At 39.6% G+C, this 139,483-nt stretch overlaps 16 protein-coding genes across 16 annotated transcripts; 12 read left to right on the forward strand and 4 right to left on the reverse strand.

The window, feature by feature from the left end:
* Positions 1-2,874: 2,874 nt before the first annotated feature.
* Positions 2,875-4,338, forward strand: LOC146373612 (uncharacterized). Its single transcript, XM_084949758.1, has 4 exons — positions 2,875-3,018; positions 3,186-3,353; positions 3,474-3,569; positions 4,021-4,338. The coding sequence occupies exons 1-4, from the start codon at positions 2,875-2,877 to the stop codon at positions 4,336-4,338; spliced, it is 726 nt and encodes a 241-aa protein (XP_084805884.1).
* A 9,896-nt stretch (positions 4,339-14,234) lies between these two features.
* On the forward strand, positions 14,235-18,573 carry LOC146373613 (extracellular calcium-sensing receptor-like). Its single transcript, XM_084949745.1, has 8 exons — positions 14,235-14,263; positions 14,688-14,982; positions 15,075-15,364; positions 15,570-15,865; positions 16,133-16,338; positions 16,473-16,694; positions 16,786-16,909; positions 17,669-18,573. The coding sequence occupies exons 1-8, from the start codon at positions 14,235-14,237 to the stop codon at positions 18,571-18,573; spliced, it is 2,367 nt and encodes a 788-aa protein (XP_084805871.1).
* A 5,721-nt stretch (positions 18,574-24,294) lies between these two features.
* Positions 24,295-29,680, forward strand: LOC146373614 (extracellular calcium-sensing receptor-like). Its single transcript, XM_084949749.1, has 13 exons — positions 24,295-24,468; positions 24,628-24,744; positions 24,835-24,987; positions 25,075-25,275; positions 25,456-25,592; positions 25,650-25,692; positions 25,768-25,962; positions 26,069-26,199; positions 26,371-26,467; positions 26,593-26,716; positions 26,904-27,376; positions 27,456-27,536; positions 29,324-29,680. The coding sequence occupies exons 1-13, from the start codon at positions 24,295-24,297 to the stop codon at positions 29,678-29,680; spliced, it is 2,283 nt and encodes a 760-aa protein (XP_084805875.1).
* Positions 29,681-33,783: 4,103 nt separating this feature from the next.
* On the forward strand, positions 33,784-38,584 carry LOC146373615 (extracellular calcium-sensing receptor-like). Its single transcript, XM_084949755.1, has 7 exons — positions 33,784-33,861; positions 35,874-36,004; positions 36,149-36,245; positions 37,009-37,132; positions 37,284-37,756; positions 37,836-37,916; positions 38,228-38,584. Exons 1-7 carry the CDS (start codon positions 33,784-33,786, stop codon positions 38,582-38,584), a joined length of 1,341 nt encoding a protein of 446 aa, XP_084805881.1.
* LOC146373616 (extracellular calcium-sensing receptor-like) lies at positions 34,079-35,819 on the forward strand. Its single transcript, XM_084951512.1, has 4 exons — positions 34,079-34,187; positions 34,893-34,993; positions 35,143-35,697; positions 35,766-35,819. Exons 1-4 carry the CDS (start codon positions 34,079-34,081, stop codon positions 35,817-35,819), a joined length of 819 nt encoding a protein of 272 aa, XP_084807638.1.
* A 2,848-nt stretch (positions 38,585-41,432) lies between the features above and the next one.
* On the forward strand, positions 41,433-47,209 carry LOC146373617 (extracellular calcium-sensing receptor-like). The gene is made up of 8 exons (XM_084949756.1): positions 41,433-41,505; positions 42,484-42,488; positions 43,656-43,786; positions 45,510-45,606; positions 45,743-45,866; positions 45,999-46,471; positions 46,574-46,654; positions 46,853-47,209. Exons 1-8 carry the CDS (start codon positions 41,433-41,435, stop codon positions 47,207-47,209), a joined length of 1,341 nt encoding a protein of 446 aa, XP_084805882.1.
* Positions 42,693-43,588, forward strand: LOC146373618 (extracellular calcium-sensing receptor-like). Its single transcript, XM_084951513.1, has 2 exons — positions 42,693-42,776; positions 42,905-43,588. The coding sequence occupies exons 1-2, from the start codon at positions 42,693-42,695 to the stop codon at positions 43,586-43,588; spliced, it is 768 nt and encodes a 255-aa protein (XP_084807639.1).
* Positions 47,210-54,870: 7,661 nt separating the features above from the next.
* On the reverse strand, positions 54,871-56,784 carry LOC146373619 (uncharacterized). Its single transcript, XM_084949757.1, has 4 exons — positions 56,425-56,784; positions 56,247-56,323; positions 55,086-55,401; positions 54,871-55,008 (listed from the first exon to the last, which is right to left on the reverse strand). The coding sequence occupies exons 1-3, from the start codon at positions 56,782-56,784 to the stop codon at positions 55,086-55,088; spliced, it is 753 nt and encodes a 250-aa protein (XP_084805883.1). The 3' UTR covers positions 54,871-55,008.
* A 6,705-nt stretch (positions 56,785-63,489) lies between these two features.
* On the forward strand, positions 63,490-67,515 carry LOC146373620 (extracellular calcium-sensing receptor-like). The gene is made up of 12 exons (XM_084949748.1): positions 63,490-63,667; positions 63,818-63,945; positions 64,034-64,186; positions 64,300-64,500; positions 64,735-64,871; positions 64,980-65,223; positions 65,367-65,497; positions 65,676-65,772; positions 65,895-66,018; positions 66,134-66,606; positions 66,704-66,784; positions 67,159-67,515. The coding sequence occupies exons 1-12, from the start codon at positions 63,490-63,492 to the stop codon at positions 67,513-67,515; spliced, it is 2,304 nt and encodes a 767-aa protein (XP_084805874.1).
* A 1,197-nt stretch (positions 67,516-68,712) lies between these two features.
* On the forward strand, positions 68,713-72,994 carry LOC146373621 (extracellular calcium-sensing receptor-like). Its single transcript, XM_084950115.1, has 7 exons — positions 68,713-68,733; positions 69,459-69,589; positions 71,295-71,391; positions 71,528-71,651; positions 71,784-72,256; positions 72,359-72,439; positions 72,638-72,994. Exons 1-7 carry the CDS (start codon positions 68,713-68,715, stop codon positions 72,992-72,994), a joined length of 1,284 nt encoding a protein of 427 aa, XP_084806241.1.
* A 3,045-nt stretch (positions 72,995-76,039) lies between these two features.
* Positions 76,040-80,268, forward strand: LOC146373622 (extracellular calcium-sensing receptor-like). The gene is made up of 12 exons (XM_084949747.1): positions 76,040-76,217; positions 76,368-76,495; positions 76,584-76,736; positions 76,850-77,050; positions 77,285-77,421; positions 77,530-77,773; positions 77,917-78,047; positions 78,226-78,322; positions 78,445-78,568; positions 78,684-79,156; positions 79,254-79,334; positions 79,912-80,268. The coding sequence occupies exons 1-12, from the start codon at positions 76,040-76,042 to the stop codon at positions 80,266-80,268; spliced, it is 2,304 nt and encodes a 767-aa protein (XP_084805873.1).
* A 6,810-nt stretch (positions 80,269-87,078) lies between these two features.
* LOC146373623 (extracellular calcium-sensing receptor-like) lies at positions 87,079-90,948 on the forward strand. The gene is made up of 13 exons (XM_084949750.1): positions 87,079-87,228; positions 87,391-87,531; positions 87,620-87,772; positions 87,860-88,060; positions 88,314-88,450; positions 88,541-88,565; positions 88,629-88,823; positions 88,935-89,065; positions 89,206-89,302; positions 89,448-89,571; positions 89,693-90,165; positions 90,264-90,344; positions 90,592-90,948. The coding sequence occupies exons 1-13, from the start codon at positions 87,079-87,081 to the stop codon at positions 90,946-90,948; spliced, it is 2,265 nt and encodes a 754-aa protein (XP_084805876.1).
* A 5,367-nt stretch (positions 90,949-96,315) lies between these two features.
* LOC146373624 (extracellular calcium-sensing receptor-like) lies at positions 96,316-101,476 on the reverse strand. The gene is made up of 10 exons (XM_084950117.1): positions 101,446-101,476; positions 101,145-101,304; positions 100,515-100,803; positions 100,338-100,424; positions 99,768-99,959; positions 98,776-99,045; positions 98,512-98,715; positions 98,195-98,414; positions 97,326-97,442; positions 96,316-97,217 (listed from the first exon to the last, which is right to left on the reverse strand). Exons 1-10 carry the CDS (start codon positions 101,474-101,476, stop codon positions 96,316-96,318), a joined length of 2,472 nt encoding a protein of 823 aa, XP_084806243.1.
* A 1,823-nt stretch (positions 101,477-103,299) lies between these two features.
* On the forward strand, positions 103,300-107,995 carry LOC146373625 (extracellular calcium-sensing receptor-like). Its single transcript, XM_084949753.1, has 8 exons — positions 103,300-103,427; positions 103,569-103,914; positions 104,242-104,529; positions 104,739-105,290; positions 105,387-105,605; positions 106,790-106,913; positions 107,017-107,489; positions 107,573-107,995. The coding sequence occupies exons 1-8, from the start codon at positions 103,420-103,422 to the stop codon at positions 107,993-107,995; spliced, it is 2,433 nt and encodes an 810-aa protein (XP_084805879.1). The 5' UTR covers positions 103,300-103,419.
* A 5,929-nt stretch (positions 107,996-113,924) lies between these two features.
* LOC146373626 (extracellular calcium-sensing receptor-like) lies at positions 113,925-117,032 on the reverse strand. Its single transcript, XM_084950118.1, has 6 exons — positions 116,944-117,032; positions 116,522-116,804; positions 115,847-116,419; positions 115,369-115,491; positions 115,034-115,157; positions 113,925-114,823 (listed from the first exon to the last, which is right to left on the reverse strand). The coding sequence occupies exons 1-6, from the start codon at positions 117,030-117,032 to the stop codon at positions 113,925-113,927; spliced, it is 2,091 nt and encodes a 696-aa protein (XP_084806244.1).
* An 11,234-nt stretch (positions 117,033-128,266) lies between these two features.
* On the reverse strand, positions 128,267-131,155 carry LOC146373627 (extracellular calcium-sensing receptor-like). Its single transcript, XM_084950119.1, has 5 exons — positions 130,904-131,155; positions 129,969-130,793; positions 129,644-129,865; positions 129,403-129,526; positions 128,267-129,171 (listed from the first exon to the last, which is right to left on the reverse strand). Exons 1-5 carry the CDS (start codon positions 131,153-131,155, stop codon positions 128,267-128,269), a joined length of 2,328 nt encoding a protein of 775 aa, XP_084806245.1.
* Positions 131,156-139,483: the final 8,328 nt, after the last annotated feature.

Below are 139,483 nucleotides of genomic sequence, written 5' to 3' on the forward strand. Positions count from 1 at the left end.
GACTGCATGGACCATCGACTACCTTACCAACAGACCACAGTATGTGAGGCTCCATGACTGTGTGTCTGAGGTGGTAATCTGCAGCACGGGGGCACCACAGGGCACGGTTCTCTCACCTTTCCTGTTCAGCCTTTACACTTCAGACTTCTGTTATAATTCGGACGATTGCCATATACAGAAGTTCTCAGATGATACAGCCATCATTGGATGCGTATCAGACGGGAATGATCAGGAATACAGGGGGGTCATCAGTGACTTTGTTGGCTGGTGTGAGACCAACGTACTCCAAATCAACGCCGGCAAGACAAAGGAGATGATCATAGACTTCAGGAGGAAGTCACCCCCTACAACACCGGTGAACATCCAAGGGAAAGACATTGAGATAGTGGACTCTTATAAGTACCTGGGTGTTCACCTCAACAATAAACTGGACTGGACTACAAATACAGACGTCCTGTATAAGAAGGGCCAGAGTCGACTCCACCTGCTGAGGAGACTGAGGTCCTTCGGAGTCTGCAGGACTCTGTTAAGGACATTCTATGACACTGTGGTAGCATCTGCCCTTTTCTATGCAGTGGCCTGCTGGGGGAGTGGATGCACGGACAGGGACAGGAGCAGGATTGACAAACTGGTGCGGAGGTCTAGCTCCGTGCTGGGATGTCCCCTGGAGTCTGTGGAGGTGGTTGGTGAGGGGAGGATGTTAGTAAAGCTGACATCCATCATGAACAACCCACATCACCCACTGCATGAGTATGTGAGTGGGCTGAGCAGCTCCTTTAGTCAGAGACTGAAACACCCTCGCTGCAGGAAGGAGCGCTTTCGCAGATCATTCATCCCAACAGCAGTTAGACTCTATAACTCCTCAATCACGATGTCATGTCACTGGACACTGTGAACATCCACGGTCACCACTTCATGCATAATGGACCTTCCATGACCTTCCAAGCTATATAGTTTATGTCTTCCATATGTCCAACTATATCCATAATCACATACTGTGTATGCTACCATTGTATATAGTTTATTATCTTACTTTTTTTCATTGATTGTACTTAATTGTATTTTTGTATTTCTTTCATATATCTGTACCTGAGCTGAGGTGACGCAAAAATTTCCCCGTTGTGGGATCAATAAAGTCTTATCTTATCTTATCTTATCTTATCTTATCTTAAGTAATGTAAGTACAAAACAAACTTGAGGTAGGCCTAAACTTATTTTCAGAATAATTACATCTGAGACTTTGTTTCATTGTAAGATTATAACAGTGATGGCAATATAATTGTTTGTTGTTCAGCAGGACAGTGTCCAGTATGTTGGCTGTTATACTTTGTTGTGTTTGAAAATAAAAGTTGCACTGTAAGACCGAATAGTAATAGTTCGATAAATGAAATGAGTTCCAACTACTTAAAAACCTGTTATAAGTTCATACACCTTTATTTTTTTGAGTAGTTTGAACAAGTTTGTTTTTTCAAGTTATCAGTACTTGAATATATTGATTAGTTTCTGACATTGCCCTTAAATAATTTGAGTTTTAACACTGACGTCACTTACGTGCCTACGTACGTACCTACTTACGTACCTACGTGCGCCACCTGTTTCTTTATGAAGTGCTGGCAACCATCTTGGATTCCTCGCTTCGAGTGCGAATGCCCGCTCATTACTCCGAAAGAAACTTGTGGAACGTTAATATCCGAACAGAAATAAAAACATTTGTGAAGGGTTTTTTTTGCGGCATTGCCTTTGACGCTGGATAAAGGAGGACGTGCTATGGTATGTTACGGACTTTTGAACTGGAACAGCTAACGCTCTGCACTTGGCTAGCTGCATTTACCGCCTTTGCAGCATCTTCAGGAGCGCTTTTGTGGTAAGTTTTATTTTTTCTGAAACTATAGTTCTCCGTTGTAATAAAGGGTTTTTATCGTCATAAATGTACAACTCTAGCAGGCATTTAAGAATTACATGCATGCTTCGTTTTATCCATGTCGCCTTGGCCCCAAAGTGTTTTGCATGAATTATGCTAATAAGCTCATATTTCGTATAACACATTATTAGTCCCAGCCTCTGCTGGGACTAATAATGTGTTAATAACTTTTCTAATCTCTTACTATTTTAAAAGAAGTCTTTAGAAGGCGTTTCTGGATTTGCAGATTATAAACTGACTTGTGGTTAAATTGTTGAATCAATATGCATTGCTGCGCCTCTTCACACTTAGCGCATACATGGATATTGACTTTGGTTAACCCATTTGCTAACTGGTGGAACTTGAAACTTAGGTTTAGTTCTCTGGAGTTGTACATATTAAAACTGGGGCAGCAAAATTGTAGGCACAGGACATACTTACAAAAGCAGTGATTAATCCTTACATAATTAGGCGGTAGAACTTGGTTTACATTGCAAATAGTTATATATACTAAGTTGAAATGTAGAAGCTTCTGAACTGTAAAATTGTTGTGCCTGGTCTATTTTAGGTTAGCTTAAGGGTGAATCCATCAATAATATATTTACCAAACAGTTATTTTTTTCCCTTTTATTTTATTCTGATGCCCAGTGTTCATTAGTGAAAGACTTAGGTTTTTTTTCTGTCAGGGGCTGGGTCTGTGACCCAGCATTTTGAGTTTATTTTGTATTTTTCCTTTCTTATGTTATATTGAAATGAGGTGAAGTTCTTGTATTGTTGTTATTATTAGTTAAGGTTTAGTTGAGTTCTGGGCTAGTTATGTTTCATCTGTGTCTCCTTGGTTATGTGTCTTTTCTGTTCTCTGTGTAGTCTGTCTTGTCTTCTGTGTTTTACTGTTATGTCCATGCCAGGGCAGAAGTAAATTTTCATGGGTGAAGATGCTGTTTACCTTGACCAGCTAAGACTACAGATTGTAGATGAAGTCGAGAAAAGTGAAAAGAATCCTGATTACAAAGCTGATGCACACAACTTTGGCCTTGCGATGCAAAGAGATCATCAATGATGACCTACCAGTAAGTCAGATCCTGGATTGCTGGCCTACTCTGAAATCCCAGTCCCAGGTAAGAATGTATATAGATGTATCTAACAAGATGTATTTTATATCAACTCCTGTTATCTGGCCTGTCTGAACAAATTATGCCTTTGGAGTGTAAGGATTTTGATGTATTTTGCAAAGATTTATAGACTAATTGAAACTTGTAAACATAAATTTATCCTGTGTGTTCAGATCTGTGCAGAATTGCACAGGATTACAAACCTCCACCTGAAGAACCACTTTTATGCTGTGTTGGACCAACATGCTCCCCGGCTCCAGAGCTTATTCAGAAAGAAAGCTGTTTGCACAGGGAACGTGTCTGATGTCCTGTCTCAGCTCTTCAGAAGCTATAATCTCCAGGTTAGTGGGTTTTTGTCTTGTTTTTTGAGCTTTATTTAATTTGATAAATTTTTCAATTTTAACTACCATTCTTGACTAGGTTAGCCAATAATTTAAAATAAAAATGTTCTTGTGATGTAGGAACAAGCTGATATCCATGCCCAACGTGCTGGTGTGCTTCATGCCCTCCCTGCTTATTTGTACCAAGACACCTCTACCTTCATCAAAACGTGGGATGTAAGTTTTGGACAAAGTTGTGAACAATATCTTAGTAGCATCCTTGTTTAGATTTCTCAAAACATTATGACACTTTGACAGTTTGAGAAGCATCTCCATGCTTGGATCTGTCTACAACAGTGTCCATGTCACATAATGGAAACACTACATGTTTTTAATGTGTGTAGACCTTCTATAATGTTCCTAGCCCAACCATACATCACTGTACAAATGAAAAAAATATATAACTCCTATTGACTTTCTGTTGTTATTGCTACGAAGAGGTATGACTTTGTTTTACTAAAAGTACTATTTTTGTCAGTTTGTTTTCTCAAATCTTTGGTGTGTTGTGGCTTTTTTGTTGTTCAAACAATTGATTTCTGAGCTAGTAATAATCCAGAAATGTGACTTGTATGGATGAAACTAAGAGAAATAGGAATGCACTAACATGTAGTAATTTTGTTTTCTGTAGATGATGCATTCTGATAGACCAGATATTAGTGAAGTGCCACTTGGACTCCTCCTGATCAGAGCCAATTCCAGCGATGCAACATTCTTCTGCCCTGAGAAGACTGCAGTTTTGGTCGAGGGTAACATGATCATTGATTTCACCACCCTGGCTGATGCATTTCTAGTAATATTTGGACTGACCTACGCCCTGCACCCAAGCTACCCAAAATGTTTGGCCAACATTTTTGACTTCATTCAGAACGTTTTGATGGGTCTGGAGGGTGGAAAGTTGAAGCCCAAAGTGCTGAGTCTTAAAAATGATCTTTTGGCAGCAGAATAATGTCCAGGATTCCTACACAGCCCTCAAGTGCCTGTTAAAGCAAGTAATTCAGTTTATCATGTTTCCAAGTCTGGATAAGTTTTTTTAAAAAAGAGAATAGAATAAAGAAATCTTTGCAGACTCTGTTTCATACTTCATTATCTTAAATCCACATCCAAAGTAAAAGGGGTGATTTTATTTTATTTTATTTTTTTTTTCCCCCATCATCACTTGTGTTTTAGTTGATTTTGATTGTGTTTTTAGTCAGATAACTGTAAATCCATAGAGAAAATGAAGGACAATCTCACTACATTTCTGGCTTCTAGGTGGGATCTTGAATGTCACTTAAGGAACGTTCCTCCTGAACTACTCATAACTGACATAAGGCGCTAAGGAGGTTTATAACACTTTGTTTTATGTCTCTAAAGAAGTATTTTTCTATTTAATGTTTTATTGCTTTGTTGTTGAGACTGTGATTGCACTCTACAAATGTGCATTTTGCATAATCACAGTATTGGCATATTAAAAACGTTACCAATTATATTTCAGTGTATTAGCTGCACTATACTATACTATTACTTTCATTCGGTTTCCCCACCTAATAATGCAGGATTTTCTTTTCCTTTTGTTTGTTTTTTAATAAAAAGGCCATACTCATGTGTTAATCAAATCTGAATACTCTTAAAACATGTTGTGAAATTCTTTATTTCTAATATTGTAACCTTGTGCCAAAACTGGACATTTCTGACATTATTCCCTATAAAATGTGGTGGATTTATGTCTTCGGGCTTTTTGTTAGAAATGCTATGTGTTAAAGTAACTCAATAAATTTGTAACTTGAATTTATATTTTCTGTCTTATGTTTTTACAAGTGTAATTATTTTGGGCACTTTTTTTTATATCAAATTCAAAGCACAGTAGATTTGGATATTACAAGCGTTTGTATTTTAAATTTTTGAGTTGTATTAGCTTAAAATGGTTAACATTTTGAAACTAAATATTAATTCCTAATAGTTACTTGAGCTAGATTTGTACTTGAAAGTCAAAATATCAAGTAGAGAGTACTAAACCAAAAATGTGGATATAACATAAAAACATTTATCAATGATACTTAAAAATATTTATCTAAAGCTAATAAATAAAGTGTGTTTATTTAACTTTTATTTTTAAGTTTTAGTAATCAGTTTCACCAAAAGTTTTGAGTTAAATTAACTTATTGGGTTTTACAGTGTGGGCTCATTTTAACATCATTACAAAAAGTGTTGTTAATTAATTTTAATCATATTCAGGTTACCACAAATTGTTTTTTCATTTAGTTGAACTTGAAATGTTTGTCAGTAGGTAAACAATTCGTATTGTACAGTCAGAAATATCAAGTTATTCTTAATACTGCAGACTTGCAATGTATAAGTTGTCCTAACAGTCATCTTAAGTAAGCTTTACTTAGTTTTTTTTTGAGGCAACGAGTTTCCTTAATTTTTTTGAGTTCTGGGAACTAACAAGGTTGTACAGTGTACTCAAAATGAGTAAGTTGCCCTAACTTGGTCATCTTACGTAAACTTGCTCCAATTTTTTTGAGTTCTGGGAACAAATGAGCTTGTACAGAGTACTCAAAATAAATAAGAACTAATTAGATTTTACAGTGTGTCATGGTCCTGGGTCGGTGACCCAGCGCTTTTAGTTTATTATCATTTTCTAGTTTATTATGATGATGATGATTATTATTGTTTGAGTTCCATGTGTTATATTCGGTCTGCCTCTGAGTCTGCGTCTGTGTCTCTGTCTGTCTATGGTGTCACCCCGTCTGTTTGTGAATCTGTCTGTTTAGTTCTGTGTCTGGTTTGGTTCCCCGTGTCTGAGTTTCCTGTTTTATTGTGAAGGTCTCTGTCTGATGTGAGTGTGTTCAGTTTACGTTCCCCTGTCCCATCAGCTCTGATTCCTCCCAGCTGTGTTGCCCTCCTGTCTCTCATCCCCTGATTACTGGTGTGTGTATTTAAGCCCTGTGTGTTCTCCTGCCTGTTGCCGGTTCGTCTGTGTTACTCCGTGTCAGTCCGCGTTACTCTGTGTTCCACGGTGTCCTGTCCCTCGTCCGTGTCTCTCTGCCTCTCACCCCATTCTGGTACCCTGTCAGGTTTGTCATTTAGCTTTCCCAGTTTAGGTCTTTAGTTTTGTCTTCCCTCTTGCCTGTTTTGCCATCTCACCACTGTGTAAATAAAACATCACCAGCATTATCATCTACTGCCTGCGTTTTGGGTCCTTTCTCCCTTCAATACCACACGGCTCGCCTTGGCAGCCGTGACAGTACGAACCGGCCAAACATGGACCCAGCGGCATTCGAACCTTCCAAGGAGCTTCGGGAGGAATTAATCGATTCAGTTTCAAAATGGACTAATCTGTGGCTGGAGCATGAGGGGGAGGAATTTCGTCATGCTCTGGAGGCCCGACTACAGCGGCTAGTTTCCAATCACCCCTGGCTGCTGGATTCACTTCACCCACTCCTACAGGACTTCATTCTCAACACGCTTCACCTTCACCCCCCAACTACGACAGCTGACCTGCCTGGCTTACTGGAAGATTCTCTCCCCAGTCCACCAGAGGACTCTCAGCCGGACAAAATGCCGCCCAATCAGTCGGCTCCTTCCGGGCAAAACGGCGGTCACGCCACCGTCATCCTTCGCTCACCAAGCAAGCTCTCGGGGTCAGTGAGAGTGACTGTTTCATGTACATGCAGCCCCCCAGTGGTCAGCTCACACCAGCCCAGGCTTTTTACAAAGCACTGGGAATCATCCTCATTCCACCCAGCCTATCCACCCCACAGCAGGAGCAGCCACTTCAGAGCTGCCTCATATCACCGCCCGCTTCCCCTGCCGCTCTCGCCCCTTCTCCCAGGCGGAAGCGACGTCCACGCGGCCGTCAGTTACTGGCAGATTCTGTGAGTCAGGAGCGCAGTGTTTTTTCTGCTCCATCTGAGCCTGCATTCATGAACACTGTCAGTTATTCCTGAGTCTAGTAATTCAATGCCAGTTAACTCAGGTTTATTCAAATGTGAAAAGATTAATTCAGAAACGGTTAATTCTTTGTCAGATACTCCAAGGTCCGTTAACACCTGCTCTGAGGATTTAAAGGACTGCTTTCATTCTGCCTCTTCCGAGTCCTGTGTTATGCTAACCAGGACTTTTAATCCGAAATCTGAAAATAAGAAAGACTATCTACTGGACGCTCAGTTAGCCGCCCGGCCAGAAGCTCAGTTAGCCGCCCGGCCAGAAGCTCAGTTAGCCGCCCGGCCAGAAGCTCAGTTAGCCGCCCGGCCAGAAGCTCAGTCTCCCACTCCACCACCGTTGTCATCACAACCATTATGTCAGTCACCCTCAGTTCAGCCTTCTGTTCAGCAGCCACTAGCCCTGCATCCTGTGTCAGTTGCTCCACCTGTTCAACAATACAAGTCAATTCAACCCGAAAGACACTGTTCTTCGCCCATCCATTCCAAGCAGAGAGACAAATCTAATAATAATGTCAACATTCCTCAAAGGCTGGCCAGTTCTGAGACTGAGATGCACTCCAGGGCCTCCCCAGAGGCTGGGTTTCAGCCCCCAGCTGACCCTGGACCCCTGGAGGTTAAGAAGCCAGCTGAGGACTGTCGCTGCCTGAGCTGAGTCACTGCTCTGTGCAGCTGCAGTCAGCTATGTGTTTGCCAGAGGCCCGTGTGCCTGCTGGTCTTGTTCTGTCCCTGCCAGAGGCCCGTGTGCCTGCTGGTCCTGTTCTGTCCCTGCCAGAAGCCCGTGTACCTGCTGGTCCTGTTCTGTCCCTGCCAGAGGCCTGTGTGCCTGCTGGTCCTGATCCGTCCCTGCCAGAGGCCCGTGAGTCTGCTGGTTCTGATCCGTTCCTGCCAGAGGCCCGTGCGCCTACTGGTTCAGCCCTGCGTGTGCCAGGGGCCCCGGTGCCCGCTGGTTTTGGGACTGTTCTTGCTGGGGGGCCCGAGGAGCCCGTCCAGCAACCTGCCTCGTCGGCTGGAGGGCCCGAGGAGCCTGTCCAGCCTCCGTCCTCGTCGACTGGAGGGCCTGAGGAGCCCGTCCAGCCTCCGTCCTCGTCAGCTGGGGGGCCCGAGAAGCCCGTCCAGCCACCAGCTGCTCCACCAGCAGCCTCATCCACACCTGCAGCAGCAGCCTCATCCACGCCTGCAGCAGCAGCTGCATCCACGCCTGCAGCAGCAGTTTCATCCACACTGCCGCCTGCTGCAGCGCCTCCGTCTCCGGCTTCCACGCCGCCGTCAGCTGCAGCCTCCGTGTCTTCATCCTCGCCAGCTGCAGCCTCCGTGTCTCCACCCATGCCGTCGCCTGGTCCAGCTCCAGCATCATCAGCTCTGTCTGGTCCAGCCTCTGCCTCGGCCTCATCAGCTTCGCCTGGTCCAGCCTCTACCTCGGCTTCATCAGCTTCGCCTGGTCCAGCCTCCGCTTCGGCTTCATCAGCTTCGCCTGGTCCAGCTTCCGCTTCAGCTGCCTCATCCTCGTCTGGTCCAGCCTCCGTGTCTTCATCCTCGTCTGGTCCAGCTCCCGCATCAGCTCCAGCGTCGCCTGCAGTGGCCTCCTCTTCAGCTTCACCAGCTTCGTTTGGCCCAGCCTCTGCATCAGCTTCGTCTTCGCCTGGCCCAGCTTCGGCTTCAGCCTCTGCCTCGTCTGGTCCAACCTCCGCCTCGCCTGGTGCTGCAGGGGCCACGCAGCCTTCAGGTCCCCTACTACCACCTCCACATCGTCAGTCATCTGCCAGGCTGCTTGTTGGACATCTTCGCCACTGTGGACGACCTCCTGAACGCCGCCACTGCCTTCCGCGTGGCCGGCCTCCAGACTTGCATTACCGCCGCCATTGCCGTCCACACGGTCGGCCCCCAGAACTGTTTCTGCGCCACTGCCTACTGCGTGGCCGGGCCCCGGACCTGCCCCGCTGCCGCTGCCTTTCGCATGGTCGGCCTCCGGAACTGAACTGTTTTGGCCTCCTGTGCTGTCGGCCTCCGGGTCGGCCCCCTGAACTTGGCCATCTGGGCCTTTTTGGACTCTGTCCCTCCGTCCTGGACCCCCTCTGGTCGGGTCGTTTTCTGTTTTTTTTGGACAGTTTTTGTGTTTCTGCTGGGCTGTCTGGAGCCAGACCTTGAGGGGGGGTACTGTCATGGTCCTGGGTCGGTGACCCAGCGCTTTTAGTTTATTATCATTTTCTAGTTTATTATGATGATGATTATTATTGTTTGAGTTCTATGTGTTATATTCGGTCTGCCTCTGAGTCTGCGTCTGTGTCTCTGTCTGTCTATGGTGTCACCCCGTCTGTTTGTGAATCTGTCTGTTTAGTTCTGTGTCTGGTTTGGTTCCCCGTGTCTGAGTTTCCTGTTTTATTGTGAAGGTCTCTGTCTGATGTGAGTGTGTTCAGTTTACGTTCCCCTGTCCCATCAGCTCTGATTCCTCCCAGCTGTGTTGCCCTCCTGTCTCTCATCCCCTGATTACTGGTGTGTGTATTTAAGCCCTGTGTGTTCTCCTGCCTGTTGCCGGTTCGTCTGTGTTACTCCGTGTCAGTCCGCGTTACTCTGTGTTCCACGGTGTCCTGTCCCTCGTCCGTGTCTCTCTGCCTCTCACCCCATTCTGGTACCCTGTCAGGTTTGTCATTTAGCTTTCCCAGTTTAGGTCTTTAGTTTTGTCTTCCCTCTTGCCTGTTTTGCCATCTCACCACTGTGTAAATAAAACATCACCAGCATTATCATCTACTGCCTGCATTTTGGGTCCTTTCTCCCTTCAATACCACATGGCTCACCTCGGCAGCCGTGACACAGTGTGCATGAATAAACTTTCTGAATGCTTTATCATAATTCCCATCACTAGAATACAGAGCCACATTATGGCTGGTGTTTCTGGGTTTTCAATGAGTCCTGAATTGCACCCGCTCCCATTTCAAAATCAAACAACTGTAGACAAGCTGGTGAACCTCCATACAGTAAATTCTTCATTAGAAGAAAAAAAAAATCTAAATAAAAAGGTCAGTTGACTGCTTTTAAAGCTTGCAGTTGATGCAGATATTGTAAATGTCCCAATAAATTCACTGCAGTAGATTCAATTTTTTGAAGCCGTTAGCAACAATAACAACAACAAAAAACTACTCCACTCTCTTCTTAACCTATTATATCACAATAAATACATATCTTTTATGTTTGCGGTCAAATCGACCCATCCATCCATCCATCTTCTTCCGCTTTATCCGGGCCCGGGTCGCGGGGGCAGCAGCCTAAGCAGAAAAGCCCAGACCTCCCTCTCCCCAGCCACCTCCTCTAGCTTATCCAGGGGAACAAAAAGGCGTTCCCAGGCCAGCCGAGAGATATAATCTCACCAGCGTGTCCTGGGTCTGCCCCAGGGCCTCCTCCCGGTGGGACATGCCTGGAACACCTCACCCAGGAGGCGCCCAGGAGGCATCCTTGTCAGATGCCCGAACCACCTCAGCTGGCTCCTTTCGATGTGGAGGAGCAGCGGCTCTACTCTGAGTCCCTCCCGGATGGCTGAACTTCTCACCCCATCTCTAAGGGAGAGGCCAGCCACCCTTCGGAGGAAGCTCATTTCCGCCGCTTTTATCCACGATCTCGTTCTTTCGGTCACTACCCACAGCTCGTGGCCATAGGTGAGGGTAGGGACGTAGATCGACCGGTAAATTGAGAGCTTCGCTTTTACACTCAGCTCTCTCTTCACCACGACGGACCGGTGCAGCATCCGCATCACTGCGGCTGCAGCACCAATCCGTCTGTCGATCTCCGGCTCCCTTCTCCGAACACTCGCGAACAAGTCCCCGAGATACTTGAACTCCTCCACTTGGGGCAGGAACTCATCCCCGACCCGGAGTGGGCACTTCACCCTTTTCCAGCTGAGAACCATGGCCTCAGATTTGGAGGTGCTGATCCTCATTCCCGCTGCTTTACACTCGGCTGCGAACTGTTCCAGTGTGAGCTGGAGGCCATCACCCGATGAAGCCAACAGAACCACATCATCCGCGAAAAGCAGAGATGGGATTCTGAGGTGAAAGCCCTCCGCCACTTGGCTGCCCCTAGAAATCCTGTCCATAAAAATTATGAACAGAATCTGTGACAAAGGGCAGCCCTGGTGGGGCCCATCACCTACCGGGAACGAGTACGACTTATTGCCGGCAATGCGAACCAAGCTCTTGCAACGGTTGTGTAGGGATCGAATGGCCCGTAGCAATGGGCCAGACATATATATCTTTTATGTTTGCGGTCAAATCGACCCAGGAATCAAAACCTTCCAAACACATTTCCCACATAATTTAAATGAATTAGAAAATTTTTTAAGGAGCAGGTACTTAATATCGCACACAAGGGAATGCAGGTTCATTGTAAATGCATTGAAACAGATCTTTTTTCATGGGCTTGGGTCTGGGGACCCAGGGCTCATGTGCTTCATGGACTTCTGTATATTTGCTGGTCTGTCTTGGGCTGGCGGTCCTCACAGTGTGACCGCAGTGTTTATGCTTTGTGTTCTCGTGTTCCCCATTTTCCTGGTTTGTGTATATGTGTCTGTTGGGTGTTCTGGTTTCTCTGTGAGTCTGGGACCGAATAATAGTGTACCCGCCATGGGGTCTCGCCGCACCTGGAGCGCAAACACATAACTGCAGCTGATTAGCCTCATCTCTGGAGCTTCGTTGTGAGAGAATCTTTAGTTTTGCTCAGAAGCTAATTATTGAAAGTGTTGGTTGTCATGGGTTAATCCTGCTAATCCATCTCTGCTTTCCTGTTGGATTACAGAAACAGAGGAACGGAGTGGGTGCACCATGAACATTAAACAGAAGAGCGGAACACGGACCACTGTCATGGGAAGGGGACAATACACGGCAATCGGAGGACACACTCACTTGGAGCATGCACCGAAAATATTCTGCACCTTGTTGTCATTTTTGCTATAAATAAACGCACTGTCTTCATTCAGAAAGTCCAGCGTTTGGGTCCTATATCAGCTTCACTGACACCTTTATGAGACATGTGAGTGCTAGCACTGATAGATGCTCATATTAGAGATTGGAGATTGCTGTGTTTAAGGACCACGGTTCAAATCACCATTATGAGATTAATCATGCAGAGCAGCAAAAGCAAAAAGGTTTTCTTACCAAGACCAGCATTCAGGGTTGGTGCACTCGAGACAAAATTTGTGATTTCCCACAAAATTGCAAAGAGTTTTTGGTGAACTCTGCAATCTAATTTGCCTTGAGAAAAAAAGAAACATTGAAGACATTTCTGTATTTCCATTTGGCTCTGGATATTTGCTCCTTTGTGCAAGGAGGACCACTGCCAGAGCCCTACCAAATGACCTCCAGGTCATTGGTGTGAATGTCTCTGACCAAAACAATTGGACTTTATGAGGGTGGCTTGAGGGTAGGGATGTGCGGATCGATACAGAAATATTGATTTCTCCAATACCAGTCATTTATGTTCTAGAATCGATTCTCACATTAAAATATCGATATTTTAGTAATTTAGGGAAAATTTGTAGATTATCATTAACAGGAACAGAGTGGAAAGAAACTATATTATTTGGATTGTGTACATTGGAAGGAACTACTTCCTCTTCCGCCTTTCATAGTCACGTGCAAAATACGGCTGTATAAATATATGGCAGCCCCTTGGCGTGTGCACTCACAGCAATGGCTGAGCGTAAATGGAGTCATGTGCAGATGTATTTTACATCCACAAACAGCCGAGACATGGTTTGCGATACATGTGACAAGAAAGTTAGGTGTTGTGGCAACACCACTAACCTTGTCAAACACCTCAGAGTAAATCATATCACAGAATATGACGAGTGTATGTTGAGGCGAACTGAAGAGGAGGAGTGGAAAGGGACAGGTGCTGCTAGGGCGAGACAGACGTCTCTCACGGAGTCCTTTAGTGCTGCAGGCAGGCAAGGTGTTTTGTAAGTTTTTGTACAAAGTATCGGTCAGTATCGTCGATACCACCCTGAATTTTACTTGGTATCGAATCGGAAAGGAAATCAGTGGTATCACACATCACTACTTGAAGGCCCAACGTTCTTTAGTGGCCTGTGTGGTCATTACCCAGCATCGTGGAGTCTGTTGGGCATTTCCCATATAGTACCAGAATTGGTATGTCCACCATTGGTACCCTGTGGTTTTCACAGATGAGGTCGGTTCACCATGAGCACATGTGCTATGGGGAATGTTTTGCTGCCTGTAATGTCATTCAACATGAAAGGTTTGGTCGTGAGTAAGTGATGGTCTGACAAGGTTATCCCTTTAGGAACTCACAGAGCTCTACAGGCTTGGCTTAAATATAAAAATTTGAAAACAGCCTTTCATTTCCAGTATACTGTATTATGCAAAATACTATGCTATTACTATTTTTTTAACCTCATAGGCATTGCTCAAATTATTGAGCATTATTACCAATTATTTTTTCTGATAGGCTAATAATAAAATGTATTGCTTGTAAATTATTTTTGAACACATTTCAAGATGTTGTAAAATACAGATTATAGAACATAATGACTTTCTTAAAGACTGCTGCGTAAGAGCATGTCATAATAAAGACGTAGCACTGCCTTTGAACAACTATATAAATCAGTGAAAACACACCCATAACAGATGCCTGACATCAGGCAGGGATGGAGCTGTCAGCTGTGTTTATTTGTCTGAAATTATATCTGTATTTGGTTGAGCTGAAATCAGCTCTTGCCCTAGATCTATATCTAGATGGTCTGGATCAAATGCCTACAGAGGCTCAGGATAGATCTGTGGCTTCTTCTGTGAAATGTAAGCTGCAGGGTAGCACTCGTATCCCTGCATTCTCAATGGATGGGGACTATGTTATTGGTGGTGTTTTCTCAATCCACTACTACATGCAAACAGTAAACCATGACTACACTACCATGCCTGAGCCAGTGAAATGCAGTGGGAGGTCAGTAAGTAAAAGGATTGGTTTACAAAACATGTTTGGTTGAGCTGGAATAGTAATAGTCTGACCTGTATGTTGTCTAATGATTTGTAAAAAATCAATAATTTTTTAATATTAGTGATACTGATACTTTATTTTCTTCAAAAGTGAAATGTAAACTTTCTTATGAATGTTTAACATGAGATAAATGCCTATATTATTATCACTGTTATTATATATTAATAATATGTCATTTTGCTTTGATATCAGTTACTAATCTTGTGTGCTGAATTTAACCCTTATATTTTATCCTCAGATGATTTGCAGTTATTAGTTGTTTGTGGCCCAACTAAAAATTTTCCTTCCTGTCTTTTTTTCTGTTGAAGCTTAAAATATCTGAAATCTATGTAGTTTAAAATCGAATATTGAGTTGATGTTCTTTTTGCAGCATTAATACCCGTGAGCTGCGCTTCTCACGAGCAATGGTCTTTGCCATCGAAGAGATTAACAACAGCACAGAGCTTCTGCCCGGGATAAGGCTCGGGTATCAGATCTATGACTCATGTTCATCAGTGCCCGTGGCAGTGCATGTGGCATTTCAGTTGTTAAATAGCTTGGACCCTGTGTTTTACACAGGTGGCAACTGCTCACTATCTGGTATGGTGATGACTATTGTTGGTGAGTCTGGGTCTACACCATCCATCAGCATGTCACGCATCCTTGGGTCTTTTAATATTCCTCAAGTAAATGGCAATCTTTGTATTTCTAATAAGCATGCAAATGAGTTTTTATTTGTGCCATCCTTAAAAGAGTTTTGTTTCCTCTTTTGCTTTAGGTGAGCCATTATGCCACTTGCGCATGTTTGTCTGACAAGCAGCAGTACCCGAATTTTTTCAGAACAATCCCCAGTGATCGTTTCCAAGCTGAAGCGCTAGCCAAGCTGGTAAAGCACTTTGGCTGGACTTGGATAGGTGCTGTTCGTTCGGATTCAGATTATGGAAATAGTGGCATGGCATCTTTTCTAGAAGCAGCACAAAAAGAGGGGATCTGTGTGGAATATTCTGTATCTTTCTATCGGACTCACCCACATAGCAGGATCCAAGAAGTAGCAAGTGTTATCCGCAGGTCTCTACATGACAGGTTTTGCTTAGATTGAGATTTGCTTAAAGAAATCCATCCACTGAATTAATTCTGCTTATTGTTTTGTGTTTTATTTACTGCTGTCTATTAGATTAAGAAAATTAGAAATAAATTAGAAATTAAACAGTTAGATTAATACTGGATAACAAAGTTACAAGAAATTTCTTAATGTATTGCATTCTTTCTTAAGGTCTACAGCAGTGGTTATTGTGGCATTTGTTGCTTCTGGTGACATGAAAATTCTGTTGGAGGAGCTTTCACGTGAGCCTTCCCCACCTCGCCAGTGGATAGGCAGTGAGTCATGGATAACTGATTCAGAATTTAGAAGGTTTAATTTCTGTGCTGGGGCCATTGGATTTGGGATTCAGAAGTCTGTAATCCCTGGTTTCAGAGATTTCCTGCTTAATTTGTCTTCCTCTCAAGTAGCTACATCCCCTATGCTTACTGAGTTCTGGGAGGAATCGTTCAACTGCAAAATGAAAAAAAGTGAGAAAATCCTTCTGATCTTTAGCAACTGTTGTTTTGCTCAAATATAAGGTTAAATAATATTGAAACTTTATGTTCTGATCTCTGGGGTGAGGTTTAGGCACTCAGTTAATGTAGTGATTTTGTCCCATTTTAAAAATGTGATTTGTTGTCTATTAAGGAATTTTATACTAATATGATTTGGTAAATACATGACAAATGAAAATGTATTAATGAAATTTAAAATCTTGCAGTGATGAAACATTCCCTGTGTCCTCTATTGTTTAGGTCCTGTTGTAGACAAGAAGATATGTGATGGAACTGAAGACATACAGAATCTTCAAATCCCGTATACTGACACATCTCAGCTCAGAATTACTAACATGGTGTACAAGGCTGTGTATGCAATAGCACATGCCATCCATAATACAGTGTGTCTGAGCACCAATGGCATAGCTAAGTGTGACAAACTAAACAAGTTAGAGTCCAAACAGGTCAGCTCAAATGTATATGCTAATATAGTTTCTTTTGTTACCACTAATGTATTCTTCATGAAATCTAATATTAGTATAAGGCCTAATATTTTGGCATATCTTTTCTCTGCTTTCCATTCCTTTCTAACATACAGATTTTAGCGGAGCTGAAGAAGGTAAATTTTTCCCGAAATGGTTATGATGTGTCATTTAATGCTAATGGGGATCCTGTGGCTATTTATGAGTTGGTTAACTGGCAGAAGAGTGAAACTGGAAAAACAGAGTTGGTAACAGTAGGACTTTATGATGCATCACTGCCAATGGGCCAAGAGTTCCAGATTAACCGGAGCATAACCTGGATGGAGGATGGCACCCAAGTAATGAATCAAAAGACAAGATCCACACTGCACTTTGGAGGATTAAGGATTTATATATATATGTCTTTTGTTTTGGCTTTATCTCTCACAGGTGCCAGTGTCAGTGTGCAGTGCCAGTTGTCCTCCAGGAACTCGTAAAGTGCTGCAGAAAGGAAAACCCATCTGCTGCTATGACTGTATACTGTGTCCTGAAGGAGAGACTAGTAATACAACAGGTAAAATAAAATGATTTTACATATATTCAAAATTATTTTAGTGTGCATAACAGTAGCAGAGGGAATGAAGATCAGCACCTCCAAATCTGAGGCCATGGTTGTCAGCTGGAAAAGGGTGGAGTGCCCACTCCGGGTCGGGGATGAGTTCCTGCCCCAAGTGGAGGAGTTCAAGTATCTCGGGGTCTTGTTCGCGAGTGTTCGGGGGAAGGGAGCCGGAGATCGACAGACGGATTGGTGCTGCGGCCGCAGTGATGCGGACGCTGCACCGGTCCGTCGTGGTGAAGCGTAAAGCGTGCTGAGCGTAAAAGCGAAGCTCTCAATTTACCGGTCGATCTACGTCCCTACCCTCACCTATGGCCACGAGCTGTGGGTAGTGACCGAAAGAACGAGATCGCGGACAAAAGCGGCGGAAATGAGCTTCTTCCAAAGGGTGGCTGGACCCACCCTTAGAGATGGGGTGAGAAGTTCAGCCATCCGGGAGGGCCTCAGAGTAGAGCCGCTGCTCCTCCACATTGAAAAGAGAGTTGAGGTGGTTCGGGCATCTGACAAGGATGCCTCATGGGTGAGGTGTTCCAGGCATGTCCCACCGGGAGGAGGCCCCGAGGGAGGTCTGGGTTTCTCTGCTTAGACTGCTGCCCCCGCGACCCGGGCCCGGATATAGCAGAAGAAGATGGATGGATGGATGTGCATAACAAAAAAAATTAACAAATTAATTGTTGAAGCCTTCTTTCTGTCTCTCTTCTTTTTCTTTACATTCAGATTCAGCTGATTGTTTACCCTGCCACAAGGAATTCTGGCCTAATGCAAAGAGAGACACTTGTATCCCTAAGCCTGTAGAGTTTCTTTCGTTTGAAGACATCCTTGGAATCATCTTGGCTACACTCTCTGTTCTGGGTGCTTGTCTGGCCATTACCACTGTAGCTATATTTTTTTGTCACAGGAAAACTCCAATTGTCCGGGCCAACAACTCTGAGCTGAGCTTCCTGCTGCTCATCTCACTGACTCTGTGTTTCTTATGTTCATTAACTTTCATTGGAGCACCATCTGAGTGGTCCTGCATGCTGCGTCACACTGCGTTTGGCATAACCTTTGTACTCTGTATTTCCTGTGTACTTGGGAAAACTATAGTGGTTTTAATGGCTTTTAAAGCAACACTTCCAGGTAGCAATGTGATGAAATGGTTTGGTCCTCCACAACAAAGAATGACTGTTGTGTCTTTCACCTTTATTCAAGTTTTAATATGTACTATTTGGTTGGTACTTAGCCCTCCCTTCCCAATTAAAAATCTAACCACATACAAGGAGAAAATCATACTGGAATGTGCATTGGGCTCTGCTGTTGGCTTCTGGGCTGTGCTCGGTTACATAGGTCTGCTTGCTTCCTTTTGCTTCATTTTAGCTGTTTTAGCCCGCAAATTACCTGATAATTTCAATGAAGCTAAATTTATCACCGTCAGCATGCTGATATTCTGTACAGTGTGGATCACCTTTATCCCAGCATATGTCAGCTCTCCTGGGAAATTCACTGTGGCTGTTGAGATTTTTGCCATTCTGTCCTCCAGCTTTGGACTAATAATGTGTATATTTGCTCCAAAATGTTTTATAATTTTGTTTAACCCTGAGAAAAACACCAAGAAATATTTAATGAACAAAAATCCAACTTAGGTTTGTAATTTTTAATATTATAACAGGAAGATCAAATATTAGACACAACGAATTATTTATAACTTTACCTTATTACTTACTCATTTATTTCTCAGTTTTTGAATCTATGCCTATACATATACAGGGTGGTGAAAAAATATTTCTCCCTTTCCCAATTCATAGTTTTTTCACATTTGTCACACTTAAATGTTTCAGATCATTAAATACATTTTGATATAAGATAAAGATAATCCATATAAATGCAAAATTTAGTTTGTGAATGATTAATTTAATTTAATGAAAATCATAAACCTGTTTAATGTCATGTCAAGCATCTTATTCAAATTTGAATCAAGACTTTGACTAGGCCACTCAAAATTTTTAGATATGTTTTGCTTTTGTTTGGTTTTTTGAGTCACTCGGGGGTAGACTTGGTGTTGTGTTCATGATCATTGTTCTTTGGTATAGCCTAAGTGATCTTTTGAGCTTTAGGTCATAAACTCGTGGCCAGACATTCTACCGATTTTCTGGTAGAGAGCAGAATTCACAGTTCCATCAACTACAGTAACAATTACAGGAAATTGTCCTGGTCCTGAAGCATAAAGCAGCCCCAGATGATATTAAAACATAACTTTTTTCCATTAATAAATAAAATCATTATTGAAAAACTGCATTTTGTTTTTCCTAAATATCTTTATCTAATATTAAAATTTTGTATTATATTTATCTATTTCTTATATATATATATATATATATATATATATATATATATATATATATATATATATATATCAAACCAGAGGCAAAGGTACAATAATGTTGACCAGAATTTTCCAAAGTAAGTATTGTGCAGAATCAACACAGGAAAAAAAAAATCAAAGAGTAGACATCTGTCTGATCTGTTACTTGAATGTAGTGGCAGACATCCTATACAGCCATGTTTAGATATAAGATTCCTGTTAAATGCTACCATTCACATCAGTGAATATTTTCTATTTGGAATGTGATATCATCAGAGAATGTGGGTAAAACAGAAGTTACCTTGGCTTGGTTTACTTTTACTACATGGCCACTCTTACCTGTTTCTTCTTGCTTTCTCTCCTTTTGCTGTCTTCATCCTCTCTCTCTACTTCTCTCCCTATCTATCCTCTTCTTTCAATCTTTCTGCTGACACCAAAAGGTAAATGTAAGAGTGAAACAGAATTTACAGCCCAATAAGTGACTGGTTTACATCACCTTATAACAAAATTCTAATTGAATATGGGCTGTTGCTGCCCATTGAATTTTGCAGTTTTCACTTGTCTTTGCTAATGTTTCAGGTAAAGTTTGTTTTAACCCTCTTGAGGCAGGCGTTGCCGATTTGCAACAGTTAAAAACTAACAACCTGATTACCCCACATACATATTTTATGAGTTTTTTTTTACTCAGAAGTACCACTGCAGGACTTGGTTGTGCATTAGCAACAAAAAGTTTAATTTGAGCCTGAGAGGGTTAAATTAGTACTGGATGGCCATGATCTTCATGACCACTTCACATGAAAGGTTGTAGTAATGTAGAAATACTGAAAAAATTCTAATATTAGAAAAATATGAAAAGGATGCACAAAATACAGAAAGAAAGCAACACAGCTGTTCCAAATAAGTCCAAAGTGCGAATTCACTGTTTTCTAATTTAGTATTAACAGCACTAAATGAATGTTCTTCGACCCGTAAGACTGGAAAAAAGTTTCTATTTAAAAAATGAATATTGAAAAGACAGTTTTATTATTACAGCCACTGCCTTTAACATTCTGAGATTAATTAAAAAATAAATACAAAAACTGATTTCAAAATGTGTTTACATGCAAATTGAATTTAAAATCAGCAAGTGCAAAGGGATGCTCTGTTTTAGGCTCATATATTAAGAATTAAGACTTTATATATATGGATTAAGATAACAATAAAATTGTTGTAAATTGTTCCCAGCCAATAGAAGAAAAAGCAAATGATAAAGCTGCTTCTAAATGCAAAGACATTAAACACTACTGGAAAATCTCTCAGACTGTCATTAGAGAGCGGTCTGAGGGACCTTCAAGGTTTGTGATTCTATTTTTCAGAGAACTGGTTTGTCAGTAAGTAGAGTTGATCTCTAATCTGGATCACATTTGCAGCATGAGTTACCATGGTCATGTACCCTGGTAATAAGTAAACCACCTTCCACCAAGGTTCACCCTGAAGTTACCTGAATAAGACAAAATTCTGTAGCACAGGCCTCAGCTCTTTCTTACTAACAATCTATCTGATTCATTCTCTGGAATCTGTTTGCTGCTTTTGGGTTCTCTCAATAACCGTTACCCTTAGGTCATCTTATATTTGACTCAATTCTCTCAATTTGTTGCCCAAACAATGACACTTGTGAATGGAATCTGACAATTTCACTACTCAAAGAAACATTAACAAATACCGTCATTTAAGATATTATACATCTATACAACAACTGAAAGCTATTGCATGGCATGTGTAAATTATGTAGACAGTGAAATGGTCCACATCAGTTTTCCATATTTCCATATTTGGCCATCACTGAATGTTTTAACTCAGGGTGAGCCAACACCTCCTCAACTCACCCACAGGCCAACCTTATGTGATTTAGATGCAAGCAGGGGCGACTTTAGCCCATTTTTGGGGGTGCTTCAGCCCATTAACCTTATAACTCCTCTTGTGTGTGTGTGTGTGTGTGTGTGTGTGTGTGTGTGTGTGTGTTTGTGTGTTTGTGTACAGAGAGACAGCCGGGTTCATAATGGATATAAGGAAGTTTTTTCAAAAAAAGGAGCCACATTCAGGTAAAAGTGTAAAATCAAATGATCCGTCAATCAAGAATAATGTTGGATCAGTGTTTCAATATTTATCTTTTATTAGATGTTCATGTGGTTTGGTTATTTGCCTTTTGGTTGAAAGTACACTGAGAGAGGACTTTTTGTTAGTGATCTTAATAGTATTTTTTTTTTCATATTAATGTAATTTTTCATCTAATTGAATACAATCTATTTGTGTATGATTGTCAGTCCAAAGAGGGAGAGAGGAAAGAGGGGAACGTGAGGAGAAAGGGCAAGATCAGGAAGAACCAGGTAAGAAAACAGACAAGGAATAGTGACAGGCAAAACAGAAACTGTTAAACTGACAAAGAGAAAAAAATGATTTTACTCACACAATCTGGAAGTTGTGTCCTCCCTATATTAAAGCTGCTATACAGAATCTGCTAAACAAACTGGGTTGAAACATTTTTGACCCTCTTTAACAACATTCCAACATTACATTATAATTGATTGGGGAGATTAAAATTAATGATATATTTTTATGTGGTTCAGCCACAACTCTACTAAAACCTCAGCCAGTAATAGGTAGGCCAACTTTTGGACCGTCCAGTTGTCTGTATGACTGCCGCAGTACGTACATCACATTTGCACACTATCAGAAAGTGCCAAACGGTGCCCTGGTGGAGTAAGGAGCTGTAAAGAGAAGCAGAGTGCTCTGTTTATATTCTAAAAATGTTTTAAGCTAGCTTGTTTCAAAGATTCTGTACTGCAGCTTTAAATGTTTTCCAAAAGCACACATACACTTACCTTATCAGTGTTTCTCAAACTTTTTACAGTGTGTACCACCTGATAAAAAATGTTAAGCTCTCCTAAGTACCACTATGAAAAAATGAAACTCATAAATCTTACAACACAAAATTAGTATTATTAAATTAGTAAAATTAGTGTCTGCAGTAAAGATTTTTTCATGCATGGTATACATTCTACCACAGGCAAAGTTGCCTCCATTTTTATATTTTTTTTAAAATATTTTGTAATAATTTATTTGTAATAATTTATTCTGTTTTGGGAGTGTTTTTTATGCATCTGTATTATATTATACATACACATTAAAAGTGAATCTCTGTCCAAAAAGTGCACTCAGTTTACTTTTCACTCACTATGAGCATCATCCATAAGTAATTAAGGAACTATATGTATTTTTTTTTATTCCAATCCATTCTTCTTTTGCAGCATTTAAATAACCTTTATCAGATTTGATGGTTTTGTTACAGAGTTTTCAAAAAAGTGTTTTGCATTTCTTTCACAAATGTGGGGATTAAATTGCGTTAAAATGCACAAAACAGTGATGTCATGTTTTGAGACGAGAACCCAGGCACAGAGAGACTTGATGAATTTAAGAATCTTATGATTTAATAAAGAAATTTGCAGACTTGCACAGAGATGGTAAAATTATGATGACTGATAACGGAGACGAAGACAACAGACGACGAGGACAGGGAGGATGCAGGGACTGACAGAGACAGGGAAGAAGTCTCATTGTGACGAGTAAAGTGTATCTTGGCTGGCTGGGCAGCTCTCTGGGTGCTCAGCACCCCCAAAGCTCGGATCCTAGAATCGCCCCTGGATGCAAGGTGTTTTCAAACCTTTGAGCCAAATTTCTCCTATACAAAACATGCAGCAGTCTGTGCCAGGCTTACTTTAAGACTGTTGGGTCCTGTCGAGCCTACACAGTACTGGTCAGTGCTGTACCAAAGCTTTAAATGCTAGAAAGAAAAAAATAAAACTCTATGCATGGGTTGTATTTAGGCATTAATAATTGATTAATTGATTAATTTTGCTATGACATGACACATGAGTTTTCTGACAAATATATAACAATGAAGGATTTAACATTTTGTGAGCAGAGGCCTGTGCTGCGAAAAGAAATTAAACATACCCAGTGCATGAACTAGTGAGGGTATACTGTAGGACAAATACGTACTATAGGGAAAATATGAAATGATTATCCATACAGCAGAACACTACATTTTAATATTAATGCTTATAGAACAACAACATTGTTTTGTGTGGTTTTTAGCACCAGACACAGGAGAATAATAATATATCAGAGGAAATGAAAAAATATTATTCTTTTCTGTGTTTTGTAATGAAAAGTGTGTGACTCTAGGAAAACAGCTTAACAAACTTCAATTTAAAGCAGTGGTTCAACTTAAGAAATTAACGATTTGTTCAAGCAGTGTTATCCTCTCTCCTGTTGCACTTTGCTGTGATTGGGTGATCTAATGATGACTCATAAGAAACAATAAAATGACACAAGCACCACATATATTAAAACACTTCACTGTGGTGTCATACACTATGCTAGAGGACCACTGGTTTAAGCACAAAGTTTTTATGAGTTTACTGTGGATAATGCATTCAACTCTTGTTGGTTATTTTCTTTGGGTGGTTTTTAATGTCTTCTTTAATACGATTTGTATTGTGTTCTTTGATGTTAACAGTACTAAGCCACTAAGTGTGGAGGGAGGTGTTGTGGAAAAAGAAGAAGCTGCGATGACAGAGCCAAAGCATGGTTTAAAGATCAGGGGAACGAGAAGTGTTGATTCTAGTTTATCTCAGTGTGTAAAACTGGGAGGCAGTGAGCTCCCAGCCTTGAACTCTGATGGGGATGTTGTGATTGGAGGGTTTTTCCCTCTGCATTATGTTGTCACTGAGCCACAGCACAGCTACAACAGTAAACCTCAAATTACATCATGCAGCAGGTGAGTGTAGTATAGTGCTTTTTTTTCTTCTTCCTTAGAACACTGAAAAGTCAAAAAGGCATAAGCTTTGACCATATTGCCATGTTTCTATAAGACTGTTTAAATGATATTGTTTTATTAAATGAATAAATACGTTATGGAGTTTTTCTTATCAACAGCTTTTATCAAAGAGCCTTTCGCTGGATGATGACTATGGTGTTTGCAGTGGAGGAAATTAACCGTAATTCAAGTCTGTTACCAGGTGTTAAACTAGGCTACCATATCATTGACTGCTGTGACCATATCCCCACCGGCCTGCAGGCTCTTTTTTCGTTACTCAGACACTCTAAAACTGTCGACAGTAAGGTTGAAAAATCAGCAGATACTGAATACAATGGTATCAACGGGGAAGGGTTAAAGACTGTAAGACTAACTACAAAAGAAATAATGACCTCATTGAAAAATAGAAATGAAATCTCAAATAGTCTTAAAAACACTGGATATTACCTAAATGAAAATACAAGAGAAGAAATAAAGACAAAAGAGTCTTCCACATGTCTATATTATTCTCCGGTGCCTGCTGTGATTGGTCTTGCATCCTCTTCCCCTACAAGAGCTGTCGCTCACGCACTTGGACCTTTCAACATACCACTGGTAATAAACTGTACAACTTTATTTAATAGTGTTGTGTATTTGGTTTGTGTTTTAGCTCAATAATACAGAAAGAAATCCCTTTCTCTCTAGGTGAGTTATTTTGCCACCTGTACCTGTCTTACTGATAAGCATTTGTACCCATCATTCTTAAGAACTGTGCCAAGTGATCTCTTTCAAGTTAGAGGTCTCGTAAAGCTTGTCACATTTTTAGGCTGGTTCTGGGTGGGCACAATAGGAACTACGGTGAGATAAAAACTTTTTTAAATGCTACAATAAGACAGCTTTAGACAGCAACATGATTTATAAATGTTTTCTGTATATAAATTTCAGGATGACTACAGCCTTTATGGCATCCAGGCATTCTCTAATCAGTTTGGAAGGCAAGGTGGATGTGTGGCATTTCATCTCACCATCCCGACATCGCCCACAATGGCTGAAATACAAGAAATAGCAGATAAGCTGGAGAGTTCAACTGCTCGGGTTGTGGTGGTGTTTGCTACAGAAGGGCAGCTCCTAAATCTGTTCTTAGAAGTAAGTAGTGATATATAGTGTCATTATGCTCATAATTGTTTTCATGAAAATTGCTGCATTATTTTATCTATGCTTTTCCAGCTAGCTCAAAGGAATGTGACAGGGATACAGTGGATAGCCAGTGAAGCCTGGGTGACCTCGAGCCGACTGGCCTCACCCCAGTTTCTCCACATTCTACAGGGAACACTGGGCTTCACTTTCCCTGGAGTCAGCATCCCAGGCTTGAAAGAGTTTCTTTTGAATGTCCGGCCCTCTCCCAAACCAGGAATGGAATTTTTCAATATGTTCTGGGAAGAACATTTTGGTTGTAAGCTAGAGTTTGAAAGCCAAAGAGCCAAAGACTATGAAGCAGATGATTTCAATGTTAATGATAGTTTTCGTTACAACTCAGGTTTCCAAAACAATTCTCTTTATATGGTCGGATTTAATGTGGGACAAAAAAGTTTATTTAACATGTCAGCTTATAAAGATGGTGAATATGCTTTTGAAAAGCCTGTATGCACAGGGTCAGAGGATTTGAGAAACACTGACAGCAGTTATAGTGATGTATCTCAGGTTCGAATATCCTACAATGTGTATAAAGCTGTGTATGCCATTGCCCATGCTCTGCACACTTTTTTGAACTGCAATTCAGCAGGACCTAGTGGGGGATCGTGTGAGAAACACAGCTCATTTTCAAATGGTCAGGTAATTGTAATTATTATAAAATATTTAAATCAACATTCATGGGATTCATGTGTAGGGTTTTTTTTTTTTGCCATTCTTATGTTTTTCTAATTCTCTTTTCATGTAGTTTCTTCAATATCTGAATATGGTCAATTTCACCAACCAGTTTGATGATAAAGTATACTTTGATTCCAATGGAGAGCCAGTCCCCCTTTATGACATTATTAACTGGCAGAAGGACAGCAAGGATAAAATCAGGTGGAATATAATACTTTAAAGTGTAAATGAACTGCATGTTAAAGCAATCATGAACAATAAACTATAGTTACATTTATTTTACTTATCTGAGGATAACTGCAATTTTTTATAAAACGCTACAATACATAAATTCTTTGGCCTTTTGAAATATTTTATGCTACTTTATGCTAGATTTATCAAAGTTGGAACATATGATGCTTCAGCACCACAGAGAGAGCAGTTGCAAATAAAAAAGAACACCATTGTATGGACAAAAGGACAGTTACAGGTAGGTCATAGTTATCCTGCACGTATTTGTTATGAAACTGTTCAAATTAACTTGATACACTATCTTAAATAGCAGAAACAACATGTTGATGGCTATTATTTTACTTTTCTCTGTTCCTTGTTCAGGTTCCTGTATCTCAGTGTAGTTCTCCATGTCCCGCCGGCAGCAGGCAGGCCACACGCCAAGGAGAGCCCAAATGCTGCTTTGATTGTTTGCCCTGTGCAGATGGAGAGATCAGCAACCAGACTGGTAGCCAATATATGTTATTTATTTATCTTTTTTAAAAGAAGATAAATAAATAAATTATTATGTAGTGCAATGAAGAAGGTCATTGAATTTAAAGATGGACACTTGGAGAACCATCAAGATATGTTGATATGCAAGGAAAACTTCCATAATATTTACACACATATATTTACGTTTTGTGTTCCCAAAGGTTCCACTGAGTGCACAAAATGTCCTGAGTACTTCTGGTCAGACAAAGAAAAAGTGAAATGTGTTGCAGGGGAAGAAGAATTCCTCTCTTTCTATGACACCATGGGAATCATCCTAGTTGCACTCACCCTGTTGGGATTCTTACTGACCACCATCATCACTATTGTGTTTCACAGTTTCCGCTATACACCCATCGTCAAGGCCAACAATTCAGAAATAAGTTTCTTGCTTCTCCTGTCACTCAAGCTCTGTTTCCTGTGTTGTCTGGTGTTCATTGGTCAGCCGTCTTGGTGGACATGTAGGCTACGCCAGGCAGCATTTGGGATCAGCTTTGTCTTGTGTTTGTCCTGCCTCCTTGTTAAGACTATTGTGGTCCTCCTGGCTTTCCGGACTAATGTACCTGGTTCCAGGGGTCGGAAGCTGTTTGGAACATCTCAGCAGAGGATTCTGATCATCTGTACGACAGCTCCTCAGGTAAGAGGAACAGTCACTGTCATTTAAACATCAGTTTGTGTCTTGCTGGTATTCTTCTATCATTCTATCCTCCCCTCAGATTTGTCTCTGTTCTGGCTGGGTGTTGGGAGCACCTCCCTTTCCATTCAGGAACCCAAACTACCAAGCTTCAACTGGAAAAGTGAGTATGAAGAACTGAAAATATGACTTCTGTAATTTATTTTCTATATTTAGTTGCCATAAACCATCAGAAAAGATGAAAATGTCCATATCTTTATCTACAGAGGCTTGCAAAAGTATTCGGCCCCCTTGAACTTTTCCACATTTTGTCACATTACAGGCACAAACATGAATTGTGTGAATTCCACGTGAAAGACCAATACAAAGTGGTGTACACGTGAGAAGTGGAACGAAAATCATACATGATTCCAAACATTATTTACCAATAAATAACTGAAAAGTGGGGTGTGTGTAATTATTCAGCCCCCTGAGTCAATACTTTGTAGAACCACCTTTTGCTGCAATTACAGCTGCCGGTCTTTTAGGGTATGTCTCTACCAGCTTTGCACATCTAGAGACTGAAATTCTTACCCATTCTTCTTTGCAAAACAGCTCCAGCTCAGTCAGATTAGATGGACAGCGTTTGTGAGCAGCAGTTTTCAGATCTTGCCCCAGATTCTCGATTGGATTTAGATCTGGACTTTGACTGGGCCATTCTAACACATGGATATGTTTTGTTTTAAACCTTTCCATTGTTGCCATGGCTTTATGTTTAGGGTCGCTGTCCTGCTGGAAGGTGAACCTCCGCCTCAGTCTCAAGTCTTTTGCAGACTCCAAGAGGTTTTCTTCCAAGATTGCCCTGTATTTGGCTCCATCCATCTTCCCATCAACTCTGACCAGCTTCCCTGTCCCTGCTGAAGAGAAGCATCCCCAGAGCATGATGCTGCCACCACCATATTTGACAGTGGGGATGGTGTGTTCAGAGTGATGTGCAGTGTTGGTTTTCCGCCACATATAGTGTTTTGCATTTTGGCCAAAAAGTTCCATTTTGGTCTCATCTGACCAGAGCACCTTCGTCCACATGTTTGCTGTGTCCCCCACATGGCTTGTGGCAAACGGGACTTCTTATGGTTTTCTGTTAACAATGGCTTTCTTCTTGCCACTCTTCCATAAAGGCCAACTTTGTGCAGTGCACGACTAATAGCTGTCCTATGGACAGATTCCCCCACCTGAGCTGTAGATCTCTGCAGCTCGTCTAGAGTCACCATGGGCCTCTTGGCTGCATTTCGGATCAGCGCTCTCCTTGTTCGGCCTGTGAGTTTAGGTGGACGGCCTTGTCTTGGTAGGTTTACAGTTGTGCCATACTCCTTCCATTTCTGAATGATCGCTTGAACAGTGCTCCGTGGGATGTTCAAGGCTTGGGAAATCTTTTTGTAGCCTAAGCCTGCTTTAAATTTCTCAATAACTTTATCCCTGACCGGTCTGGTGTGTTCTTTGGACTTTATGGTGTTGCTGCTCCCAATATTCTCTTAGACAACCTCTGAGGCTGTCACAGAGCAGCTGTATTTGTACTGACATTAGATTACACACAGGTGCACTCTATTTAGTCATTAGCACTCATCAGGCAATGTCTATGGGCAACTGACTGCACTCAGACCAAAGGGGGCTGAATAATTATGCACACCCGACTTTGCAGTTATTTATTTGTAAAAAATGTTTGGAATCATGTATGATTTTCATTCCACTTCTCACGTGTACACCACTTTGTATTGGTCTTTCATGTGGAATTTCAATAAAATTGATTCATGTTTGTGCCTGTAATGTGACAAAATGTGGAAAAGTTCAAGGGGGCTGAATATTTTTGCAAGCCACTGTGTATATCTATATGTAGGGATATATGTGTAAAGAGAGGAATGAAACATATTCATACAAAATATCCCTGTTTTTATACTTGTTTAACATCTTTAGATTGTTGTGGAGTGTAAAGAGCCATGGCCTCCTGGATTCTATCTGCTCCTTGGTTACATTGGCCTACTGGCCTTTGTCTGTCTTCTCCTGGCATTCTTTGGACGAAAGCTACCGGACACATTCAACGAAGCAAAGTTCATCTCCTTCAGCATGCTGATTTTCTGGGCTGTGTGGATTTCTTTTATTCCAGCTTATGTCAGCTCTCCTGGGAAATTTTCTGTGGCAGTGGAAATATTTGCCATATTAGCATCCAGTTTTGGATTGCTACTGTGTATATTTGTCCCCAAATGTTACATTATTTTACTGCACCCTGAGAGGAATATTAAGAAAGGCATGACTGGGAAATATCCAAGATGAGCATTTTGTATTTTCAGTGTTTTTCAGAGTAATTAATAAAGTACTCACATTTGAATTTGAAGCTAAATAAAATACCATATGAGAGAATAGTATTTTCCTTTTAGGCCTTTTTTAAAAGAAATATTTACAGTACGAGTACAAGTATAAAAAAGGACATGTCTAGAAATTATGAAAAATAACATGAAATAGGTTATCATAAAATAAAATGACAGTACACTGCTGTTATTGAATATCAGTGATGGGTCAAGGATAAGGCAAATATAAATATACAATTAGAGCTGAGTACTATCATAAAAAGAGGAGAGAAGACAAAGACAGCAACAACCAAGATACATGAAACCAAATATCACAATCAAACAGGAAAAGAGAAATAATTAAAAACAGAGACAGGAAGACTAAAACTATATCAATTATATATATGAACACCGCACTGTATAGAAAACATCACCGCAATGAAATAGCCATAGAGTCAGCAATGGACCAGACCAGATCTGGTTCTGAGGGCCTCAGGGATTGTAAAGTTGGAAACTAAGAGACAGATTCACTGATGTTTTGCACCAATACAAACTGAGTTTTGGTGTAAAAGAAAAAAAAGAAGCTACTCTGGCTACTGAAAAAGAGAGCACATTGAAAAGCGGTAGGAACTCTGAGATTTTTGCAACTGACCATCTCACAAACACATTTCTGGGAGTTTCTTTCTCGAGACCTAAAATATAGGGAGGGCAATATTTACTAACGTTTGACATATGCAATTTACTCCTAATCTTGCCAATATTTAATGTGAAATAAAGCATGCTGGGTTTTTTTTTTACGCTTAATACAATGGCAGCTACTGTATTTCTGCACAGAGGAAGCACTGAAAGGATTTAAGAACTTGTGCTGAGAGTGAGATTTTTCTCCCAATCACAGGTGCACTCATGTCAGTTTATTTGGAATGCAAGATGAAGATGTGTTTTAAAAAGTGTCAGCTGCACGCTGATCGGCACTTTCTATCTGTTTCTCTCTCTCTTCCACTCTCTGTCCCCTTCTCTCTCGCCGGGGCGGAACTCACTGTGGGTTCACGCCCTCGGCCCACGCTCGGCTGTTCGTCGCTGGATCATTGTCGACCACGCGCTAGTGAAAGCCAAGCTACAGCAAGTTCAGCTAAGTGTGTTTTTGGTGCATCGTATTTAATCACGTCTCCCTGTCTGCAGAGTTCCCTGGATTTCTCCCCGTGTGATTCCCGAGTGGCGAGTGTTGGAGTGAGAGCATGTGATCGTGTGTGTGGATTATCTGAAGAACGTGTGCTGTTCCCCTGGACTTCCCTGGAGCCCCTTTCCCCCCCCCCTCAGCTGTACATAGCACTCCTCCCGCACCTTCTTGTATATACACCTGGTGAATTGTAAATAAACCTTTCTTGTGTGCATCCGAGCCCGGAGTCCTGCGCTTGAGTCCTCCTTTGAACCGTAACTAAAAAGTATAGGTTAAAGAAGTGACACAATACCAGCAGCAGCAATAAAACTTCTTCAAGCATTTCAGTTTTTGTCATTGAGTTCTCTTCAACATACTGTAGCTTCTGTGACAGGAATTTCACCGTATGTGCAATGGGGTTCCAAGCAAAATGGCTGGAGAATGGCAAGAACAGAGGGATGGCAATAATGATTTTGGACACTATCCTGATAAAAATTTAGGTGTGGGATGAACATCAATCTGATTGTTGCATTTACAATCAAGGTTACAAGGTTATAGCTAGGCAAACCATATGACAGATCCAGAGTGTGTCTATGTTTATGTGTGGGACCAACGACAGAGTGCAAAACATTAAAAGCATCAAGTAGGTTTAAAAAGTCCTTTGACAATGGCTTAGTAGGACAACACACAATAATATTCATAAGACCAATGATTAAAACTTGTCATACTTTAGCATTATTTTAGCCAAGAACTCCTGTTATATTTAGGTGGACAGGAAATCACTGCACAAAGAACAGGATTCAATTCAATTCAATTCAATTTTATTTATATAGCGCCAAATCACAACAAAAGTCGCCTCAAGGCGCTTCATAGATACAGAGAAAAACCCAACAATCATATGACCCCCTATGAGCAAGCACTTTGGCGACAGTGGGAAGGAAAACTCCCTTTTAACAGGAAGAAACCTCTGGCAGAACCAGGCTCAGGGAGGGGTGGCCATCTGCTGCGACAGGTTGGGGTGAGAGAAGGAATACAGGATAAAAGACATGCTGTGGAAGAGAGACAGAGGTTAATAACAGATATGATTCAATGCAGAGAGGTCTATTAATATATAGTGAGTGAGAAAGGTGACTGGAAAGGAAAAACTCAATGCATCATGGGAATCCCCCGGCAGCCTACGTCTATTGCAGCATAACTAAGGGAGGATTCAGGATGACTTCTACCAAGCTCAAACATATTCATTTGAAAACTGGAGAAAGTGAAAGGTGACAGCTGACGAGAGAGAAAAGTATTTTTATAAACTGCGACCACTCCTCCACCTTGGCCCGTAGTCTGTGAGTTAAAATATGAACGGTCTGGCGGTAACAGTTCTGAGAAATAGCTTAACTCATCGTCACCTAGTCAGGTTTCTGTCACACAGAGGAAATCCAGATTATGAGAAGTAAAAAAAATCCTTCAGTATGAACGTTTTATTTGCGTTAACCAGGGCAATCCAAGCAGGGTCCATCAGGCCGGTGACAGCCACCCAAGGAACCTGTGTTAATGGCCGAAGATTCCGCAGATTCACTCCACTGCTGCCAAGAAAATAGAATAAACGTACATGTGTGGGCAGCATTGTTTATTGTTGTGTGAATATGTACTATTTACTATGACTGCTACCATGACTGCTACCATTATATTGACTAGCAAAACCTCAGCCTACAGGCAGTTTTTGCCAGTGCTGCAGTGCTTTTTCAAAGTCTTCATTCCATATTTATGGTTGACTCTAACAAAGTGGGTGACTTCACAGATGCAAATTAAGTTACAGATGAGCAATGTGCATTGTAGTTGAGATGTGAATAAAACAAACAGAGAACATAAGGTCACATTTGCGGATGATGATGATGAAATGAACATTATATATATGAAAATCAGATGAATTGAGATTTATATATTTTTTTAACTTATAGATGTTAACAAATGCTTTATGTGTAACCACGTTTATGCAAAGTTTGGATCAGATGGCCCACCCGTTATGGAAGGTATTTTATACATACATACACGTTCATACACTATGATCAGTGTAATTGCGGCACTCTGGCTCTGTTTCACTCTTCTGTACCACCTTTAGGAGTCAGTCCAGCAACAGGTATTTGAAACACGAGCAAGACCAGGTACTTTTGTTTCAAAAAAGATTAACATGGCAACACACGGTCAAAAAACTGTGTTGCTTCCAGCTTATCCGACTCCCCGACTACTTAAGCATAAATACTTAACAACAAACATGTGTATTTCTTCTTTTAATCATTTTACCACTACCAATAAACTATCCTTTAATTGCTCTTACAATCATTATGGTAAGATGAAGCAATTCAGACTCAGAGAAATGAATAGAACAAATGGAATCATTCTTATTAATTTCCTGTGTTTTTGTTTTAATATGTATGATATATTTTATTTTTGTTACCTCTAGGATGACAGTGTTTCAGTTTAATAACGCAAGGTTCACGTGAACTGTGTTGCATGCAGTTTGCTGTGATTGGGTCATCTTGTGATGACTCACACGAAATGATGTAATGACAAAAAACATGGCAGTTTTTAATGCACCTCATGAGCCTGTCACAGACTCTGTTGAAGGAGTATTTTTCTCAGCACATACATAGTTTTTATGGGGTTACAGTGGATTATGCATTGCACCCTTCTTGATAATTGTGTTTGGCTGCTTTTTTGTATCTTTGCTTGTGTTTGTATTGTTTGCGCTGATGTTCCTCAGACTGTAGGTGAAAGAAAACTACTGAGTGTGGAGGGAGATGCTGTGACACAGCCTGGTTTAAGGATCAGAGAAGTGAGAAACGTTAGTTCTAATTTACCTCAGTGTTTAAAGCTGGGAGGCAGCGAGCTCTTAGCCTTGCACTCTGATGGCGATGTTGTCATTGGGGGTTTTTTTCCACTGCATGTTGCGTCTAATCCACAGTACAGCTACAACAGCAAACCCCAAACTACACCTTGCAGCCGGTGAGTGCAAAGGTACTGTTAATATCTGCTGATTTTGATACTATTTCCATGTTCCTATGAGGTTGATTTCTGTATGATAAAATAAATACTTTTTCCACTTTTAATTAATTAATAAATTTTTTTTAAAGCTTTTATCAACGGGGCTTTCGTTGGATGATGGCTATGATATTTGCAGTGGAGGAAATTAACAGTAATTCAAGTCTGTTACCAGGTGTTAAACTAGGCTACTGGATTATGGACAGCTGTAACCATATCCATAACAGCCTGCAGGCTCTTCTGTCCTTACTCGGTCACTCTAAAGCTATCAGCAGTGTGGTAGAAAACACAGCAGAAACTGACAGTGGTATTGAAATGGAAGCATTAAAGACTGGTGAAACGACACAAAAGGAAAGAATGCTAACACAAAAAAAGGGCTGTATTAAAACTAATACCACAATGCTGAATAGTCTTAAAAATATTGTAAATGACATAAAAGTAAATGCAACAGAAGAGATAAAGGCAAGACAATCTTCCACATGTCTGTATTATTCTCCTGTGCCTGCTGTAATTGGTCTTGCATCCTCTTCCCCCACAAGAGCTATAGCTCAAACGCTTGGACCTTTTAACATACCACTGGTAATACACCACACAGCTTTGTTTTTTAATGTTATATACTTGATTTGTGTTTTCTCTCAATGATAAAAATGAACTCACTTTCCATCTAGGTGAGTTATTTTGCCACTTGTACCTGTCTTACTGACAAGCGCTTGTATCCATCATTCTTGAGAACTGTGCCAAGTGATGTCTTTCAAGTTAGAGGTCTTGTAAATCTTGTCACTTACTTTGGTTGGTTCTGGGTGGGCACACTAGGCACAACGGTGAGATCAAAACCTTTTTTAAGTGCTATGACATGACTTATAAATCTTTCATATATATATATATATATATATATATTTTTTTTTTTTTCAGGATGATTACAGTCTTTATGGCATACAAGCATTCTCTATTCAATTTAGAAAAGAAGGTGGGTGTGTGGCATATCACCGCACTATCCCAACATCACCCACAGTGGCTGAGATAAAAGAAATAGCAGACAAGCTGCAGAGTTCAACTGCTCGGGTTGTGGTGGTGTTTGCTACAGAAGTGGAACTGCTAGATCTGCTTTTAGAAGTAAGTATGTTTGTTGATTTATTATGTGATTTAAAATAAAACTTTATATTCACATTTTTTTCACATTTTTGATTTTATAAAACTATTATAAGACATAGAAACTGCAACATAAATTGTGTCCGTTTTCATGATTACATAATATTATCCAGCTTGCTAGGAGGAATGTGACTGGGATACAGTGGATAGCAAGTGAAGCTTGGGTTACCTCTAGCCGGCTAGCCTCACCTGAATTCCACCCTCTCCTAGTGGGAACACTGGGGTTCTCTTTCCCCGGAGTCAACATCCCAGGCTTTCAAGAGTTTCTTTTGAATGTCCGACCCTCTCCCAAACCAGGAATGGAATTTTTCAATATGTTCTGGGAAGAACATTTTGGTTGCAAGCTAGAATTTGAAAGCCAAAGAGCCAAAGACTATGAAGCAAATATTGTTGATAACTTCACTGATATGTATAGTTTTCGCTACAACAGGAACGGAGATTATCGTTTATTTAATGGGAGAGTGGAGGAAAAACCCGTGTGCACAGGTTCAGAGGATCTGCGATACACTGACAGCAGTTATAGTGATGTATCTCAGGTTAGAATTTCCTATAATGTGTATAAAGCTGTGTACGCCATTGCTCATGCTCTTCACAAGTTTTTGAAGTGTGACTCAACAGGACTTAATGAGGGATTATGTGAGATGCACAACTCATTTGCAAATGGTCAGGTAAGTGAAATTATAACAAAATATACCATTAGGATAATGTATACTTTATACTTTATTGATCCCCGTAGGGAAATTCCTCTCTGCATTTAACACATTCACTCAGGGAAGCAGTGTTAATGTGATCTCATGTGTTTTTGTAGGTTTTTAAAATATTTTCTAATGATCTTTTCTTGTAGTTTCTTCAAGATCTGAAAATGGTGAATTTCACTAACCAGTTTGATGAGAAAATATACTTTGACTCCAATGGAGAGCCAGTCCCGCTTTATGACATTGTTAACTGGCAGGAGAGCAGCAAGGATAAAATCAGGTGGAATATAATACTTCCGCATATAATTGAACAGTGAAAGTAATCACCAAAAATATGCAATATTTCCAATTCATGATGCAGTTCTATTGCATGTATTATTTGGTTAGAATGCATTTTGAAATAATTTACTGTTTTTTATCATAGCTTTATCAAAGTTGGAAGCTATGATGGTTCAGCTCCACAAGGACAGCAGTTGAAGATAGTGAAAAACACTATTGTTTGGACAAAAAAGCAATCTCAGGTACGTCAGAGTTAACCTCAAAATATTTATTTTTGTGCCTTTAAATTATTTTTCTTTTACTCTGGACAACAATCTCATAATTCCACTATGTGAAATAATGAGGTTTCCAATCCAATCTAGGATTTCCAATCATGCCAAAAAGTTGGTTCTGTTAATCTGGACATAGTGTTTTTAGTGGGAGAAATGTTTCATCACTCATCCAACTGACTTCTTCAGTCCCACCTGACTGCAGGTTTCCTTACATCTTTCACCATTTTACAATGCTGTGATTGCAGCCATTCCCCAACTCTGCGAATAGTATTCATGGCCATTGATCAATGATAGACAATTATTTGATCAGTGGTTGTTGATCAATTGTGAACAACCACATATTGATGATCAAGAAACTGACCTCACAGCCCGTTGTTCATTCAGTGGGCTAGTTTCAGTCATTGTGCAAAGGTACTGTTTACAAGGTAAGGAACCCTGCAGTCAGCTGAGACTGAGTGACAAAACTTTTCTCCCACTGAAAACGTTACATCCATGTCAACTTTTTGGAATTTACATACCTGGATGATTGAGCATACATCAAGATATTTCATTATGTCAACTCTTAAGGACAAAACAGACAAAACAAAACAAAAAAAACAAAAGTAATATGCATTTCTTCATTTGTTTTTTTTTTTCTACTTTAAATGGAGAAAAGCCTTTGATACACCATGTCAGTTTGTTAGAAACTGCATATCAATGCCCGTTATTAAGCCTTTCTGTGTTCCTTGTTCAGGTTCCTGTATCTCAGTGTAGTTCTCCATGTCCCCCTGGCAGCAGGCAGGCCACGCGCCAAGGAGAGCCCAAATGCTGCTTTGATTGTTTGCCCTGTGCAGATGGAGAGATCAGCAACCAGACTGGTAGCCTATATAAGTTCAAACACACAAATAAACAATATCCTCCTTTAGCATTATGTAGTGCAACCAATAACGTCATTAAAGTAGCAGAAATGTTGCAGAGTGGAAAAATTATGAAAACGTGATCATATATCTGTTTTATTTGTTCCCAAAGGTTCCACTGAGTGCACAAAATGTCCTGAGTACTTCTGGTCAGACAAAGAAAAAGTGAAATGTGTTGCAGGATTAGAAGAATTCCTCTCTTTCTATGACACCATGGGAATCATCCTGGTTGCACTCACCCTGTTGGGATTCTTACTGACCACCATCATCACCATTGTCTTTCACAGTTTCCGCTATACACCCATCGTCAAGGCCAATAACTCAGAAATAAGTTTCTTGCTTCTCCTGTCACTCAAGCTCTGTTTCCTGTGTTCTTTGGTGTTCATTGGTCAGCCGTCTTGGTGGACATGTAGGATCCGCCAGGCAGCATTTGGGATCAGCTTTGTCCTGTGTTTGTCCTGCCTCCTTGTTAAGACTATTGTGGTCCTCCTGGCTTTCCGGACTAATGTACCTGGTTCCAGGGGTCGGAAGCTGTTTGGTACATCCCAGCAGAGGATTCTGATCATCTGTGCGACAGCTCCTCAGGTAGGAGGAACAGTCACTGTCATTTAAAGATCAGTTTGTGTCTTGCTGGTATTCTTCTATCATTCTATCCTCCCCTCAGATTTGTCTCTGTTCTGGCTGGGTGTTGGGAGCACCTCCCTTTCCATCCAGGAACCCAAACTACCAAGCTTCAACTGGAAAAGTGAGTATGAAGAACTGAAAATCTGAATTCTGTAATTTATGTTTTCATATTGCCATCAGCCATCACAAAAACCAGTAACACACAGTAACATAGAGGAACCAATCATAATGATTTAAAATCTCAGTGTATTCATTCTTGTTTGAAATCCTTAGTCTTGTAATTTATTTTCTTGATTTAGTTGATATTGCCATGAACCATCCAAAAAGACAGAACTATCCATATCTGTATCTATATTTATATATGTGGAAAGAGACAAATAAAAAATATTCATAAAAAATATCCCTGTTTTTATACTTGTTTAACATCTTTAGATTGTTGTGGAGTGTAAAGAGCCATGGCCTCCTGGGTTTTACCTGCTCCTTGGTTACATTGGCCTACTGGCCTTTGTCTGTCTTCTCCTGGCATTCTTTGGACGAAAGCTACCAGACACATTCAACGAAGCAAAGTTCATCTCCTTCAGCATGCTGATTTTCTGGGCTGTGTGGATTTCTTTTATTCCAGCTTATGTCAGCTCTCCTGGGAAATTTTCTGTGGCAGTGGAAATATTTGCTATATTAGCATCCAGTTTTGGATTGCTACTATGTATATTTGTCCCCAAATGTTACATTATTTTACTGCACCCTGAAAGGAATATTAAGAAAGGCATGACTGGGAAATATCAAAGATGAACATTTGTATTCTCAGTGTTTGTGAGAGTAAACAATTTATACAGTTGTCATATAAAAAATTAAATTTCATATGAGCATTACACTATTGTTAAAAGCTTTTACTTTCCAACCTTGATTTCAGCATGTACTCTGTCCTTCAGGGAGCATTGTGTAAATGTTAGACACAATGAAAAGGGGGGTTAAGCCACCATAGAGAAACCTTTCTTAAAAAAAAACCAAACATTTGAAATCAGGTCAATTATCTAATTTAGTTATTGTTATATGAACTCAAAACTGGTGTTGATACTGCACAAACATTTTTCTTTAACTATTTTAAAATTTCCTGAAGTCTTTCAAACACAGAAACCATTTACTTCTCTAAAATAAAAGACTAAATATGATGTCTGTTTACAAGACCTCTCAAGATTTTCACAATGTGTTTTTTCCTATATACAAATAAATTATTATTATAAGAAATGTCATACATTAAATAACCTTGGACGTTTTCCTTATGACAGCTGGGATAGGTTCCAGCACCCCCCGCGACCCTGAAAAGGATAAGCGGACGTGAATGGATGGATGGATGGATGGATGGATGGATTTTCCTCATGATGTGTCTTTTCTTTTCGGTCAGCACAGAAGAATTTTTAAATAAATTAACCCAGTTATTAAGTCTATACCACTCATATTCTTTTCTAGACATTCACTGCGGAACATCTATATGTCTTCAAAATATAAAATAAGCCTCTTGTTATAATACATATTTATGCACTTTATCTACTTGTACACTGTACTCCAGTTATTATAATATAATTTACCTACAGCTTAGTCAATACAAAGCTAAAATATTATTATATAATAATGTATTTGAATTAGTCAAGAAACACTCAACACTGAATAACTGACTGGACAGACTGACAGCGGTGTTTCAGAGGATCACCAGGAGGCAAAGCAAAGTGGTGATCTTACCAGGAGACTGGCAATAAAACTTTTCTGGAAATTGATAACAGAGGCGTGTGTCCTCCTCTCCAACTGGGAAAGCTCAGACTGACACTGGGAAAATGGAGTCGGTTCAGACTCTGCAATAGCTGGTGCTGACTCTAGAACTGAAGTTGAAAACTTTGAGGTTGTAGGAGGTTGGTGATCTTTCTGGGTTCTGGAGAGAGACATTTGGGAGTACAGATAGTTTTAAAAGAGCCCACCAACAATCCAGTATCACAGCAAAACGTGTAATAAACATGCCAGGGTCCATCCCTCAGGTCATCTTTCAGTAATAAGAGCAGAACCCCCCACCCCCGCTCTTTACACAGTGAACCAAATTTCCATTTGGTATTGGGTGGGTGTGGCCTTATCTTCCCTAGCTTTATTCTACAACACCTATTTCTATAGTAAAATATATAAAAATGTGTGTTTAAAATTATGAGGTATTTATGAAATATATAAAATAATGATGTACACCTGTATTAAATTAAAAACTCACTTCTAACATGAGCCAAGCATTTCTTTAAACTTGATTAAATAGCAACCTATTTTCTAATGTAAATATTTTTTAATGCGCTAACTTTTCTTTTTGTCTTTGTCAGTCAATTGTGATTTCCCCCCTTCATTTTTGTTATGTTTGTCTTTTTTAATTTTGAGTTTTGAATTTGGATTTTTGCAGACATGGAATGTAATTATACATTTTGTTCTTAAATCAAACTGACTTGACGTAATGGGATTCCAATAAAAAAAGGTTTAAGTCTAAGCAAAAATAGCATTAATGGTTACTATTAAGAGCAAGTAATACAGGAAGCAAGCCATTCATCCAACAAATAAAAGCAAATGTTGACTACTTAAATAACACATGCCACACAAAAGAAAAATAATTGCAGCAAATGTGCCCCATATCAGGAGTTTAGTTTTCACTGACAGTATAGACTCAGGGTTACCTGGTCTGGATCAATTCAGCTACAGATACAACTTGTCGTATAAGTTAGTCAGCTATGCAATGTAACATTTGGGTCTCATTTGAATCACACAGCACTTGTTGTAGCCAGTGTCAAGCTGACTTATGGAACTCTGCTCTATGTCTGGCCCACACAACAATAAATAAGCAAAAAATAATCCAGACTTTTTGGGACTTGCTCCGTGTCTTCGGCTTTCTGAAAAATATGACATAATCAATATATTAACATTTACTGCACATGTGTGAGCAGAATTGTTCATTACTGTGTGAATATGTAGTTACATATTAATTTACTATTTTTGTTACAGTTAAATGAAGTAAATATATACTCAGAAGCCATGCATAGAATAAATATTTTGTTATTAACTTCCCATAGCTTTAAATAAAATATTTGTGACTTTGTCTTTTATTCTTGTCACCTCTAGGAAGACAGTGTTTCAGTTTTGTAACTTAAGGTTCATGAGAGTCCTCTCAGCCTATCTCTGATTGGGTAATGTCATAATGACTCATCTGGAACAATGCAGTGACACGAACGTCTGAGTTTTTAACTCACTTCATTGGCTTGTCACAGACGCTGTTGGAGGGCCATTGTTTTCAGCATACAGTTTTTCATGGGGTTACGGTCAATTATGTATTCAGCCCTTGTTGGTAAATGTCTTTTAATGCTTTATCTGTTTTCTAATCCTGTTTGCATTGTGTTCTCTGACGTTTCTCACACTGTAGATGAAGGAAAACCACTAAGAGTGGAGGGACACTCGATTAGAAAAGAAGAGGTTATGAGAGAGACACAGCATAGTTTAAGGATTGGAGACGTGAGAAGTTCTAAATCTAGTTTACCCGATTGTGTAAAACTGGCAGGCAGTGAGCCCTTAGCCCTGCACTCTGACGGTGATATTGTGATTGGAGGATTTTTCCCTCTGCAATATGTTGTGCCAAAACCACAGCAAAGCTACAACAGTGAACCCCAAATTCTACCTTGCAGCGGGTGAGTGTAAGGGTATTATTAATCTATGCTGGATCTTCATTTTGGTTTTTTTTCTCCCTTAGATATGAATGAATGAAATATCAGTATTTCATGAAAAACTATATCAGTTGCTATGTTGCTATGCTATGTTTACGTGGAATTGTGGCACTGTGACTGAACAAATGTAAATTATATTTATATTACATAATTTTTAATCATAATTTTTAAAATTAATGTAATTTCTTTATACTAAAAATTTAAATACTTTAAAAAAAATGTCTGCAGCATTCGAGAAAGACCCTTTCGATGGATGATGACAATGGTGTTTGCAGTGGAGGAAATTAACCATAATTCAAGTCTGTTACCGGGTGTTAAACTAGGCTACAAGATTATGGACAGCTGCAACCATATCCATAACAGCCTGCAGGCTCTGTATTCTTTGCTCACTCACTCAAAAGCTGTTAGCAGTGAGGTAGAAAAAACAGCAGAAATTGAAAACAGTGGTATTGAAATGAAGCAATCAAAGACTGTGGCAATAACAGCCAAGTCAAAAATACTAACCATAGTGAAAGAGAGAAGTACTGAAGTTAAGACAGCAATTCATCACAATCTTGGAAACACTGAAAATGACATAAAAGTAAATGCAACAGAAGAGATAAAGGCAAGACAATCTTCCACATGTCTGTATTATTCTCCGGTGCCTGCTGTGATTGGTCTTGCATCCTCGTCCCCTACAAGAGCTGTAGCTCAAACACTTGGACCTTTCAATATACCACTGGTAATAATCTGTACAACTTTGTTTAATAATGTTATGTCTTTGGTTTGTGTCTCAATAATATAGAAAGAACTTGCTGTCCTTCTAGGTGAGTTATTTTGCCACTTGTACCTGTCTTACTGATAAGCATTTGTACCCATCATTCTTGAGAACTGTGCCAAGTGATCTCTTTCAAGTTAGAGGTCTCGTAAATCTTGTCACTTACTTCGGCTGGTTCTGGGTGGGCACAATAGGAGCTACGGTGAGATCAAAACTTTTTTAAATGCTACAATGGGACAGTTTTAGACAGCAACATGATTTATAAATGCTTTCTGTATATACATTTCAGGATGACTACAGCCTTTATGGCATCCAAGCATTCTCTAATCAGTTTAGAAGGCAAGGTGGATGTGTGGCATTTCATCTCTCTATCCCAGCATCACCCACAACGGCTGAAATACTAGAAATGGCAGATAAGCTGGAGAGTTCAACTGCTCGGGTTGTCGTGGTCATTACTGCAGGAGTAGATGTACTGCATCTGTTCTCAGAAGTTAGTATCTTGATTGATGCATTTTGTAAATAATAACATCTTAATTAATAATGTAACAAATCCTATTTTGGGTATTTTTAAGTATATACGTGAATAGTCTTCACAGTTGTTTATGTTTGCCTTTCCAGCTAGCTCAAAGGAATGTAACAGGGATACAGTGGATAGCAAGTGAAGCCTGGGCGACCTTGAGCCAGCTGGCCTCACCTGACTTCCACTTTCTCCTGGAGGGAACACTGGGCTTCTCCTTGCCTGGAGTCAGCATCCCTGGCTTGAAAGAGTTTCTTTTGAATGTCCGACCCTCTCCCAAACCAGGAATGGAATTTATCAATATGTTCTGGGAAGAGCGGTTTGGGTGTAAGCTGGAGTTTGAAAGAGACAGAGCCAAAGAATATGAAGTGAATACTCTGGAAAGATTGAATTATATGGATACTTTTAATTACAAACTGGGCTCTCAAAACAATTCTAGCAATATGGTTGGGCTTACTGTTGGACCAAAAAGATTGTTTAATATGTCAGCTGATAGAAATTATGCAGGTTCTTTGGCAAAACCTGTATGCACAGGTTCAGAGGATCTGAGACAGACTGACAGCAGTTATAGCGATGTATCTCCGGTCAGAATATCCTATAATGTGTATAAAGCTGTGTACGCTGTTGCCCATGCTCTGCACACTTTCTTAAACTGTGACTCTGTGGGACATAATAGGGGGTTGTGTGAGAAACACAGTTCATTTTCGAATGGTCAGGTAATTGAAACAATCACAAAATATCCAAATCATAATTCATGTGATTTTTTTTTTCTTTCGAGTTTGTAATTTTTAAAAAAGACTTTTTATTTGTTTCGTTTAATATTTTATTTTTCATAATTCTCTTCTGATGTAGTTTCTTCAACATCTGAAGATGGTCAATTTCACCAACCAGTTCAATGAGAAAGTATATTTCGACTCCAATGGAGAGCCAGTCCCTCTCTATGACATCATTAACTGGCAGAAGGACAGCAAAGACAAAATGAGGTTTAGTATAACTTTTAAGTGAACATTACATGTGAAACACTGTATGTATTAATCCTAATTTGAACTATGAACACCTACTCTAAAAATTGTCATAGATTTAACTGTCCATTAAGCTGGAGTGAATAAATAGGTGTTTCAAATTACAGTTTTTATAGCACAGGTAGTTTAATCATTCCGGGTACAGAATTTAATGTCCATAACTAGATTGGTTGCTGCTAATAGTTCAATGATAGTTTATGTTGGTTAACTTGTGACAGAACCAACAGCTCAATGTTAAGAAGGAAACTAAACCAAAAAACAGTTTTGGGGAGGTCACTTTAGGCTTCAGCAACGAATATAATGTTAAAAACATGGAAAGACTGTCATTTCACTTTCACTCATTGTATCTTTTAATTCAATAAAAGGACTAGATGTTACAATCCCTGATAATGCATTTCTTCAAATGGAGAAAGTCTTGAGGGATGGCTACTATGAGGAAAGGCAGCCTGGAAACTTTACCAGCAGGACACATCGTTGTGTGCCTCAACTTCACAGGGTGTTTCGTTCTTTTATCACAAGCTATTCTGCCATTTTTCAGTCTCTTTTTAACTTCCTTGGTTAGGTTTAGGGATTAGAAATCTGATCTAGATTTTAATAAAAAAAAAATAAATAGTACACATCATCAGTATTGGACCTTGGATTCATTGGGTGTTTCAGTCATTATCACTAGACACCCTCATCCAAGGAGGCCCTGCTGGGGTTAATCAGGCCCCGGAGTGTGTCATTGCTTCACGTTAAATTGTTATTTCTTCTCTTTCTTCTATTTAGTTTTCTACAAGCTTCCCAAGTGATGTCAGCCCTCTTTAGCCAGTGTCATTGGTTCTTCCTCATTTTCTAAATGCATTGAAACTGGAGACTCTACGTAGACGTACAGCTAAATTTGTAGAGTAATTTATAGATGATGACTGTGTGGAGGAGAAGCTGTTCTAGTCCAATGCACCAGTAGTTAACCAGACTGAAAAGCTAGTTGTTTCCTCATTGGGTCAGATATACTGACTGAACAGTAGAGCATGTGTCCAAAAGCACTATGTTATGCAATAACATATAATTTAACCTTCAGTTATATGGATGTCAAGTCTTTCTGTTCCCAAGTACACCCAACCAGTTGGCAGTATAATAGGTTATGACATCGGAATCAGAATACTTTATTAATCCCTAAAGAAATTACGTTGTTACAGTTGCTTCAAGACAATAACTGTAACACAATGTTTATTTAACAGTATTGTATATATTGTATCATTTAACTAAATTAAATAATACATTATATCACAAAGTTTACAAAATAGCAGAAATAGCTCTAATATATGCAAATAGCTCAATTATAAATATCCAGAATATTACATAGGTGATATATATATATATATATATATATATATATATATATATATATATATATATATATATATATATATATGAGATTGATTTTTACTCTAATCTGTAATATGTATTTGTTATTTTCACTGTAGAGGGTGTGCAAAAGGGTGTAACTAATGCATTGTGTACTGTGAATTCATGGACAATTTTAAATCTGTGACACTTTGTTAGAATAGGTTTCTGTGGACAAAGTGTTTTATGTCCCTTTGAAAGATCTGTCTGTTACAACAACCATGAACAAGAAGTTATGGGTATTTACCTTATAACCCAAAACTTTGGTTTGGTTTTATTCTGAAATATTTTAAGCTAGATTTATCAAAGTTGGAAGCTATGATGGTTTAGCTCCCCATGGCCAACAGTTGCAGATAATGAAGAACACTATTGTATGGACAAAAGGAGAGAGGCAGGTAGGTTATAGTTATTGTAAATGTATTTAAAATTACTTTAAAATTAAACATTTTTAATCTGTTGAAAATTATTTGATCAACTATGTCAAATACTCAGTAAGAAAATCTTTTCACTTTTTTTCTGTTCCTTGTTCAGGTTCCTGTATCTCAGTGTAGTGCTCCATGTCCCCCCGGCAGCAGGCAGGCCACACGCCGAGGAGAGCCCAAATGCTGCTTTGATTGTTTGCCCTGTGCAGATGGAGAGATCAGCAACCAGACTGGTAGCCCATATCATATTAAAGAATGAAAATGTTGCACTGTTAAAAAGTATTGAAAAAATATTGATTTGAACGAAGAGTTCCTGAATTTTAATCCACATATGTCTTGTTGTCTTGTGTTCTCTGCTCCCAAAGGTTCCACTGATTGCATAAAATGTCCTGAATACTACTTGTCAGACAAAGAGAAGGTGAAATGTGTTGCAGGGGAAGAAGAGTTCCTCTCTTTCTATGATGCCATGGGTATCATCCTGGTTGCACTCACCCTGCTGGGATTCATCCTGACATCCATCATCACCATTGTGTTTCACATTTTCCGCTATACACCCATCGTCAAGGCCAACAACTCAGAAATAAGTTTCTTGCTTCTCCTGTCACTCAAGCTCTGTTTCCTGTGTTCTCTGGTGTTCATTGGTCAGCCGTCTTGGTGGACATGTAGGCTCCGCCAGGCAGCGTTTGGGATCAGCTTTGCCCTGTGTTTGTCCTGCGTCCTTTTTAAGACCATTGTGGTTCTCCTGGCTTTCCGGACTAATGTACCTGGTTCCAGGGGTCGGATGCTGTTTAGTACAGCTCAGCAGAGGATTCTGATCATCTGTACCACAGCTCCTCAGGTGGGAAAGATATCAAACTGTCAGCAAATTTTAATGTCAGTTTTTGTAGGCACTTTAACTTTTTTGTATTGTTTCTGTAACTATTATTTTATGCTGCTCCAGATTTGTCTCTGTGCTGGCTGGGTGCTAGCTGCACCTCCGTTCCCATTCAGGAATCCAAACTACCAAGCTTCAACTGGAAGAGTGAGTAGGAAGCACTAAAACACTAATTGTTGCAATTTATATTCTTGGACGTTAATATCACTAAGTTATACAGTAAGATGTCTTCAAATCCTATAGAAGGGGACTTCAGTGTTTAGTGTAGACATCAGAGCAGAAACAAATAAATCATATAAAATGAACCATTTCTCTGTATACATACTAATTGTTAGATTATATTAGATTGTGGTGGAGTGTAAAGAGCCATGGCCTCCTGGATTCTACCTGCTTCTTGGTTACATTGGCCTGCTCGCCTTTGCCTGTCTTGTCCTGGCATTTCTTGGACGAAAACTACCAGACACGTTCAACGAAGCAAAGCTCATCACCTTCAGCATGCTGATTTTCTGGGCTGTGTGGATTTCTTTCATTCCAGCTTATGTCAGCTCTCCTGGAAAGTTCTCTGTGGCAGTGGAAATATTTGCTATATTATCATCCAGTTTTGGACTATTACTATGTATTTTCATCCCCAAATGTTACATTATTTTACTACGACCCGAGAGAAATATCAAGAAAGGCATGACTGGAAAATATTCAAGATGAATTTTTTATTTCTATTTCAGAGTAAAAAATAAATAAATTTATTATATTTTAATGTGAAAAAAAGAAAAACTTTGTGTTTGTTGTACCTTTATTGTGTTGGAAAACCCAGTTGTGTTTAAGTTTAATACTGTAGTAATCACTTACTAAAATAATGTTTGAATGTGAAAGTAAATAAAATATCATATGAAACATGTTTCAGTGATTCTGGATGTTTTTCTTCTCTTGTTAGTTCTGTTACTTGTTTTAACTAAAATTATTTGTTAAAAGCTATTATTTTCTACCTCATCTACAGCCCAACTGTGTGCAACACAATCCTGCTTACACATGGATTCAGTCAGCCCCAAAGTGATTAAACCACCAACAGTCTCTGTACTGCCCACACACGTCTTAGATAAAACAAAAGCCCTGCCTAGTCGGGCAAACACTGTGTTAAACACTAACATGGTTAGCATGTTGCACTGTTCTTGGTGTTGGTATGCGTGTGTGCGTGTGTGTGTGTGTGTGTCTGTCTGTGTGTGTGTGTGCGTGTGTGTGTGTGTGTGAGATTTCTGCAGATTCTGGTAAGAGGGACCCTGCAGCTCCTGTCAGATCTCATGAGTGGAACAAGCTCTAACTGCAGCCCAAATGTGTGACATGGGAAGCAGTTGAGTGATTTAGAGCACTGCAACAATACAGGCAAGCCAGCTGTGAAAAGAGGATATGAAAAGTTCCAGGCTAGTAGCCATTTATACCTAAATCTTAAAATCTGTGTGTGGGAAACACTGTTTCTTTGTTATATATGTCAAAAACATGATTTTTAGGTAACCTGACTGGTTCTTAGTTTGTTCATCTGAGTTGCAAATAATGATTGTGAGTTTAATTGTCTAAAAGGATGTCTAAACACCTGGAACTATGTCGTTAAAGTTAAAATTCTTAAGATTGTTTTTTTAATGCTACAGTTTATGACCATTTATTCATTGCACTGATTGGCTGTAACAATCAATGTATTTTTCAATATATATATACTATATATATTACTTCAACTATTACTGGATAAAAAAGATGCTTTATAAAAAGCATTTTTAAAATGTAAGTAATGAGCTGTTTAATTTGGTTCACAGTACACAGCTCTACCTGTTGAATTTCTATGTTACCTCAAAATATGGATACGTTTTAGCTGATTATACATATTTATTTTGTTGTACACTTTAATACACTTACTATAATATCAGTTGTATACAACTGTCACAGTTCATTCAAATCCAAAATATATTAGAACTGATGAAGAAACCCTTAACATTAAAATAACTAGACAGTTATTTTAATGACAGCAAATGCATTTTAGAGATTGACCAAGAGGTAAGACAGACTGGAAAGCCTGCACTGTTAGACTTTTCATCGCCACTTTACGGTAACATACTGGCGTCACTGTTGCCAGCGTCATACCGTGACGCCGTGTTACGGTAGCTTACTGTTCTGCAGGATGATACCGTTTTTTGCTGGTGTGGTATAATACTCTCGGACAAATTATGGTAACGCACCGTAGCCTTTTTTACGGTATCTCACTGGCGACAGTGACGCCAGTGAGATACCGTTATGTCGTTATGTCGTAAATTACGTCAACAAAGTAACATCATACTGTGATTAAGAAATTGGCATACTACTGTTTATTCACAGTATTGTGGCGAGCTCAGACAAGGAGGAGACGGAGGTATCGTTTGGTCTTGCTTCCCGTGAGCTAGCCAGGGAGCACAGCCGTTTATTTACATTTGCAGAAAACACTGCCGCTAGCTAACTGCTCAGCGCGGCAACAACAACAACAACAACACCACAGGGCGCCCTCTGACCCCGGAAGGACACACCGTTGCAGCGAGAGGGCGTCACCTGTCACTATGGCACCATAAACAAAACATAACTTTACAAACAGAACCCCGAACAGCCCTGACCCACTACATAGCCCCCACCTAAGGGGTCAGTCGTCCCCGACGACCCCATTACCCCACACAAAGTCCTGCAAATGTCCAGGTGCCTTCTTTTGGCGCACCGGCCGGTCACGACCGGCGGGGGAAAAGTCACTTGGGTCAGAACATGGGGTGCCACCATCATCCCCTGCTCCGGCATCTGCTGGAGCGAGCGGTCGGTACGGTGAGACCCTGTCCCGGTGCAACACCACCATGCGCCCCGGGCCCGGCATGCGGATACGGTACACCACGTCTGTTAGCCGCTCCACGACCTCTGCCGGCCCTTGCCAGTGACTGCAGAGTTTGGGGGACACTCCTCTCTTGCGAACCGGGAAGTACACCCAAACCTTGTCGCCAGGCATGAAAACCCCCCCTCGGCACTTGGTGTCGTAGGCTCTTTTCTGTCGTTCTCCGGCGCTGGCCTGGGCCTGGCGGGTGTAGCCATGAACCACCTGCAGCCGCTCCCTGAGCCTCCTGTAGTAGTCCATCTCTGGCCCACCATCAATCTCCGGCTCGGGGGGGGACCCGAACACCAGATCCACAGGCGTCCGGAGCTCCTGTCCAAACATCAGAGCGGCAGGTGTGCACTGGCTGGACTCCTGCACCGCAGTCCGATACGACCAAAGGACCAGGGGCAGATGTCGGTCCCAATCTCGCTGGTGGCGGCTGGTGAGAATGGCGAGCTGGGTGGCCAGCGTGCGGTTGAAGCGCTCAACCAAGCCATCGCTTTGTGGGTGGAGCGGTGTGGTTCTCGTCTTCTCCACCCCCAGTCACCGGCAGATCTCCCCGAAGACCTTCGATTCAAAGTTACGCCCCTGGTCACTGTGGAGCTCAGCCGGGACCCCAAAACGGGTGAACATCTCCTCCACCAGCTTCTCGGCCGTCGTCGTTGCGCTCTGGTCCGGCACCGCGTAGGCCTCTGGCCACTTCGTGAAATAGTCCATAGCCACCAACACATACCGGTTCCCTGACTCTGTGACGGGGAAAGGCCCTAGGACGTCCACTCCCACTCTTTCCATTGGGGCCCCCACCAGGTACTGCTGAAGGGGGGCAGTGGAGCGTTGAGTTGGGCCCTTCTGTGCCGTGCAGGTGTCACAGCAGTGCACATGGAGTTCCACATCCCGTCGACAGCCAGGCCAGTAGAACCGTCCCCTGAGACGGCGGAGAGTTTTGGCGTTCCCATAGTGTCCTGCCCCCACCGAGCCATGGACCAGCTCAAGCACCTGCGACCGCAGCGACCGAGGCACCAACAGCTGCAGGAGATCTCTGCCCTGACCGGGGGCCCGCCATCTCCGGTACAGGAGGCCGTCGTGGGTCTCCAGATTGTTGTGCTGGGAGTAGTAGGCCTTCACCTCGGGCTCCTGTCCCGACACCCCCGTCCAGGCGGGGCGTTGCGCCGCCTCCAGCCAGGCCCCCACCTGAACCAACGTCGCGTCGGCCTCCTGCTCCCGCTTCAGCTGCTGCGTTGTCAATGGGAGCCACCCCCCTCCGCCAGCTGTGGCCTGAGCAGTAGCCACCCCCAGCACCTCCTGGGCCCGCTCTTCCTGTCGCAGGCAGTAGCGGCACTCGACGGCTACGCAGGGCCGTCTGGAGAGGGCATCAGCGTTGCCATGCTGTCGACCTGGCCGATGCTGGATCTCGAAGTCATAGCCCTGAAGGACCTCCAGCCAGCGGGCCACCCGGGCCACCTGCCCTTCTGGGTGTTTGAAGTTCAGGAGCCAAGTCAGAGATGCATGGTCAGTGCGCAGGAGGAACCGGCAGCCGTGCAGATATGGCTGGAAGTGCCGCACCGCTAGCACTACGGCCAGCAGCTCCCGCCGGGTCACGCAGTAGTTCCTCTCGGCTCGCCCCAAGGCACGACTGAAGTACGCCACCACCCGTTCTCCAGCCTCGTCCTGCTGGGAAAGGACTGCCCCGACCCCTACATTGCTAGCATCAGTGTCCACAATGAAAGGTTGCCGGGCGTCGGGGTAGGCCAGGTCTGGGGCTCTGGTGAGGGCCTCCTTCAGCTGTTCAAAAGCCGCAGCACAGGCATCCCCCCAGCCAAACAGCTGTCCCTTGTCAGTCAGGCGGTGGAGGGGGCTGGCCATTGTTGCGAACCCTTTGATGAACCGACGGTAGTAGGAGGCTAGGCCCAGGAAGCTCCGCAGTTCTTGGACGTTCGAGGGAGTCGGCCAGTCCCGGACCGCAGCCACTTTTGCTGGGTCAGTGGCGACACCTCGAGCGCTGATCACATGGCCCAAGAACGTGGTCTCTCTCGCCAACAGGCGGCATTTCGCAGGGTTGAGCCGCAGCCCAGCTCGTCGGATGGCACTCAAGACCTCGCTCAGGTGAGACAGTGCACTGTCGAAGTCGCCACCGTGCACCAACAGGTCATCCAGGTACACAACGCAGCGGCTACGAGGGATATCCACGAGCACCCTCTCCATCAGCCTCTCAAACGTCGCTGGCGCATTGCAGAGCCCAAATGGCATGACCCTGAACTGCCACAGCCCCTGTCCAATGGTGAATGCAGTCTTAGGCCTTGCGTCGGGGGCTAGCTCCACCTGCCAGTAACCGCTGTGTAGGTCGAGGGAGCTGAACCAACTGGAGCCGGTAACGTAATCTAGGGCCTCGTCAATCCGCGGCAGCGGGTACGAGTCCTTCTTGGTGACTGCACTGAGACGGCGAAAGTCCACGCAGAACCTCGGGCTACCATCCTTCTTCCCCACCAGAACCACGGGTGCCGCCCATGGGCTATTGGACGGCTCGATCACCCCAGCCGCAGCCATCTCACGGATCTTCTCTTCCGCTACCTGCCGTTTCGAGAGGGGCAGCCGGTGTGGGCGCAGACGGATGGGCTGAGCAGAGCCGGTGTCGATGGTGTGCTGGACCAGACTCGTCTGCCTGCAGTCTTTGTCACTGGCGGAAAAGATGTCCACATTCTCGTCCAGGAGGCACCTCAACCGCTGGCGTTGGTCGACGTTGAGGCCTACGCTGCTGCGCTGCCAAAGGTCATCAACAGCCTCGATGGTCTCGGTCGAAGGAGGTTTGTCAGGCTGAGAGGCTGAGGCTGAGGCGAGTGGAGATGACCCGGAGCCACCGGCATCCGAAATCTGCTGAGCGGCAGCTGCCCGACGCCTGTCTCGTCTGGTCCCCGCTCCCTGCTTTTGGCCGTGCTGGAGAGCAAAAGTCTCTGCGCCAAGAGTGATAGCCAGCTTTGCGGTGTCGACGCAGGCCCCCCAGCGGCTCAGCAGATCCAGGCCAATGATGCACTGGTCTTGAATGTCGGCGAGCCAGAAGTCGTGCACCAGCTCTAGATCCTTCACTCGGATCCGCAACGGTTTCTTCCCCCGCATAACAGTTTTCTCCCCCGTCACTGTCATCAGCTGGGTGTCTGTGGGCAACCAACCCTTCACCAGTGGCCCGGATGTTTCAGGGAGCACGCCAGGTCGTATCAGGGAAATGGTAGACCCCGTGTCCACCAGGGCCTGGCATGGCTGGTCCTCAACACAGCAGCTCAGGTGGAGTCCCTTGAGGTGCCCAACTCGGCCCACCACTGTGCATCGTCCTTGGAAGGGGGCAGGAAGCTGGAGCGGTGGTCCCCTCGCTACACCGCTCCCTCCTCGTTTCCCTGAGGCTGCGTAGTTCCGGTCTTCGGGGCTGGTGCTGGGCAGTCACGCGCCACATGGCCAGGCTCATCGCACCGGTAGCAGCGGTCGGTTGGTCGACGAGGACGCCTCCGGGGCACCGAGGGTTGCAGCTGGGACATCTCGGCGACCTCCCCCTCCCCGTCGCAGTCTGCGGCTCTGATTTGGGGGTAGTTTGGGGGGGGCACCTGCTGGTTAAGTCGCGAGGTGAGCACCGGCTCGGCCCTTTCAGCCTCAAGGAGCGCCTCACGGAGAGTCTGAGGCATGGCCAGGCGGACGTGTTGGCGTAGTCGCTCTGGGAAAAGTCCTCGCAGAAAAGCATGCAGGCTAAGCTCCTCACGGGCCGCTGCTGGAAACTCCGGGTAGCCACGACGAGCATACAGCAACACATCTGCTGCAAAGGTGCCCAGGCTCTCCCCTGGTCGACGGCTCCGGTTGGTTAGCTGCTCTCTGCTCTGATCAGTGGAGTGCCGCTGCCCGAATCGCCTCTCGAGTGCCGCGGTGAGGGCCTGGAGCTCATGCTGCTCTGCCGGGGCTAGGTCAAGGAGTATCTGCAGTGCATCTCCCTCTAATGCTAGTGCTAGGTGTGTAGCAGTCTCCTCTTCGCTCCAGCCACTATGTCTGGCGGCTAGCCGCACTTGTGAGAGGTAGGGCTCTAACGGGGTTAGCCCGTTGTATTTCGGTACCTTAACTGGCGTGGTAGGCATAACTGCTCGTGGTTGGGGGCTCGGCGTGTGGGTCGACAGAGGTAGCCCATGAAGCATTGCCCTAGCATCTGTCGCGACGGGCCGCCGCCGCGGTGCGCTCGCACCATCGGGACCCGTCGGGGGACTTACATGGCCGCTCACATCCTCTCTCTTCCATCGCCAGTTTCCCAAGCGAGGAATGTTCTCCTCGACGGCTTGCTCCAGCCTCTGAATGTCTCTCTCCATTACGGCGAGGGTGAGCTATCCCACTTCTGACACCAATGTGGCGAGCTCAGACAAGGAGGAGACGGAGGTATCGTTTGGTCTTGCTTCCCGTGAGCTAGCCAGGGAGCACAGCCGTTTATTTACATTTGCAGAAAACACTGCCGCTAGCTAACTGCTCAGCGCGGCAACAACAACAACAACAACAACACCACAGGGCGCCCTCTGACCCCGGAAGGACACAACGTCGCAGCGAGAGGGCGTCACCTGTCACTATGGCAACATAAACAAAACATAACTGTACAAACAGAACCCCGAACAGCCCTGACCCACTACAGTATGTCACTGTAAGCCCGCTGCAAGGTAATAAACTGCAATATTTTAACCAGTAACTTACCGTTATCACGCATCATCAGTACCAAAAATATTAATCTCTGCTAGAGGACACCGTGTCCCAACAGGCGGTCATTTACTGTTTAACAGGTCGTAATTTACCGTAATTTCAGTTAACAGTAACATACTGTAAGAGACTGGAGGGTTCAAAAAAAATTGGATGGATGGATGGATGGATGGATGGATGGATAGATAGATAGATAGATAGATAGATAGACACACACAAAATATAATTCATGTGCTTTACACCACTTTATTTCAATTCTGATTTTTCCCTGCTGAAATACACATTTCCAACTGAAAACTGAAAACATATTTTCATTGAGGAAGCATTTGTTTTTACTAAACCATGTAATACATTATTTTCTCAGATGGTTGTACAAACAATAACGATATTATGTCGTATCCATATCATGGCAGACAACATATGCTCAAGTGTTGGGTTTTCTTAGTTATATTTTGTAGGGTCTTAAACCTACAATGTGAAGTGCCTTGGCATTCATTTTGTTGGCACCATACAAATAAACTGAATTGTAATGAATATAATATAAAGCCCCACACTTCTGCCTTTATATACACTTTGTCCAAAATACTGGCTCACATCACCAAATCAATGCACAAAACAGGGTCCACAAGGACATGGATGAGTGTGTGTGGTGTGAAGGAACTTGACTGACCTGCACTGAACCCTGATCTTGCTTTGTGGACTGAGTTCATTGATTTGTAGGGTGATCCAATACATGTGACAATTAAAGTGTAAGTAGATGAAATAATTTTTAACAAACGGGTAAAAGAAGGAAAAAAAATCAAAACTGTTGCACTCAAAAAACCTATTGGACAGAGACAGCATCTTGCAAGATGGCAAAAGAGCTTGTCTTCATTGTTGTTCGTCTTGTGTAAATGTCCAGAAAGCATGGGCCATGGATCATCTGTGGAGACACAGGTAACAACACATTGGTCACTTAAATTATACAAGAAATTCACTAAAAATGGCAAAAACAGTTACCTAATTTGAAGTTCTCCACTCAAATTCAGTAAGCCGCTGGAGGAAAGTTGTGACATGAGGGTTAATGTGCACAACCTTTCGCTTCACAGTGGTCCCAGTCTTTCTGCTTGTCCCAACCTTGGAGGTACATTTTGTTCCCTCTTCAGGGTTTATCCTTACAAAAAACCTTGCACACGCTGACTGCTGGTATTCCAGGTTCAATACATAGAATGAACCAAAGAAGACTGACATCGCATCAGCAAAGGTGTTCTCTTTGTCCAGCTCAACAATTACACGCCCCTCTGCACTCACCATCCAGCAGGTGGCGGTCATTGAACTTTGTCCTTAAATGTATAGGGGCAACATGTTGTCATTATGCAACATAAAATAATTTCAATACTTCACTTCTTCACACTGTCTAGATAGTCATAAAGCAAATAGCTACATACAGTTAATTATTAATGGCCTTATGTACATAAGTCAGTTTTAACATATTATAATTGCACATAATTGGGAATTATTCTGCACACTAAACACACCTAACAAAGACTCAGCCCAATTAAATTACCAGAGATGAAACCACTGTATGGTTATTTTGGAGTTTATAGTTTGTGCTGCTGTTAAACTTTACAGTATTGACTTCAGTATTTCTGCTGTTGGTGTAGCTATTCTACTACGTTGATCAGTAATATGTAATGTGAAATTTGATATTGTTACTTTGCTGGATTCACTGAGACACATGTCCAACAACCTTGGTTTATAAAGGAAATTACAGAAATTTGAGCTAACAAAACAGAGACTGGATACCTGTGTCCACGAAAAGCTCCTGTGCCAAACAGAAATTTTAATGTGGTCTAATCAGCTCTATTTCAAAAATGGTAAATGGTAAATGGCCTGTATTTATATAGCGCTTTACTAGTCCCTAAGGACCCCAAAGCGCTTTACATGTCCAGTCATCCACCCATTCACACACGCATTCACACACTGGTGATGGCAAGCTACATTGTAGCCACAGCCACCCTGGGGCGCACTGACAGAGGCGAGGCTGCCGGACACTGGCGCCACCAGGCCCTCTGACCACCACCAGTAGGCAACGACCGAGACTGTCCAAGCCGGGGCTCGAACCGGCAACCTTCCGATTACAAGGCGAACGCCCAACTCTTGAGCCACGATCGAAATGACTTCTTACCAAGCATAATCAGCCTTGGGGTGCTTGGCAGGTTGCTCTCTGCTTCAAGGGACATCCTGGTAGATGTTTCCTGCCAGAAAAAGGACCAAGACATTTTATGTAACAAATAAAAAAATATAACAGGACAGCAAGCAACAGCATTAAACGTAGAGCTGTATGAAAAAAGCTTACATCTGCTAAGACAAAGAGGGAGTCTTCATCTTCCTTGTAATACCTCATCATGAGAAGTATGGCTGCTGTGCCAACCTTGTCGTTGGTCAAAACTCCCTCACTTTCTATCTGCTGGATGAGTGTCCTTATACCAAGTTTCCATTTGAGCTTCTGGCTGGCGAAATAGTTAATAATCCTTCCGCCTTTGGTTATGAGGGCCTGACCTAAGCGCTCACTGATATCGATACCTGTGAGTTTGTAAAAGTGGTTCGAAAGACCTTTCCCAGTAAACAAGAATGGCCACTGCTCCTGAATTTCAGCTACTGAAAGTGAGGGACAACTGCTGATAAGCTGCCGCTGAGAAATATATGTGAGGCACATGAAGTCATCCACATCAGGTCTCTCCACAGCTCCAGGTCCTTCTGAATTAAAAATTGTTAACAAGATGTGTTTCTTTTCCTCTAAAGAAGCTGGCGTTTCCCCCTCAGGAAGTTCAACTGGTTGCCAATTTATACAACCATAGCTATCAACAAGGCATCTAACTTTTTTATGTGAGGTTGCATTACTGTTGGGACTGCAATCTTCCTCATTCCTGGTTCTCTTTGTTTGACGAAGTCTATGTGTTGTATTATCTCGATTAACATGTTCAACTCTAGATTTGATGCTTCTTAGTAGTGAATAATGTCCACAACCCAGTCTTTCTCCCTTTTCAGTAAAATCTGCAAATGTTTGAGGGTATCTGTTTACAATGATCTTAGCAACCTCTTCACAAGATGCACGTTTAGGGTTTCTGCAGTTAACTTGCACAACTCCACAACAATTCTAACCATACTTCTCCTGTCCTCCGGATGACCTCTGTCTCCTCTGTCGCATACAATCACGCATCCGACAGTTGGAGTGGAAATCTTTCACAAGCTCCAGAGTAATGGTGTCATTCAGATTCTTTGGTCTGCCATCTGAAAAAAAGAGAGATGGTGTTAGATTCAGTGTCTACTTTTGTTTCGTGCATTGCACAGCTGCAAAGATCCTGAAATTCCTCTATGATGCTCTGTATAGTGCTGGTTGGCAAGAGCATTTTAACCTGCATTTTTAAATGACACAAAGTCAACTGTCTTCTAATAGATTAACTGTGTCCTGTCCTTGTATTATGGCAAATCCCCCAATTTCTTGTTGCCTTGACTGCTGAACTGTCTACTTATGTTTTCGAGAAATATGGCTGGAAAATGATGTTCGAACACTGAAGTATTTAGAGCAACCTTCAAATGGACATAATACTTTTCCCCCCATCTTTGATATGAAATCTGATAGGGGCACAAAGAGCTGTGAAGTTTTGTGCAGCATACCCTCATCCAGGAACTTGACAGCCGAGGTCACCAGTGAACTTATAAAACTCCTCCTCAGTGGTTTCCCTTCTTGTTCTGTGATTCCTAGGCATATGTGAATGAAGGCAGAAAATGTTCTGAAAGTGGCAGGACAGTTCTCAGTTCCACAAGAAAGCCTATAGTTAGCTACATGTTTGTGGCTTTTAACAGGCAAACTGAACAATATAAATTTGCGTGCACTGAAGCCACAAAATTTAGAAATACACATAGTTGCAAAAAGTTCAGTGACCAATTACCTTTCCTAAATGACATATGCAATGCAAAAAATAAGAGTATTGTCAATAGGGACCAATTCCCAGTTTTTACATGATCAAAATTATTCACAAAAGGCTTCAATAAACAGAAAATGTGTGCCGACAAGAGAGCAGTGCACAAAAATGAAAAGATATTTGAGCTCGACGCTTTAATGGGTTTAACATGACTTAGTCAGCACTCCGCACCGTACAGGTAGTACAAGCACACCTGAAAACACTGACCAGCTAACAGCTTTAAGCATTTGGGCGCAACCTCGGTAGTTCACCGATTCACCTGTTGCAAACGTCCAAGTTTCTATCAAGTCTCATAAATCCATCGGCAACTATTACTAACTAGTCTTTTGAGTTTCCACATTCATAGATATTGACATTTTGTCTTAGCATTTGAATGAAAATATCCTGGTAGGGTAGCTTAAAAGTCAAAACAAACAGTAATAAGAACGCATTTCGGTGAAAAAAACACTTACCTTCAGACTGATTATCTGGTGTCAATCCAACTTTAATGTGTCCCATGTCAGTCCATTTTAGGGAAAAAGTGTTAAGTGGTTTCATTTAATTTTGAGATACTCCTGCATGGACGAGCAATTTGGAGTCTAGCAGAGTTATCATGAATAGCATACAATCTTCAGATATAATCCAATCAACCTTGCATTTAACCCGATTGAACATCCAGTTACCTCTGACTACTTCTAAGTTGCACATGTTAACGGTATCATCATCACTCTGTGCTGCAGCGAACTGGATCTGTGGCACAGAATAGTTGATGGCCATGTTGTTCTCCTGCTTTGCAGCTTTGTTTGAGTCTGAATTGCGGCTTAAACGTGCAAAACTAAGAAAAGCAGGTCAATATTTTCTTCTTGTTGTTATTTAATGGTGGTTGGCAACCAGCGAAAGGAGCATTAACCACCTCGAGCAATATTTTCTATCCCCATTGTTGTTTTGAAAGTGAATACCTGACGTGTGCGTCATACGTCACGTTGTACGTCAGGTGAAGGTGTGGTGTCGGCTATCGCACCTGTCGCATTACAAAGCTTTAAAAACGTAACAATTGCTTTAAAAACACAACCCAACGCGCTAAACATGAACAAACATAAACACCCGTGTTACATTATCACGTATATCCAGGACATCTCTTCTGAACCAAGACGAAGTGGTGCTACAAAGGAATTATTTGTTTAGGAGAGTGCATTTAATAGCAGTCTGGCCTGCAACAAAATGCACCGCTAAAAATACAGTTTCTTCTTGTCCCAGAATTTATTAATTTTGAGAGTGAAGTTGTAGGACTGATGCTGGTTAGTGGTGTAGGTTTCATGGATGTGACACCTTAACTTGTGTAAAATGACGACCAGAGCATATTATTCGGTTAGTTCACTGTAGTTAGGCAGAGGTGTCTTAAAAAGTACCACCTTATACAAACCAAATGAAGGTCCAGTATAAGAAAGAATAAGAAGAGAAAAAAGGAACACCCTGCTAAATGAAGTCATTTTTAAACATTACTCTAAATGTAGCCATTAGTTTTTGTTGCTGGCCATACAAAAATAAGTATACTTCAATTATATTTCCCAAGTATACCTTACCTAGTACGTATACTAATAATGCTTCTTGGGACTATATTGGCCCCCGTTTTAGTACATAACAGTATTCTTGAAATTAACTTTTAGATGTACTTTTTGTTCACCATAATTGTACTAGCATAATGTCATAATGTCTACAAGAGTATAATTAAAATATACTCGACTCTATCACAATACTAACCTTACAAGTATACTATTAATTAATAGTATTAATAATGTTTCACATTGTTTGAATAAACAAATACATTTATTAATATATGAGGTTCCATTCAGTTCAAGGAATTAAATTTTAGCGTGGCTGCAACTTACTCCTTAAGTTAAAAATTATGCTGTATATTGGAGTTTATATGTTATACTACTTTCACAGTGAATCGCATTTTATAGTAATACACTCTGAATGAGGATTTAAGTAATTACTCTTAGATCTACAGTAGAAAACAACAGAAATTCGGATGGTGTAATAGTATAATCTCAGTAACATCACCAATTGTTACATTTGCTGTATTTTACAGCTGTTTCCATGAGAACGGTGAGTTACCATAAAAATAATGTCATCTCATGGAATTTTCCCACAATTACATGCAAATTACAGTACTAAACTGCTAACATCCTTTAGAGTTTTTTACTGTTGATTTTGCAGTACTAAGCTATGGAAATTACTGCAAAGGCTAACAGTGTGATCAGGAGGTTCGATCAAACTTTAGCTATTGGACACATGGCCTCACATTTGCCTCTAGAATATTTTATATAGAATAGACTCAACATTGATGGGTATTGTCATGGTCCTGGGTCGGTGACCCAGTGTTTTGTGTTGTTTATTACTTTGATTGTATTGTTATTTATCATATTTAGTGTCTTGGTTCTATTTCTGTGCTCCTCCTGTGATCCGTGTTCCATGTTCCCTGGGTCTCCTCAATCAGCGCCTTTGTGGATGTCGCTTGTGTTTCCTTTTTTACTTTGATAGTCTCGTGTCCTGTGTTCAGTGTTTTGAGTTTTGATTTCCCAATGTCTCATTATGTCTGATGAGTCCCAGCTGTGTTCCCACCTGTTCCCCATCCTCTCATTATCCTGCCTGCGTATTTTAGTCCTCAGTCTTCCCCTGTTTGTTGTCGTGTCAAACCCTCACAATACTGTGTGTTGTCTCCATACTCCTGATTCCCATTGTTACTTCCCTTCAGTCCTTAGTTCCTAGTCCCTTTGTTTCTAGTTCCCCAGTTTCCTGAGTTTTAGTTTCATAGCTTCTAGTTTTTATGTTTTGCTTCTAGCATTTAGTGTTCAAGTTCTTTCCAGCGAATAAAGCTACCGCTTTCAGTTTATGTTTTTGTGTTTGGGTCCTCATCCTGTCCGCGACACAGTGTAACCTTGACAGGAATAATGACGTTAAAAGTAACAGCGTTACTAACACTAACATACTACTAGGGATGGGTATCGTTTAGGTTTTATCCGATACCAGTACCAAACCGGTACTTTTGAAACGGTGCCGGTGCTTAAATGGTGCTCGAACCGGTGCTTAAAGAATGGAGAACACACAATTTGTCCAAAAACCTCTTATGTTTAGCTGTTTTTTTTGTAAAAAGATAACAATGTTAGCCTTTTCTGCAGCTATAGGGCATATATGTTATCACTCTTGGCTGGAAGCAGTGCTTAAACAATGGAAAAAACACAAACTTTGTCCAAAAACCTCTCATGTTTAGCTGTTTCCCACTTTTTCTTTGGTCATGGCCAGGGTGAAGGGAGTATCTGCCATCAAACAAGAAGAGAGCCGCATGTAACTACGACGGTGTTTGCTAGTTCACCTTACATGCATTAATTTAATAACGTGGTTAGCCTACTCAACGTAAATTACACACGAACAACATTAAGCTACTCACGGAGAGAAGAACACCTGCTGCTGCTGCCATCATCATCCGTCATCATTTCTGCTACACTGGCAGGGCTAGGGGCCAGGACTCTACTCTTCGGGTTTTTGGGGGATGTTGCTAACTCCGGGTCCAATAACAGGCACCACACCCGCAGTAGATGTGCTCGGTGTGAGGTCTCGCAGCAAGCTATCAAATACGGTGCATTTCTCGGCTTTTAAAAAAACGCTATGCGTCGCCAGGTGTTTCATCAGATTCGAGGTGTTACCTCCTTTGCACAGTATCACCTTAAAGCACTTGTTGCAGGCTGCTGAGTTTGCATCTTTTGCTGTGAAGTACAGCCAGACTTTGACCGCTTCACCTTGGGCATTTTTAATCTGTAGCTCTGCTCTAAAAGAACGTACGTACCTGGGCCCGCCTACTATCCTCGGAAACGTAAAATGATTGGCTAGAATTCAAAGTGTATGACATCTCAGGAAATAAAAAAAGCACCGAAATGTACGATGCTTTTCGGTCTGGTTACTACCGTATATGTCAGAACCGGTGCCATTATGGCACCGGATACCGGTACCCATACATACTACTATTACTTTGTTTTTATACACCATTTTGGAAGATAACATACATATATAGTATAAGTAAAATGAAAATGCATAGTTTACACATTATTCATACTAGTGCGCTCTAACTTTGTTAGTTAATTCACTATTTACATGTTCAAGAACTGCAATTCTATATTTATACATTAAAAAAATAAAGACAGATATATTAAATAAGATTCAAATGGCTTATAACAGATTTATTACATTGTTAAAGAAAATATATTCATGTGTTAATTCATATCTAATACTAAAAATATTTCATTATTTATATTTAAATTTGTTTACTTTCTCTGTAAATATGAGCAAAATGTTATCTGCCTTACAGGGAATCATATGGGTTAAAGAGGAATAATAATTTTATGACCTATATCTCTTGCAATTTAAAGAGCACCTTTATTTTAACGCAATAGGACATCACTGACTGCAATAAAAACACCTGTTGCTACAGTTATAATATTACCACATTATAGTATGAGGTGTCAGGTGTCCTGTAACATTTGGACCACATTTAGCTACCATAACACTTTCTGTACCTAGTGTTTAGCTCACTGTATGATTTCTGCTGTGCGTCTGGCCATAGAACCATAGCTGAGCAAACATTAACAAGATATTATGGCACTTGTGGAGTGTGACTTCACTGGGTTTTCTAAAAATATAATGAGATGAAGACATTAACTTTTGTTGAGCTATCCTCTCTCCCATGTGTCTGTGTCACTCTGATTGGTTAATCTCATGATGACTCATATGAAAAAATGTATTGACAAAAGCGTTGAGTTTTTAACTCTCTTCATTAGTCTGTTACAGAGTATGTTAGAAAACCAAAGCCAGGAAACTGTTTTCAGCACACAAAGTTATTATACAACAGAAAATGCATTCAATCCTTTTTACTAATTGTCTTTGGCTGCTTTTTTATCTCTTTTTAAATCCTGTTTGTATCATGTTCTCTGATGTTCCTCAAACTGTAGTTGAAAGAAAACCAAAAAGGATGGAGGGAGATGTTATGAGGAAAGAAGAGGCTGTGAGAGAACCACTGAGTGGTTTACGGAAAGGGGAAGTGAAAAGTGAGGATTTCAGTTTACCTGAGTGTACAAAACTGGCCAGCAGCGAGCCCATAGCCTTGCACTCAGATGGTGATGTTGTGATTGGAGGATTTTTCCCTCTGCATTATGCTGCATCTAAGCCAGAGTACAGCTACAACAGAAAACCTCAAGTTACATCTTGCAGTGGGTGAGTGTTAATATTTCTATCTTATTTTTTTCTTTCAAAGTTTCAATGTTTAAAAACAAAAAAGAAAGAGAAAACAAGATTTGGGTAATTTTTTGATAATATTCCTGTGATTTCTGTATCAGTTTATATAATTTATTCATTTTAATTCTTTATATTTTGTCAGCTTTGACCATATAGCGTTTCGCTGGATGATGACCATGGTTTTCACTGTGGATGAAATTAATTGTAATTCAAGCCTATTACCAGGTGTTAAACTAGGCTACAGAATTATGGACAGCTGTGACCATGTCCACACCAGTCTGCAAGCACTTTTTTCCTTAATCAGTTACTCCAAAACTGTGAAACAAACAGCAGAAACTGAAAACAGCAGAATTCAAATGGAGGGATTAAACATGGCAGGGATAAAAAGGAAGCCTGGGATCCTATCCTCTGTAGAAAAAAGACATGCTGAAGTTAACATGTCAAAGCCTAGGACTCTTAAAGATGCAGAAAATTACATGAAAGAAAAATTAACAGTAGAAATGAAGACAAGGGAGTATTCCCCCTGTCTGAATTATTCTCCGGTGCCTGCTGTGATTGGTCTTGCATCATCTACTCCTACAAGAGCTGTAGCTCACACGCTTGGCCCTTTCAGCATACCACTGGTAATAAATTGCTTAATCACGTTTAATAATAATTTATGTTTAGAGTTTGTTTTAATTCAATATCATAAAATAACCTGTCTCCTTATAGGTGAGTTATTTTGCCACTTGTAGCTGTCTTACTGACAAGCATTTGTACCCATCATTCTTGAGAACTGTGCCAAGTGATCTCTTTCAAGTTAGAGGCCTCGTAAAGCTTGTTACTTTCTTTGGCTGGTTCTGGGTGGGCACAATAGGAGCTACGGTGAGATAAAGACTTTAATAAATCTCCAGCTAATCAGTCATATACAGGGCACAAAAAGAATTGTTAATATACACAGACATGATTTACAAGTTCTTTTTGGGGATACATTTCAGGATGATTACAGTCTTTATGGTATCCAAGCATTCTCTATTCAGTTTGGACAACAAGGTGGGTGTGTGGCATTTCATCTCACGATCCCGACATCACCCACAGTCGCTGAGATACAAAAAATGGCAGACAAACTCCAGAGGTCAACAGCTCGCGTTGTGGTGGTATTTGCCAAAGAAGTAAATTTGCTAGATTTGTTTTCAGAAGTAAGTATCTCAGTTTTTTGTGGCTTTCCCTATATTGTAAAAGGTTTTGTAATGTTTTAAGCTATGTTATGAAAAGATAGGTATTTCAAATGAATTGTTTTCACATTAATCATCATGTCTTTCTATTTCATCCAGCTTACTCAGAGAAATATGACAGGGATACAATGGGTAGTCAGCGAAGCCTGGATGGCCGCTAATCAGCTGACCACTCCTGACTTCCATAATCTTCTAGAGGGAACACTGGGTTTCTCCTTCCCTGGAGTCAGCATCCCAGGCTTGAAAGAGTTTCTTCTGAATGTCCGACCATCTCCCAAACCAGGAATGGAGTTGGTCAATATGTTCTGGGAAGAATATTTTGGTTGTAAGCTAGAGTTTGAAAGAGACAAAAGTGAAGAATATGAAACTAATACTTTGAAAAACTACAAACTAGGCTCTCAAAACAATTCTGGTTTCATGGTCGGGCTTACTGTTGGACAAAGTTCATTTAATATGTCTGTTGATAAAAGTAATGAAGGCGCTCTGAAAAAAACTGTATGCACAGGTTTAGAGGATCTGAGTTACACAGATAGCAGTTATAGTGATGTATCTCAGGCCCGAATATCCTATAATGTGTATAAAGCTGTGTATGCCGTTGCCCATGCTCTGCACACTTTCTTAAACTGTAACTCAAGAGGACCTACCGGGGGATTGTGTGAGATGCACAACTCATTTACAAATGGTCAGGTAGCTGAATAAGTTCATTTGTATGTCAAATAATGTTAAATATGTTAATCAAGCTTCACATGTTTGGCTTTTTTAAAATTTTATTTCATGATGAATTTGTATCAGTTTTTATTAACATTTTTTTAATAATCTTTTTTATGTAGTTTCTTCAATATCTGAAAAGGGTGAATTTCACCAACCAGTTTGATGAGAAAGTATATTTCGACTCCAATGGAGAGCCAGTCCCTCTCTATGACATCATTAACTGGCAGAAGGACAGCAAGAATGAAATTAGGTGAAATGCCATACTTCAAGCTAACTTTTTAACTTTTTGTGAAGATGATCATAAACCAAGAACTACACTTGTTGTATACATTTAAGGATACCAATATTGTTTTTTAATGTAATATTTTTGCATTTATTGTTTTGCCTGACTGCATTGCATTGAAATTATCTCTTCTTTTTTCTACTAGTTTTGTCAAGGTAGGAAATTATGATGGTTCAGCTCAGCAAGGACAACAGCTGCAGATATTGAAGAACACTATAGTATGGACAACAAGACAGTCACAGGCGGGTCATAGTAATCCCAAACCTATTATTTATGTTACTTTAAATGGTGAAAAGTCTTTGGTAACCATGTCGAACAACCTATTGATTCACATTGTTATATCTTTTTTCTGTTTCTTGTTCAGGTTCCTGTATCTCAGTGTAGTGCTCCATGTCCCCCTGGCAGCAGGCAGGCCACACGCCAAGGAGAGCCCAAATGCTGCTTTGATTGTTTGCCGTGTGCAGATGGAGAGATCAGCAACCAGACCGGTAGCCTTTTATTTTTTTTTTCCAAAATGCTATTAAAGTTATTTAAAATTACAGATATGTAATGAATAATTTCTGACTGTTTACATGCATATTTCTGTGTTTTGTGTTTTCAAAGGTTCCACTGAGTGCACAAAATGTCCGGAGTACTTCTGGTCAGACAAAGAAAAAGTGAAATGTGTTGCAGGGGAAGAAGAATTCCTGTCTTTCAGTGACACGATGGGAATCATCCTGGTAGCAATTACCTTGCTGGGTTTCATACTGACATCCATCATCACCATTGTGTTTCACAGTTTCCGCTTTACACCCATCGTCAAGGCCAACAACTCAGAAATAAGTTTCTTGCTTCTCCTGTCACTCAAGCTCTGTTTCCTGTGTTCTCTGGTGTTCATTGGTCAGCCGTCTTGGTTGACATGTAGGCTCCGCCAGGCAGCATTTGGGATCAGCTTTGTCCTGTGTTTGTCCTGCCTCCTTGTTAAGACCATTGTGGTCCTCCTGGCTTTCCAGACTAATGTACCTGGTTCCAGGGGTCGGATGCTGTTTGGTTCATTCCAGCAGAGGCTTTTGATCTTGTGCACTACAGCTCCTCAGGTGAAAGGGAGAAAAAATGTCTGCAACTTTGACATCAGTTTGTTTACATTGTATAGTTTTAGATTGTGTTCTTCTGTTGTTTTACCCCAACCTTTAGATTTGTTTCTCTACTGGCTGGGTGTTGGGTGCACCTCCCTTTCCATTTAGGAATTCAAACTACCAAGCTATAACTGGAAAAGTGAGTAAGAAAACTGTTTCTGTATTTTCTTACACAGCTAAAAGCTAAAATGGTACATGTGATCAGTTTAAAGATTCAATATATTTTCTAAATATTTCTATATGTTCTACTGTGAATAAAGTGTTAGTATGTTTTAATCTATAAGATTCATAAATTAAATTCTTTCATCTACTGTTATTTACATTTTTTTATAATCAACTCTTTGGGAATTGGTTTTGTATTTATTTTCATATTGTCATTAACCATCAACATAATAAAATCATATACAGTGGCACTTCAATGGGTAAAGTAGACACAAAAGTGTAAATAATTATAATCACATAAAATGTACCATCTCTTAAAATCCATTCTAACAAATTTCTGGGCATCTTTAGATTGTTGTGGAGTGTAAAGAGCCATGGCCTCCTGGATTCTATCTGCTCCTTGGTTACATTGGCCTACTGGCCTTTGTCTGTCTTCTCCTGGCATTCTTTGGACGAAAGCTACCGGACACATTCAACGAAGCAAAGTTCATCTCCTTCAGCATGCTGATTTTCTGGGCTGTGTGGATTTCTTTTATTCCAGCTTATGTCAGCTCTCCTGGGAAATTTTCTGTGGCAGTGGAAATATTTGCTATCTTAGCATCCAGTTTTGGGTTGTTACTTTGCATTTTTGTGCCCAAATGTTACATCATTTTACTGCACCCTGAAAGGAATATTAAGAAAGGCATGACTGGGAAATATCAAAGATGAACATTTATATTCTCAGTGTTTGTGAGAGTACAGTTATAATATTTTAATGTGAAAAAAATAAAATGCCATATGATCATTACATTATTTTTAAAAGCTTTTACTTTCCAACGTAACCTTGATTTCAGCATTTACTCTGTCCTTTAGTGAGCATTGTCTAAATGTTAGACAATCTGAACAGGGGGGTTAAGCCACCATAGAGAAGCGTTTTTTTTAAAAAAAACAAACATTTGGAAACAGGTTAATTGTCTAATTTAGTTATTGTCTTATGAACTCACAACTGATGTCGATACTGCACAAACATTTTTGCTCTATTTTAAAATTTATTTATTGAACCATTTACTTCTCTAAAATAAAAGACTAAATATGATGTCTGTTGACAACACCTCTCAAGATTTTCACAATGTGTTTTTCCCTATATACAAATAAAGAATCATAAGAAAGGTCATACATTATATAACCTTGGACGTTTTCCTTATGACAGCTGGGATAGGCTAAAGCACCCCCCGCGACCCTGAAAAGTATAAGCGGACGTGAATGGATGGATGGATGGATGGATGGATTTTCCTCATGATGTTTCTTTTCTTTTCGGTCAGCACAGAAGAATTTTTAAATAAATTAACCCAGTTATTAAGTCTATACCACTCATATTCTTTTCTAGACATTCACTGCGGAACATCTATATGTCTTCAAAATATAAAATAAGCCTCTTGTTATAATACATATTTATGCACTTTATCTACTTGTACACTGTACTCCAGTTATTATAATATAATTTACCTACAGCTTAGTCAATACAAAGCTAAAATATTATTATATAATAATGTATTTGAATTAGTCAAGAAACACTCAACACTGAATAACTGACTGGAGAGACTGACAGCGGTGTTTCAGAGGATCACCAGGAGGCAAAGCAAAGTGGTGATCTTACCAGGAGACTGGCAATAAAACTTTTCTGGAAATTGATAACAGAGGCGTGTGTCCTCCTCTCCAACTGGGAAAGCTCAGACTGACACTGGGAAAATGGAGTCGGTTCAGACTCTCCAATAGCTGGTGCTGACTCTAGAACTGAAGTTGAAAACTTTGAGGTTGTAGGAGGTTGGTGATCTTTCTGGGTTCTGGAGAGAGACATTTGGGAGTACAGATAGTTTTAAAAGAGCCCACCAACAATCCAGTATCACAGCAAAACGTGTAATAAACATGCCAGGGTCCATCCCTCAGGTCATCTTTCAGTAATAAGAGCAGAACCCCCCACCCCCGCTCTTTACACAGTGAACCAAATTTCCATTTGGTATTGGGTGGGTGTGGCCTTATCTTCCCTAGCTTTATTCTACAACACCTATTTCTATAGTAAAATATATAAAAATGTGTGTTTAAAATTATGAGGTATTTATGAAATATATAAAATAATGATGTACACCTGTATTAAATTAAAAACTCACTTCTAACATGAGCCAAGCATTTCTTTAAACTTGATTAAATAGCAACCTATTTTCTAATGTAAATATTTTTTAATGATCTAACTTTTCTTTTTGTCTTTGTCAGTCAATTGTGATTTCCCCCCCTTCATTTTTGTTATGTTTGTCTTTTTTAATTTTGAGTTTTGAATTTGGATTTTTGCAGACATGGAATGTAATTATACATTTTGTTCTTAAATCAAACTGACTTGACGTAATGGGATTCCAATAAAAAAAGATTTAAGTCTAAGCAAAAATAGCATTAATGGTTACTATTAAAAGCAAGTAATACAGGAAGCAAGCCATCCATCCAACAAATAAAAGCAAATGTTGACTACTTAAATAACACATGCCACACAAACAAAATACACTCAACACTGAATAACTGACGTATATACGTGAATAGTCTTCACAGTTTGTAATTTTAAAAAAATACTTTTTATTTGTTTCGTTTAATATTTTATTTTTCATAATTCTCTTCTGATGTAGTTTCTTCAACATCTGAAGATGGTCAATTTCACCAACCAGTTCAATGAGAAAGTATATTTCGACTCCAATGGAGAGCCAGTCCCTCTCTATGACATCATTAACTGGCAGAAGGACAGCAAAGACAAAATGAGGTTTAGTATAACTTTTAAGTGAACATTACATGTGAAACACTGTATGTATTAATCCTAATTTGAACTATGAACACCTACTCTAAAAATTGTCATAGATTTAACTGTCCATTAAGCTGGAGTGAATAAATAGGTGTTTCAAATTACAGTTTTTATAGCACAGGTAGTTTAATCATTCCGGGTACAGAATTTAATGTCCATAACTAGATTGGTTGCTGCTAATAGTTCAATGATAGTTTATGTTAGTTAACTTGTGACAGAACCAACAGCTCAATGTTAAGAAGGAAACTAAACCAAAAAACAGTTTTGGGGAGGTCACTTTAGGCTTCAGCAACAAATATAATGTTAAAAACATGGAAAGACTGTCATTTCACTTTCACTCATTGTATCTTTTAATTCAATAAAAGGACTAGATGTTACAATCCCTGATAATGCATTTCTTCAAATGGAGAAAGTCTTGAAGGATGGCTACTATGAGGAAAGGCAGCCTGGAAACTTTACCAGCAGGACACATCGTTGTGTGCCTCAACTTCACAGGGTGTTTCGTTCTTTTATTACAAGCTATTCTGCCATTTTTCAGTCTCTTTTTAACTTCCTTGGTTAGGTTTAGGGATTAGAAATCTGATCTAAAAAAAATAAATAGTACACATCATCAGTATTGGACCTTGGATTCATTGGGTGTTTCAGTCATTATCACTAGACACCCTCATCCAAGGAGGCCCTGCTGGGGTTAATCAGGCCCCGGAGTGTGTCATTGCTTCACGTTAAATTGTTATTTCTTCTCTACTTTCTTCTATTTAGTTTTCTACAAGCTTCCCAAGTGATGTCAGCCCTCTTTAGCCAGTGCCATTGGTTCTTCCTCATTTTCTAAATGCATTGAAACTGGAGACTCTACTTAGATGTAAAGCTAAATTTGTAGAGTAATTTATAGATGATGACTGTGTGGAGGAGAAGCTGTTCTAGTCCAATGCACCAGTAGTTAACCAGACTGAAAAGCTACAAACACTTTTCCCTCAATTTGTTTTTTCCTCATTGGGTCAGATATACTGACTGAACAGTAGAGCATGTGTCCAAAAGCACTATGTTATGCAATAACATATAATTTAACCTTCAGTTATATGGATGTCAAGTCTTTCTGTTCCCAAGTACACCCAACCAGTTGGCAGTATAATAGGTTATGACATCGGAATCAGAATACTTTATTAATCCCTAAAGAAATTACGTTGTTACAGTTGCTTCAAGACAATAACTGTAACACAATGTTTATTTAACAGTATTGTATATATTGTATCATTTAACTAAATTAAATAATACATTATATCACAAAGTTTACAAAATAGCAGAAATAGCTCTAATATATGCAAATAGCTCAATTATAAATATCCAGAATATTACATAGGTGATATATATATATATGATTGATTTTTACTCTAATCTGTAAAATGTATTTGTTATTTTCACTGTAGAGGGTGTGCAAAAGAGTGTAACTAATGCACTGTGTACTGTGCATTAAATATTATGCATTAATCTGAATTCATGGACAATTTTAAATCTCTGACACTTTGTTAGAATAGGTTTCTGTGGACAAAGTGTTTTATGTCCCTTTGAAAGATCTGTCTGTTACAACAACCATGAATAAGAAGTTATGGGTATTTACTTTATAACCCAAAACTTTGGTTTGGTTTTATTCTGAAATATTTTAAGCTAGATTTATCAAAGTTGGAAGCTATGATGGTTCAGCTCCCCATGGCCAACAGTTGCAGATAATGAAGAACACTATTGTATGGACAAAAGGAGAGAGGCAGGTAGGTTATAGTTATTGTAAATGTATTTAAAATTACTTTAAAATTAAACATTTTTAAGCTGTTGAAAATTATTTGATCAACTATGTCAAATACTCAGTAAGAAAATCTTTTCACTTTTTTCCTGTTCCTTGTTCAGGTTCCTGTATCTCAGTGTAGTTCTCCATGTCCCGCCGGCAGCAGGCAGGCCACACGCCAAGGAGAGCCCAAATGCTGCTTTGATTGTTTGCCCTGTGCAGATGGAGAGATCAGCAACCAGACTGGTAGCCCATATCATATTAAAGAATGAAAATGTTTCACTTTTAAAAAGTATTGAAAAAATATTCATTTGAATGAAGAGTTCCTGAATTTTAATCCACACATGTCTTGTTGTCTTGTGTTCTCTGCTCCCAAAGGTTCCACTGAGTGCATAAAATGTCCTGAATACTACTTGTCAGACAAAGAGAAGGTGAAATGTGTTGCAGGGGAAGAAGAGTTCCTCTCTTTCTATGATGCCATGGGTATCATCCTGGTTGCACTCACCCTGCTGGGATTCATCCTGACATCCATCATCACCATTGTGTTTCACATTTTCCGCTATACACCCATCGTCAAGGCCAACAACTCAGAAATGAGTTTCTTGCTTCTCCTGTCACTCAAGCTCTGTTTCCTGTGTTGTCTGGTGTTCATTGGTCAGCCGTCTTGGTGGACATGTAGGCTCCGCCAGGCAGCGTTTGGGATCAGCTTTGCCCTGTGTTTGTCCTGCGTCCTTTTTAAGACCATTGTGGTTCTCCTGGCTTTCCAGACTAATGTACCTGGTTCCAGGGGTCGGAAGCTGTTTGGTACATCCCAGCAGAGAATTCTGATCATCTGTACCACAGCTCCTCAGGTGGGAAAGATATCAAACTGTCAGCAAATTTTAATGTCAGTTTTTGTAGGCACTTTAACTTTTTTGTATTGTTTCTGTAACTATTATTTTATGCTGCTCCAGATTTGTCTCTGTGCTGGCTGGGTGCTAGCCGCACCTCCGTTCCCATTCAGGAATCCAAACTACCAAGCTTCAACTGGAAGAGTGAGTAGGAAGTACTAAAACACTAATTGTTGCAATTTATATTCTTGGACGTTAATATCACTAAGTTATACAGTAAGATGTCTTCAAATCCTATAGAAGGGGACTTCAGTGTTTAGTGTAGACATCAGAGCAGAAACAAATAAATCATATAAAATGAACCATTTCTCTGTATACATACTAATTGTTAGATTATATTAGATTGTGGTGGAGTGTAAAGAGCCTTGGCCTCCTGGATTCTATCTGCTCCTTGGTTACATTGGCCTGCTCGCCTTTGCCTGTCTTGTCCTGGCATTCCTTGGACGAAAACTACCAGACACGTTCAACGAAGCAAAGCTCATCACCTTCAGCATGCTGATTTTCTGGGCTGTGTGGATTTCTTTCATTCCAGCTTATGTCAGCTCTCCTGGAAAGTTCTCTGTGGCAGTGGAAATATTTGCTATATTATCATCCAGTTTTGGACTATTACTATGTATTTTCATCCCCAAATGTTACATTATTTTACTACGACCCGAGAGAAATATCAAGAAAGGCATGACTGGAAAATATTCAAGATGAATTTTTTATTTCTATTTCAGAGTAAAAAATAAATAAATTTATTATATTTTAATGTGAAAAAAAGAAAAACTTTGTGTTTGTTGTACCTTTATTGTGTTGGAAAACCCAGTTGTGTTTAAGTTTAATACTGTAGTAATCACTTACTAAAATAATGTTTGAATGTGAAAGTAAATAAAATATCATATGAAACATGTTTCAGTGATTCTGGATGTTTTTCTTCTTTTGTTAGTTCTGTTACTTGTTTTAACTAAAATTATTTGTTAAAAGCTATTATTTTCTACCTCATCTACAGCCCAACTGTGTGCAACACAATCCTGCTTACACATGGATTCAGTCAGCCCCAAAGTGATTAAACCACCAACAGTCTCTGTACTGTCCACACACGTCTTCGATAAAACAAAAGCCCTGCCTAGTCGGGCAAACACTGTGTTAAACACTAACATGGTTAGCATGTTGCACTGTTCTTGGTGTTGGTAGGTGTGTGTGTGTCTGTGTCTGTGTGCTTGTGTGTGAGAGAGAGATTTCTGCAGATTCTGGTAAGAGGGACCCTGCAGCTCCTGTCAGATCTCATGAGTGGAACAAGCTCTAACTGCAGCCCAAATGTGTGACATGGGAAGCAGTTGAGTGATTTAGAGCACTGCAACAATACAGGCAAGCCAGCTGTGAAAAGAGGATATGAAAAGTTCCAGGTCTAGTAGCCATTTATACCTAAATCTTAAAATCTGTGTGTGGGAAACACTGTTTCTTTGTTATATATGTCAAAAACATGATTTTTAGGCAACCTGACTGGTTCTTAGTTTGTTCATCTGAGTTGCAAATAATTATTTTTTTGAGTTTAATTGTCTAAAAGGATGTCTAAACACCTGGAACTATGTTGTTAAAGTTAAAATTCTTTAGATTGTTTTTTTAATGCTACAGTTTATGATCATTTATTCATTGCACTGATTGGCTGTAACAATCAATTTATTTCTCAATATATATATATACTATATATATTACTTCAACTATTACTGGATAAAAAAGATCCTTTATAATAAGCATTTTTAAAATGTAATGAGCTGTTTAATTTGGTTCACAGTACACAGCTCTACCTGCTGTTTGAACATTCAGCACAGAGGAATTTTCAAATACAGCTTTTGGAATAAATGAGTCAATATTTACCCCAAATGTTGAGTTTTGTCTAGTTTTTACAGTTGTTGGCATCAAATCGAGGTTGCAGGTTATTTAGAAATTAAAGAAAGGCTTTTCTCAAAAACGTAACCAGAGAAATTAACAGGAATATTTAGTGTTGAATTTCTATGTTACCTCAAAATATGGATACGTTTTAGCTGATTATACATATTTATTTTGTTGCACACTTTAATACACTTACTATAATATCAGTTGTATACAACTGTCACAGTTCATTCAAATCCAAAATATATTAGAACTGATGAAGAAACCCTTAACATTAAAATAACTAGACAGTTATTTTAATGACAGCAAATGCATTTTAGAGATTGACCAAGAGGTAAGGCAGACTGGAAAGCCTGATCAGGAGGTTCGATCAAACTTTATCTATTGGACACATGGCCTCACATTTGCCTCTAGAATATTTTGCATTATCTACTTTGTTTTTATACACCATGTTGGAAGATAACATACATATATAGTATAAGTAAAATGAAAATGCATAGTTTACACATTATTAATACTAGTGCACTCTAACTTTGTTAGTTAATTCCCTATTTACATGTTCAAGAACTGCAATTCTATATTTATACATTAAAAAAAATAAAGACAGATATATTAAATAAGATTCAAATGGCTTATAACAGATTTATTACATTGTTAAAGAAAATATATTCATGTGTTAATTCATATCTAATACTAAAAATATTTTATGATTTATATTTAAATTTTTTGGACTTTCTCTGTAAATATGAGCAAAATGTTATCTGCCTTACAGGGAATCATACGGGTTAAAGAGGAATAATAATTTTATGACCTATATCTCTTGGAATTTAAAGAGCACCTTTATTTTAACGCAATAGGACATCACTGACTGCAATTAAAAACACCTGTTGCTACAGTTATAATATTACCACATTATAGTATGAGGTGTCAGGTGTCCTGTAACATTTGGACCACATTTAGCTACCATAACACTTTCTGTACCTAGTGTTTAGCTCACTGTATGATTTCTGCTGTGCATCTGGCCATAGAACCATAGCTGAGCAAACATTAACAAGATATTATGGCACTTGCGGAGTGTGACTTCACTTGGGTTTTCTAAAAAATATAATGAGATGAAGACATTAACTTTTGCTGAGTACATGTTGAGCTATCCTCTCTCCCATGTGTCTGTGTCACTCTGATTGGTTAATCTCATGATGACTCATATGAAAAAACTTACTGACAAATGCATTGAGTTTTTAACTCTCTTCATTAGTCTGTTACGGACTATTTTAGAAAACCAAAGCCAGGAAACTGTTTTCAGCACACAAAGTTATACAACAGAAAATGCATTCAGTCCTTTTTAGTAATTGTCTTTGGCTGCTTTTTTATCTCTTTTTAAATCCTGTTTGTATCATGTTCTCTGATGTTCCTCAAACTGTAGTTGAAAGAAAACCAAAAAGGATGGAGGGAGATGTTATGAGGAAAGAAGAGGCTGTGAGAGAACCACTGAGTGGTTTACGGAAAGGGGAAGTGAAAAGTGAGGATTTCAGTTTACCTGAGTGTACAAAACTGGCCAGCAGCGAGCCCATAGCCTTGCACTCAGATGGTGATGTTGTGATTGGAGGATTTTTCCCTCTGCATTATGCTGCATCTAAGCCAGAGTACAGCTACAACAATAAACCTCAAGTTACAACTTGCAGTGGGTGAGTGTTAATATTTCTATCTTATTTTTTTCTTTTAAAGTTTCAATGTTTAAAAACAAAAGAGAAAGAGAAAACAAGATTTGGGGTTTTGATAATATTCCTGTGATTTCTGTATCAGTTTAGATTATTTATTTATTTAAATTTTTTATTGTTTGTCAGCCTTTACCACACCGCGTTTCACTGGATGATGACCATGGTTTTCACTGTGGATGAAATTAATCGTAATTCAAGCCTATTACCAGGTGTTAAACTAGGCTACAGAATTATGGACAGCTGTGACCATGTCCACACCAGTCTGCAAGCACTTCTTTCCTTAATCAGTTACTCCAAAACTGTGAAACAAACAGCAGAAACTGAAAACAGCAGAATTCAAATGGAGGGATTAAACATGGCAGGGATGAAAAGGAAGCATGGGATCCTATCCTCTGTAGAAAAAAGACATGCTGAAGTTAACATGTCAAAGCCTAGGACTCTTAAAGACGCAGAAAATTACATGAAAGAAAAATTAACAGTAGAAATGAAGACAAGGGAGTATTCCCCCTGTCTGAATTATTCTCCGGTGCCTGCTGTGATTGGTCTTGCATCATCTACCCCTACAAGAGCTGTAGCTCACACGCTTGGCCCTTTCAACATACCACTGGTAATAAATTGCTTAATCACGTTTAATAATAATTTATGTTTAGAGTTTGTTTTAATTCAATATCATAAAATAACCTGTCTCCTTATAGGTGAGTTATTTTGCCACTTGTAGCTGTCTTACTGACAAGCATTTGTACCCATCATTCTTGAGAACTGTGCCAAGTGATCTCTTTCAAGTTAGAGGTCTCGTAAAGCTTGTTACTTTCTTTGGCTGGTTCTGGGTGGGCACAATAGGAGCTACGGTGAGATAAAGACTTTAATAAATCTCCAGCTAATCAGTCATATACAGGGCACAAAAAGAATCGTTAATATACACAGACATGACTTACAAGTTCTTTTTGGGGATACATTTCAGGATGATTACAGTCTTTATGGTATCCAAGCATTCTCTATTCAGTTTGGACAACAAGGTGGGTGTGTGGCATTTCATCTCACGATCCCGACATCACCCACAGTCGCTGAAATACAAAAAATGGCAGACAAACTCCAGAGGTCAACAGCTCGCGTTGTGGTGGTATTTGCCAAAGAAGTAAATTTGCTAGATTTGTTTTCAGAAGTAAGTATCTCAGTTTTGTGTGACTTTCCTTATATTGTGACACATTTTGCAGTGCTTTAAGCTATATTATGAAAAGATAGGTATTTCAAATAAATTGTTTTCACATTAATCATCATGTCTTTCTATTTCATCCAGCTTACTCAGAGAAATATGACAGGGATACAATGGGTAGTCAGCGAAGCCTGGATGACCGCTACTCAGCTGACCACTCCTGACTTCCATAATCTTCTAGAGGGAACACTGGGTTTCTCCTTCCCTGGAGTCAGCATCCCAGGCTTGAAAGAGTTTCTTCTGAATGTCCGACCATCTCCCAAACCAGGAATGGAGTTGGTCAATATGTTCTGGGAAGAATATTTTGGTTGTAAGCTAGAGTTTGAAAGAGACAAAAGTGAAGAATATGAAACTAATACTTTGAAAAACTACAAACTAGGCTCTCAAAACAATTCTGGTTTCATGGTCGGGCTTACTGTTGGACAAAGTTCATTTAATATGTCTGTTGATAAAAGTAATGAAGGCGCTCTGAAAAAAACTGTATGCACAGGTTTAGAGGATCTGAGTTACACAGATAGCAGTTATAGTGATGTATCTCAGGCCCGAATATCCTATAATGTGTATAAAGCTGTGTATGCCGTTGCCCATGCTCTGCACACTTTCTTAAACTGTAACTCAAGAGGACCTACCGGGGGATTGTGTGAGATGCACAACTCATTTACAAATGGTCAGGTAGCTGAATAAGTTCATTTGTATGTCAAATATTGTTAAATATGTTAATCAAGCTTCACATGTTTGGGTTTTTTTAAATTTTATTTCATGATGAATTTGTATCAGGTTTATTATTAACATTTTTAATAATATTTTTTATGTAGTTTCTTCAATATCTGAAAAGGGTGAATTTCACCAACCAGTTTGATGAGAAAGTATATTTCGACTCCAATGGAGAGCCAGTCCCTCTCTATGACATCATTAACTGGCAGAAGGACAGCAAGAATGAAATTAGGTGAAATGCCATACTTCAAGTTAACTTTTTAACTTTTTGTGAAGATGATCATAAGCCAAGAACTACACTTGTTGTATACATTTAAGGATACCAATATTGTTTTTTAATGTAATATTTTTGCATTTATTGTTTTGCCTGACTGCATTGCATTGAAATTATCTCTTCTTTTTTCTACTAGTTTTGTCAAGGTAGGAAATTATGATGGTTCAGCTCAGCAAGGACAACAGCTGCAGATATTGAAGAACACTATAGTATGGACAACAAGACAGTCACAGGCGGGTCATAGTAATCCCAAACCTATTATTTATGTTACTTTAAATGGTGAAAAGTCTTTGGTAACCATGTCGAACAACCTATTGATTCACATTGTTATATCTTTTTTCTGTTTCTTGTTCAGGTTCCTGTATCTCAGTGTAGTGCTCCATGTCCCCCTGGCAGCAGGCAGGCCACACGCCAAGGAGAGCCCAAATGCTGCTTTGATTGTTTGCCGTGTGCAGATGGAGAGATCAGCAACCAGACCGGTAGCCTTTTATTTTTTTTTTCCAAAATGCTATTAAAGTTATTTAAAATTACAGATATGTAATGAATAATTTCTGACTGTTTACATGCATATTTCTGTGTTTTGTGTTTTCAAAGGTTCCACTGAGTGCACAAAATGTCCGGAGTACTTCTGGTCAGACAAAGAAAAAGTGAAATGTGTTGCAGGAGTAGAAGAATTCCTGTCTTTCAGTGACACGATGGGAATCATCCTGGTAGCAATTACCTTGCTGGGTTTCATACTGACCACCATCATCACCATTGTGTTTCACAGTTTCCGCTTTACACCCATCGTCAAGGCCAACAATTCAGAAATAAGTTTCTTGCTTCTCCTGTCACTCAAGCTCTGTTTCCTGTGTTCTCTGGTGTTCATTGGTCAGCCGTCTTGGTGGACATGTAGGCTCCGCCAGGCAGCATTTGGGATCAGCTTTGTCCTGTGTTTGTCCTGCCTCCTTGTTAAGACCATTGTGGTCCTCCTGGCTTTCCAGACTAATGTACCTGGTTCCAGGGGTCGGATGCTGTTTGGTACATTCCAGCAGAGGATTTTGATCTTGTGCACTACAGCTCCTCAGGTGAAAGGGAGAAAAAATGTCTGCAACTTTGACATCAGTTTGTTTACATTGTATAGTTTTAGATTGTGTTCTTCTGTTGTTTTACCCCAACCTTTAGATTTGTCTCTCTACTGGCTGGGTGTTGGGTGCACCTCCCTTTCCATTTAGGAATTCAAACTACCAAGCTATAACTGGAAAAGTGAGTATGAAAACTGTTTTCTGTATTTTCTTACAAAGCCTGCCGAAAATATTGCAAATGGACATATGATATATTTTTCAAATGTATAATTTTTATTTTAAAAAAAAAAGTATCTCAAAAACATTAGGATGGGGGCAACAAAATGTCTTGCAATTTCCTTATACATTGATGATGTCATAGCCACTATAAATAGGCCTGTCACAATCTTTGTGAAATTCATTGTTGCCATTAAGTTTATAATTCGCTAAAATGGTACATTTGAGCAGTTTAAAGAATCAATCTTTTTTTTTTCTATATAATTCTATATGTTCTACTGTGAATAAAGTGTTTGTACTTTTTAATCTATAAGATTCATAAATTAAATTCCTTCATCTACCCTTATTTACATTTTACATAATCAACTTTTTGGGAATTAGTTTTGTATTTATTTTCATATTGTCGTTAACCATCAACATAATGAAATCTTACACACGGGGACTTTAACTGGTAAAGTAGACACAAAAGAGTAAATAATTATAATCACATAAAATGTACCATCTCTCAAAATCCATTCTAACAAATTTCTGGACATCTTTAGATTGTTGTGGAGTGTAAAGAGCCATGGCCTCCTGGGTTTTACCTGCTCCTTGGTTACATTGGCCTACTGGCCTTTGTCTGTCTTCTCCTGGCATTTCTTGGACGAAAGCTACCGGACACATTCAACGAAGCAAAGTTCATCTCCTTCAGCATGCTGATTTTCTGGGCTGTGTGGATTTCTTTCATTCCAGCTTATGTCAGTTCTCCTGGGAAATTTTCTGTAGCAGTGGAAATATTTGCTATCTTAGCATCCAGTTTTGGGTTGTTACTTTGTATTTTTGTGCCCAAATGTTACATCATTTTACTGCACCCTGAAAGAAATATTAAGAAAGGCATGACTGGAAAAAATCCAAGATGAACATTTATATTTTGCATTCTTTTTCAGAGTTAATAATTTATAATTTTATTATGCCACACGATACCACATACCATACCACATGAGATGTGTTTTTCCCCCCCTAATACTTATATTATTCAATTACTTGTGACTTCAGTCGCAAAAAGCTTATACCTCATCTGTAATGTAATGTGGACTTTAATGTACTCTGTCCTTTAGGGGGCATTTTATAAATGTTCGATAACCTCAACAACAGCATTAAGGAAACTTGTAAATATCCCTCAACTCTTCCCTCTTTTTCATTCAATAATGTCTCAAGTTGATGGTGCATGGGTTTTGAAAATTCATATTACTGTCACATTCAAAATTTTCCTGATTCCCCTATCACATGAGAAACTTTGCCTGGTGTCTTGTTTTAAGTTCCACAGCCGTACTCTCATCAGCCATGTATGGAAGCTTTGCTCCCTCTGGAAAGAAAGAAAGAAAGAAAGAAAGAAAGAAAGAAAGATTCTTTCAGGTCCCTTGGGTTGCAACAGTGGATGGAGCCACATATTTGATTCAGGACTTGTTTACACGTTCCTAACACAACCCTCCTGCTGTGTCTACTGCCAGTCTAGAACCTTCTCCTTGTTAGGCAAATGCATTGTCAGATCTTTACCTTTACCCACTGTGAAAACTGAACTTAACTAAATTGAATTGAATATGTAACACTGTGGAGCCAATTAATTAATCAATACATACATACATACAGTGCTTAACCCTTTAAAACCGGTCGGAGCGGGCACGCTCTGTTTTGGGTAACTATTTTTAAATCCCGGTAGCTCTGCAACCACGTAAGCTAGCGCAATAATTTTTTTTGCATATGAAACCGGAGGAGTTGTACTTACATCTTATGCCATCAGCTTGTCCTAGGTCACAGTTTCCTTCCACATATAGCTTTGCAAAAACTGCATAAAAAGCGCTTGCAGCAACAAAAACATAATATTCCAGAGACACGCTTTGCCGATCCGATCAGCTGTTAATAACACTTCCTAGGTTGGAATAGACGTCAGCGCGAACTTTCACATGTCCGTCATAACCTGCCCGAAACCGGAAGTGACGTCATTTTCGCGGAAATGTAGTTTTATACCATCAGGGCCTCATGAGCCTATACTGGTGTTTATAAAAGTTATCTTTGACTTTATGACTTTCTGTGTCGTTTCTGGGATGCTTAGGATTCATATTGCACTGCTGGAAATAGTTTATTTTGATGCATATGCTGCTTTTTTGCAAATTTGTACTATAATATTTATTTTCGTTTTTCCTGCAATATATAAAAATTGGTGTATTTCAAAAATAAAACTATGAAGACACTTAAAATAAATTTCCTGTGGTGGGAAACTATTTTGTGCAACTTTTTTGTATTTACAGTTTTGAGGGATAAGCCTCTTAAATTTCTCTAACTAGAAATATATGTTTAAAAAACAAAAACGATTTTCAATTTTTTTGTAGTTTATTGCACTTTTTTGCAATTTATGTAATTACTATGCACTTAATGCATACATATTATTAAAATTTGGGCTATAATGGTTGTATTGATGTATAGCAACTTGAAATGCTCCCAAAAATGGCTCCACGGCATCTAAAAATATAATATAAGCTCTGGCGGACTCGGTTCTATGGTAGGTCTTAAAGGGTTAAAAATATTACACAATTATACAATCTGTAGAAATCTGTCAAAAACCTTTTTAAAACTAAAAATGATATTGTTGTTTATTAGGCAAATAACAAACTTAACTACATTTCTACATCCAAATTTGGGACAGCACATTAGACTTCTCTGAGAAGTCAGAAATCAATCTATCACAACCTTCAACCTTTTGCTCAGGAATGCAAGTAATTAACTATAATTTGGCATCTTAATAATAATAAAAAATAACTGTGTGCTTTACTGTTGCGTCTGCTTTTTTGACAAACAGTAAATTTGAAACGGATTCATGGATAACAATTTTAATTAATAGGTTGCACAGGAAACCGTCCTGTTAATTCAGGACAGCTGTGGCAAAAACTTACATTAGGTGGTGGTCCAAAAAATTTATTAAACACTCTACATAAATAATAACTTTATTTGTATATCACTTTTCAGAACAGAGTAACATAGGTCTTTACAGTTTGAATAAAAGCCACATATTAAAGATAAGTATACATGTTCCAACACATACAACTTCATATATGCAATAAAGATATAAACTAAGGCACAAAATATTGAGGAAAAGATTATGTTAAAGCTAACCTATAAAAATGTAATTTTAGCAGTCCATTAAAACAAATCACAGATTTAGCCAATCTAACAGGGTGATGAAGACTGTATGAGAGGTTGTGTGCTACAACCTCAAAAGTTGACTGCATGTGGTTTTAAAGTAACAGAGTGAGACAATTACCATTTACCTTGCTAAGACAATCTGAGAAGTCAGCTGCAATGATAATGTTTCAGTAGCTCAGATATAGAAGCAGAGGCCTCTTCATGTAGACCTTTATATGTTAATAACAGGATTTTAAAACTGTTTTAAAACAGGCGTCTGTGTCCTGTGCAGAGAACACAGGACACACAGCAAGAAAGAAGATGCAACAAAGAACAGAACGGTATAAATAGACAGGTAGAGATTAGGGCAGAGTAGATACACTATGGGAACACAGTACAACATAATCTAACTATTTGCTATAAACACATAGTTAATGTAAGTGGTGATTAAAGAAGAAACACTCAATGCATCATGGAAATCCCCCAGCAGCCTACATCTATTGCAGTTTAACTAAGGGAGGATCCAACTCTAACTATATACTTTATCAAAAAGGAACATTTTAAGCCTAATGTTAAAAGTAGAGAGGCTTTCTGTCTTCCGAATCCAAACTGGAACTTTGTTCCACAGAAGCGGGGCCTGAAAGCTGAAGCCTCTGCCTCCCATTTTGCTATTAAATACTTTAGGAACCACAAGTAAACCTGCAGTCTGAGAGTGAAGTGCTCTAATGGGGTGATACTGTAGTATAAGGTCATTGAGATAAGATGGGCCTGATTATTCAAGATCTTATATGTGAGCAGCAGGATTCTAAATTTGGGTTTGGATTTAACAGGGAGCCAGTGAAGGAAAACCAATACAGGAAAAATATGCTCTTAGAAAGAGAGACCCATTCTGGACCTCAGGGACCATCAATATCTTGCATTTCAAGGGCCAAAGATCACTGTTGAGGTCCCTGAGGTCCAGAATTGGTCAAAATCCACCACCCAAAAAAATAAATAAATAAAAAAAAAAAAATAGCGGGAAGCCTGGAAATGTCTGGCCTCCACATCCTTTATGTTACTTTTGCCTGGGAAGTTGGCGAGTTCTTCCTGCAGTATCTGAGCATGCTAGGGTGGAGTAAAGGTGGGAGTAGTTGTTACAGGGGTTCTGCGTGAGAACAATAGGTGGTAGCCATGGGTCATGGTGGACAGCACCTTTGGGACCGCCCCTATTGACAATTTTGCTGCCCTGTGCTGAGTTGACAGATGAGGGGGCTGGCCAACCTGGGTTCAGGAATAGTCAGGAGGTGGGGGATGCTTGGGCACCTCCAAGCCTTAAGTTTGTCCTCCTCCTCTTCTTTATTGGCAAAAGGCCAGGAACCAGAAGTGTGTCTGGAAAGGACACTTGACATTTCCTGCACACAGCAGTGACTGTCCTGAGCCTTTTGCAACAGTTGAGCTGCTCCTGAACCTGCAAGGTTTACCCTGAAAAGACAACAGCAGGTTGCTCTAGTTGATGCAGGGATAATAAAACAGTCTATTCAGAAATGTGGAAAGCACACATTTATTATGTCCATCCTCCAGGGGCATGAAATACACACACAGTTGGGAATCTCATGACAGGCTAAAAGCTAAATTAGCTTGCTGCTTGCTACTGCCAACCACCATCTGTTGCTTGAAAGCATTTCTTTCATTTTATTTTAAGTTTGTTTTGTTTATTTTCTCACACAGAGGCTGTTTAGTGATGCGTGTGAATGCTTTTATTGCTGGGAAAGAGTTGCTGCTTCAGGGAAGCTGGAGAAACTCTCACTGCACTGACTTTTTATGTTTGTGGGATCTTTAATTCAAGGGGTACAATGTTTTCCTTCCATCATGTCACGTCAAGCTCAGGTACTTCATGATTCGGCTCAGGTCATGCTCATGTTACATGTTCATGTTTTTTCCACATTTCTCGCATGCTCTGGTCTTGAATCATGTTCATGTCCTTTTTGTCACAGTTATCATAGTGTAGTTTTTCCAGTTTAGGTTTTAGTTTAGTTTACGCCCATATTTGCTTTTTGGTTTGGCAATGTTAAAAAAAATATTTAAAAATACAGTTGGGTTCATCAGTATGTAAATTAAAGTCACCTGCCAAAATGTTTTTTTTTTTGTTTGTTTGTTTTTTTCAAATTTAACAACAGCACTTGAAAGCAGATGAGAAAATTCATTGATGAAATCATTTTGGAAATCATTTAATTTGGGAAGTCGGTTGATAATACAGAAATGTAGCCCAATTAGCAATTGATTAATTGCTATTAAGCAAATAATTGCTTATCTGGCATGCTCATTATTATTATTAAGTCTGGGTGTAGAAAGAAAAAGGTTGTTGGGTCAATTCAAGCAGGAGACATGAATCCCCTTTGCATCAGTAAGGGTATCCAGCATAAACCTCTAGCAAATCAAACATGTGGAGATACCTGCTGTAGCAACTCGTGACAAGACCACACATGTTCAGACAGACACACACACACACACACACACACACACACACACACACACACACATCCAATACACCATGGTAGCTTTCACTTATGTGCCCTTATGTGCAATATTACTAAGTGCATCTCTTCTGATGCAACATAGTACTTTATTCTATTTTATATAGAATTTTATTCTGTTTTGTATAGTATGTTATTCTATTTTATCTTATTCTATTCATGTATTTTTCTTCATTTTGCTGCTCTTATCTTGTATATATTTTCTGAATTTATAGTTGAATACATTTAATCAAGGTATGCGTTTTTGTTTCATTTCCTTGGCACATGCAAGGTCTGTGCAATTAAGACTTTAAACCAGTGACCAAGACTTGACACAAACCTAATACAGTTTGTCATCTTACTGGTTGAGACTCTTCCATCTTCAGAGGAATCATCTTAACTGGTGCTAAATCTTCAAAATTTTCTTTTGTTTACTTGCAGTATACTATCTGCCTGACAGACCTCTAAACTGCAATAGATGTTTTTGGCCAGCCAGTTAACGTGGGGCACATTTGGCCTTCACTGATAGTGAGTCGAGCTGTCTAAACTTATAATCTTATAGTTAGATGGCAGCTGTGCTGTGAGATTTGGGCCACATTTGAGCTAAGAAAATTTGATATAGTCAGTGTTAGACTAACTTCATCATATCAGCTTTAGTGTGGCCCACTCACCCATAGCTGTGCCACAAGTATCAATAACGACCCAAGTTGTTGCCAACTGTGACTTTTTGGGGTGGCTGTAGCTCATGAAGGTCATCTACTAAAACAGTATGTTGGGGGTTTAATCCCTGGCCTCTGTAAGCCAGAGTCTTCTTGGGCTCGATACTGAACCCTAAATTGCTCTCTGATGTGTTATGTGAATGTTAGATATACTTAGGCATAGAAAAACTGTGTTTCTTGAAGTTGTTGTTTAAAGTGCTTTGAGTGCACTAGAAAAGTGGAATAGAGATATATAAGAACCAGTCCATTTACTTTACTTGGGTTTTCTGACAAATATAATATAATATAATATAATATAATATAATATAATATAATATAATATAATATAATATAATGAAAAGATTAATATTTACGTGGTAGAAATATGGTATGAGCATCACTATTTGTGGAACATGGCTATGGATATTTCCACATAACTTTGCTATTGAAACAAACATTATATTGAGAAAATCAATTCAAACTCAGCGGCAAATAGAATCATTGTCATTACTTATGTTGTGTTTTTTAAATGAAATATGTGTCAGTTTCTTTCTTTTTCATTATTATTATAATCTTATTAAGATGGTTTAAGACATTTCATAACTTTGAACAATAATATTCACTCTCCTTTTGCATTTCACTCTGATTGGGTGATCTCATGATGACTCATATGAATAAGTGCAATAACATAACCATCATAGTTTTTAATGCACTGCATTAGACTCTTAGAGATTATGTTGGAGATGCAATGTTGTCAGCACAATTTTTATAGGGCTACAGTGGATTATGCATTATGAATTCAACCGTTTGTAATTATCTTTGGCTGCTTTTTTGTGTCTTTAAACTTGCTTGTATTATGTTCTTTGATGCTTCTGTAGCTGAAAGACAGCTCCAAAGGGTGGAAGGACATGTTCTGAGAAAAGAGGATGTTGTAAGTGAGACAGAACCTGGTTTAAAGATAGGGGATGTGAGAAGTGATTCTAGTTTACCTAAATGTGTAAAACTGGAAAGAAGTGAGCTTTTAGCCTTGCACTTGGATGCCGATGTTGTGATTGGAGGGTTTTTCCCTCTGCATTATGTTGCCAGTGATCCACAGTATAGCTACAAAACTAAACCAGAAACTACATCTTGCAGCGGGTGAGTATAAGTGTACTGTTTATATCTTTTGAGTCTTCATTTTTGTTTTTCTTCCCTAAAATACTGAAATCTCAGTATCAAAAATAATAGTGTCCCTTTTGTTTCACTGTCTATGGTGCAGAGAGATGATTTACATTGGGTGTTTGTGTTAATGTGATTGTTTTATCGCTAAAGAATACTCACCTTATTTCTCGACAGCTTTGACCTCAGAGCCTTTCGCTGGATGATGACCATGGTGTTTGCAGTGGAGGAAATTAACCGTAATTCAAGTCTATTACCAGGTGTTAAACTAGGCTACCGGATTATGGACAGTTGTGACCATGTCCACACCAGTCTGAAAGTTCTTTTTTCCTTAGTCAGCAACTCTGAAGCAGTGAAAAGTCAGGTTAAAGAAATACTTGAAACTGAAAACAGAGGTACTGAAATGAAGACATTAACAACTGTAGGAGTAACAACAAAACAAATGAAAAATAGAGGTACTAAAGTTAACACCATAATGCATAACAGCCTTAAAAATACAGAAAAATATATAAAGGAAAACACAACAGAAGAAATAAAGACAAGAGAGTCTTCCACATGTCTGTATTATTCTCCGGTGCCTGCTGTGATTGGTCTTGCATCCTCTTCCCCTACAAGAGCTGTAGCTCACACACTTGGCCCTTTCAACATACCACTGGTAATAAATTGCTTAATCACATTTAATAATGTTTTATGGTTAGAGTTTGTTTTAAGTCAGTTTTATAAAATAACCCGTCTCTCTATAGGTGAGTTATTTTGCCACTTGTACCTGTCTTACTGATAAGCAATTGTACCCATCATTCTTGAGAACTGTGCCAAGTGATCTCTTTCAAGTTAGAGGCCTTGTACAGCTTGTCACTTTCTTTGGTTGGTTCTGGGTGGGCACAATAGGGACCACGGTGAGATAAAGACTTTTTGGAAATATAAAATTAGTTAGATTTAAATAACAACATTATCTTAAAGTCATTTATGTATATATATTTCAGGATGACTATAGTCTTTATGGGATCCAAGAATTCTCTGATCTATTTGGACAACAAGGTGGGTGTGTAGAATTTCATCTCACTATCTCAAAATCATCCACAGTGGCTGAGATACAAAAAATAGCAGAAAAATTACAGAGTTCAACTGCTCGGGTTGTGGTGGTCTTTGCCACAGAAGGACAGCTGCTAGATTTGTTCTCAGAAGTAAGTATCTCAGCTGTTAAGTCTGCCAGTGTGTGATTAGGCATATAGCATGAGATATTTTGCAGTACTTCCATAATAAAATACGAAAATCAAATGAAACTGATCATAAAATATTTTTTGTTTGTTTGTTTTTCCTTTGTTTGTGCCTCTACAGCTTGCCAGGAGAAATGTAACAGGGATACAGTGGATAGCCAGTGAAGCCTGGGTGACTGCTAGCCGACTGGCTTCACCAAATTTCCACTCTCTTCTGGAGGGAACACTGGGCTTCTCCTTCCCTGGAGTCAGCATCCCTGGCTTGAAAGAGTTTCTTTTAAATGTCCGACCTTCTCCCAAACCAGGAATGGAATTTGTCAATATGTTCTGGGAAGAGCAGTTTGGTTGTAAGCTGGAGTTTCAAAGAGACAGAACCAACAAATATGAACAGGATACTCAGGATAACTTTAAAGATCCAAATACTTATCAAATAGGCCCTCAAAATAGTTCAGGTTACATGGCCGGACTTACTGTGGGACAAAAATATGTATTTAATGTGCCGGATTATATAGATTATGCAGGTGTGGTTGAAAAGCCTTTATGCACAGGTTTAGAGGATCTCAGATATGTTTACAGCAGTTATAGTGATGTAACTAAGGTCAGAATATCCTATAATGTGTATAAAGCTGTATATGCTATTGCCCATGCTCTGCACACTTTTTTGAACTGTGATTCTGTGGGACCTAGCAGGGGATTATGTGAGAAGCACAGCTCATTTTCAAATGGCCAGGTAATTGAAATTATGACAAAATATGTTACACAAGGTTTGTGAACGTTCTTTTGAAATCATCTGTTTTGTTTGTCAGTGTTGATTTTTTTTTTTTTATTCTATTTCATGCAGTTTCTTCAACATCTGAAAATTGTGAATTTTACCAACCAGTTTCATGAAAATGTATATTTTGACTCCAATGGGGAGCCAGTCCCTCTCTATGATATCATTAATTGGCAGAAGGACAGCACAGATAAAATTAGGTAAAACATAATACTTAATGATGCAATTGAAGTGTGAGTATTCATAAACAAGAAGCTTTATTTATATTCATTTTACTCTATTGCTATTATTTGGCCTGATTGCAATTTTAAATAATTTATTGGGATTTTTTTTATGCCAGATTTATCAAAGTTGGAAGCTATGATGGTTCAGCTCCTCAAAGACAGCAACTGCACATAGTGAAGGACATGACTGTATGGACAAAAGGACAGTCACGGGTAGGTCATTGTTACCCCAAACTCCTTATGCCACTTAAAACTAAACATTTTTAAGCTGTTGAAAATTATTTGATAAACTGTGTCAAATTCTCTAAAACAATCTATTGATTCACATTGTTATATCTTTTTCCTGTTCCTTGTTCAGGTTCCTGTATCTCAGTGTAGTGCTCCATGTCCCCCTGGCAGCAGGCAGGCCACACGCCAAGGAGAGCCCAAATGCTGCTTTGATTGTTTGCCCTGTGCAGATGGAGAGATCAGCAACCAGACCGGTAGCCCATATATGTTTTTTGTTTTTTTCAAAATGGTATTAAAGTTATTTAAAATGACAGATATGTAATGAATAGTTTCTGACTTTTTACATGCATATTTCTGTGCTCTGTGTATTCAAAGGTTCCACTGAATGTATCAAATGTCCAGAATACTTCTGGTCAGACAAAGAAAAAGTGAAATGTGTTGCAGGAGTAGAAGAATTCCTGTCTTTCAGTGACACGATGGGAATCATCCTGGTAGCAATTACCTTGCTGGGTTTCATACTGACCACCATCATCACCATTGTGTTTCACAGTTTCCGCTTTACACCCATCGTCAAGGCCAACAATTCAGAAATAAGTTTCTTGCTTCTCCTGTCACTCAAGCTCTGTTTCCTGTGTTCTCTGGTGTTCATTGGTCAGCCGTCTTGGTGGACATGTAGGCTCCGCCAGGCAGCATTTGGGATCAGCTTTGTCCTGTGTTTGTCCTGCCTCCTTGTTAAGACTATTGTGGTCCTCCTGGCTTTCCGGACGAACATACCAGGTTCCAGGGGTCGGATGCTGTTTGGAACATCTCAGCAGAGGATTCTGATCTTGTGCACTACAGCTCCTCAGGTTGGAAGGATATGAAACTGTCTAAATGTAATGGTTTTTGAATATTGCACATGTTTGGCACTTCTTGTATTCTTCTATCATCCAATCCTTCCCCCCAGATCTGCCTCTGTACTGGTTGGGTCTTGGGCGCACCTCCCTTTCCATTCAGAAATCCAAACTACCAAGCTTCAACTGGAAAAGTGAGTAAAGCACCAAGCACCATCAGCCATAACCATAGTCTTAAATGTTCTAATCCTTATAGTTCAGGACTTCAGGATTAGAACATAGTTCAATGTAGTAAGTGAGTAATCAGTTGTTAAAATATAACACAAATCATCTCTCTGTACTAATATTAAAAATTGTTGAACATTATCATAAAATAAGTATAATCACATAAAATCTACCATCTCTCAAAATCCATACTAACACATTTCTGGACATCTTTAGATTGTTGTGGAGTGTAAAGAGCCATGGCCTCCAGGGTTTTACCTGCTCCTTGGCTACATTGGCCTACTGGCCTTTGTCTGTCTTCTCCTGGCATTCCTTGGACGCAAACTACCAGACAGGTTCAATGAAGCAAAGTTCATCACCTTCAGCATGCTGATTTTCTGGGCTGTGTGGATTTCTTTCATCCCAGCTTATGTCAGTTCTCCTGGAAACTTTTCTGTGGCAGTGGAAATATTTGCTATATTAGCATCTAGTTATGGGTTGTTACTCTGTATTTTTGTGCCCAAATGCTATATCATTTTACTGCACCCTGAGAGAAATATTAAAAAAGGCGTGACCAGAAAATGTTGTAGATGAACATCTATATAACATATGTTTTTCAGAGTAAACATGTTATGTCATCTCAGTTAAAAGAGAATAAAACAAAATACTAAATAAGAGATCTTTGTTTTGTTGTTTTGTTTTTTAAGCTTATGTTTTCTCACGCACAGGTGGATTAGTACATCACTTAACAGTTGTAACGGCAGTCTGGCAACAAAGGAGCGCCTAGCAGGTCCAGCGGGCATGTGGTGTGGAGGTTAGCCGGATAACTCGAAGCCAGTCAGTTAAATCGAACAACAGACCTTTATTCCTTTTTAGCAACATAAAACCATACAAGCCAGGTCTCCACGGCTCTACTCTGTCCATACATAGATGTGCGGGGATCGGTAGTCACCAGCGCCAGTCCATTACCTTGATGAGGTCTCTCTCTGGACAGCCACGCGAGCAACATGTAACAGCTGCCACTATACTCACACACAAACTAGAGCCGTGTCCAAATTCATAGGCTGCATACTCCTGAGGACTCTGCCTTCGCGGTCTACGCGGGCCGGGTCCTCCGAGGGCCAGGTAGGCCGGAAGTGAGTGGCTGAGGAATTGGACGGTCTAGCCTTCAAATTTGCGTCACCAGCTGTCTCGTTGGAGTTTAATAAACTCAGCCGTCTGCTCCTTGCTATCTAAAATATAACAGGACAGTGGCGTAAATTCTCGATCATCTCACACTACTGTTTAATAAGTTTTCTGTTTGACGTTTATTCTAAGTGACTTATATATCATGTTTAACCTGACTGGCGAAAGACCACATGGGGTCTGAAAACAATGTGCCGGGAGTCCAGTGTTCTCACCGGCTCTAGTGAGCCTCAACTTTCCAGTTAGCTATCAGGCTGGTGGGTAACAGATGTCTCTGAAAACGTCGGAGCACTTTTGCAAATATGTGATGTCTTGATATTTGAAGTTTACACAATTACATTCTCGCCTGAAAATATCTTAAAAGTTTATTTTGTGATCCAGAAAGAGTAATATGAGTAATATTAAAACTAAGTAGCTGCTGTCATTGTTGGAAACTGGAATTGGCTGGGTTGCGCTATGACTTCTGGGATATGGTGGGCCACGAAGGGTACACCTGACCCATCCTTCAAATCTGGGGAAAATGAGGACGCATTTGTCGGCTGCATTTGGAAGAGTCTGTGAATTTGGACAGCCTTCGTCACATTGCCGTTGACGTAATTGTCTTACAAATGCGGCCTCAGGAGGATGCAGCCTATGAATTTGGAAACCCCCTAGGAGACTCCCCCCAAATACTACCATAGTAGGACAACCTCCCCCCTAGTAGTGCTATAACACAATAAGGGTTGTTACACAGTGCATCTTTAAAAATATTTTAATTACCCAACTTACTTCTTGTATTGTAAGCTACTGACCAGCTACTGAATAAATTACAATTAGTTGCCATTTGAAACTGCACCACAGTTTATAAAGGCCAATAACTTCTCCAATAAAAAGCACAGTTTACCATCACAAAAATATTTGATACTGATACTGGCTGATACTAACTATAGTTAGCCTACACATATGAGCATGTTTATTTCTTTGTCCCATAGTCTTCAGACTTGGAAGGATAGCATATTAATATATATGAATATATACAATAACATACTGGCCTACATACAATAAGTGGGCCAGTTACAATGTTCCCTCTAATTTTTCATGTGTCTGAGCGAACACACAAACTCCCTGAGCGGTCCCTTGGACCACTGTGAGCGACAGCAGACGTGTGTACTGTGGTCACGCCAGCATCGAATCCATCCAAGTCACATGGTTTATTAAAATAATCAAATTACAGCATTGTAGTGTTCTGTTGCAGAGTGTAGCAACTCTGATTAAACACCAAGCTAAACCTCTGTCAATGAATACACGAGTCCGAGTAGAGTTGACTTTTTACTCAGAATCTTCATTTGACAAGCGATGAAAACTGTGGTTGAAAAGAAATACAGAATAGAAAAAAATGATGTTTACATAAATATTGTATCACGAAATAACTCAAAATATGACTTTACATCTTTGTGTTAGCTTGAGCAACAGTAATGATCATCAAAATGAATGCCTTTTTTAACATGTACATATCAACCCTCATGAACGACAAATAAAATATAGTTTTTAACAAATACCTCTATTTATGCTTTTTTAACACCTTCATCATGAAATATATACACTTACGTGTATGTAAGTGAGGTTATTAGCAAGTTCACCTTCAAAATTAAATCTTCTTAACATTTTTAACTCTTTTTACTGTTCTTTTTAACTTAAATACATACAAATGAATTGTTTTAAAGCAAACATCAAAGATAAATGGCATAAATGCCTTTGAGGCATCACAAGCATTTACATTTATGTTAGTCTACTTTTAATTAACTGCTTTAGCCCACTTACAATGAAAATTTAAAAAAAAAATCCTGTTCATGACCTGTGTAGTATGTCAACACTATTGGAAGTAAAAAATAACTTGAACTCCAATTTATACACACAACTTACTTTCTTTTTTTCTTTCTTTTTTATAAAGCTGTGACTTGTATTATGAGTATAAGTCTGTGGTCTGGGAGAGAGTCCTGTAACTCTCTGTCTGCAAAATACAGTATATAATGTCCAGTGTTGAGTTATGCAAACAACAAAGTTTTTTGCAGCTGTTTACCAAAAAATGCAGCCAAGGCATTGTTTTAAACAAACCTTTAAAACTATTTACAAAACAATCAGGTGCTCTGCATGAAATTTGATGCCACACAAATTATTTATGCCACTCCAAAAAATAATTTCTTTCCACTATAAGATAAAGGAGAACATCACAGGAGATGTATCACTCCTGTAAAACCTGTAACATTCAGCAGTCGCCTCATTGTTCTGACACACACAACAAAACTATTGACTACACTACACACTAACTACAGAAGACAACACACTAAGTACATAAGATTTGCGCTAAACGTCGCAAATCTCTCACATCTCAAAGCACCCCCTTCACTCCTAAAACTTCCCCCCTTCCTAAACAACTAAATGCCATGTTGCCATATCATTTTTTGATTGGTCGACATGGTACATTTTTTCACCAATAGGAAAGGGTGGGGTTTTTTGGTTTTGTCTTTGCTCACAGGCAGAGAGTGCTTTCGAACGTTTTCCTTATAAAACGCCGGTTTTACCGTTTCTTCCCACAGTAAATATAAACAATGATAATATTCAGGAAGAAAACCAAACATTGCATATATTTTTGTTAACATAACTCTGGTTTTACGTGGCCTATCAACACAATTTAAAAACTGTTATAAAGTCCACACTTTTTCCGTCAATTGTTCCGTCTGTCCTGCTCACATCTCCAATGGTTGTACACGTTGTCATTAACGTGGCTTCACTCCACATTAGCCACGCCGCTTTGCTAGCTAAAACACTGGTGTCGGCACATAAGGACGCTGTCATAGACTGTCAACGACATTGATTAGCTGCGTATATACGAATGTGAATCGCATTATTGGCTGGACTATGGGATAAGGTGGCATCGTGCTAATCCCATACGGGAGCAGCCAGTCACATACTGACTAACACTGCAACAGAATTATTGAAGTTTTAATTTTAATTTCAATTCAGGTTAGATTTTTTTCTGTGCGCAATGCAGATTTTCTGTGCGCAGAGACCATGCCAGCAGTGCGCAACTGTGCATGCGCGCAGCTTAGAGGGAACATTGGCCAGGTACCTACACATTTAATGAGATATCACATTATAACAAAAAGAGGATTACGTTCAACAGCAGGTCTCAGTTATTCTATATAATAAATTAACAATGTTGTAGTAAATGAAAGAAACCTGTCAGCACAAATCTTTTTGCTTAAACTGTAAGAAATAAATGTAAAAACTGACAGACAATTCTGGTAGTGTATTCCCCAGACTGCCCTGTAATTATGAAGTAGAATGTTTTTGTTAATTCATAGAAAATGTACTATTTTTATTATTTATTTTACTTTGTACACATATATTGTACAAAGTGAAAAAAAATCGTTCTTTTCAGTCATCTAATTATTCATCTATTACTTTATTACTCTAGCATGAATGGGTGAGGTCTTTATCAGCGTGACATGTTGTAAAATGTATTAAATAACAGTTTTCCATAGCTATTTGTGTGGCCAGATTGGAGCTACCCCTGCTTTACTGGGTTGTGATGGGGTGCTACAAAGGGGGCAGAGAGAGCCAGTACCAAGAAAGAAAACCATTAAGTTTTCGAATCTGTCGTCTTTTTCATTAAGTGGCCTGATCAGAAGACCAAGAACACTTTGGAATCACTGGTGTAGAAGATGTTCAGCAGGTTTGGGGAACCAGAATCACACAGACCAGGGCAGGAACTCTGAAGACACAGCCAGGTGGGCAATGAAGAGACACTCTACTTTTACAAGTCCTCCCACAGACAATGTTGTCTCCCCCCAACATATTATCAAATTTCTTTAACGCTAATATAACATTTTCTTTTCTTTTTTTTTAAAAAAATATGTATATATATATATACATATTTGTTTTCTTCTACAGTCTACTACGCTATATTCCCTGTTCTAATAATCTAATCTAATAATCCAAACCAAATCCAGAAAAAGTTGGGATCTTGTGTAAATTGTAAATAAACAAAATGCAATAATTTGCCAATCTCTGTTTTATTCCCAGTATAACACAGAAAAACATAACAAATTTTTAAATTGAGAAAATGCACTATTGAAAAAAATATATCAACTAATTTTTGATGGAAGCAACCCATCCCAAATAAGTTGGGACAGGCCCATGTTTACCACTGTGTAGCATCCCCTCTTCTTCCAACAGCAATGTGTAAAGATCTGGGAACTGAGGAGACCAGTTGCTGGGATTTTAACTTGTCTTTGGCCCACAGGAGAGAGTGGCCTTTTTGAATCATGCTAACATATAGTTTCTTCTTGCAAGATAGAGCTTTAACTCACATTTGTAGATGATATGGGAAACTGTGTTCTCTGAGAAAACATTTGATTATATTGCATACATTTACCATATATTATGGGTGACATATTCAAATTCCACAAAACTTAATGTTGAGGAATATTATTCTTAAATTGTTCAACAATGTAGATGCAGAATTTGGCAGTTTGCCATACCCCTGATCATCTATAGTTCTGAGAAACTCTGTCTCTCTAAGATGTTCTTTTTATAACTAATCAGGTTACTAACCTGCTGCCAGTTAACCTAACTAGTTGCAAAATGTTCCTCCTCCTTTTTTCAGTACCACTTTCTTCTCCAGCCTGATCACGACTTTTTGGGAAATAGATTTGTATATTAGAATTGGTCAAGAAATAATATTAAACAGTGAGTAGAAATTTCAAATCAAACAACTTTAAAATGGTTAACTGATTACTTCTTTTCTTTTCCCATTAGGTGCTGTTTTGTATTTTTTTCTGGCTTTAATAAAATTATGTAACACTTTGGAGCAAACAGACAGAATAGCAAGCCAAAGCTGGAGGCCAAAATGGCAAAGGATTCAACTGCATCTGCATAATTTCCAGGGGAGCTGATATAAGCAGGAATAAATGCCAGCCACACAGCACAGAAGATCAGCATGCTAAAAGTGATAAACTTGGCCTCATTGAAGTTGCCTGGCAACTTGCGTGCCAGAAATGCCAGTACAAAGCAGAGACAGGCCTGGAGACCAATATATCCTAAAACACACCAGAATGCAAGGCTTGATCCTACGCTACACTCCAATATGATCTTTGAGCTTTCGTATTTAGTATTTCGTGAAGGATAAGGGTGTGCATCAATTAGCCAAGCCCCACAAATAACTACTTGAACCAGAGTGCAGCTGAAAATAATGGCCCTCTGCTGCTTGGGTCCCAACCACTTCATGATGTTTTCCCCAGGACGGGTGGCAGTGAAAGCAGCCAGCACCACCAGTGTCTTTCCCAGGATGCAGGAGATGCAAAGTGAAAATGTAATGCTAAAGACAGTGTGACGCAGCATGCAGGACCAAAATGTTGGCTCTCCAATGAAAACCAGAGAACAAAGGAAACACAGTGTTAAAGCAAATAAGATAAAGAAACTAAGTTCTGAGTTATTGATACGGACAATGGCAGTGTTTCTGTGGTAAAGGAACACTGCTAAAACAACTATAGTGAGACAAGCCCCCACCACAGAAGTGACTGTCAGGGCTATACCCAAGGAATCATAGGCCAAAAACTCCACTTTTTTGGAGATACAGGCTGTTCTGTCTTTGTTTGACCAGAAGTCCTCAGGACAAAATGTGCATTCTATTGCATCTGAAAGACAGAGAGTCAAAAAGCAAGAGTTCATTTAAATATTGCCTAATTGTATCAGAACATTACATTTAAAATGCTGCGACTTGTAATACTTAGATTTAAACTCACTTGTCTGATTGCTAATCTTGCCATTGTCACATGGTACACAGTCAAAGCAGCAGACAGGCTCCCCACGACGGACAGCCTTCCGGGACCCTGGAAGACAGCTGGCACTGCATACAGACACTGGCACCTGGCAAGGTAGAAAGCATATGAATCCCAACTCTGATGAGTGAAAGAATGTCCTACGAATATAATAGTTAGTTACTGAATTATTTGCTTGGGCCAATGATCATACAAACAATTAAATAAAGGCTAATTGCTTAATCAAATAAGAATCAAAATATGTATTCCTCAAATTCTTCTGTTTAAAGTCAGTGTAAATAAATGCCTGGATTTTATAATGTAGGATAAAATTTGTGTCAGTTTAACCCCTGGAAAACTATGCTCAATATTTTCTCCTTCCTCACTTATTAAATAATAGAACCATACTTTTTTCCCCTTTATTCATTTAGTCAATGTAACCAGAAAAAAAAATTGAAAAGGCCTTGCTGTCATTTGCCCACAGAGAAAGGAGTTACTACCTACAAATTTATTCCCTGTAATATTTATGCATCTATCATCAAAACTGAAAAAAGTTATTGTGGCTTCAAGGTATTTAACTTAGCTGCTTTAAAACAGTTATGATGGAATTTGAATGTAGAATTACAAATGCCTTTGATGAGTTGTGCCGTAAGGATTACAGAGAGGATTGAGTATCAAACTTACCTTAGCCTTATGTCTCGTTTTGAATACTGACTGTTTACTATCCATGTATGCAAAGGGATGGACATCAGATCCAAACTGTCCTGCACACCTGACTTACCTCCATCTTAACCTACAGAACTTCAACAGTTGACATCTGAAGGTAAAAACACAGTGTGAGCAGCTTGCCTCACTCTGATCCCCTGCCCACATTATCATGTCCTCCTGGATCACCAGCTCCTCTCCAGCAGGTTTGGTTCCATCAAACAGCCCCACGTTGACAAATTCAATGTTCCCGCTTGTGCCTCGCTGCCAGTTGATAATATCATAATAGGGTATAGAGTCACCCATCAAGTCAAAGTTTACCTCTTCCCCAGCAATTATAAATTTCACTTCCTGCAGGTAGTACTGGAGCTTGAGAAACCATTACATAACATGAAACACTTAAACAGACATACAGCAGACAAGACTTTAAGTGGTATTAACTAATGGTAAGTATTCTGGACTATACCTGCCAAGGCAGTACATTGTCACTTTGTGCACATGACTGGTTCTTAAAAGGCCCACTGCCTGGTTGACACATGAGAAGGTTGTGCAGGGAATGAGCAATTGCATATACAGCCTTATATACATTATAGGCCACTCTAGGGCTTGATGTATTCAAGTAGGCTGAATGCTGCTTCAGTGGTGACTCTTGCCCTGAGCAAGGTGGCAACTGGGAGGCAGAAGACAGTGAAGGACTACAGCCATACAGAGCCTCCCACAGCTCCTTTACCAGCATATTATTGGGATACCTCTGTGGGTTTACTGTTTCCAAGTAGTTGCTGAGTCTTGAGATATAACCTTTTCTGATGCCAAACCCGACTGTACCTCCCAGATAGGGGTAATACTCTTTCCCTGTAAAGACAGATGCTGTGACCCAGGCCTCACTAGCCACCCACTGGATTCCAGTGATGTTCTGCTTCATGTAGTCTCTCAAGAAAGGCGTCATTTCCCCCTCAGCTGAAAATACTACCACCACTCTTGCCAAAGAGCTACGCATTACCTTTTATAAAGGTAATGCATGAGGAAGAAGGAAGGAGTTTGCAAGGAACAGGGAAGGCAAAATACATCATTTTAAAACATGGCGACAGGAAAAGACACATAGATATGATTTTAGATTTTTATAATAATCTCATCTGTTGGCATTTGGGGTTAGATTGACTAAAGGCCTGTGGCAGTCTAAAAACACTATTTTGGGATTAAAAAGCAGCTTTTGTAAGGATTTTTGTTCCTGATATACTACAAGTCAATGTTGTTTTGGTAACTGGAAATCACAGACAGGGCTATTTTTTTAATGGCTGGCCTCATGGCATATTCTTTTTTTAAGCAATTCTCTTGCAGAGTGCAAAATTTGCTGTCGCAAGTATGTAAACATATCACACCAGTGTGATGTTTGCATATTTCCTTAGTTAAATTTAAGACAGAAAAAAAATCTTATTTTGTGCCTGATGAAGTTGTGCTGCTGGTAGAAGCATTCATGTATCAGTAGTATACAAAAATGTAACTAGTGTAGTGCCCGAACCTTGGCTCTGTCTACTGATTTTTTCCTTTACAATACGGGTATTTTGAATCAAACTGAGTAGTTTAAACTCTCTTTTTACTTTAAATGATCAAACTACATTATATTTGCAAACCTCTTTCAGCATTAGGAATTCAGAACTTTTCAAGTGAAAAAGGAAAAACAGCTTTCTAATAAAAGTCATATCAGGGCTGGTCTCTACCTACCTGCATGATCTCCAGTGCCCTCTGTTGATTGTAGAGCAGAGGAATCATTTCTTGGTATGCCACACACACGCTGGTACCCTGTAGTTCTCTCATTAAGCCTTGCACAGCAAAACGGCCATATTCATGATCTCCTCGCACCACCCCCACCCAAGTCCAGTTAAAGCGTACCACTAGCTGAGCAATTGCTTTCACCTGGGTTCAACAGAATAAATTCAGCTTACTCAGTTCACTGACATATTTTAATAATTTTATTAAGTCTTAATATGCTATTTAGACTCTGATGTAGTATATCAGTGGAAGACCAAATTAATTAATTACATTACTGGTATTTAGTCTGAATATTTTAAATCTTACTTATTTACTCAATATTCAGTGTAGTGATTACCTGCAGTGCAGTGTAGTTTCAAAACCACACCACAAAATGCCATGGTTTGTAAATCACTACATTGGTTATACATTGTGGTTATTTCAGTAAGGTAACAACTGAAAATACATAAAGATTCAACATCTATATTTTAAATGATAGAGCACTGACAAATCATTCTGTTTGTTTTGTTTTCAGGCCCTTACCTGATAATCATCATTAGGGATTACCCTGAAAAAGGTAGGGTATTTTGTTCTGTCAGTGAAACATGCACACGAAGAAAAGTAACTGATCTGTGTAAAGCAAAAAAAAAGGAGAGTATAACAGATCATAATGATGACTTGCAGGTTTGGAGGATTTAGAACTAAAAGAGGCATTATTACCATTGGGATTCGGAATGGCTGGAGGATTCTTGACACCACAATGGACTGAGCAGAACCAGATTCGCCAATTACAGCAAGGAGTGGAGAAGCACCGCTACACATGGGAGAGTCATCTTCACTCATCCCGTTTAGCACAGCCATAGCAGCTCTCTGGCCAGTCAGTGGATATGCACATGAATCAAAGATTTTGTACCCCAGGGTGTAATTGGGCAAAAGCTCCAGATTCTGGTTTACCTCCTCAACTGCCAGCCTCATCGTTTGAGCCCAGCGGAAAGCCCTGGGATCAAATCTGTGGCTCAGAAGACAGAAAAATACAATACACATTACACACAACAAGAGTGGAGAAACACTGAAAACAGGGAGCGTTGTTCTGATTTAAAATTAGTAGTAATTTGACTTACAGCTGTCTTGTGCATTAGCACAGTAGATTACTTTTCCCCTGTTTTCTTACTCTCTCTTTCTTACAGCAAGTTAGGCATATTGTCTAAAACTTTAGATAACATTAACACTGAATTGTAGTAAATAGCATGTATTAATACTCCATATAATAATACAGTCCACAGGCCGTGCAACAAAATGACACATTATTCAATAAATAATAGATAGACAGAAACAGTGTACTATGCTCACCCATTACACTTCACTGGCGGTGGTTTGTAGGTACAGTTAAGGTCTGGCATTTCTTGGTTATAATGAAGGGGAAAGATTCCTGCAATAATGTAGTCACCCTCAGCTATAAAGCCTGGCTCAAAGCTGTTTTGAAGAATACACACTTTTCCTGCAGATGTGGCTGAAGAGGTAAAATTAGAGGTTTGTGTGTAAGCTAAGGTAAGTATACCAACACGATAAAGCAAAGGAAGAAAGGTAAGTAGATGCATAGTGTTACACATTCCCACAAAAACAGGAAAAGTTTTTAGGCAACGTTATATACCGTATCTAAAGTCAGTATATGGCCCTCCCATTATCAGTATATCCAATCCAGAGCTAGAGTGTGTGTGGTTTGGTCATCAGCAGCCCCACCTCATTTACTAAAAATGTTTACTGCACTCTGAATGGCATTGTACTGGAGTTAGAATATATTTTAAATATTTTATTGGGAAAACATACATCAATTAAACATCAATACATTTTAATATATTAAATTATGGTTAGTCTTTAAAGAAAGGATTAATTAATAAAGTTTACTTATGATGACCAGTAAGGTTTTCTTGTGCGTGGCTGTGTGTCATTTTGTCTGTAAACGTTTTGATTGAATTTCCATAAATCTTTGTAGGGGGTCAGGTCATGTTAACATATCCAGCATGATAACATATCCCAAGGTCTATTAGCAATTATAATGCTATATAGAGTGATTTAAAACTATGCTTCTTACTGCCATTGTTTGTATTAACAACATACAGGCATATAGGGAATGATATATGGGAATTCTAAATATCACATTATGTTGGATCTCTGACCTCTTCTTCAAGGTCAAAAAAGGTAAAACTTTTTTGACCTTGAACCCTACATAATGTTTATATAGAATTTATATAAACATTATGTAGGATGTTAAGAGTAAATACTGTCCAGACACTGAGTTGCCTCGGAGGAGGTTTGCAATCTAGGAGTGGTTCTTGTTTAACTGAATATTTCCCTGCCCTTTTGCAGGGAAATTTTAGTAGTATAATTACAGTGTGTTATGCTCATTTGTTTTGAGAAGTGAGTTACCGTAAGTGTTTGCATTGGAACAGAATATCTTTTATTTTGTCACATGTCAGAGAAGACTTACATAGCAAAGTGATAAACAAAAACAAAGGTGTGCCTCTGGGTCATTTCTAATGCTAGAATAACAATTTCTAATGCGGAAAGGATCCATAAACTGCAATATGTAAGTAGTTTTGGTCCTTTACACAACTTTGTTTGTATATTCAAGAAAAAAATGCAAAAATAAACAAATTTAATTTGGTTCAAGTAATTTCTTCAATAACTGTGCAAAGGTGCCCCAGAGCATATTCAGCAGCAGTAAGATATGAGATGCAAGGTGGGGCACACACCCTGAAAAGCACAACCAAAGAGCTTGGATTGCATACAGGAAAATTGGTGATGCATATGGATTAGAAATCCCTGACTTCCAATGGTAAAGTCCAAAGTGTCTCAGTGATAACAGGAGCATTAATGGCCAAGATGGATAGCATGTATCCAATTCAGCTCAATTCAGTCCAGTTAACTTAAATCCACTTCAATTCATTTCAGTTCAATGGTGTAAAATATTCCGCCAGTGAACCCAAGAGCATTGGAGACACGTTCTCTGGAATGACAAATCATGCTTCTCTCTCTTGCAGTTTAATAGATGAGTCTAGGTTTGGCTTTTGCTAGGCAAACAGTACTTGTCTGATTGAGTTGAAGAGTTAAAGCTGTTTTAGTTGTATAGAGTGGGACAATATCATATTAAAGCTATGGTATGTCAGTCAAATTAATATTATTAATGTGTGTGTGTGTGCGTGCGTGCGTGTGTATTTCACCCAATAGCATGCTCTAAATTACCTACTGGTTACCTTAAGTGATGTTTCAGCCGCTTTGTGGGCAGTCCTCTCAGATCTGTGTCCCACAGTATATAACTAAACTGTGTCTGCAAATATCATATTTCTTGTTTTCTTTTTATGTATTTTCTATCATTAAGGTTTTACAGCCTTCCTTCAAACCTGAGTTAGCTATGACATTATTTATTGCATGGCTTTTTATATTTCTTTATCTTATGAACAACAAACATGGCTCAGCTGCTGTTTTGGATAACTGTGTTTTTTTGGGAGAAGAGGATAAAAATAGTCTTTACGAGGATGGAGATGTAGTTATAGGGGGCTTATTTCCTTTACATTACAGTCCTGTGTTTTCTCGTTCAACCTATAAAGAAAAACCAAAAACTAATATGTATAAGTAGTAAGTGATTATTATTCACAGTAGTTAACACACATTTGCTACTGTAACACACAAACTCATTTATGTCTGTTTACGGTTTACATGTGTGTGTTTGTGTGATGGTATCGTATGATTAATTGTTTCTACACTTCTGTATAGTTTCAGCTCTCGTGCCTTGCGGTGGATGCAGACCATGACTTTCACAATTAAAGAAATCAATGGCCGCAGTGATCTCCTGCCACACCTAAAGCTAGGTTTTCACATCCATGACAGTTGTGATGACATACCTGTGTCTCTGAGAGCTTCTTTATTGTTGGTTAATGGGCAGCCAGACAGAGGCTTCAGAGCCGAGAGTTTCTACAGAGACAAAGTTCTAAAAAACAATGGCTCTAATGTAGGCTGTGATGCTGTTCGCCGAACTGTGTCTTCAGTAATCATAGGAGATGCTGGCTCTGGGGTGTCTATGGCACTGCTTCGAAGTCTGGGTTGTTTCCATATCCCTCTGGTGAGACAGTCTGACCTGCATCTGCTAGTGCTGAATGTAATACTCCTGTGTTTGTAATTACACCTTTATCAGGTTTGCAGTGTAGATTAACTAATTATATTTTCAGAAATATATAAATACATTCAAATGTAAAAACATTTTCAACTTATCCTTTTTTTTAATAATGAGTAGACTTACAGCTCTCTCTTTCTGCATTTTAAATAGTGTGAAAATCCTATATCAGTGGATCATTATGAAGGCAGTGGTATTACATTGTTGATGCTTGTTTCACAGCCCTTTCAGCAACTCATCATGCTAATGGTTAACTTATGTTTGCTGTAAATCTAGGTGAGCTATTTTGCATCCTGCAGCTGTCTGAGTAACCAAAGGGAGTTCCCTACCTTTATGCGCACCATGCCTAGTGACACCTTCCAGATTAGAGCTCTGGCTCAACTGGTTAGTTATTTTGGCTGGACCTGGGTGGGAGTGATTGGTGTGGAATCTGATTATGCCCGTTTTGCCATCCAGCTCTTCCTTCAGGAGTCAGTACACTATGGTGTGTGTGCTGCCTACACACATTTCTACCCTGTAGTGGTCAGTCAGCAGGCTCTAGATGACCTACTGAATGTCATTCAGGTACCTCTGCATCTATGTTAATATATTTTTATATCTATATATTTGTAGAATTAGTAATAAAAATGACTTGTTTCATATTTATTATATTTAAAATATTAACTTTAAGAAAGAAGAATATTTAAAGAGGACCTAGTTTCTACATACAATCCATTATTTAGGATTTTTACAATTAATTAAATATTAAATATATCTAAATTTTCCATTATTAGTTTTCATCCTCAAAGGTCATCATTAACTTTTCTGGTGAGTCGGAGATGCAGAGTATTCTGAGAGAGATCATACGTCGGAACATGACTGGCCTGCAGTGGATTGCAAGTGAGGCATGGGCCACTGCCAAGTCACTCTGGGAAAAGTCTGGAGATCTTCTGATGGGAACATTAGGATTTGCAATCAGGAGAGCTGCCACAATTCCTGGGATTAAACAACATCTCACCAGTCTTACAGCATCCTCTCTTCATAAATCAGCTTTCCTGGCAGAATTTTGGGAAGAGACTTTTGACTGTCGACTAAATGGGTCAGTGAATACCCATTCTCATGGCTCTGACAATTTCTTTGACAGACAGCCATGTAAAGGGACAGAGGATTTAAATGATGTTTACTCTCCTTATTCTGATGTGACACAGCTAAGAGTGTCATATAATATCTACAAGGCTGTGTACCTAGTTGCCTATGCCCTACAAGATTTGAGTAATTGCAAAGTAGGAAAGGGGCCTTTTCTTAATGGCACCTGTGCAGACCCCAAAAATTTTAAACCGTGGCAGGTGAGTCAAATTATGGGTTCAGTGTTATCTTAAAATACTGAAGTCAAATGTCCCATATATTTTCTTTAAATAACATTTTATTTCTTTTTGTTACAGCTCATTCACTATATGAAACGTTCAAATTTCTCAGCACTGGGAGAGAAAGTCAATTTTGATCAAAATGGTGACCCCATTGCTTATTATGATCTAATGAACTGGCAGAGGGCACCTGATGGCTCTCTTAATTTGGTGAAAGTCGGCTTCTATGATGCCTCATTACCTGGACACAGCCTAGTTATTAATGACTCAGTGATCCAGTGGCCTCTAGGGAAGAAGGTGTGTTCTCCAAAAACAGGCCTGAGACCATGTTCACCTCTTAGACTGTTGTATGCACTGTTGATCAAAACATCAACTTATTTGTTCTTATTAGTGTGCAGCATATTTTGTTGTTAACACTAGAACTACCAAGGGGTCATTTTGAAACCCTGGGATTTAAAAATCAAATTATTCTGTTAAATTAACAGCCCATCTTCTCACATTTGGTGACTTTTCCTCAAGTTGATTTATTACTGGATGCGTGGGATAATAAAATAAATAAATTATGACCACTTATATCTGGAACTTGACACCATAGAAATATGTAAAACAACAACCCTGAATGCTGAGTTGCCTAGCAGCATATTTTATTTACAGACATTTAAATATGAAGGCTGCAATAACATGAGCCAAGGCTAGCTAGATCTGATTGACAGATAACTATATCAGGGACTTTTATTAGATAAAAGGATGGGTTTTCGAGTTGGGTCAGAGTTGGGGAGTGCATGACGGAACAGGAGGAGAAATGTGTGGGTTGTTGGCTGAGCAACAGAGAAGTCATAGCTGAATTGAGGAGAGTCCAGAGTGTAGAGTGCGAATCAGAGACCACAAGAGCCAAATCAGACAGGTTTCAGGCCAGAGGAGCATAGCTGAAGCAGTGAAACGCCGCATACTCAGCAGACCAGTATGGACACTCAAAGAGAGCCAGGGGCTGAGAATGTAGGCTGTGACAAACTTTCACCATTGTATGCTTACAATAATGAATGTATTGAAGTTATTAATGTTGACCTCATATTAATGACCATAAGTTGCAGTTGAATGCATATACCATAGTAATATATATACATTTGTGAACACCACAAATTATTTACAAAGTTAGCATTTCACTTTATTTCACTTTAATGTAATTCATGACTATGCTGATCTTTTCTTTTTTTAAAGACATAATATAGCTAAAAAAAAAACCAACCCAAACATATAGCGCTCATAATAAAAAGTATAATTGGTACCCTTTTATTCGTTGCTTGAAGTTTTGTTAAAACTTTATTATTCAGCTTTTTCCATAATACCTGTAAGCTTGACTTGGGTTTACTTTGTAAATCTATAATGCATATTTATTCTCATATAGAACAAGTTACTTTTGGATTTGTGTATAAAACTAAAATTAGACTCTATAGTTTCTGAGTGATTAAACTCCCTGTCAGGCTATCCAGTCTGTATGCAGCAGCAGCTGTCCACCAGGTACTCGCGTCGTCAGGAGAAAGGGGGAACCCATCTGCTGTTATGACTGTGTCCCCTGTACTGAGGGAGAAGTTAGTAATAAGACTGGTATGTTTTCCTTCTTTATTTTTAATCCAAACATATATTTTTATGTTGGCATTTAAAATTTGGCTTCAATAAAGTAAAAGTTATGTTCTCTGTTCATCACCAGATTCTTTGGAGTGCTCACGCTGTTCAGCAGACACATGGTCCAATACAGCCAGGAACCTCTGTATACCAAGGACTACTGAATATTTATCTTACTATGAGTTTATGGGTATTCTATTATGTGTTGCATCTGTTTTTGGAGCCTGTCTTTCCCTTTTCATCATCACCATATTCATTTCATTTAAAGACACACCACTGGTTCGGGCCAACAACATGGAACTGAGCTTTCTCCTCTTGGCATTCCTTGCCATTTGTTTCCTTGTTGGCTTGCTGTTTATTGGTGTGCCTTCAGACTGGCTTTGCCGTATTAGGTACCCAGCATTTGGGATCAGTTTCGCCCTCTGCATATCATGCCTCCTCGCCAAGACAGCAGTGGTTCTGATGGCGTTTAGATCCACACTACCAAGAAGTAATGTTATGAAATGGTTTGGATCTAACCAGCAGAGAGCAAGTGTGCTTTTAGGAACAGCTGTCCAGGTAGAAATCTTGTCCGCTATCAATATCTATTCATTGTGTCACTTAAAAATGACCATTCTCCTGTTATTTTTGCATTCTTTCAGGTAATAATCTGTTTTATCTGGCTGCTCACTAGTCCACCTCATGCCAACAATAATACAGATTACCATGGGGCTACCATCATCAAGGAGTGTGTCCCCGGTTCAGAGGTCGGCTTTTGGTCTGTTCTTGGATACATTGGCATCCTGGCTTGTGGGTGCCTTCTAATGGCTTTTTTAGCTCGAAACCTGCCTGATAATTTTAATGAGGCAAAGTTCATTGCTTTCAGCATGTTAATATTTTTTGCAGTGTGGATTACTTTTATCCCAGTCTATGTGAGCACAGCTGGAAAATATACAGTAGCGGTTCACATTTTTGCCATTTTAGCTTCAGCTTTTGCACTTCTTTTTTGCATTTTTGTTCCAAAGTGCTATATTATATTGCTAAGACCAGAAAAAAACTGCAAAAAAAAAATGATGCAAAGATGAAACTACTTTTTTTGGTGATAAAAAGTGTAATAAATAAGAAATAGATTTTAAACACATAAACCTACGCTTGTGTTGCTAAACCTGGAATTTAAATTAAAGAAACAAAAAAACTAAACAAATTGAAATTCTCTTGCGTCATATGAACACCATGCAACAATTATACAACCTACAAGCGCTGACCTGTAAGAACTTTCTTATTTGGAGAGTCGATAGACCTGGGTACATGCTTGTTCTAACATCTTTTCTCTGATTGTCAAGTGATAGTCCATAATAAATTTATATCTACTTTTCACTGCCTCTGTCTCCTTATGAATTATTTCTACCTGAAGTACTCTGAAGAGATCATATCTTTAATTTTCTATGTCACACTGAATAACCTGGAAGAATAAATATAGAAAATATGTTTTATTGTAAAATGATAATGAGACAGTTTTGGAAGAACTTCCCATTACAACTTGGTAATTTGGTAACAGTGAGGTAACCGGTAAAAAAAATATTTTAATAATAGGCCATTAAATTCAATTACCAAAGCAATAATCAAGGAAAAATATGAATATATTCATAACAATATGGTAGATAGATGATATGGTAGATTGTAGACAAAATTACAAAATCTAATGTAAAATGTAAGGGTAGTCATGTTAGTTTTTACATTTTATTGCTGAAGTCTGTTCTCATATAAGTACTTTGTAAACAACAGAAACAATTCCAAAAACAGTTGATTCTGTTCATCTGGACATAGTGTTTTTTTAGAGGGAGAAACGATTCGTTTACTCATCCAAGTGACTTCTTCAGTCTCAGCTGACTGCAGGTCTCCCCAACCTTAAACAGTACCTTTGCACAATGACTGAACTAGCCCACCGAATGAGCGATGGGCTGTGAGGTCAGTTCCTTGATCATTAATATGCAAATTGTCATGACCACTGATCACCCACCATTGATCAATGACCACTGCACAGGGCATATAGCCAGTTTGTTATTACTTAGCTTTGAAATGCAAGAGAAAGACCAAAGACCAAGACAGACTTTTAATTAATTTGAAAGCCTGATGCCTAGCCTTGTACTTTTTATCTGATTTAGTGCTCAGCTCAGATAAAATAATTATTGTGGGTGATTTTAACATCCATGTAGATGTTAAAAATGACAGCCTCAACATGGCATTTAACCTGTTATTAGACTCAATTGGCTTCTCTCAAAATGTTAAAGAACCCACTCATCACTTTAATCACACTCTAGATCTTGTTTTAACATGTGGCATAGAAACTGAACATTTAACAGTGTTTCTTGAAAACCCTCTCCTGTCTGATCATTTTCTAATAACATTTATATTTACAATAATTGAGTACACAGCAGTGGGGAAAAGACTTCATCACAGTAGATGTCTTTCTGAAAGTTCTGTAACTAAGTTTAAGAATATAATCCACCCACTGTCATCATCTTCAATGCCCTGTACCAACATAGAGCAGAGCAGCTATCTGAACGCTGCTCCAACAGCGGTCGATTATCTTGTTAATAATTTTACCTCCTCACTACGTACGACTCTGGATACTGTAGCTCCTGTGAAAAATAAGGCCTCAAATCAGAAGTACCTGACTCCGTGGTATAATTCTCAAACACGTACCCTAAAGCAGATAACTTGTAAGCTGGAGAGGAAATGGCGTGTCACAAATTTAGAGGATCATCATTTAGCCTGGAGAAATAGTTTGCTGCTTTATAAGAAAGCCCTCCTTAAAGCTAGAACATCTTACTATTCGTCACTGATTGAAGAAAATAAGAACAACCCCAGGTTTCTCTTCAGCACTGTAGCCAGGCTCAAAAAAAGTCAGAGCTCTTTTGAGCCAACCATCCCTTTAACGTTAACTAGTAATGACTTCATGAACTTCTTCACAAATAAAATTTTTATCATTAGAGAAAAAATTACCAATAATCATCCCACAGATGTAATATTATCTACAGCTACTCTTAGTACCATTGATGTTAAGTTAGACTCTTTTTCTCCAATTGATCTTTCTGAGTTAACTTAAATAATTACTTCCTCCAAACCATCAACGTGTCTTTTAGACCCCATTCCTACAAAACTGCTCAAAGAAGTCCTGCCATTAATTAATTCTTCGATCTTAAATATGATCAACCTATCTCTAATAATCGGCTATGTACCACAGGCCTTCAAGCTGGCAGTAGTTAAACTTTTACTTAAAAAGCATCTCTAGACCCAGCAGTCTTAGCTAATTATAGGCCAATCTCCAACCTTCCTTTCATATCAACAATCCTTGAAAGAGTAGTTGTCAAACAGCTAACAGATCATCTGCAGAGGAATGGCTTATTTGAAGAATTTCAGTCAGGTTTCAGAGCTCATCACAGCACAGAAACAGCTTTAGTGAAGGTTACAAATGATCTTCTTATGGCCTCTGACAGTGGACTCATCTCTGTGCTTGTCCTGCTAGATCTTAGTGCAGCGTTTGATACTGTTGACCATAATATCCTATTAGAGCGATTAGAGCATGCTGTAGGTATTACAGGCACTGCGCTGCACTGGTTTGTATCATATCTATCTAATAGACTCCAATTTGTTCATGTAAATAGAGAGTCCTCTTCACACACTAAGGTCAACTATGGTGTTCCACAGGGTTCAGTGCTAGGACCAATTCTGTTTACATTATACATGCTTCCCTTAGGCAGTATCATCAGAAGGCATGGCATACATTTTCACTGCTATGCAGATGACACCCAGCTCTATCTATCTATGAAACCAGATAACACACACCAATTAGTTAAACCGCAGGAATGTCTTAAAGACGTTAAGATCTGGATGACCGCTAACTTTCTGCTTCTTAATTCAGATAAAACTGAGGTTATTGTACTCGGCCCTGAAAATCTTAAAAAAATGGTATCTAACCAGATTCTTACTCTGGATGGCATTACCTTGGCCTCCAGTAACACTGTATGAAAACTTGGAGGGATTTTTGACCAGGATATGTCCTTCAATACACATATTAAACAAATATGTAGGACTGCTTTCTTCCATTTGAGCAACATCTCTAAAATTAGAAATATCCTGTCTTAGAGTGACACTGAAAAACTAGTTCATGCATTTATTACTTCTAGGCTCGGCTACTGTAATTCATTAATATCAGGAAGTCCTTAAAACTCCCTGAAAAGCCATCAGTTAATCCAAAATGCTGCTTTGTTGTTAATAGACCTCTCTGCATTGAATCGTACTTGTTATTAATCTCTGTCTCTCTTCCGCAGTATGTCTTCTATCCTGTCTTCCTCCTCTCACCCCAACCCGTCACGGCAGATGGCCGCCCCTCCCTAAGCCTGGTTCTGAGGTTTCTTCCTGTTAAAAGGGAGTTTTTCCTTCCCACTGTCGCCAAAGAGCTTGCTCATAGGGGGTCACTTGTTGGGTTTTCCCTGTATCTATTATTGTAGGGTCTAACTTACAATATAACGTGCCTTGAGGTGACTGTTTTTGTGATTTGGCACCGTATAAATAAAACTGAATTGAATTGAGTTGAATAGAAATGTCTCTCTTTATGCAGCTCAAAAACACCACCTTCAACCCTTCTTAAGTCAGCTTTACAAAAAAGTTCACAGTCCTATTTGTTCCCACAGACATATAAGATGAGCTCATGGTCTTTATGATGTCATTTTAGATTTATTTTTGGGCGACTATTGGAAATAGAAACCGCAGAGGAGCAAGAGTTAGCATTCGGGTTTTCTTACAGAGAAAAGTTAGTTGTGAAAATTTGCCTTTTACAAGAATGTGAATGGCCTTGTACAACACAAGGACTTACCAATAATTAAGATATTAACCGATACATACATACTATATGGAAGACAAATATATGAATTTAATGCTAAAATAACAATATTTCATTATCACTAAGAACTCGTGAAAGTATACGTGTGGAAAGACTTTTCTGATATTCACTGACATTTTGTGGTCGTGATCATTTGTCATGGAACTGAAACCAGCAGTATTGGATCCAAAATGTAGGACTCTCAGAGACGGGACTGAACTCAAAATGCAGCTTTATTGCAAAGGAGGAATGAGCGCTGGGAAAACAGATAGAGATGACATTAGTAGACAGAAAAGCAAGGAGCACAAGAAGCAACTGAACTGAGCCTGGTTACCACTCTTAAGGGCAGATAATCTGGCAGAGACTGGATTGATGAGCTAGACCATTTAGATTGCAGATGATGAGGTTGATAAGACACAGGTGATCCAGCCAGGGAATGGGAAGGCTCTGAGCTCAGGGTATCAATTTGAAAATTCTAGACGACTTCCTTCTAGAGTTTGGCATTCACAATATTTTCAGAAAACTTGATCTGAGGTTACTGAGATTCAAACTAGTCTAAGATTGTTAGTATTGCAAAACCAAAATACTCGCCACCCAGTTGATGTCTTATATCAGTGAGTTTCTGTCAAAAAATTCATTTTCTGGTTTGATTTAAGGTGGTGAATGCTGGGCCTAAGCCTGAAAATCTCTCTCAACAGTCCTAATGAGAATTCTCAGGAAAAACTCATGTCTAAAAGGCAGTGGGCGAAGAACCAGCAAATTATTTAGAAACTGATGTCATTCTTAATGTCTGTGTGACCATTACATTACGAAGACTATAGCTTCCAACATAGAACGTCAATGTAGCAAATTAGACTGGCGCATACGGTACTTATAAACAAAATGATATTGTTTGGTTAGATATAAAAACAACTTGCCACTGTTGCTGGAGAACATAAAACATATGCCACACAAGCATGTTCACAAGCAAATCATTCAATCTATAAAAAATGAGGGGGTCACCAATACATGTAGCCAAGAAGTTAGGTGCTTGTATTAATGTGCTGGGTTGAGTTTGGCATTTTTAAACCTTATTAATTGCTCTTCTGCCAAAGGGAGACTGCATTTGTCTGTTTCTCTAGAAAGTCATGTAATAATAAAATAAAATAACATGAAAATGTCAGATGATTTTATTTAAAGTTATTATGACATTTATATAAATAAATTATTCACACAACATTTATGTGTTCCTTTCAACATTCCTGAAATTATTCAGAATTTACCATACAGGTCACTTTAGTATTAAATCTAGATGGTACGAAGCACTATATCATTGGCAGAAATGGCCCACTACATTACACATATGTGCCAACATATTGCCAAACAGCAGTTGCCTCAAGAGCTGCTTTACCCTTCAAATGGAACTAAGAGCATGTGGTAGAAGGGAAAGTTTACGCCAGTTTTGTTCATTTATTGGGAAAGGCAGGCACATAAAATGTTATTCTTACTTTACTGGTGTAAATCAACGACCCACTAGAAATCACACAACAGCTGCAGCAGGGCTTTGATAAATGTTTACTTTTACAGATGTAACTGATGTAAGACTTCACATTATTCCTCATTTTAGGAAAGCAGAAATATTTAGTGGTTGATTTGTTAATTTTACACAGTTTTTTACATTTATGGATCACAGACATAGGACATATAATTATTCCCCTGATAAGTAGTAAATTTAGCTTATTTCTTCCTTATGCATTTCATGTCATATTTCATGTTTTTTCAATGGAACACATGATTATTTCAAAGGATTTACTGTGTTTTGTTTAGAATAGTGTTAGAGAGACTGATAAGCAGGCAACAGTTTATTTTTTTAATCTTAAATTGTGTTGCACGTGTGTGCATGTCTATGTTTAGATGGACAAAATTTGCATACAATTACTGTCATACATTTCTTTCAGCAGCATAGAAATTTACTGAAATGTTAATTATAAATCCTTTATCAGTCACAAATTACATTTAAATATGTATATACCCAAACTCTGTTATTTAATGTGTTGCAGACTTTTAAGTGACTCACAATGTTTACTAAAGTCATATACATGTAAACAAAAAAAAGACATAACTTTAAATTGTTAAGGTTTTTGAATCTTTTAGTTTATAGTTTTTCCCATAATATATTTCTTGGTATTTTTTTCTGGCTTAAGAAATATTATGTAACACTTGGGTGCAAAAATGCTACTTAATAGGCCAAAAGCTGAGGACAAAATTGCAAATATTTCCACAGCTACAGTGAACTTTCCAGGAGAGCTGATGTATGCTGGGATGAAGGTAATCCACACAGCACAGAATATCAGCAGGCTGAATGTGATCAATTTGGCTTCATTGAAATTATCAGGAAGTTTTCTTGCCATAAATGCCAGGATCAAACAAATGATTGCAAGGACACCTATGTATCCCAACACTGCATAAAAAGCAGCCTGAGAACCTGTATTACATTCAAGAACAATAATCTTATTGCTGTATGTGAACAACATATGTGGGTAAGGTGGGTTTAAAGTCAGCCACAACACACATATTACTATTTGAATCAAAGTGCAGGAGCAAATGATGATTCTTTGTTGTGCGTGACCAAACTTTCCAGCAACTTTGTTACCAGGAAATGTGGCTTTGAAGGCTGTGACAACAACAATGGTTTTTCCCAAGACACAGGAAATGCAAAGGGCAAATGTCACACCAAAAGCGGTGTGGCGCAGCATGCATGACCAGACTGTTGGCTTACCAATGAAAGTGAGAGGACAGAGAAAGCACAGAAAAAGAGAGAATAATAAGAGAGAGCTCAGCTCAAAGTTGCTGGCTTTCATCACAGGAGTTTCTTTGTTGTGGACAAAAACCACCATTGTGGCAAGAGATACTGAGGCCCCTAAAAGGGATACAAATGTTAGAGCTATTCCCATGGGCTCGTGATATTTCAGGAACTCAATTGTTCTAGGAATGCACTTATCTTTTCTCTCATTGGACCAGTATTCCTTTGGACAAGGTGTGCAGTCTGCTGCACCTGTTGAGGATAAACAGAACACATCAATGATGGATCTAGATGCAATTCTAGGAGAATAGCAAATTATAATATATTAAAATTATAATTTAAAAACTCAGTTGAAAAAAGACGCAGTAAAACATCGACATTGTAAATATTATATATAGACACTGAATTTGTGGTATTACATTATGTGCAACAGAAATGCATAAACACTTTACCTACCTGTTGAGTTGGCAATAGTTCCCTCAGCACAGGGTACACAGTCAAAACAACATATAGGTTTTCCCTGAATTTGAGCTTTTCTGGTTCCAACTGGGCAAACATTAGAACACACTGATGTGGGCACCTGTGACAAAAGAAACTTTAAAGTATTGTATCAATGGCAGACTATGTGTTAACAAAAGAATAAAAAGGTGAGATACTATAAGTGTACAGTATTAAAAAAAAGAGAGAATTACTGTTTTCCCTGTCCTCCACACTATCTTTTCCTCCTCGATGCTGAGCTTGTAATCACCGTTTGCAGCAAAAGTCAAATTACCAAGTGTCACATGATGCACTTTTCCATTTATCAACTGCCAGTTAATAATTTCATAATTAGCAGGAGGATCACCATTCTCATCAAAATACACCTCGGCACCAAAGTGATTTGTGAAATTTACCCTTTGTAAGCTTTTACTGACCTAGAAAGGAAGAGATTATGTATTAGATACAATAATAATATAAATGCTGGATTTTTGTGGGTTTTTTTTATTTTTTCAAATTTAAACATGATACACTATTTCACACCTCCTTGTGCTGCATTTCTGAAAGATTCAAGCATAGCTTTACAGGTTTTTCTCCAACGGGTTTGCAAAATACCAGCTGATGCAGGGCGTGTGCGATAGCATAAACTGCTTTATAGACATTATGGGTTCCTCTGAGCTCAGTGACATCGAAGAAATCATGCTCGGAATTCATGAATGTTTCATTGCCTGTACATCTTTTTAATGTGGCCTCAGTACCTGTATTTCCAGGTAAAATAGGTGTGCAGCCCACCATATTCTCCCAGAAATCCCTCATAAAAGGTGCATGTGGATCTGTATATGGATTTATACTTGTAAGAAATTGTTTTAGTTTAGGAATAGCCTTCTTCTGCATTACAAATCCAAGGGTTCCACCAAAAGCTGTGTAGATTTCAGGTGTGGAGGGTCGAGGTGCTGTTATCCAGGCCACACAAGAAATCCACTGAATTCCTGTAATGTTCTGGTTCACAATCTCTTGCATCAAAGGATAAAAGTCACCCTCAGCAGCAAAAGCCAAAATTACTTTGACAGATGACTGTTTTATTATTTCCACAACTTCTAGAAATTTATCTCTTGTGTACGTGCGTAGAACTGACGCAACAAAAGCAATGCAAACGCCAAACTTTTCAACCTTCTCCTTAAAAGCAAGAATTCCATTACGTCCAAAATCATTGTCTGACTGTATGGCTCCAATCCACTGCCATCCAAAATGTTTGACCAGTGCAGCCAAAGCTTTTGCAAGGTAGTAGTCACTGGGGATTGTTCTAAAAAATGTAGGATATTTAGTTCTGTCACTCAGACAAGCACACGTTGAGAAGTGGCTTACCTATAGAAGAGAAAATTACACTGAAACAGTGTGCAACAGCATACAATGCCAAAACATCAAATATCACTGAGCATCATGAAACATAATTGTATCTCTTACTACTGGCACATGGAATGTTCCAAAAATTCCCGCCACAGCTATTGACTGAGTTGATCCTGCCTCTGCTATGACTGCAGTTACAGCTGGTGGGCAATGAGAAGTCACATCTACCTCCTCTGCTCCACTAGCCAGTGTTAGTGCAGCACGTAAAGCATTTGTAGGAGAATCACAAGAGTTAAGGATCCTATAGCCAAGAGATATGTTTGGAAGGAGAGCAGGATCATTGTTGATTTCTTCAATAGTAAATATAACTGCCTGGGTCCATCGAAAAACTCTCCAGTCAAACCTAAAAACATTATAGTGATTGATAACAGTCATAAAGTAACCAAGCTACTGCTTCACGTATAAAGTACAATGACAAGAATTTAAACAAAAATAAACATGCATGCATGACAAACGAAAAAGCCACTTGTGTTAAATCATACCCTTCACACTGCACTTTAGGTGGCTCCTTATCGAATGCAGAAGTGCTGATTATTTCTTTGTTGAAAATCGGGAAGATTCCTCCGATCATTATGTCACCTTCCTTAAACAAACTTGGCATATCAAACCTGCCTAACAGTTCACAGCCAGATACTGTGTTCGTGCTGAGAACACAGAGAAAAAGAAGGATACCTCTTTGCATGTTTGCACTGTATTGCCACATAAGCATGAGAGCACAGTTCTTATAACAACAGTATTGGATGAACTCAGATGATCTATTATTTCCCAAAGGGCATAGTGATCTCAGGTTGGAAAGCTTAGGACAACATTGAAATGCTCTACATATGACCTATAGTCATATACTCAAAATCCCCTTTGCGTGGCGCTGTGTTCGCTCTTTGTGCGGTAGAGCAGCGGTCCCCAACCTTTTTTGCGCAACGGACCCGTTTATGCTTGACATTATTTTCACGGACCGGCCTTTAAGGTGTCGCGGATAAATACAACAAAATAAAACTTGTACCGGTACCGAAAAAAAGAAGGTTTATTCATAACACACGTGAAAAGACCCAGGAAAGCCGGGTTAACGATAAAAACGATAACAAAATAACGCTGAAAACCGATAAAAACCCTGAAAACCATACATTTCACACCTGAGCCTCAACTCTCACGGCGCGGGACCAAACGACTCACGGACCGGTACCGGTCCGAGGCCCGGGGGTTGGGGACCGCTGCGGTAGAGTATCATCTTCTGTTCTAACACACAGTGGTGTTTTTGTGAAGCTTATCTGCCTAGCAGTTTAGTTAAAACACTTATAGATAACTTATTTTTTCATGGAGTAATCTTCACGTGCTTTATTCGAAGCACACTCTCCTTGTAGTCACTTGCTAATTTATAGTCAAAGTATTCACTCACTGTCTTTAGGGTTTCTTTTTTCTTTTCTTTTTTTTTTGTCTTTAGGGTTTTACTAGCTTATTTTAGCTCGTAGCCACCTTGCTATCAGCATGGCCTCTTCACCTGTCCCTCCTGCACTTTCCTGCTCATTGTGTCAGATGTTTAGTTACTCCTCAGCCTCTAGCAATTATGTTGCTTGGAATAAATGTAACCTATTTTTAGCTCTGGAGGCCATGATCACTGAATTGGAGACTCGGCTTCGCACCCTTGAAAACCACATAACTAGCCAGTCCCCTGTAGCAGACTATCCCAAGCAGCCAGGGAAACAGGCTGGCTGGGTGACGGTAAAGAGGAAGCACAGTCTTAAACAGATGCCCCATCAACCTGTTCATGTGTCCAACCATTTTTCCCCACTTGGCGATACACCCTTGGCGCTTCTATTCTAAGATGTGAAGCGTGGCATTTCATCTAACAACACGAAATGCCATCTTGTGGTCGCCTCGCTGGATTCGCTGTCGGGAGGAGTTAGCGACTATGGAGCATGGGCACTTTGGAGTGTTCGAATAGTCACTGGGCTACCCCAATCAACGTGGTGCCCAAATCTGATGGTCAGTGGAGGCCTTGTGGGGATCTTCGCAGTCTAAATAACGTCACAGAAAACGATCATTATCCCATTCACCACATCCAGGATTTTTCCACCCATTTGCGGAGACCTTTATTTTTTCTGTGATTGTTTTAGTACAGCAGTATCACAAGATTCCTGTGCGCACTTAGGGTGTCCTCCAAATTGCCATAATTACTCCGTAATTACTTTGGCCTTTTCGAGTTTTTGCTCATGGCCTTCGGTCTGAAGGGTGCAGCCCAAACCTTCCAGCGTTTGACTGACTTATAATAATAATAATGGATTGCATTTATATAGTGCTTTTCGAGACCCTCAAAGCGCTTCACAATTCCACTATTCATTCACTCTCACATTCACACACTGGTGGAGGCAAGCTATAGTTGTAGCCACAGCTGCCCTGGGGCAGATTGACAGAAGCGAGGCTGCCATATCACGCCATCAGCCATCACCCATCACCAGTAGGCAGTAGGTGAAGTGTCTTGCCCAAGGACATAGCGACCGAGACTGTCCGAGCCAGGGCTCAAACCGGCAACCTTCCGATTACAAGACGAACTGCCAACTCTTGAGCCATGATCGCCTTGGTATTGTGTGGGCTGTCCTTTTCTGTGCCCACAGAATATGGGCTTTGTATACCTAGTTTATACCCTGGGGACCAGCATCTCGGAGGAACAGCACATGTCCCACCTGCATCAGGTTTTTTGACGCTTGGCAGCACATGCCCTGATCATTAACCCATCTAAACGCCAGTTTGGTTTGCCAGTTCCGCCGAGATTACAGTTGGAGTAAAATATTGGGATCTCTCCTGTCATCCTTACATACCTCCTCAACATGAACATATCAGATGATTTTATTTAAAATTATTATGGCATTTATATAAAGAAATTATTTGCACAACATTTATTTATGTGTTCTTTTCAACATTCCTGAAATGATTCATAATGCTTTGTACCATCTAGTTTGAAATCTAGATGGTACAAACTGTCAGGGACCTAGGTCTGAGCGACCCAGGGTCCATGAGCAGTTGTGGGCCTTTTTTATGTTTTGTGAAGATGTGTGTGCACTGTTCTACTGTCTGGGGGTTTGTCCATGTGTGTATGTATAGGGAGGTGTGTGGTTGTGGCTGTAGCCAATGTACTGAAATGTGCTACAGGCACAGTCAGGCCTGAGGATGGCTGGCCACGACCGAGGAGGATGCCACACACCTGCAGCGGATCAGCGTGGGCGGACGGAACTACTTAATGGTGTGGTGAAGCCTCCACCAACGCGGGATTATTGCGTGAGACTCCATGTCAGTGTTGTTTAGTGTCAAGTCTAGTGTGTGTATGCCCGCAGTAGTTAAGTGTCTTGACGGCCGCTTCTATCATTTCCTGCAGGAGTAGCATGGAAAACCCGAGTGCTGCGAGCACGAGCAGTGCAGACACACGGAAGCGGAAAGCACAAGACACAGACTTATTGGGAAGGAAGACACAGCATAGGAGTCAGGGAAACTCATGGGGATGGTTTATGTGAATATTTACTGCACTGTAAATAAACGCACTGCTAAGCACACAGAGTCCAGCATTTGGGTCCTCCCTCCCCTACTTCCCCAGAATAATCCCGCCAGACATGGACCCAGCGGACTCCGAGGAGAGGCTTAGGAGGAAAGTCACGGACAAAGTTAATAGACTCTGCGACCTATGGCTGGGGGCGCACGGGGATGAATTTCGTCTCGCTGTGGAAGATCGGCTGAAGGAGACGCTGTCTTGTGTCCCCTGGGTATTGGATACGCTTTACCCAATCGTCGTGGACTTTCTCATTAACACGCTCAACCTCCACTCTCCATCTCAGGCTGCTCTCCAGCCCGGCCAGCTGGTGGATCCTCAGCCTGACACGCCGGCCCCGGCATCGTCTAAGAAGCGACGCTCGTGCCGCCGGCGCTCCTCACCACAGCTGGATTCCTGGACTTTCCAACAGCTGGCTGTGGTGAGTAATATGGACAATTTTTCTTTACTAACCTCATCTGTGTATCTGACGACGGACTGTGTGAATGTTAACACTGTACTAAGCCCACTACTCTACTCCCTCTACACATATGACTGCAGTCCCGCCTGCCCAGAGAACATCATTGTCAAATTTGCTGATATACACAACAGTGATGGGGCTGATCACAGGGGGAAATGAGGCGGCTTAAGGGGAGATGAGGTCCTGAGACTGGGAGAATGGTGTGCATCAAACAACCTGGCACTTAACATCACCAAGACCAAGGAATACATCCTGGACTTCAGGCAGAACGGAACTGCCCCTGCCCCCCTGCACATCAACGGAGAATGTGTAGAGCGAGTGCAGTCTTTCAAATTCCTTGGCGTCCCCATCTCTGCAGACCTCTCCTGGGCAGCTAACACCACGGCCCTAGTCAAGAAAGCCCAGCAGTGGCTACACTTCCTAAGGGTGCGCAGGAAGGAGCAACTAAACACCCCACTGCTGGTGACCTTCTACAGATCCACCATCGAGAGCCTGACCTATGCAGTGACATAATATAATACTTAATAATAACTATTAATTAACGAAAGACCAAGACAGACTTTTAATTCATTTGAAAGCCTGATGCTTAGCCTTGTCCACCCCAGCTGTAAAACTCAGTAAAACCAGTCTTACTTGTTATCGTCTATCGTCCACCTGGGCCTTACACAGAGTTTTTGTCTGATTTCTCAGACTTTTTATCCGATTTAGTTCTCAGCTCAGGAAAAATAATTATTGTAATGTAAATGTAATGTAAAAGAACCCACCCACCACTTTAATCACACTCTAGATCTTGTTTTAACATATGGCATAGAAACTGAACATTTAACAGTGTTTCCTGAAAACCCTCTCCTGTCTGATCATTTCCTGATAACATTTACATTTACAATAATTGAGTACACAGCAGTGGAGAGTAGACTTTATCAAAGTAGATGTCTTTCTGAAAGTGCTGTAACTAAGTTTAAGAATATAATCCACCCACTGTTATCATCTTCAATGCCCTGTACCAACATAGAGCAGAGCAGCTATCTGAACGCTGCTCCAACGGAAGTCGATTATCTTGTTAATAATTTTACCTCCTCACTATGTACGACTCTGGATACTGTAGCTCCTGTGAAAACTAAGGTCTCAAATCAGAAGTACCTGACCGTGGTATAATTCTCAAACACGTACCCTAAAGCAGATGACTCATAAGCTGGAGAGGAAATGGTGTGTCACAAATTTAGAGGATCATCATTTAGCCTGGAGAAATAGTTTGCTGCTTTATAAGAAAGCCCTCCTTAAAGCCAGAACATCTTAGTATTCGTCACTGATTGAAGAAAATAAGAACAACCCCAGGTTTCTCTTCAGCACTGTAGCCAGGCTCAAAAAAAGTCAGAGCTCTTTTGAACCAACCCTTTTGAACTCTTTCCAACCATCCCTTTAACGTTAACTAGTAATGACTTCATGAACTTCTTCACAAATAAAATTTTTATCATTAGAGAAAAAATTACCAATAATCATCCCACAGATGTAATATTATCTACAGCTACTCTTAGTACCATTGATGTTAGTTAGACTCTTTTTCTCCAATTGATCTTTCTGAGTTAACTTAAATAATTACTTCCTCCAAACCATCAATGTGTCTTTTAGACCCCATTCCTACAAAACTGCTCAAAGAAGTCCTGCCATTAATTAATTCTTCGATCTTAAATATGATAAACCTATCTCTAATAATCGGCTATGTACCACAGGCCTTCAAGCTGGCTGTAGTTAAACCTTTACTTAAAAAGCATCTCTAGACCCAGCAGTCTTAGCTAATTATAGGCCAATCTCCAACCTTCCTTTCATATCAAAAATCTTTGAAAGAGTAGTTGTCAAACAGCTAACAGATCATCTGCAGAGGAATGGCTTATTTGAAGAGTTTCAGTCAGGTTTCAGAGCTCATCACAGCACAGAAACCGCTTTAGTGAAGGTTACAAATGATCTTCGTATGGCCTCTGACAGTGGACTCATCTCTGTGCTTGTCCTGCTAGACCTTAGTGCAGCATTCGATACTGTCAACCATAATATCCTATTAGAGCGATTAGAACATGCTGTAGGTATTACAGGCACTGCGCTGCACTGGTTTGTATCATATCTATCTAATAGACTCCAATTTGTGCATGTAAATGGAGAGTCCTCTTCACCCACTGAGGTTAATTATGGAGTTCCACAGGGTTCAGTGCTAGGACCAATTCTGTTTACACTATACATGCTTCCCCTAGGCAGCATCATTAGAAGACATAGCATAACTTTTCACTGCTATGCAGATGACACCCAGCTCTATCTATCTATGAAACCAGATAACACACACCAATTAGTTAACCTGCAGGAATGTCTTAAAGACATAAAGACCTGGATGGCCACTAACTTTCTGCTCCTTAATTCAGATAAAACTGAGGCTGTTGTACTCGGCCCTGAAAATCTTAGAAATATGGTATCTAACCAGATTCTTACTCTGGATGGCATTGCCTTGGCCTCCAGTAACGCTGTGAGGAAACTTGGAGTCATTTTTGACCAGGATATGTCCTTCAACGCACATATTAAACAAATATGTAAGACTGCTTTCTTCCATTTGCGCAACATCTCTAAAGTTAGAAATATCCTGTCTCAGAGTGACGCTGAAAAACTAGTTCATGCATTTATTACTTCCAGGCTGGACTACTGCAATTCATTATTATCAGGATGTCCAAAAAACTCACTGAAAAGCCTTCAGCTAATCCAAAATGCTGCAGCAAGAGTCCTGACAGGGCCTAGAGAGAGAGAGCATATTTCTCCTGTTTTGGCTTCCCTTCTTTGGCTTCCTGTTAAATCCAGAATTGAATTCAAAATCCTGCTCCTCACATACAAGGTCTTAAATAATCAGGCCCCATCTTATCTTAATGACCTTGAAGTACCATATCACCCTATTAGAGCACTTCGCTCTCCCACTGCAGGCCTACTTGTTGTTCATAGAGTATTTAAAAGTAGAATGGGAGGGAGAGCCTTCAGTTTTCAGGCCCCTATACTGTGGAACCAGCTTCCAGTTTGGATTTGGGAGACAGACACTATTTCTACTTTCAAGATTAGGCTTAAAACTTTCCTTTTTGCTAAAGCATATAGTTAGGGCTGGACCAGGTGACCCTGAATCCTCCCTTAGTTATGCTGCAATAGACGTAGGCTGCCGGGGATTCCCATGATGCATTGAGTTTTTCCTTTCCAGTCACCTTTCTCACTCTCTATGTGTTAATAGACCTCTCTGCATTGAATCATACCTGTTATTAACCTCTGTCTCTCTTCCACAGCATGTCTTTTATCCTTTCTTCCTTCTCTCACCCCAACCGGTCGCAGCAGATGGCCGCCCCTCCCTGAGCCTGGTTCTGCTGGAGGTTTCTTCCTGTTAAAAGGGAGTTTTTCCTTCCCACTGTCGCCAAAGACCTTGCTCATAGGGGGCCATATGATTGTTGGTTTTTTCTCTGTATCTATGAAGCGCCTTGAGGCGACTTTTGTTGTGATTTGGCGCTATATAAATAAAATTGAATTGAAATTGAATTGAATTAGCTGCACGGAGGCAGACAGGAAGAGACTGCAGAGGGTGGTAAACACAGCACAAAAACTCATCAGCTGCCCCCTGCCCTCCTTGTCTGTCGTCTACAACTCCCATTGTCTTAGTAGGGCCAGAAACATTTTAAAGGACACTACCCACCCCGGCTACCATCTTTTCAACCTAATGCCCTCTGGCAGGTGCTATAGATCCATAACGGCCAGAACAAACAGACTCAGGGATAGCTTCTTCCCCAAAGCCATTACCATACTCAACTCAAACTTGCACAAAAGCAATCTGCACTGAAATATCATCAATTCTCTGCATGTCTGTCCCTGTGTCAGCACTGTACTGTGTATTTATATTTATAGTAAGTGTATAGTTAAATTATTGTATAGTTTTTATAATGTGCTATAAGCACGTGTGCACTTTTATAGAGCCGTTTCCAATTTCGTTATACCATGTATAATGACAATAAAGGCTTTCAATTCAATTCAATTCAATTTAAGTCCCAACTCAAAACTCACTTGTTCAAAATAGCTTATCCCACATAACCTCTCCACTCTGCTATTTTAAATTTGTTTTATGTCTTATGCTTTTATGATTGTGTAAACTGCTTGCTTTTATGTTGCTTTTATTATTCTACCATGTACAGTGTTCTTGAGTGTTCTGAAAGGCGCTTTCAAATAAAATGTATTATTATTATTATTATTTATTCACAGCACTTTCTTCCTGAAAGTGCTGTAACTAAGTTTAAGAATTTAATCCACCCACTGTTATCATCTTCAATGCCCTGTACCAACACAGAGCAGAGCAGCTACCTGAACGCTACGCCAACAGAGGCCGATTATCTTGTTAATAATTTTACCTCCTCACTATGTAAAACAGCCTTATTTTTCACTGTAGCTCCTGAATCAGAAGTACTTGACTCCCTGGTATAATTCTCAAACACATAGCTTAAAGCAGTAAGCTGGAGAGGAAATGGCATTTCACAAATTTAGAAGATCAAGAGAAACCTGAAGATTTGATAGACTTTGCAGAACATTTGTGCACAAAGAGAGGATTAAGCCATTATGCTTGTTGTCTTTCAGAAAAAAATCCTGTAAGGGAACAAGGATGTCTACTGGTCTGTGATATCACGTAGTAGGGATAGTTGGAGGATGAGCCACCAGGTAAGTTATAGAGGTGAGTATCTAATGAATATTAAGGGAGATGACCAGCTATTGCAAGAGAGGTGATAAGGAACAAGAATCCAATTCTTGCAGCCAAAGGAGGAATGAGCGCTGGGAAAATGGGTAGAGAGGACATTAGTAGACATGGAAGCGGGAGAAAAAGAAACAACTAAACTGAGCCTGTTTACCACTCTTGAGAGGAAGATTATCTGAAAGAGACTGGATGGAACAGCTATTCCCTTTATATTGGAGATGATGAGGTTGAGGAGACATAGGTGATCCAGCCAGAGAGTGGAAAAGCTCCGAGCTCAACCCAAAGGGGTTGGAAAGACCTGCTCAACATTTCCTGGCTCAGAGAGGTAGAATTACAAATAGAAATAAGTCCAAATATCAGGCCTCTTCATTCACCTCTTCCTCCGAGCCTTGCCAACTCCCCGATGCTGGCCACGAAGAAGTACAACTTACTGGAAGAATAAGCGGATTACATTCTCCTGGTTGCTAGGACCTTCGGCATCCAGACGATAGTTCCTGACTCACCGGCGGCATCTCCCTTGCCCCCATCGATTCTCCTGGGGGCCTCTGACTCATCGATGGTGTCTGGGATTGCTGCATGGCGCCACCGCAGAAAAGGGTAGTTTTATACCATCAGTGTTTTGGCACGAAAGCACGGCATTGTCTGCCACCTTACAGCTTTAAGGCCTAGAGCCTGCCAGCGTTCTCTAGCGGCTGCAACCACCAGCGATAAGGAAAGGCTGCTCTTCATAGAAGACTCACACTTGGAGAAATGTTTTCTGGTTGACTCTGGCTCTCAGAAGAGCCTCTTCCCCCCAGCTGGTTCTGACAGGCTGGATGAGGGCTGCGAGCGACTGCTAACTGCGGCTAATGGCTCCCCCATCAAAACGTTTGGTGACTTTCTGTTTTTATGACATCCGGTGGAACTATGTAGTTGCCGCTAGCTCCGTGCCTATAATAGGGGAAGATTTTCTTTGTGCTCTCCTACTACTGGTTGATGTTGCTAACAGATATTTGATTAATGCTGAGTCATTTTCTTCACTACCCTGTTTTACTTGGGGTATCAAGCCCATAGTACATGCTAATTTTGTTGCTTTGGGAAACGTTTTTAATGTTTGCTTTCTGAGTTTCCCTCACTAACTACTAATTACTCTCTCAAACACTGTGATTCAGCACGGGGCGGAGCATTATATCACTACAGTCGGGCCTCCAGTGATTGCACACGCACGCGCCACCTTGACCCCACTAAACTGTCTGTCGCTCGGGAGGAGTTTGCGACTATGGAGCACCTGGTCATTGTGGAGCATTCGAATAGTCCCTGGACTTCCCCATTACACATGGTACACAAATCTGATGGTTTGGGCACCACGGACAAGATCTAAATAACGTCACGGAAAACGATCGTTATCCCATTTCCCACATTCAGGATTTTTCCACCCATCTCGCGGTGACCCTGATTTTTTCTATGATTGATTTAGTACAGGGATATCAGGTATCAGGATCTTGTGCACGTTGAGGATTTTGGCCTTTTTGACTTTCTGCGCATGATCTTCGGCATGAAGGGTGCAGCCCAAACCTTCCAGCATTTGATTGACTCTGTATTGCGCGGGCTGTCCTTCATTTTGTATACCTAGATTATATCCTGGTGGCCAGTAGCTTGGAGGAATAGCACATGTCCCACCTGCTTCAGGTTTTTCAGTGCTTGGCAGCACATGGCCTAATCATTAACCTGTCTAAACCCCTGTTTGGTTTACCAGTTCCACCGAAATTAAAGTTGGAGTAAAATATTGGGATCTCTTGTGTCATCCTTACATACCTCCACAACATGAACATTTCAGATGATTTTATTTAAAATTACTATGACATTTATATAAAGAAATTATTTGCACAACATTTATTTATGTGTTCTTTTCAACATTCCTGAAATCATTCATAATTTACTATATAGGTATTAAATCTAGATGGTACAAAGCACTATGTCATTGCCAGTAATGGGCCACTACATTACATATAAATGCAAACACACTGCCAAACAGCAGTCATCTTTAAAGTTAATTGCAACTACACATGTGGTGAAAAGTGGAGAGAAAGAAAAAAAACTTAGGAACCCCCTCCCCCCCCCAAAAAAAAAAAAAAAAATTTACTGTCTAGTCACCTGCAGATTTTTTAAAAAAGTTTGTATTGGGTTTCACAAGTGGTTGCAAGAAAAAGTAGATCTAGCTATCTTAATGGCTCCTTTCCAATCCTCCTCAGAGGATTATTAACATGATTATTAAAATCTCTCTCCCATTTATGAATAGCACTCAGTGTACTGCATGGAAAACATGATTCAAAGGAATTTACTGTTTCTTACCTATAATGTTGTTATAGAGTGATAAGGAGGCAAGAGTTCTTTTTTTTTCTTAAATTGTTTTGCATGTGTGTGCGTGTCAATGATTAGATAGACAAAATTTAAATATATTTACTCACATACATCAATTTCTTTCAGCAGCATAGAACATATCTTGCAGTGTACTGTAATCCATGCATCCATTTGCTTCCGCTTATCCTTTTCAGGGTCACGGAGGGTGCTGGAGCCTATCGCAGCTGTCATAGGGCAAGAGGCGGGGTACACCCTGGACAGGTCGCCAGTCTGTCGCAGGGCTAACACACAGAGACAGACAGCCGTTCGTGCTCACATTCACTCGTGCATTCACACCTATGGGCAATTTGGATTAATCAATTAACCTATCCCTACAAGCTGAATGTCTTTGGACGGTGGGAGGAAGCCGGTGTACCCGGAGGGAACCCATGCAAACACGGGGAGAACATACAAACCCCACACAGAAAGACCCCGGCCTGATGGAGGACCTTCTTGCTATGCGGCAACAGTACTAACCACCATGCCACCGTGCTGCACAAGTTAATTATAAATCCTTTATCAGTCAAAAATTACATATAAGTATGTATTTTTCCAAAACTTTGTTATTTAATGTGTCACAGAATTTTAAGTGACTCGTAATGTCTACTAATGTAATAATACATAATGTAAACACAAAAATGGCAAAATAATTTAATTGGTTAATGTTTTTGTTTTTTGTTTTTTTTAGTTCATAATTTTTCCCATAACATGTTTCTTGGTATTTTTTTCTGGCTTAAGAAATATTATGTAACACTTGGGTGCAAAAATGCAAATTAATAAGCCAAATGCTGAAGACAAAATTGCAAATATTTCCACAGCTACAGTGAACTTTCCAGGAGAACTGATGTATGCTGGGATGAAGGTAATCCACACAGCACAGAATATCAGCAGGCTGAATGTGATCAATTTGGCTTCATTGAAATTATCAGGAAGTTTTCTTGCCATAAATGCCAGGATCAAACAAATGATTGCAAGGACACCTATGTATCCCAAAACTGCATAAAAAGCAGCCTGAGAACCTGTATTACATTCAAGAACAATAATCTTATTGCTGTATGTGAACAACATATGTGGGTAAGGTGGGTTTAAAGTCAGCCACAACACACATATTACTATTTGAATCAAAGTGCAGGAGCAAATGATGATTCTTTGTTGTGCGTGACCAAACTTTCCAGCAACTTTGTTACCAGGAAATGTGGCTTTGAAGGCTGTGACAACAACAATGGTTTTTCCCAAGACACAGGAAATGCAAAGGGCAAATGTCACACCAAAAGCGGTGTGACGCAGCATGCATGTCCAGACTGTTGGCCGACCAAGGAAAGTGAGAGGACAGAGAAAGCACAGAAAAAGAGAGAATAATAAGAGAGAGCTCAGCTCAAAGTTGCTGGCTTTTATCACGGGAGTTTCTCTGTAGTTGATAAAAACCACCATTGTCGCCAAGGAGAGAGAGGCCCCTAAAAGGGATACAAGTGTTAGAGCTATACCCATGGGCTCATGATATTTCAGGAACTCAATTGTTCTAGGAATGCAATCATCTTTTCTCTCATTGGACCAGTATTCCTTTGGACAAGGTGTGCAGTCTGCTGCACCTGTTGAGGATAAACAGAAAGGGTAAGTGATGTATTTAGATAACATTTTAATATAATATAAAATTGTACTTGGAATAGTAATAAATTAAAAATTACTTTTAATAAAATCATATCATGATAATAACTAATATTTTAAATATTAGTTATATGTAGACACTAAAGAAGCATGTTAAATTGTACACTTTTAACTTAATATGGGACATGCACTCTTGTTATTGATCCCTTGTCTACCTGTTGAGTTGGCTATAGTTCCATCAGCACAGGGTACACAGTCGAAACAACATACAGGTTTTCCCCGAATTTGAGCTTTTCTGGTTCCAACTGGGCAAACATTAGAACACACCGATGTGGGGACCTGTAGCAAAAGAAATGTTTAAATATTGTAGCTGTAAATGATTGTGTTATCAAGACAATACTAAAGATGAGATACTAAAAGTGTACTGCATGTAAAAAATAGAGACATCATGATTACTGTTTTCCCTGTCCTCCACACTATCTTTTCCTCCTCGATGCTGAGCTTGTAATCACCATTTGCAGCAAATGTCAAATGACCAAGTGTCACATGTTGCACTTTTCCATTTATCAACTGCCAGTTAATGACATCATAAGAAGCAGGAGGATCGCCATTCTCATCAAAAAACACCTCATCACCAAACTGATTTGTGAAATTCACCCTTTGTAATTTTTTACTGACCTACAGAGGAAAAGATAATGCATTAGATACATATAAATATTCAATTATTGGTTTTGTTTAAACAATTTCAACGATTGTAACTTTCAGCTGCACTATTTCTCACCTCCTTGGGTTGAATATCTGTCAGGTTTAAACATCGCTTTATTGTTTGTGCTCCAACTGGTTGGCAAAATACCAGCTGATGCAGAGCATGTGCAATAGCATAAACCGCTTTATAGACATTATATGTCACTCTGAGCTCTGTGACATTGAAGAAATCATCCTCGGAATTCATTAATGTTTCATTGCCTGTACATCTTGTGGTTGTGTCCTCAGTAGCTGCATGTACCCCTGGCAAAACAGGTGTGCAGCCCACCATAATCTCCCAGAAATCCCTCACGAAAGGTGCACTTGGATCTGTATAAGGACTAATACTTGTAAGAAAGTGATTAAGCTTAGGAATAGCCATCTTCTGCATTACAAATCCCACTGTTCCGCCAAAGGATCTATACATTTCAGGCGTGGATGGTCGAGATGATGTTATCCAAGCCACACAAGAAATCCACTGAATTCCTGTAATGTTCTGGTTCACAATCTCTTGCATCAAAGGATAAAAGTCACCATCAACAGAAAAAGCTAAAATTACTTTGACAGACGACTGTTTAATTATTTCCACAACTTCTAGAAATTCATCTCTTGTGTACGTGCGTAGAACTGATGCAACAAAAGCAACACAAACCCCAAACTTTTCAACCTCCTCCTTAAAAGCAAGAATTCCATTACGTCCATAATCATTGTCTGACTGTATGGCTCCAATCCACTGCCATCCAAAATGTTTGACCAGTGCAGCCAAAGCTTTTGCCTGGAAATAGTCGCTGGGGATTGTTCTAAAAAATGTAGGATATTTAGTTCTGTCACTCAGACAAGCACACGTTGAGAAGTAGCTGATCTATAAAAGAGAAAAGAACACAGAAAGAGTGTACATGTAATGCTACATCATACAATGCCATAAAATCCAATATCACTTAGCATCATGAAACATACAACTTTATCTCTTACTATTGGCATATGAAAGGGTCCAAGAATTCCAGCCACAGCTATTGACTGAGATGACCCAGACTCTGCAATAAGGGCAGATATAGCTGGAGGGCAATGAGAAGTCGCCTTTGCCTCCTCTGCTCCACTAGCTAGCGTTAGTGCAGCACGTAAAGCATTTGTAGGAGATGCGCAAGAGTTAAGTATCCTATAGCCAAGAGATATGTTTGGAAGGAGAGCGGGATCATTGTTGATTTCTTCAATGGCAAATAACATTGCCTGTGTCCATCGATAAATTTGCAGGTCAAATCTAAAGACATTTTAGTGATTGATCAAAGTAACCCAGCTATTGCTTCACATGTATATAAAGTACAATGTCAAGAATTAAAACACAAATAAACATACATGCATGACACATGAAAAAGCCATTTGTGTTAAATCATACCCTTCACACTGCACTCTAGGCGGCTCCTTATCAAATGTAGAGGTGCTGAGTATCTGTTTGATCAAAATTGGGAAGATTCCGCCGATCATTATGTCACCTTCCTTAAACAAACTTGGCATATCAAACCTGCCAAAAAGTTCACAGCCAGATACTGTGTTCATGCTGAGAACACACAGAAATAGGAGGATACCTCTTTGCATGTTTGCACTGCATTGCCATATAGGCATGAGAGCACAGTTCTTATAACAACAGTATTACATGTAGTCAATGTGCTATAATTTCCCAAAGGGCTCAGTGATCTTAGATTGGCAAACTTGGAATCAGGAAATTAATGCTCTACACGTATTGTTAAATGTCAGTAAACTATCTTGTATCGAAAAGTGTCTAAAACTACTTTTGCAATGCACATTAATCATAAAGAATTTTGAAAGAGACTTTAGAAAACTCTTTAGCTAGATAATGTATAAGTTATCCATAGTCTTTCAGTTTTCAAGATCACAGACAGGGTAAATACAATTATTGCCCCTATAAGTACACTGTAAGAAATGTACATAAAAATTACAGTTAATAACTGTAAAATAGCAATGGTAAATTACCATTAAATCAAAAAGAGTAATTGATTGTAATATGGACATTACATTTCTGTAAATTGAAAAATTGTGATTTGCTTTTATTTTTACACTGCTGATATGTTGAAAATATATTAATGTACTGTAATATGGCACATTGTCTTTGAAAACAACAGGGAAAATCTGTAACATTATTTACAATTAATCACCCTACAATTTACATAATAAGATTGAATGACAATCTTTCCTGCTTTTTTCATTTGAATTTACGATTTACAACTGTATATTAATTACCTAAAACATACCGTACTTTTAATTTTAACAAAATGTCAAAACATTGTTAGAATTATTGTGAAAATTACGGTGAAATGTTTTTAATATTAACAAGCTCAGGCTCAGTATATGTTAACAGTACATACAAACAATTACTAATAATAAAAAAAATATGTATTTTTTTTAAGTTCTAGAGTCTCACCAAGTATAACACAGCTATTTACAATGAAACAAAAATATTTTGTGGTATAGGGAGGTTTAAATCATGGATTTACCACTGCTCAGTCCGTGTTCAATCTGTTTGAGTGTGATACCACCTGCTGAAATTAAAATTAATTGATCAAAATGAAATACAAAAAAATAATGAAATAATGTTAATAAATTGGTGTAGTTTGCAAGGTCAAGAGCAGTCAACGAATGTATTATAAAAGCTGTAACAATCAGTTTCCTTAAAGTCCATGCACGTTCGGGAGACAATGCATCACGTGTCTAAACCGTCACCTATACATATATATATATATATATATATATATATATATACACATATATATATAAAACAAATTCCCCACTCGCCCCTGCGGGCGGTCAATCCTTCAAGCTCGGGTCCTCTACCAGAGGCCTGGGAGCTTGAGGGTCCTGCACAGTATCTTAGCTGTTCCTAGGACTGCGCTCTTCTGGACAGAGATCACCGATGTTGTTCCTGGGATCTGCTGGAGCCACTCGCCTAGTTTGGGAGTCACCGCACCTAGTGCTCCAATTACCACTGGGACCACCATCACCTTCACCCTCCACATCTTCTCGAGCTCTTCTCTGAGCCCTTGGTATTTCTCGAGCTTCTCATGTTCCTTCTTCCTGATGTTGCTGTCATTCGGAACCGCTACATCGATCACTACGGCCGTCTTCTTCTGTTTGTCTAGCACCACTATGTCTGGTTGGTTAGCCACCACCATTTTGTCCGTCTGTATCTGGAAGTCCCACAGGATCTTAGCTCGGTCATCCTCCATCACCCTTGGGGGCATCTCCCATTTTGACCTTGGGACTTCCAGGTTATACTCGGCACAGATGTTCCTGTATACTATATATATATATATATATATATATATATATATACATATATATATATATATATGCAAAAGATGACTTTTTGCCATTTTTCAAGTGGCCTTAAACTTTTGATTGGGACTGTATTTAACACCTAGAGTCCCAGAGAGCAGCCATTTGGCTTTTCTACCTTTTAATAATCGATTAGTTTCTTCTGAATGGATTAAGAATGCTTTTTTTTCCGCATTGCAATGCATTACAATTGTAAATCATTATACGATTAATTGTGTCAGCTCTATTAGATGTAAGATTGTATATTTGCTTTTGAAATGGGCAGTTTGCTTTATTGTTCTTTGTATTTGCTTTCAGACTGCAAGGAACGAAGGCTAATCTACACCGAGCATCTGAAGAACAACATGCAAGTCCTCCAGCACATTGAATCTCAAACCTGTTCCAGTTCCTCAGACACCATCAGAGACTGTTTTGAAAGACCACTACTATCAAGTCTGGATAAAAAGGAACTTTGTCAACCACTGCAAGTATCAAGTGTTTTAACTTTTGTTTGACTGTTTATTATGTACTTATTTGTTTTTGATTGTATTAAGTTTAATATTAATTAGATCAGTGCCTTTTTAGTGATTAATTTGATTATTAAATATTAACTGTTTAGGGCAGCACGGTGGTTAGCACTGTTGCTGCACAGCAAGAAGGTCCTGAGTTCATTTCCACCATCAGGCTGGGGTCTTTCTGTGTGGAGTTTGCATGTTCTCCCCGTGTTTGCGCGGGTTCCCTCCGGGTACTCAGGCTTCCTCCCACTGTCCAAAGACATGCAGTTTGTGGGGATAGGTTAATTGATTAATCCAAATTGCCCATAGGTGTAAATGTGAGTGCGAATGGTTGTCTGTCCCTGTGTGTTAGCCCTGTGACAGACTGGTGACTTGTCCAGGGTGTACCCCGCCTCTCGCCCTATGAAAGCTGGGATAGGCTCCAGCGCCGCGACCCTGAAAAAGGATAAGCGGAAGCGAATGGATGGATGGATGTTAACTGTTTAATTTAATCATTGTCTCTACTGGTTTTTATTAATGTTTCTAGCAAATTATGACAAAAAGTCAAAGAATGTAAGTTTTATGCCAGTTAGCCCTATTATTTTTATTAACTCATTTGTTGGACCTTAATTTTTTTAGACGACAATATGGCTGCAACAGCTGCCAATAATTTAGTGTAAATATAAACTTTTGAATAAAAAGGCATGTTTTGTATTATACAGCTCTTCTGTGCTTTGTCAATAGGAGACGGTAAACAAGCTTATTAAAAATGTATTTTAACTGGTTTACTTCATATTAGTTTTTTTTATTTCAATGTAATAATTGTACAAAAACCAAAGTTCACTGTGAATTTTACATTTATCAACAAGTATACCATTATGTATTCTACATTATCACTATATTTTCCACGGTGAAATTCTGGCTGCCAGTATTTTACCGTAATATTCAACTTTTTAGGTATGATACAGTTTCACTATATTTAAGAAAGTAAGACTGTAATCAGGTTAACGGAATGTCTGTTGTTTTTACATGAATTTATGTTTAAATTCAGTCATTCAACGTAAAAAAAAAAAATTATTATTTACTGTGAAATTTAAGGTTACCAAAATAGGATACCGTTTTGTGTTCTACATTTACAATTTATTTTTCACGGTGAAATTCTGGCAACCACAGCTGCTAGGATTGTCAGAGATTGTCACTCGAGCTCGTCCAACCCACTATGAACTTTGGATCATTGTCTATGCCTGGGCAGCCACACGTCTCGTCCGCTGGAGGGCTCGCGGAGCCCGTCCAGCCCCACGCCACGTCCGCTGGAGGGCCCGAGGAGCCCGTCCAGCCCCACGCCACGTCCGCTGGACGGGCTCCTCGGGCCCACCGGCCTCGTCTGGTCCTGCCAAGCCACGTCCACGGCCGGCACCTGCCAAGCCATCAGCTGGACTTCATTGTCAGGAGCCTCGCAGAGTAATCTGGGTCCAAAACTCCGTCTACTTTAGGTCCCAAAGTCAAATGAGCACTGCATCATCACTGAGAGTTAAAAACAGTCTAAATTCGTTCATCTGTAATAAAATGATCAGCGTTGCTGCTTTACCAGGTGTAACAATTAAGTTTAACGTCCAGGCATCCAAGAAAACAGAATTTATTAAATTTAACGGAGTTAAAGTTAGCAGGAAGTTCTAGTTTCCACCTAAACATGATATACCATGTTCTGACTGAGAGATTTCTGAAAAAATTAAAACGCACAGCTCTGCTATCACTTCCAACATAAATGAAGACAGAAAACTAAACAGCAGTGACGTTTGTAGGGTTACTGAAGTGGGACTAGCTGGTATAGAATGATTATCGCTAGCGACACAGCTATATTAGCATAACATAAACACAGTGAAGCTGGAGGATGAATGCTAACTTTTTTCCACTCGATAAAAGTTAACGTGAGGGTTCCCGATGGTTAGGGACTAATGCTATCGCATGGCAGGATGCTGTAAACAGACCAAACTTCAGTCCGGTGAACAACTGAGATAATCCATCCACAATATGAGGTTGGCTAAAGTTTGACTTATCTGACTGTTTTGTTTCGCTTAATGCGCCTTATAATCCAGTGCGCCTTATGTATGAAAACAGACCCGTTCATCGACAGTGCGCCTTAGATAAGATAACCTTTATTAGTTCCACACGTGGGAAATTTGTTTTGTTACAGCCGAAAGTGGACAGTGCGAAGTTATATAGCAAAAATTAGAGAACGCTCGAATACAGAATAAGAATAAGATACTGTACACAACTGTACAGAATAGAATAGAATAAAATAAAATACTATATGCAATAAAATAAAATAAAATAATACATACACTGAAAAAAATGCAATAGGGTGGTTGTTGAATTTGCATAGAATTACTTCATATATCCAGCATGACTAATTTAAATTACACATCTAAACATATTTTTGTCTTTTAATTTTCACATATTCTTTAAGAATATTCATTCTTTTAGAACAAATCATGTTGAAAAGAAACAAGTTAGTCCTATTTTATCCTCAAGCTCCGCCCCCGGAAAGGAAAAATCGGCTGCACTGTCCGCCATTTTTGTCTCTCGCTTTGGAAAATCTACTACCATCTGGAGTTTTACACTTGAAGGTAAATAAGATTTTAAAGCTAACATACCAGTGAGAAAGAGTGTAGACCCTTTATATACGTGGACTTTTACTGGGGTGTTGTTATTTTACAGGTATGTGGGCTGTTTATCGAAAACCATGAAAGGCTAATGGTAGGCTCCAGTTAGCTAATGGTAACCGAAATTATGCGATAAGCAAATTAGTAATTAACATATATAATGTGAGTTAATATTGTTTGTATATTCTTTCAGTCTAAATTAACAGACTATTACAAACTTGCATCGGTGTCTGTAGTAAGTGGTGGTACCTGCAGTGTCTTAACCATTAAACAAGCTAATGTAGGGCCGGGATATGACTAGTTTGTTGAAACATGTCTGCTGCCAATGTGACTGCTCACACACGGTAACATTACCAGCACATAGCCACAGCCGCTATAAACATGCTGAAAGGTCAATCTAGCTTCTGTAGTCAGCAGATGGAAGACTCAACACAGACCCAAGATTCAGTGTAACGGTTATCTAAATGTTGTGTGTCCTGTTTGTAAGCCCAGAAAAAGAAATTAAATAAAATGACGACCTTGAGCTTCAAGCTAATGTAAGCGTAATGCTATAGCATAAAGCGACTAATGCAATGATGAGGTTGTTAAATTAGTAAAAATACAGTAAATATATCCAACATGAATCATTTATATTTTTGGTCTAAACATAATTAAGTCTCACGCCTTTCACTTGTTTTAGAAGGATGTTCAGTCTTTTAAAACCAGTCATATCAAAATAACAGAAAATAGTTATGTTTTCTGTTGAAACTCCACCCCCCCAGGGTGTGTTCTGCGAGGGAAAATTCACTGTGGCGGTCCGCCATTTTTTGTCTTCGCTTAGTTTACGTTTGGTGCTGAGCTTTACTTTGTCGAGGTAAACTGAAAACTACATGTTTGAGAGGAAACGAAGAGAACATCCATTAGATGGGGAAGTTTTTCTCATGAATTGCTGTTGAGCAACATAATGTAATAAAACAAGTCATTCCTTAAGTTAACTAACGATAATGCTAGCTTAAGCTGCGGGACATTATTATGTGCATTAGCTTTTTTTCAGTGTGTGCCCAGTCACATTCGCTTGTTTTTTCTCAGTGAATACAGACTAACAAACTTGTGTCCATTTAGTTAACTGGTTGTACCTAAAATGTTTTAGTTAAACAGTTAAATAAGCTAGTTTGCCATGGGGTGGGCTCTGTGTGTGTGTGTGTGTGTGTGTGTGTGTGTGTGTGTGTGTGTTGGGGGGGGTGTCTTCACTAAAGTCGGTTTATTTAGGGCATGACACCTATGCAGTACTCATTAGGAGAGGAAGTGCATGACGTGGGGCTTTATTTCATGTTCTGGGGCAGTGAATGTAATGTACTGATAACATGTTAAAGACACACAAAAACCCAACAAATTATTTTAACTGATTTATAGAGAGACTGAGAGGAGGGCTTAAAGAGATAAAAATAATGACGATATAAATATTTTAAATTTATTTTTTCTGTATTGATATATGGTGCTTATCCCTGCTGAAGGGCAGATTGGTGTTGCTTCAGAACAATTCTCTAGCGCTGTTACGTAGAGGTGTTACAGTTAAGGTTTTAATAACATTATTTTATTTACTAGTGAAGATTTGCATATGTTATCTCACATTCTGTAAGGTAAATTTTCTGGAAAGGTCAAATTAACTAATTTAACTAAGTATTAATGAAAGACCTTGATGTGTATATGACTATAATAGATGTAGTTTCTGGGTCATTTGGCAGAACTGCAAAATGGCCAGAAGGAGGCAACTGCTGTGGTTGCAAACAGGCTTTGGGTGGTATGGAAGTAAGGGCAACTATGGAACTGCTCAGCAACATGGGACCCATAGCTAATAAATAGTAATATGACAAAAAATAACAACTTTGTGTGGATGTAACCTTGTGAGATTTGAGATTTTGACAGCATTTTTATGTGACAACTTCTCTTTTTAGATAAATGCAGAGTTTAAGTGCATTACCACCATGCCACTGCAGTCCAGATTACTCTCGCAGATAGATGTGCTATCTGACAAACTAATAAAGGTCTTCAAAAGGCGAGGAGGACAAATAGGAAGAAGACTTCAGAACATTCTGGAGCCCACGGCCCAGGTAAGAAAAAAATTTATTTGTGTATACACTTTAGGGAAAATAATAATTTTAACAAAATGCTGCTTGTCACTCTATGCCAGGAGTATGTTGAAAATCACCTGGGATTTTCACAATTTACCATGGGTGCGTTTTTTTTTCTTCTTTTACCTGCATTAGAACTATGTGTGGAGTTCATAGTTGAACACCTCTCTATGCTCTGACAGTATTCTGCTTCTTTGCATGGAGAGTTCACTTCAGAAATGCATTACCTTTTTAAGCATTCTGAGGACTCAAATCACATGCTGTAATGAATCCATTTTTGTTCACCTAATGTGTTAATGTTAACATTTTTTGGAATAGTGACACAGATTAAAATAAGATTTGGTATAATGTTCTTTGACCAGTGTTCTGTTTAATCAAATTTTGGAATTCTGCATTTTCTAGGCCACAGATGAAGCCATTATCCAACGATCTAATAAGGAAACAACCATGGGAATTTACATCATAAAGTCAAGAGATGCCAATGGCAGCCCTGAGGACATCGGGATAGTCCTTGAAGGCCAGAGAGTCTGGCAGGATTTGGATAACTATACCCTAGCAGCTGCAATGCTGTTTGGACTAATGTACACTTTGAACCTCACCTACCCACTGGAAAAGTATACCTTCGAGGTATTATAGAAACTGGTTATGGAGCTCAAAAGGAACAGCCTTTCAAAGAAGGCCCAGGTTTTCAGGACCAGACTGTACGATTGAACAGTTTTCCAGTTATGATGTGGGAACAACATGTTTACCTCTTCGAATATGTACCATCCTTTCTTTTAAGCCAGCACTGGTAAAGTTGCAGTACATAGTGAAACTTATTTTTCTGGCACTTTTCAACTTGGGGCCTTTATTACTGCAGTTTTCACTTTTCAAGCCATGGCTCTTTTAAAAAAAAATTCAAACTTTGAATGTCCATTTTTCTCAATGGAAATGGTGCCTTGCACCAATTTCACCAGT

Source organism: Perissodus microlepis, chromosome 14 (assembly GCF_051167445.1).
Source record: "Perissodus microlepis isolate ML-2025 ecotype Zambia chromosome 14, ASM5116744v1, whole genome shotgun sequence".
NCBI lineage: Eukaryota > Metazoa > Chordata > Actinopteri > Cichliformes > Cichlidae > Perissodus > Perissodus microlepis.

What these genes read in the sequence shown, in the direction of transcription:
- LOC146373612 (XM_084949758.1), top strand. Translation starts at nt 2,875, where the DNA reads ATGAAGTCGAGAAAAGTGAAAAGAATCCTGATTACAAAGCTGATGCAC. An exon ending in TCAGAAGCTATAATCTCCAG is followed by an intron (nt 3,354 to 3,473) that starts GTTAGTGGGTTT and finishes CTTGTGATGTAG; the next exon opens with GAACAAGCTGATATCCATGC. An exon ending in CCTTCATCAAAACGTGGGAT is followed by an intron (nt 3,570 to 4,020) that starts GTAAGTTTTGGA and finishes TGTTTTCTGTAG; the next exon opens with ATGATGCATTCTGATAGACC.
- LOC146373613 (XM_084949745.1), top strand. Translation starts at nt 14,235, where the DNA reads ATGCCTGAGCCAGTGAAATGCAGTGGGAG. An exon ending in GTAGCAAGTGTTATCCGCAG is followed by an intron (nt 15,365 to 15,569) that starts GTCTCTACATGA and finishes TTCTTTCTTAAG; the next exon opens with GTCTACAGCAGTGGTTATTG. An exon ending in AGAGACTAGTAATACAACAG is followed by an intron (nt 16,910 to 17,668) that starts GTAAAATAAAAT and finishes CTTTACATTCAG; the next exon opens with ATTCAGCTGATTGTTTACCC.
- LOC146373614 (XM_084949749.1), top strand. Translation starts at nt 24,295, where the DNA reads ATGATGACTATGGTGTTTGCAGTGGAGGAAATTAACCGTAATTCAAGT. An exon ending in GCTCATTTTCAAATGGTCAG is followed by an intron (nt 25,963 to 26,068) that starts GTAATTGTAATT and finishes CTTTTCATGTAG; the next exon opens with TTTCTTCAATATCTGAATAT. An exon ending in AGAGATCAGCAACCAGACTG is followed by an intron (nt 26,717 to 26,903) that starts GTAGCCAATATA and finishes GTGTTCCCAAAG; the next exon opens with GTTCCACTGAGTGCACAAAA.
- LOC146373615 (XM_084949755.1), top strand. Translation starts at nt 33,784, where the DNA reads ATGTTGCGTCTAATCCACAGTACAGCTACAACAGCAAACCCCAAACTA. An exon ending in CCGGTGAGTGCAAAGGTACT is followed by an intron (nt 33,862 to 35,873) that starts GTTAATATCTGC and finishes CTTTTCTTGTAG; the next exon opens with TTTCTTCAAGATCTGAAAAT. An exon ending in TCTGTGCGACAGCTCCTCAG is followed by an intron (nt 37,757 to 37,835) that starts GTAGGAGGAACA and finishes TCCTCCCCTCAG; the next exon opens with ATTTGTCTCTGTTCTGGCTG.
- LOC146373616 (XM_084951512.1), top strand. Translation starts at nt 34,079, where the DNA reads ATGGACAGCTGTAACCATATCCATAACAGCCTGCAGGCTCTTCTGTCC. An exon ending in CACAGCAGAAACTGACAGTG is followed by an intron (nt 34,188 to 34,892) that starts GTATTGAAATGG and finishes CATCACCCACAG; the next exon opens with TGGCTGAGATAAAAGAAATA. An exon ending in ACTCATTTGCAAATGGTCAG is followed by an intron (nt 35,698 to 35,765) that starts GTAAGTGAAATT and finishes TGATCCCCGTAG; the next exon opens with GGAAATTCCTCTCTGCATTT.
- LOC146373617 (XM_084949756.1), top strand. Translation starts at nt 41,433, where the DNA reads ATGTTGTGCCAAAACCACAGCAAAGCTACAACAGTGAACCCCAAATTC. An exon ending in GACAGCAAAGACAAAATGAG is followed by an intron (nt 43,787 to 45,509) that starts GTTTAGTATAAC and finishes ATTTTAAGCTAG; the next exon opens with ATTTATCAAAGTTGGAAGCT. An exon ending in ACCAAGCTTCAACTGGAAGA is followed by an intron (nt 46,655 to 46,852) that starts GTGAGTAGGAAG and finishes AGATTATATTAG; the next exon opens with ATTGTGGTGGAGTGTAAAGA.
- LOC146373618 (XM_084951513.1), top strand. Translation starts at nt 42,693, where the DNA reads ATGGCAGATAAGCTGGAGAGTTCAACTGCTCGGGTTGTCGTGGTCATT. An exon ending in TACTGCATCTGTTCTCAGAA is followed by an intron (nt 42,777 to 42,904) that starts GTTAGTATCTTG and finishes TTGCCTTTCCAG; the next exon opens with CTAGCTCAAAGGAATGTAAC.
- LOC146373619 (XM_084949757.1), bottom strand. Translation starts at nt 56,784, where the DNA reads ATGTGCCTCACATATATTTCTCAGCGGCAGCTTATCAGCAGTTGTCCC. An exon ending in CCCTCTTTGTCTTAGCAGAT is followed by an intron (nt 56,324 to 56,424) that starts GTAAGCTTTTTT and finishes TTTTTCTGGCAG; the next exon opens with GAAACATCTACCAGGATGTC. An exon ending in CTGATTATGCTTGGTAAGAA is followed by an intron (nt 55,402 to 56,246) that starts GTCATTTCGATC and finishes TTAAGGACAAAG; the next exon opens with TTCAATGACCGCCACCTGCT.
- LOC146373620 (XM_084949748.1), top strand. Translation starts at nt 63,490, where the DNA reads ATGATGACCATGGTTTTCACTGTGGATGAAATTAATTGTAATTCAAGC. An exon ending in TATTTTGGTTGTAAGCTAGA is followed by an intron (nt 64,872 to 64,979) that starts GTTTGAAAGAGA and finishes TGTTGGACAAAG; the next exon opens with TTCATTTAATATGTCTGTTG. An exon ending in AGAGATCAGCAACCAGACCG is followed by an intron (nt 66,019 to 66,133) that starts GTAGCCTTTTAT and finishes GTGTTTTCAAAG; the next exon opens with GTTCCACTGAGTGCACAAAA.
- LOC146373621 (XM_084950115.1), top strand. Translation starts at nt 68,713, where the DNA reads ATGCCAGGGTCCATCCCTCAG. An exon ending in GGACAAAAGGAGAGAGGCAG is followed by an intron (nt 71,392 to 71,527) that starts GTAGGTTATAGT and finishes TTCCTTGTTCAG; the next exon opens with GTTCCTGTATCTCAGTGTAG. An exon ending in AGAGATCAGCAACCAGACTG is followed by an intron (nt 71,652 to 71,783) that starts GTAGCCCATATC and finishes CTGCTCCCAAAG; the next exon opens with GTTCCACTGAGTGCATAAAA.
- LOC146373622 (XM_084949747.1), top strand. Translation starts at nt 76,040, where the DNA reads ATGATGACCATGGTTTTCACTGTGGATGAAATTAATCGTAATTCAAGC. An exon ending in AACAGCAGAAACTGAAAACA is followed by an intron (nt 76,218 to 76,367) that starts GCAGAATTCAAA and finishes AAAAATTAACAG; the next exon opens with TAGAAATGAAGACAAGGGAG. An exon ending in TGTGCACTACAGCTCCTCAG is followed by an intron (nt 79,157 to 79,253) that starts GTGAAAGGGAGA and finishes CCCAACCTTTAG; the next exon opens with ATTTGTCTCTCTACTGGCTG.
- LOC146373623 (XM_084949750.1), top strand. Translation starts at nt 87,079, where the DNA reads ATGATGACCATGGTGTTTGCAGTGGAGGAAATTAACCGTAATTCAAGT. An exon ending in GACAGCACAGATAAAATTAG is followed by an intron (nt 89,066 to 89,205) that starts GTAAAACATAAT and finishes TTTTTATGCCAG; the next exon opens with ATTTATCAAAGTTGGAAGCT. An exon ending in TGTGCACTACAGCTCCTCAG is followed by an intron (nt 90,166 to 90,263) that starts GTTGGAAGGATA and finishes CCTTCCCCCCAG; the next exon opens with ATCTGCCTCTGTACTGGTTG.
- LOC146373624 (XM_084950117.1), bottom strand. Translation starts at nt 101,476, where the DNA reads ATGGGAGGGCCATATACTGACTTTAGATACG. An exon ending in TCCCTAATGATGATTATCAG is followed by an intron (nt 99,960 to 100,337) that starts GTAAGGGCCTGA and finishes TGTTGAACCCAG; the next exon opens with GTGAAAGCAATTGCTCAGCT. An exon ending in ACAATGTACTGCCTTGGCAG is followed by an intron (nt 98,415 to 98,511) that starts GTATAGTCCAGA and finishes TGGTTTCTCAAG; the next exon opens with CTCCAGTACTACCTGCAGGA.
- LOC146373625 (XM_084949753.1), top strand. An exon ending in GTTGTTTCCATATCCCTCTG is followed by an intron (nt 103,915 to 104,241) that starts GTGAGACAGTCT and finishes CTGTAAATCTAG; the next exon opens with GTGAGCTATTTTGCATCCTG. An exon ending in AGTGGCCTCTAGGGAAGAAG is followed by an intron (nt 105,606 to 106,789) that starts GTGTGTTCTCCA and finishes ACTCCCTGTCAG; the next exon opens with GCTATCCAGTCTGTATGCAG.
- LOC146373626 (XM_084950118.1), bottom strand. Translation starts at nt 117,032, where the DNA reads ATGATCGGAGGAATCTTCCCGATTTTCAACAAAGAAATAATCAGCACT. An exon ending in TTGGAACATTCCATGTGCCA is followed by an intron (nt 116,420 to 116,521) that starts GTAGTAAGAGAT and finishes TCTCTTCTATAG; the next exon opens with GTAAGCCACTTCTCAACGTG. An exon ending in GGGATTTCTGGGAGAATATG is followed by an intron (nt 115,492 to 115,846) that starts GTGGGCTGCACA and finishes CTTCCTTTCTAG; the next exon opens with GTCAGTAAAAGCTTACAAAG.
- LOC146373627 (XM_084950119.1), bottom strand. Translation starts at nt 131,155, where the DNA reads ATGTTATTTGCCATTGAAGAAATCAACAATGATCCCGCTCTCCTTCCA. An exon ending in CAGATATTCAACCCAAGGAG is followed by an intron (nt 129,866 to 129,968) that starts GTGAGAAATAGT and finishes TTTCCTCTGTAG; the next exon opens with GTCAGTAAAAAATTACAAAG. An exon ending in TGTGGAGGACAGGGAAAACA is followed by an intron (nt 129,527 to 129,643) that starts GTAATCATGATG and finishes CTTTTGCTACAG; the next exon opens with GTCCCCACATCGGTGTGTTC.